Source organism: Macrotis lagotis, chromosome 1, assembly GCF_037893015.1.
Source record: "Macrotis lagotis isolate mMagLag1 chromosome 1, bilby.v1.9.chrom.fasta, whole genome shotgun sequence".
Taxonomy (NCBI): domain Eukaryota; kingdom Metazoa; phylum Chordata; class Mammalia; order Peramelemorphia; family Peramelidae; genus Macrotis; species Macrotis lagotis.
In genome coordinates, this window is record NC_133658.1 from 222,709,350 (window position 1) to 222,853,528 (window position 144,179).

A 144,179-nucleotide genomic window follows, 5' to 3' on the forward strand; every position below is an offset into this window, starting at 1 on the left:
AAGTTCATTTTTCTTTACACTGTCTTCCCAGTAAGAAATAGTCAAATGGGGGCGGCTAGGTGGCACAGTGGCTAGAGCACTGGCCCTGCAGTCAGGAGTACCTGAGTCCAAATCCAGCCTTAGACACTTAATAATTACGTAGCTGTGTGGCCTTGCGCAAGCCACTTAACCCCATTGCCTTGCAAAAACTAAAAAAAAAGTAGTCAGATGTATTTATGTGGAAATTTTCACTCATGGTAACAAGTGATAGAGACCAGTGCCTGGACCACAATTTAATACAATAACTTGGATCATATCCACTGGTCTCAATTGAGGTGCTGCAGGTTCTGTAGACAAATTGCATTTAACATCAAGGCATCTTCAAATTAATCTTTATCTCTATCCCTTATTTCCCAGTATTTTCCAGGTATACTTATTTAATTTAAAACTCTTCCCATTCATTTTACCAAATATGTTTGTAGAATGTACTATGGGGGTCTATTTTCTTTTTATCTATCTCTCTATCTCTCTATCTATCTACCCACCTACCTGCCCATCAACTTATCTATCTATCTATCTGTTGTCTGTCTGTCTGTCTCTCTGTCTCTCTATATGTCTGTTTTGAGATTTTGCTCTGGTAATAAGAAAAAAGAATGCACTGGATCTCTGAGTTTTCAGACTTTTTATTATTCCATGTTCAACAGAAATCCTTTTGTAAATGGGGTAGGCTTTCCACTTTTTTCCTCCACTGCCTGGTTTCAGGGCTGTGTGAATGGGGTTTGGCACCAAACAGATACCTCCCCTGTCCCTCCTACCTCAACCACAACTGCTTCCAGTTAATGATATATTTATGTGGAAGTGGCTTTATAGATTTTGTTGCTGAACTCCCAGTATTTGTGAGTGTTTTTATACATGTATTTTGTACATTTAATTTGTTTAATTATGGTTTGTCAAACTGTTAATATGTCTATGTATAAATATTGTATTTCAGTTCTGGACATCAAGATTTAGGAGAGCTACCACCATATTGGAGTGAGAGCAATGAAGGAAATGAAGAGTCCTTATCATATAAAGATTTATTGATAAAATTGGAGAAAATTATTCTGGAGAACAGAAGGCTCAAGGAAGAAATGATAACTTTCTTCTAATCTTTAAAGGGCTATGATATGGAAAGTAATTAGACTTCATCTATTTGGTCCAACAGACCAGGACTAAGGGTAATAAGTGGAAATTGCAAAGAGGAAAATTTCCTAATAATTATAGCTATACTTCAGTGACATAGATTGCTTTGGGAGGTAATAGATTCTCCCCTCTTGGAGATTTTCAAGTAGAAGCTGGATGACTACTTGTTTGATTGGTAGCAGTGTTTCTCTTTTGGTATATACTTGATGGCCCAGAGGTCCCTTCTACTTCTTAAATTCCATACTCCTGTTTGCTCATATCACTCAGTAAATAGTGATCTGATAAACTCTCAATGTCTGTGTAGAAGTTACCATTTTTTCCTGATTTGTCTGAAAATTCACTATGTTGGTAAGTGACTAACTATAACAATGAGCTGAGGTTCATTCTGAGGTTGATTTAATGATGCTCAATATTACCTGCTAATCTTTTTTTTTCTCCTCATTTTGCCAAAAGATAGGAAAATCAAGATTAGAATCCTAAAGAAGCTTTGAATCCAAGAGATAACTTTTGGAGCAACTGCTGATCTTCTATTTTCCTTGATTCCTCTCTTTTTACAGCATCTGTTTGGGTTTAACTGCACAACTTGGCTTACACCAAGGAAAGGTGGACCAAGAACAATCTATTATATTTCCCAGGAGATTTTCTTGCAAGTGTAGACAAACTTTGTTCTTTACAGGTTTCTAATTTAATTTCAAAATATACACCCTTCATTTCATAACAACTTCTTTATGCAGTGTTTTGTTTATAAGCATATTAAAAGGATATGTTCTGAGAAAGAGGTTTAAGACAAAGAACACTAGAGCAGCTAGATTTGAAGGATGGAAGTTTTCTCCAAGGGCATGTTTCCAAACCAAAGAGGGAAAAAAGGTGAAGCCAGGGGTTCACATTTCCATTAAAATCAAAGATTATGATTTCAAGCCTGGTGCTCAGCATTTTTTATTACCAATTTGAAAAACAACAGTATCTGAAAAATAAAATCTTTAAAGAATTTGCAAACAACTCACTAGTTGGACTGTATAGCTCACCCACATATTCTAACTTCTGCACAATCACATGTTGCTCACAAAAAATTGGGATGCCTCAGCTTGGTTCCAGGGTTGATCACGGCCCTGAATGTCAGGAACTTTTTGCTCCAATTGCTGTAGGTTATGTGATTTAGAGCAAACCACTTAACTTCTCAGTATCTGTTTTCTCACTCGTGAAATGAGCATAAGACTACTTATGCATAGGAATTTAGGCAAACTAATTAATGCTTATAAAGACCATCTTGGGAAAAAGGCAAAATGATACCATAAAAAACATAAAAAAAATTGTGAATTTTCTTAGCATTTTTATTTATCATAAGAAGCTCAAAAGCTTGAACAGCAACAGTCAAGACTTCTGAACTTTTTCCTAGGGAACAAAAATTTAGAGGGTGCTGACAGAATTTATAATTCTTCAATGGATAAAAATGACAAATGTGAATAACTTAGTTTGTAAGAATAACTAGAGGGATTAACCAAGTTAAGCTTTGTTTCAGTTTGTCTCCTTGCTTATCCTTCCCATGCTGTAATTTTTCCCAGAATAGGCTTCATGATTTTAGAAGACCCCTGTTTCTTTGCATCAGTATCCTAGATCTCTACCTGAATGGGAACTTATGTTTTGAGGTCTGACCTCTTTGGGGCTACTTTTCTTAGTGCAGTTTATGGGAATGGTTCCATATAAATATATTTTATTTTTTATTATGAATTTAAAATTATCAACAAACAAAAAGTTCATGTCTGCAGTTATGAACTTCTATTATGTATTTTTAAAGGATTTATTTTTAAATTTAACAAAATAGTTAAGCAAAACATTTTCTTGTTCCCTTCTGGATTTCTGTTTTCTCCTATCTAGCTAAAATATTTCTATTTTTTTTTTGCTTTTGCTTGCATGCATATCATTTTTCATCAACTCTTCTTTATTTAATTTTTTTTTATTATTCATATTGTCATATATTAAATTTTTAAAAATCTCATTGGGATAGGAAAATCCAGTCAGTTACTGGATTTTACATTCAGATAATCTGAGTCTCTAAGTGTATAAGAATCTGTAGAAAACATCTGTTTCATTGTGAAAATAGACGCCTTTCCAACCCCCAAGAACAAATAAATAAAAACCAGTGGAAATCATTTTTCAAATGACTCCTTTTAGCAACTGATTTAAGGAAAAGCTAGCTAGCGTTAGAAGATTTTGATGGTTTGATTTTATTCATTATAACTGGAGGGCACTGAATATTTTTATAACATAAGAAAGGGACACTATGATATTTGGATGTAAAAAACATTGAGAGTGAAAATAAGTAATACAATGTATTTATATTTCATTATACAAAACGCAATGTTTTATTTTGAAGCAGATATGAATATGATTACTTTCCTTCACTTGTTTATTAATATCTGATATCATACATTAAGGGAACTGATGAATTTTGTCCAAGAAAAGGAAAAAACTTATAATCTGAGGGGTCAGGGGTTCTAAAGTACCATCGTTGGAAAAAGAGTCAATTTTTTTCTCCTTTTCCAACATTGACAAAGAAGAAGTAAAAATTACAGGGAGAAAAATCTTCCTTTGAGGAAGAGCTTTGTTACAAAAAGAATTGTCTCAGTTCTAAATATATGGCACCTGGAAAATGGAATGGGTTGCCTTGAAAGGTAATATCTTTTCCATTCCTGAAATTATTCATGGAAAAGGTATATGACCAACCAACCAATCAATTAAAAATAGTTTTTTAGGATCTTCTATGTTTCATACTGTACTGAATGCTGGGGAAACAAAAGACTGTATGCCTTTAAGGAATTTACCATCTAATGGAACATTCATTTGACTGATAAGGTTTGAACTGGATAATCTCTGAATTCCCTTCCAGATCTGGAATTCTGTGTTATCTCTTATATTCCTCTAGAAAGCAACTTTTTAAATTTATAACCTTAATTTCACTTTGCAGATAATTAGACAACATTAAAGAAATGAAATAGATTTCTGTTGCATATACACATATAAGAATCACCATATTCAAGATAGTAGTTGTATCTTCAGATGTTTTATGGAAAATTAATCAGTAAAAGTCACTTAAACTTATCATGAAGGAATATTACTAGAATAGTAAAATATATATATATATATATATATATATATATATATATATATATATATATATATATATATTACTGTGCTAGCTTTTATAATCCTGAATTATCCTTCTTTAATATTTAGGAAGCTATCTTCTGTTTCTATTTGGACTTTATCCTACTGGTTGGAAAAGAATGAATTGCTCACTTTGGATATGTGCTACAATTTTTCTAAGCCATTAGGGTACCATTTAGTGCATTGGAAGAGATAATTTTCCAAATGGTATCCTAGAATTGATGCACTCTTGAAACAGAAGAATTTACTTCTTTCTTACTAGTAGGATCAAGCACATTTTTAGTACAAAATTAAATGACTGCACCTAATGAATGTATCATTTATCTAATATCTAATATTTGAATTTATTGTAACAATACAAAAGTGTACCCCCATGTTGCACTGGGTATTTGCTGAGGGTAATAGAATTAGTGGAACTCCTTTGTATTGAAAAAGATTTCTGTTCTCTGCAGTGGTAAGAACGTGATGTCTGAACTACTCTGGTTGTGGAAGTTGGGACTGGAATAGACTCAGAAAATCTAAGGCTTCTTTTTTTTCTTCACTACTTTCTGAGTGATGAGTGATCTCATCTACTTCTGACTTTCATATTTATATCTTTATCTTCAAATTCTCTTCAGAACTCCAATATCATGTTTCCAACTGCCTTCTTGTCATCTTTTATCACCTCAAAATAAATATGCCTTAAACTGAATTCATCATTGTCCCAATTTAGCTTGCCCTTTCCCCAACTTTTCTGCCTCTGTTAATGGCGGTATCATTTCCTCTGTCACTTAGGCTCGTGATCTTGGAATCATTTTTGATTCTCTACTTTTTTCTTTTTATTATTTTATTGACATATTTTGTTTTTACTTTACAAACATTTATTTCATTGTCTCTTATCCATTTACATCTAATTACAGGATCATAAGTTCAGAGGCTTATAATTAGAAGGAAACTTGGAGGCTGTATATTTAATCACCTTATTTTATGAATATGGAAACAGAACTATGCACTGGAAGTACACATAGCAGAAATTTATTCAAAGCTACTTTTTTGATTGACTGATTCTAATTCCATCATTTTGTACTAATTCATTGAAAATATAGATGAAAATGAGCTTTTAGGCACAGATGGATTTTTTTGTTTTCTGTGCTTTTATTGTTTCCCATGAATCCAGTAGAGCTTGAACATCCAACTTTTTTGTAGTTAGGTGTTAGAGTGGATGACCTGAATGATTTGAAGTCATAAAAATCTGAATTCAAATCCAACCTAAGATGCTTACTAACTGTGTTATGGTGGGTGAGTCACTTAATTTCTAAGTTTCCTCAATTGTAAAATGGGATAGTAAGAATCAAATATGATAATGTTTATAAAGTGTGTAGGATGAATAATGACAAATAATAGGCACTTAGTAAACTAAATTAACATATTGATCATATTTGAAGATATATACCTCATTTCATATCTCTGGTCTGCTACTTCCCTGATGAAAAGTAGGAGGTATACTTTATTTTGTCTTTATGAATCCTTGATTGGTCACTGCATTAATCCAAGTTTTGAAGTCTTTCAATATTTAAACTGATATATCTTCACTACTTTCCAGCCTTTCCCCCCCTATATTTACCTATAACAAAGCATTGTGAAAATGCAACTAATAACCTTTGTTAATTAAATTTTGAAGCATCCAGCTGCACTCTACTTTTAAGCAAATTCTACATAAGATAATAGTCCTGAATTCTTAAAAAAGAATCCCTCACATATCCACATATCTAGTTATAGGAAACTCACAAGTTATTCAGGAGTTCCATAGATAAGCTGACCAGATTTTTTAATACTTCAATGGCTATGATTTTCACTTATATTTCATTTACTTCCATCAATTCAGATTGTTACTCATCCAAACATTCTCATTCTGTGGAATTATTGTTAAAAAAAATTCTCTGTAGAAGAATCTATAGTGAAGGTTTTCTTTAGTTTTCTTTTTTTTAACATTTCCAGATAACAGTGCAGCACTCAGGCTATTCATAAACTATCACCTATGCTCTGTGCACACTTCCTTTTTCTTTCATATAGATCCTTAATTGTGTTTTTTATGTTATTTCTTGCAGGCATTCAAAAAATTGAATTGTTCTATTCTGAAGCCAATTTATATTCACTACATATCTTTCTATTGCCTTTTGGATCAACTGCAATTTTGATACATCAATGATTGTGACATTCCAAGATTTATAACCACAAAGCATTACAGAGAAATACTAGTATTGAATAAATTTGCTTTTATCTCAGGGAGCAGATTGGGATCAATGAAAAGGCTATACAATTTTTCAGCTCTAAACATTTTTAAATTTCTAGTCAACTCCACCCATTAAATGTCATTTACAATCCTCATTCAAAATTCAGTTGCATATTATGATACAAACAATATGCATTCTTTATATAGTTTTTTTCTTATGTTATTTACTAGGTAAATTTCTTCTAAATGACTGTGAACCTCACTGAAGAGGAACAATATAAAACAATCAGGTATTATATTTAATACCTGCAATGAAGATTACTTTAAGACTAATTTCTCTTCCATGTGAACTCTATTCAGAAAATTCTTCTTGATTCTGGTCATCATTACCTTTGGTGAGGATGCATCTTTCTGTTTTATAGGTTATGTTGATAATGAAAAATGATTACCTCTGTGAAATCATCTATCAAGTGTTCTTTTGCTAATTTTATTTAGATAGACATCTAGGTATATAGATATAGATATCGGTATAATATATCGATATGTCTATCCTTCCTCACATGTAAAATTGTTATACATTCCTTACATGCACAAAAGTACATACACATTGTTAGAGAAGTTTTTTGAAGTATATGTTTTTACTTGCCAAATCAAAAACTTTTCTGTAGTCAAAAAGCTGCAAATACCATAACAATATTTTCTACATGTTTCAGTCACTTGTACAGCTATGAATATATGTCAGGTTCCAGAAAGTTCCCTAAAATAGCTTGCCAGTTTCATTCTCATATTTTCCATTAAATTACCCTGAATGTGTACATAGATTATTCTCACAAAAATTTTGTAGAAATGAGAAAGTAATTCTATCAATAATTTTTCTGTTGGGTCACTGGAATCTTTTCTTCTATGAGATATCTTGAAAATTGATCACTGAGTTCCTTTAAAATTATATTGCTTGTGACATGATTTGTGTGTGTGTGTGTGTGTGTGTGTGTGTGTGTGTGTGTGGCAGGGGGTGGATGTGTGTTAGAGAGAGAGTGAGAGAGAGAGAGAGAGATAATTAGATCAGTTTTGGTTTATATTACTGACTTCACCTTATGTGCCATTTCACTGCTGCATATAGTACAATAAACTCTGTTCCAATATGTGGTGCTAATTTCATGAATCATCAAAACAGATTGCAACTGAAATGCCATTTATAAATCTGTTTCATGTCATATATGTTTGTTATACTTCTATAGGTCCTGTCAGAATGATAAGAATTACTTGCATCTCATAATAATCTTTCTATGGGCCCAATTTCGCTCTATTGTTTTTCCCTATTTGTGAATTGATATTCCTGGTAAGGTTCTGCCATCCTTCTCTTTAACGTTTTTTTTTTGTCTTTTTTTTTTGTCACTGAGCTTGACTCTAAACCAGTGTTACCACTGACTTTCATCTCTCTGATCTTGGCATTGAAATTAAATATTTTCTAGCTAAGGCAGATTCTGCTTTTGGCCCCCCACTTGTGACAATTGTTTTTAGATTGGTTTAACTTCTCTAAGAAATAGTGATAATCAAAATCAATATGTATTGTCATCCATTTCACATTTTTGAAGCCAATAACTAATTTTAAAAAGATTAGTTTGAAATGCTGAAATTAAATATAGTGCTTCCCTGTCTTCATGCTTTCTTCTGTTTTGGTGGTAAGTTGGAATTTTGCTCTAACTAGTTAAAATTATAATTGTGCATACAGAGATGATTTTTTTTGTTTTGTACTAGCATATCCAACACTTTCTGATTTTCTTCTTCAAGAAAAAGAATTCATGACATGCAGACATGAAACTTTTGAGTAATATAAATTCTTTATCCTTTTTAATTTTGAGATACCAAATGCCATTTATATCATTCACTTGTGCTTTATAGATTACAAAGTGTTTGACATATATCATTCCATTTATAATTATAATGCACTGGAAATAACACTAGTTTGATTTGGTCTTGTTTTTGTAAGGCAATTGGGTTTAAGTGACTTGTCCAGGGTCATATAGCTAATATCTGTCAAGTTTCTGAGATCAAATTTGAATTCAGGTCTTCTTGACTCCAGGATTAGAGCTCTATCTATTGTGCAACCCCCACCTTTTTAAAAAAATAACACTGGTTTTGGAATCAGAGGACTTGCATTTCAAATCTTGCCTTAGTCACTTATTACCCATGTGATCTATGGCAAGTCAGTTTTCTGGTCCTCAGTTTTCTTATTTGTAAAACAAGAGATTGCTTACATGTTTTCTAAGATTCCTTCCAGCTCTAAATATATAACCAATCCTTGAAAGAACCTTGAGATGTACTTTCCATTATCTCTATCTTATTTGTTTTTAAAATTTTTATTATTATTATTATTATTATTATTATTATTATTATTATTATTATGTTTTTGTGTCCAGATTTGTACTCAGGTCCTTCCTGACTCTAGAATTGGTGCTCTATCCACTGCACCACCTAGCTGCCCCTATTATCCCTATTCCTCTCTCTCTCTCTCTTTCTCTCTGTATATATATATATATATATATATATATATATATATATATATATACACACACATACATATGGAAATGAAAGCAAAGAGAAGTTGTGATTTATCTCATTGTCTCACACTAGTAAGTATCTGAGGCATTTGAATTCAGGCTTTTCTAATTACCTGTCCAACACTTTACCTACTATAGTATTCTGTTGCCTCTCAACAACATGTTTCTTGATCTTTTTCCCTATGCCAATGTTCCTCCCTGATGCTAGTAAATATTGAATTTGAAATATCTATACAAGATCCTTATCAGATTTCTCCATTTCTTTATCCTTTGCAGCAAGTGTTGAAACATAAGCTATAATTTTCTGCATGGTGTTCTTTTGTTTATTTTTATTATGAATATTTTCAGTCACAATGACTAATCTTCTTGTTCCTTCTTTTTGCTTTTGGAGACAAGATGGAGACATCTCTTTCTGTTTCTTTATTCATATCTTTATAATGAGATTATGAACTATCTTTCAGGTTAGCTCCTTAAATTGCACAATCAACTTGTTGGATTTTGGCTGAAAAACTCATTTAAAAGTACAATTGATTGGGGTGGCTCTGTTGGGTTGCGCAGTGGATAGAGCACTGCCCTGGAGTCAGGAGTACCCCAGTTCAAATCAGGCCTCAGACATTTACTGTGTGGCCTTGGGCAAGCCACTTAACTCCATTGCCTTGCAAAAACATAAAAACAAAAACAAACTAAAGTGCAATTAATTATAGACAGTGGCTAAATGATATGATTTTGATATACCTCTACCTCATTTTCTGCTGTTGTCAATGTAGAAATCAAAATGTTTGCATACAGTTGATGACTATCTTATAGCCTTCTTTGTTTCATGGATTGATATGGCTGCATAAATCATTGCTCTACAGATATTTGCTTTAGCTGGACTGGTCCTTCAACAGCATAGATACACAGTAGATCACATGAACACGTATGTAGAACTGTTAAGAACTTTAGAGACCTTCCAGATTTTACAAAGAATGAAAGTGAAGGCCACAGAGGCTCAAATATTTGATCCGGGTGACATAATTAGAAAATACTGAGATGAGATTTAAATCTGTATCCTCTATTGCTGGAGCAAGGGTACTTTTCTTTTTTTGCATCCCAGGGTTACATAGGATGGTCCCTAAGTATTAGTATAATTTTAAGCTTTAATAGTTTAACAAATCCTAATTCTAAGCTTTTAATTTTAATCTTTAATAGCTTAAAGCATAGAACTTTTGTTTTCGCCTTTACTGCTTAGGAAATCCTACCAGACTTTACTTTTTTTTTTCTTTTTTGTTAGTTAGCCTCTAATAGCCCATGGTCATTTTCATGTCACAGTGGAGCATCAGATTAGGAAATGGTTTTTTTGTGAAACTAAGCAGTCTAATTGTTTGACATTACTTTTTATATTCCTGTAGACAGAGGTTCTTGTTCTATCTTCTGAAGCTACATCAAATAAGTCTAGTCCTCCTTCCACAAAACTAGTTATCCTGTCTTGTCTTAATTTTCCCTTCAGACCCAAATGCTTCACATATTCCCAGTATAACATTATTTCTAAATGCCTCACTATCCTTGGTGCCTATTTCTGGGTATAGTTTAGTTTGTCAATGTCTTGTAATATGTAGTAGCAGACTATTAGTTTGGTGCAGAGTGCAGGGGGGGAAGAAGTTAATCTTAACGTTATGATTCTTTTAGTGCAAATTTTGACTGTTAGCTTTCTAAAACATAAGTTCTTTATGCTGTTGACTCTAATGAAGCTTGGTATCAATTAAAATTTCCAGATTATCTTAATAAATCGAAACATGAGGCTGAAACCAAGATGAATTCAACAAGGATAAAGGCAGAATCCTATTTTTTAACCCCTTTCCCATGTTAAAAGAATGAAACCCAGACTTATCAAAGTTAGGAATATAAACTAGTGGTATTATCACCAATAACAATAATAAAAATATTTGCTTTGAGATTTTTATAAAATAATTTTTATATAACCCTCCCCTTTCCCTGCAAAACCCTAAAATATAGATAAAACATTTAAGAGTCAGGAACTTATTAAGCAACCTAAATGTCCAACTAAAGGGAAGTGGTTAATTAAATTATGGTAATTTAATGTAAGAGATTACTAGAAAGCAATTATAACGGGTAAGCATGAGGAATACAAGGAATTTTAAAATAACTTTATGATAAAATACCCAATTAAAAAAGCAGAATCAAAGCAATGAAGTAGATACTAGATATTTCATTTAAATTTAAAAGGTATTAAGCAAACATAACTTTTTATTATGGATAGAGGTTTCTGGTAAAACATTAACTACATAGATTAATGAAATAATAACTAGCATTTATCTAATTTTTTGAGATTTGCAAAATGTTTTACAAATATTTTATAATTTTCCCCCAGCAAAAATGCTGAGATGTCATTGATTATTTTTCTCTTTTGCTGTTGTGTAGGCATTTCAGTCACATCTGTCTGTCACCCTTTTAGTTTTTTTTTTTTTTTTTGGCAAAGATACCATAGTAATGGGGCAGCTAGGTGGCACAGTGGATAGAGCACTGGCCCTGGAGTCAGGAATACCTGAGTTCAAATCTGGCCTCAGACACTTAATAAATTGCCTAGCTGTGTGGCCTTGGGCAAGCCACTTAACCCCATTGCCTTGCAAAAAAAAAAAAAACAACCTAAAAAAAAGATACCATAGTAGCTTCCATTTTTTTTCCTGCTCATTTGGCAGATGAGAAAATTAAGGCAAAGAGTGACTTTCCCAGGATTCTGCATCCAATTCTCACCAATTCTTCTTCTCACATCTCATTTGTATAAAATGATAACATTTTTCTTTTCCTTCAACATTTTGCTTTTAAGAATCCCATCCTACTCAGTTCTACCTTAATCTTTCCTTCAAATTACCCAATTAATAAAACAATCTTGAAAAATGTGGTTTGCATTGCTATTTATCAATAGTAAATAATTTGTCCTTATTGAGTCCCTTGTAATTAATCTTTTATGTTTGCCTGCCTTATACTTATCTTGGTCCTTGTATTTCAATTTTTTTATTAAGTTCAGGTCTTTTTGCAATAAAATTCTAAAAATGTGGCAATTCATCATTTTTTTCAGGATTATGCTTAACTTTACTGGGTATGATATTTTTTGTTACAACCCCATTCTTTTGTACTTGGATGTGTAAGTTCCAAAACCTATGGTCTTTTAAAGTAATCACTTCTAGGTCTTGTATAATTCTAATTGAGTCTCTGCCATATTTGAATTGTATTGTTGCTCTTAATATTTTTTCCTTAACATGGGAGTTTTGGAATTTGGCTATGATATTCCTTTCAGTTTTCCTCCTAGGATCCTTTTCAGTTGGTGTTCAGTGAATTTTTTCTATTTCTATTTTCCCCTCTTGAACTAATACTTTAAGATAATATTCTTTAATTATTTCTTATATTAGTGTATCAAAATTATTTTTTTGATCATAGCTTTCAAATAGTTCCATTATTCTTATGTTTTCTCTTCTGATCAGTTGCTTTTCTTATGAGATATTTTACTCTCTCTTATGTTTTTTGATTCTTTCTATTTTGTTTTATTATTTCTTGGTCTTATAATTTCACTGGCTTCCCCTTGCCCAATACTAACTTTCAAAAGGTAGTTTTCTTCTGGATTCTCCTTTTGTAATTGGTTTACTTTCTTTTCAAAACAAAAAAAGCCGACTTGTCTACTTGAACAGGGACTTGAACCCTGGACCCTTAGACTATAAGTCTGATGTTCTTGCAACTGAGCTAGGGCAGCTAGGTGGTACAGTGTATAGAATACTGGCCCTGTAGTCAGGAAGACCTGAGTTCAAATCCAATCTCAGACACATGATACTTACTAACTGTGTGACCTTGTGCAAGCTACTTAATCCTGATTGCCCCACTCTCCAGTCATCTTGATTTATATCTGGCCACTGGACCCAGATGGCTCCAGAGAAGAAAATAAGGCTGGTGAATTAGCACCAGTACTTCCTCACTCAAATGCCGTTCATGTATAAGTCATGGCATCAGTCTCCCTGATGTTATGGTCTGCTTTGAGAATGAAGAACAAACAATAACAATTTTCTTTTCACAATCTTGTTTTTCTTGAATTGTTTTTCCCTCTTTTACTGTTCCTCAACCTCTCTTATTTTATTTGTAATATTTTTTTCTTGAGTTTTTCTATGAATTCTTTTTGAGCAGGTAGCCATTTGACATGATTCTTTGGGCTAGGAGAGGCTTTTTTTTGGCGCTAGTATCTTCTTCTGTAGATGGGCTTCTCTATTCCCAGTCTGTGGTCTCTTTCTCCTTTGTCTGCTCATTTAAAAAAATTAGCACAGCTTATTGTTATCTATCTATCTATCTATCTATCTATCTATCTATCTATCTATCTATCTATCTAGTGCTGTAGTGTGGAGAAAGGTTCCTCTGACCTTAGGAGCTTTGTCCTAGATCCAGCCTCTGAAGTGCTTTCCCCCTCCAAGCCACACTTTGCTGGAAATTATTTTTCTTCCTGGGAGCCCTCCAGTGGCTATAAGTTTCAGTTCTCCCCTCTGCCCTGGTACCAAGATTAAGAACTTAGTTCTCTCATAAGTGTCCACAGCCAGTAGCATCCCAGTGTCTCCTCTTCTGCACTCAACTAGTGTGTGCTGGTTCCTTTTTATCCAGGACCTGTCTCTGCAGCACTAATAGGCATGGTATCCCTTATCAGCAGGAGTTCCCTCTCTTTGGCCCCCCCCAACACACCTAGACTTCCAGTTTCCCTCAGGTGAGAATTCCTGTGACTGAGGCAGCCTTCCATCCCTATCTACTGCTAGGGCTCACTTCTTATTTTTTCAGGAAGCTAACCTGGAAGTCTTTACACTTCACTCTGTCAGAACCTCAGACTGGGATCTTCTCTGATTGTCTCAGGAGAACCATTATTCTTCCCTAACTCTTGTTTATTTTTGCTTCTCTACATTCACTCAGCTTCTTTTTTGAGTTGTTTGTGTAGGAAATCTGGAAAACTTAGAATTTTCTGACTTACTTTACCATCTTCCCATAATCCTCTTCTTGATGCATTATTTTTAAAGTTGTTTGGAGTGAAATGTTGAGAGAGTTTAACTAAGTTTCCTCTAATTTTCCATCTTGGTACCAACTCATCCCGATAGTTTCAAATAAATAATCCACATAGTACATGCAGTACAGCTACAGACAGCATTTTAAAATAGTAGTTTGTCTTTGTACTCCATTTTTCTCTTATCTTTATGTTAACTTTTTACTGCCCAAAGCTTTGTTTCATGTCAACCCAATCTCATTTGCTACTGATTATTTCTGTGTAGACTTCTGTTTTTTCAAGATGTTAGACTCATACCTTAGTCATACTTTTTATAGTTAGTTCAACAAAATGTCTTATGGATAATAGGTTTAAACCCCCCCCCCCCCGAAAACTTCTCTCCTTTTGATGATGTGGAAATGCTAGGCAGAAAGCAAATAGCTAAATTCTGTGCCTTTCTATAATAGACTACTCTGTAGTCATAAGCTATGCTGGCTTTGTTATCCTGAGAAAAAATGTTTTTGTAATATTCTGTGCTACTCTCTCTAAGAAATAGTTCTCCCTTTTACTACATCTTGAGAAGCTAATAGCCATCTTGGACTCTCAGTCGCTGCAGGGAGGCTCTCACAAGGACAGGCAAATAGAGGCAGGAGCCCAACATGATAACAAATGATCTGTTTCCCAGAATGAACTTGACATAATCCTCTTTACTATGCCTGCATCAACCCTTACACTTTTCCCAGGAAGTAGTCCATCCCTTGAACCTGTATATAAATTCTGGTTTTTCCCCTCTGCCAACTACTTAGGAGAAAACCCACAGGCAATAACCTTACACCTGTAAAATAAAACTTATCTGTCCTGTGTGAGTCATTGTGAAATTCTTTCACTATTTGAACCTTCATCAACAGTGCCCCCAAACATATCACTTTTACATTTAAATATGTTACTGCAGGGTTTGATATCTATGTATACATAAAACCTATAACTTATGGTTAAACTTTGACCTATAAGAATAATTTGAAGGGATAGGAAAGTCTTGAATTGAAGTCCAGTAATCTCTCTTGCCTGGGGATGGCACTCTCTCTCTAGCATGCATCCTCTTTTGGGGCAACTAGGTGGTACAGTGGATAGAACTCCAGCCTTGGAGTTCAAATCCAGCCTCAGAAATTTAACACTAGGTGTAGAGCTTGGGAAAGTGTGATCCTGGGCAAGTCTCTTAATTCTGATTGCCTTGCATCTAGGGGCATCTCCAGGTGTCCTGATTTATATCTGGCCACTGGACCCATGAGAAAGTGAGGCTAGTGACTTAGCATAGGAACCCCTCAATTCAAATCCAATTCATATACTTGTCCAGGCATCATTTCCCTGATGTCATGATCTTCAAGAAAGAAGGACAAACAACAATAGTAGCAATCTCTTTTAAAATGCAAAAAATCATGGAAATTAATAGGTGATTTGTTAAACTAATTCCAACCAACATACTAGTAATCATTCTGATTTACTTTCTTGTGATCAAGAAGTCTAGTTGAAAAACATTAGAAGTCTATAAGAAGGGAATGCATTGAAGGGGAGGAAGAACTGCAGAAAGGGGAAATAAGAGTCACTGATGACAGTTTTCTTGACAGTTTTGCCATGTATAGGTTGGACTTTCTGTGATGCATAATTTTGACAAAGCACTTAAGACAGTGTACAGAAGATAATACAAATAACTGAATTTTAAAAACTGAATATAAAAAATAAACTTTGCTTGCTAGCAAGGGTAGAGAATATAGAGAAATCTGGAAAGACCATTTTGAATTAATAGAACATAAGAAAAATAAAACCCATGTACATTTACCATAATCATATGAGGAAATGTGATTGAGAATGCCTGGATGGAGAATCCTGATAGAGATTTAGAGAGAGTCTGTGATGTGATGAAATAATTTGATCTAAATAGAGCTGTTTAGAGTTGTTTGTAGTGATGTTTTGTACTGTGAACTGTTGTCAATTTTTTGTCAGTAAAGCAAATTTCATCAAACATTGTCAAATCCATTTTTTTGTGTTGTAGGGGGAAGGTTCAGAGATATTGTATCTTGGATGGCTAGGTGGCACAGTAGATAGAGTACTGGCCCTGGAGTCAGGAGTACCTGAGTTCAAATCTGACCTCAGACACTTAATAATTACCTAGCTCTGTGGCCTTGGGCAAGCCACTTAACCCCGTTTGCCTTGCTAAAACCTAAAAAAATAAAAAAAGAAAGAATGTGCCTTGGGTTCTCTTTTTTTTTAAAAAAAATTTATTTATTTTCACCCATTTGTACATGTATATTTCCAAGTTACAAAGTTTCCTTCCACCTTCCCTTCCTAACCCCCCCTCCCCTCAGTTGGGAACAGTCAGGTTAGCATTTTACATACATATTTTGTTAAACATATTTACAAATTAGTAATTTGTGGCATGAGGAATTAGGATTAAGGGAAAGAGATACATAAGAGAAAATTTTTATAAAGTGTTCATCAGATTTGGTAGGAATGTTTTATTTTTTTCTGTCTGTTTTGTTTTGATTTTCTTCCCCTATAGTCCATAATCCATCAAAAAATGGTTGTTCTAGCTCTCTGGACTGCCGAGAGGGGTTGCTTCCATACAGGTTGTTCATCTCATAATGGTGATATGTAAATTGTTCTCTTGGCTCTACTTCTATTGCTCAACTTTGGATCCCTTAAGTCATTCCATGCTTCTCTAGAGTCCAACCATTTATTTTTTCTTATAGAACAATAATATTCAATTTTGCACTAATAAAATCAATGCTGCCAAAATTAGAAGAAAAGTGGAAAACTGGGAAACAATCTTCATAACCAGGAGTTCTGATAAAGATCTCATTTCTAAAATATATAGAGAATTGCATTAAATTTATAAAGTCACAAGTAATTCCCCAATTGATAAATGGTCAAAGTATATGAACAGTTTTTAAATGAAGAAATTAAAACTATATATAATCATATCATCTGCAATAGCTCTGGTGTGTGTCTGGATGTGAATTTCTGAGTCAGGTTGGGTAGACAAACAAATCCAAACATGAAAGGTTGGGAAGTGAAAATCTACCAACTTTATTTTGGAAACTCAGACTTTTTATAGCAAAAACTTATCTCAGGAATGACTGGTTAAAGGAGACACAGTTTTACAAGTTCCTGGGTAAATTTACAATATTTGTTCTTAGAAAAAATGCATGCTTTTCTATCAAAGAAACCTTTTACAACCATCCTGGGGACACAGATTATCCTAGGTCAGGGTTCACTGGTGAGCCAATGGATACATACAATGAACAATAATCCATTCATACCTTTGATGAAGAAGATCACCAAGGACATGTGAATATCACTCTCTGGGGCTGGCCCTCTACAGATTCCCCCTTCTTAGGCATGCTGAAGCTTTAGGCAGTGTGTCAGGACATCTATGTTTTGTCTCAGTGACAAAAGACATTTAATACAAATGGGTATAATACACAATATCAACAATAATGCAAAGATACCAGGAAGCATGCTCACTAATAGGTTCATAAAATGAAAAGGATGAAACCTATTAACAAAGTTAAACAAATTATCAATACCTGAGTCTATTTCCATTCTAGGTGCCAATGCAATATCATTAACAATTTTATGCAATTGATTCATATCCATAGTTATAGAATCATTATACCATATTTCATTCAAATGACCTTTTCTATTATCCCATGGAATAAGTGAGGTATTATAACACAAATAGCAGAAAATCTATAATCACATTGCAATTTTCCCTTACAGAGGTTTGTGATGCATTAATCAAATGATAAAGATCTTCATTAATTCTCTCCTGAGCATTTTCTGATAATTCGTGAATATATTTAGCTTCCAATATTTTTCTTTATTCCCTACCTTTACAGAAATAATCACCTAAGTAGCTGCTATAATGGCTGCTACAATGCACAATGCAGCTAACACATCTCTTCTGCCTAATTCTCTTTAATGTTTTTTTCTAAGAACTTATCAGCAGGAGACATATACCAGCCTTCTACCTTGGTGGGTATTATAACAAATTTTGGTTTTCTTATCATGAAAACAACATAATCATCCTCCACTTCCTTATTTATAAATGCTCAAATAGTGCAATTGTAGCAGTTACCTCTGATAATATTGACATCTTTGAAAGATCCTATCTTGAAGGCAATATCTGGTCCTGTGCATGCAGTCACAGACAGTTTCTTTTTTGCATAAGATATTTTGTCCAACATCTTATTCCACTGTATATATTTTATCTTATCTATAGCTGCCATAGCCTTCCATATCTCTGAATTAGCTATTTCTGGGTATATAATTGGTTTAATATAGCCTGGAATACCCCATGGAACAACGCTATCAGAAGAATTCCCTACCTGTAGCAAAATAGAATGGTCATAAATTCTTCTATTTGGGGTATGACAGGTAACCCAGGGTGAAAAACATTCATTTTTGAAATACCAAGCATGTAAATTTAAACAAGGAGATTCTGTAGGAATTATCTTTCTTCCTTCAATACTTTCTACAAATGGAATTCGTGATATTTCTAAAGCCCTAAATGTTCCCATGTTATAAATATTTGGAGGAGTTGAATGTTTAATTTTACTTAATTTAACACATGGTTCAACAATACATGTTTTACAAAAACATATAGGTATCACAGTATTTAAATCAGAAAAATTATGCCTAAATTTTCTTCTCAGCTTCTTCTATGATATCTCTAGTAGGGACTTTGTTATATCCCAAATAATCTGCAACTTCCCCAATTAATACAATTTCAGCCATACTCTCTCCCCATTGAGAGTAGTGATCCATTGAACAGAAGTCCAATATTCAATTCCTTTTACAGTCCTCAAATTGTTCATGGGTAATGTAAGCATCATAAATTGTCCCATAAGTCCATGACGTGTTCTCCTCTCATCTTTTCCTTTTTGATTTCTCGAGTGTAAATTATTCATTGTCTGTATTACTTGATTCATCTGGTCTTCGTGGTCTGATGTTTCTTTCTGGTACCCAGACAGTTTCTCCATCTGTGGATAAAACAGAAGCGTACCCTCGGCCCCAAGTTAATAATGGATCCAGTCATTTTCATTGTTGATGCCTTAGGATCCTTCCACATGACCATGCCCTTCTCTTCATGTTGCATATCCTAAAAAATCTTTCTGCAGGTGTTAATTGTTTATCATTCAATGTTAAAAAATTCATGGTATATAAGGCAAGATTTACTCTCCCCTTCCTTGCTTCCTCTTTGTCCCTATATATTCCCCTTTCTTTTGCACTTCCAGCAATCTCTTAAGATCTTTATGTTTTCTTTCTACTAAATCTAGACCAGTGGGGTTATAGGTAATACCTGTAATATGTTTTATATTGTAATATAGGCAGAATTGTTTAAATGCCATAGAAGTATATCCAGGGCCATTATCTGTTTTTGTGGATTTTGGTATTCCTTCAATAGCAAAATCATGGAATAAATGATCAATCATACCTTGTGTAGCCTCTGAACCTTGTGTTGTTGCCATTGCACATGAACTAAATGTTACAGTAACATGAATAAATTTCATTTTTCCAAAAGATGCATAAAAGTCACATCTATCTGCCACAATTCATTAGGAACTTGGCTTCTAGGATTCTTAGAATAATTTGGAGGGGTAGGTGAATATGGAATTCATTGTTGACAGAAGATTATTATATTCCTTGCTTGCTCTCTGGTAATTTTTAAATTCTTTCCTTAATAAAGAGGTATTCTAGTGAAAATTTTTTTGTGACACTGCCTAGCTTGCTCTTCTACTAAGCTTATAAGAAGTGAAAGGGTTAATTGATCAGCCCTATGATTGCCTTCATATATCCATACAATGAGCAATAATCCATACATACTTTTGATGAAGAAGATCACCAAGGATATGTGAATATCACTCCCTGGGGCTGACCCTCTACATAATCATATGAAAATGCTCCAAATCATTATTGATTAGAGAAATATACATTAATACAACAATAAGGTATCATCTCATACCTATCAGACTGGCCAAGATGAGAAAAATGGAAAATGATCTATGTTGGAAAGGTTGTGGGAGAATTAGGACATCGATGCATTGTTGGGGAGTTGTGAACAGATCCAACCTTTCTGGAGAGCAATATGGAAATATTCCCAAAGAGCAATGAAACTGTTCATACTCTTTGACTCAGCCATTCCAATTCTAGGTCTATATCCAGAAGAAATTATAAAAAAAGGGAAAAGTCATACATGTTCCAAAATATTCATAGCAGCCCTTTTTTGTAGTGGCAAAGAATTGGAAATTGAGGGGATGCCCATCAATTGGGAAATGGCTAAACAAGTTATGGTACATGAATACTTGTGTTCTCTTTTACTTATTTTCTCAGTAGTCTTGAACAGGTGGCAATATGATGATGCTTTAATTCTTTCGAATGGCAAGGCTATGTATGATAGTTGCTTAGCAACTGCTTCATCTTTTGAGTTCTTTTTCCTGTTTTTTCCCCCAATTGCTAGAGTGCCATGCAGATTTCTGCATTTATATTGTTTGGCTTCTTAAAATGAGAATGTCATGTGAGCTCTAGGGATAAAATAGAGCTCATATGTTTCCAATGAATATCTACTTAAAATAAGCATGATAGCTCATTTTAGATATCAGATCTATAGCCAAGAAACCAAGGTATTAAGATTCAACTACTTTTAAGAAATTTTGGAGTCTGACCTAAGGAACAAAAGCCTCAAAGTATCTACTGTATCCAATGAAACAGACTGGAGGAAAATCTCTGTCACTTTGAAACATATTTTAGCTCTCTCTCCTCTTCCCTGCATACTCCCCCCCCCCCCCAGCCTTCCAGGAATACAATATGCTTTATTGAAAAGAATTCTATTCAACAAACATTCCTTAATTGCTTACCATGTGCTAAACATTTTACTAATATTATGTTTCACAAAGACAATGAAATAATCTGTCTTCAAGGAATTTATGAATATATCAGTTCTCCTCAAGACCCTTGTGTCTCAAAGCCAAGATAAAGAAATACATATGTACAGTATCTAGAGAGGCAATTATTCAACTATTCGCCAAAATTAAGTATACTTGACTTAAAGAAAATTATTAAGAAATCCACAGAAAGTGAGAATAGCTCCCTAGCTTACTTTGATTTGTTTTTATATACATTTTACATATAAATTAATATATGGATGCTATCTTTCTCAATAGAATATAAACTCCTTGAGATTAGGAACTTTAAAATTTTTCTTTTTCTTTTTTGTGTTTTGCACATGATGAACATAGTGTAAGTACTTAATATATATTTTTTGAATTAGTGTGGATTACCTCAGAATTTATACCATTCTGTGATACTACAGTGTCGGAGAGTCTCTGTGCATTTAGTCTGAAGGAATTCTCCTATGTTAAATAGTTTCATTTGTGATTATCAAATAGTAGCATTTCCATCCAATGTGGAACCAAAAACAATGACTTGGTTAGTATGAAACTTAGATCCTGAATATGGGGTCAAAGTTAAATGAAGATAATCTGTGATCTTGCACTTGGTTAGCTAAGGAAAAAAGTCAAATCCTGTTAATTTATAAAACTATATGTAATCAAATCCAAAACTATTTAGTAACATGAAATCCAGTTTTAATTGAAACTGTGGATTTCAGTCCTAGGTTCATCATGTAATCTTTGGCAAATCACTTTATTACTGTGAGCCTTAGTTTCTTCAGTGATACCTTAAACTCCACAGGTCCAAAACTAATCTCTTTATTTTTTTCTCTGAAATCCTTTCCTCTCCTACCTCCCTTTGTGGCAGAGGGCAACAATTTCATCTCATTTGCTTATACTTGGAATATAAGTGTCATTCTTGACTACTCATTGTCTTTCACCTCTCATGTCTAATCTGTTGCTAAGGCTTATTGATTTTGCTTTTACAACATCTATTGAATATGCCACCTTTCTTTTAACATTGCCTCTGGTTCAAAGGCATATCACCTCATAACTAGACTATTAAAATAGCCAGCTGATGGGTTTATCTTCCTCAAGACACTCTCCAGTCTAATCCATTCTCCAATGTGCCACCAAAATGTTTTCCTAAAGTAGAGGTTCTCCTATGTCTCCTCCTTACTCAAGTATCTCCACTGATTCCCTGTTGCTTCTAAGATCAAATACAAAATTCTTTTTGGCATTCAAAACCCTTTATGACTTAGCCTCTACTGCTTTTCCAGTCTTTCTCTACCTGTCTCCTCTACATGTAGTGTTAGATTCAGTGATATTTGCTTTTTTGCTATTTCATAAACAAAACAGTCAGGGGTGTTTAGGTGGTGCAGTGGATCAAGCACTGGCCCTGGAGTCAGGAGTACCTGGGTTCAAATCCTGTTTCAGACAATAATTACCTATCCATGTGACCTTGGGCAAGCCACTTAACCCCATTTGCCTTGCAAAAACCTAAAAAAAACAAAACAAACATAAATAAAACAGTTTTCTCAACTCTGTGTACACACACACACACACACACACACACACACACAAACATAAACTTTCAGGAATTTGATTTATTTATAAATTTGTTAAGGGATTATTTTTTCTAATTGGTTGGAAGAGATGAGAAGATATGTGTGTGTGTGTGTGTGTGTGTGTGTTTGTGTGTATGTGTGTGTGTGTGTGTGTGTGTGTGCATATCTTAGTTTTTGCAAGGAAATAGGATTAAGTGACTTGCTGAAGGTCACACAGCTAGGTAATTATTAAGTGTCTGAGGTCAAATTTGAACTCAGGTCCTCTTGACTCCAGGGCTGCCCCCCCAAATATATTTGTTAATTAAAAAATTAATCTATAGATATAAATTGTAGATTGAACCTTAGATTGAAGATTTTTGTAGAGGAGGAAACCACTACCTTTTAATGTAACTCATTCAATTTTGGGACAGCTTATACTTGTTAGAGTGTTTTACTTTACTGCAATTAAGGTGAAATTGTCTCTGAAACTTCTATCCAATTTGTCTCCTGTTGCAGCTCAATTTCCTCGTCTTTGAAATGGGATTTGTAACAGTTGCAACAAAGTTAGTATAAAGGATAGATCTACAGACAGAAAGACCTGGTTCAAATATTGCTTCTGACACTTGTTTGCTGTGTAGTTATGAGCCAGGCACTTAATCTCTCTGAGATAAGGAAACCAACATAAAGGGGCTTATAAAAATGTGCTAGCGAAAAAGATGCTATGGTCACTGGTCAGTGACAAGGAATAATACAAATGCATCACCATAAGCTCCATCATTATTATTGAGATGTCAAGAGAATATAAGGAAGACTTGCAGAATTCTAGGTTGCAAATTGTACTTGTGGAGGAAATTTCAACCTTCCTGGAATCATGGGTCTTTGCAACATGGTACAACAAAAAGATTACAGGATTTGGAATCACATAGGCTTGGCTGGATTCCAGGCTCTGTTACTTCCTATTCCTGTATCCTGAGGCAAGTCATTTAACCACTCTGAACCTATATTTCCTCAAAGAAGGGGCAAATTAGATAGCTTCTGAGTTACTATCCAACTCTAGCTATTATATAGTGGGGGCAGCTTGTCTCTAAGCAGCAGACTTCCTTCCTAACCCACGTTGATATAGCATTGGAGGATAGGGAAAATAAAGTGAAATTATGTGGACACAGTTTATTATTCTTTTACAATATGTGAATACATTTTGCCTTGATTGAATTGATAGGGACTATGCCATTTAATGGGTAGTAGTTGGCCCTGCCCTAAGTGATCCCTTAAAAGGTTGAAATTGAGAGAAGGAAAGAGGAGAGAGGGAATTGCTTCTTCATGTCCCTTAAGCCCATTAATTGTTATGCCTAATTCTTTCAGTGATTCAGATGATAATTCATTTGTTATTCACCATCCTGGGTCACTTTAGTAAAAGCCCAATGCCCCCCCCCCCCCCATTTATTTATTTATTTTGCAACAGTTGATCTACTCAGTATTCTGCAATTCTTCCTTATGTTCTCTTGACATCTCAATAATACTGATGGAACTCATGGGTGATTCATTTGTATTATTCCTTGTCTCTGTCCAGTGACCATCTCATCTTTTTCACTAGTACATTTTTTATGACTGCCTTAATGTAATTCTTCTTCCTAATTGCTTATTTGTTACTTTCTACAGCCTGGTGACAATCATCATGAACTCTTCCTTTGTCTTCTGAGTGACACTCATTTTTAGTTCTTTGGAGATTATTGTGTTCTAAAGACTGCAAAGTGGGAAATAAATGTAAGTTTTAATTATCATGTAGAATCTCTAACTTTATCTTTGATGTACTCAAAATTGAGAGTTCCATAGAGTGACAGTGAATATAAGAAACTGAATATTGAATATAGGAAAAACTCGTGCTCTTGAATAGGAAATAGAGATGTGACCTTCAAGTTAAGAAACAGAAAAATGAACAGAACCAAGAGGATACTGTGTACAGTAATAGCAATTTTGTCTTAAGAACAATTCTGAGTGAATAAGTAATTTTGACTCAAATTAACTTCAAAGAACATGAAGAAATTTATTCTGTATTTTAGAAAGAATTGATAGATATAAAAATAACTTTACCCACACATATATGCATTCTTATGTATATTATTTATGTACGTATATGTATTTATATATATATTTATGTCTAATTGTAGCAATCTCTGGTGGGGAGGGAAGAAAAAAGAAATTTGTATGATAACTTTATTATATATTTGAAAGAAATAGAAATTTGTACATAATAGATTTGCAGTTTCATGTGTAATAATCTTTTTAAAATTATACTACATTATAGAAATGCTTTTTCTTCCATAAATCAAAAATAAATAAAAATTTTAAGAAGACTTTTATTCAAATCCCAATTCTGATAAATGCTGTCTCAGTGTTTCAGTTCAGACCTTCCAGTTCCTTCAGGCAATATTAGATTTTACATATATCACTTGCTGGTCTGTGTTACAAGAAACTTTTTCAACAAATGTTCTCCATGGTGGGGGGGAATTATAGATATGGGGAAAAATTACATAGAACTTTATCTAGAAATAGTATTGTTCTTGTATGTATTCCATGCAGGAACATTCACTTGTCTATCTTTGCTCCCTTATCACAACCAGACTTTATTGTTTTTGTTCAGTCATTCAGTAATGTCTGTCTTTTTTGTTTTCTTGGCAATGATACTAGAGTGGTTTGTATTTCCTTCTCCAGTGGATTAAGGCAAATAGAGGTTAAGTGAATTTCTCAAGGTCACACAGATAGGAAGTTTCTGAGACTGCATTTGAACTCAGATCTTCCTGACTCTGATCTTAGCACTTTATCTACTGTACCACCTAGCTGACTCTAATCACACAATTATCACACTTTGTAAAGACCCTTGAAGATCCCTTCTCTTACAGGGATTCAAGTGTGATCTTTGGCAAATCCTTTAACATTTCAGTGAACTAGGCATGTCTTTATGACTGCAAATTGAAGAGAAAGAACTGATCTGTATTGGTAGAGGGATTTTTCTCATCGTAGAGTTCTCTGTCAGTGGTTCTAAAATTTTTGATATCAGGAGCCCTTTAATTCCTAAGGATTATTGAGATCTCCAAAGAGCTTTTGTTTATGCCAGTCAGTCTATTTATATCTATTTATCTATGTATCTATCTATATCTATATATCGATATATCTATATATACTGACACCTCAGTTTTTTTTTTTTTGAAGCCCCCATTGGTCCACAGACTGCATTTTGAATACAATGAAATCACAGACTCAGGTCCTAGTCCTAAATCTGACAAAATTTCCCATCTCCTTTCAGAGATAGCTGAAAAATATAATTCAGTAACCTTCAAAATTTTGTAATTTTGATACAAACATCAAATTTGATTTTATTATTACAATAACTTGAGGTTTTAGAAATTCATCCTAGCAATTTTGGATTGAACTAAAAAGGTCTTAATATTTCTAACTTCTGTTTTTATTCATTTTCCATCCCTAATAATCTTCAAAACTCATGCACTTTATTTAGAATCACATAAAAATCCCAACAGAACCACAATGAACAATGATGGAGAGGGCTAGATGAGAACTGGGAGTGTGATCACTAAAATTACATGTCCCTGAGCTTTCATAGATCATCAGAGCAGTTTCTGTGCTCTTAATGAACCCTTACATTGACAAAAACACACATATTCCAATAGCTGTTAACCTAACAAATAATATTTAACATTTAGGATACCATCTTCATTCCAAAGGACATCAACATGGTTGTAAATCTGTGAGGATTATTGAAGCTTAAATTACAATGAGGCTTTTCTGTATATATAAAGTTGTTTTTTTCTGAACAGTTTAAAATTCAACATGAGTATAACATTCATTCTATTATTTTATTGAGTTTCTAAACACAAACCTTTCTGGTTTGGCCTCAACAGAACATTGGAAAAAGACAGGAAAATTACACAATTGGCAGTGGTTTGGAAAATCATCTTTATCTCTTCTTCCTCTTTCTGCCCAATATTTTCACATTTCTAATTTAGAAAGATCATTTTCCAACTTCCTTGGCTTAGTAACTAGAGAGTACTGGACTCAGAGTCAGGAATACTTAGGTTTGAATCCCACTTTAGATACTCACCTACTTTGTGAATTTTGATAAGAGATCCTCAGTTGAGTCATTTGAAAAAATGTTTCTGTGAGGATTGAATAGGAAAATTTAGGAAAACCTCTTTGTAAAATTTGAAGTAGCATATGGAGATGAGATCATAATGACCTTTTGCATTACAGACATGCAAACATTAGTCTAAATGGTAAAGGAGGTGATTTGTCTTCAGTACTATCCTCACCCTTCAACTTTTCCAAAGCTATTTTACCATTTTGGTAAACTTCAATTCATATCTTGCCTAATACTTACTATTTGTGTGACTGCAGAAAAGTCACTTAATTTCTCTGTGCCACAGTTTCTTTGTCTGTAAAATTATAGATTTGAATTCAATGACTGAAAGATCTTTTCCAGTTTCAAATATATAATCTTATCATCCTTTGATCCTTTTCCCTTAAAATCTCAGAGACCCATTATCTTCTTTACTGTATTAAAAAATGTACTACCAGAAAAGAATTTGATAAACTCTTTGGCACTGGGATATAATGAAATGGATAAGCCATAAAGCACTGATTTTAGAGTAAAAGTAACTGAAAATAAATTTTAGATTTTCTACTTACTATTTTGATCTTGGTTTCCTTGGGTATAAAAAGCTCTTCCTTGCACAACTATATGAGATATCTTCCATTCTTCTTCTCCCTTCCTTCTCAATATATCTTTTCCCTCACCCTTCCATTTTTTTTTGTGATCATCCCAATATAACATATTCACCTGTGCCCTATGTCTATAAGATTCTTAACTGCTCTAAAAATGATCAAGTTCTTTTTTTTTTAGGTTTTTTTTTTTTTGCAAGGCAAATAGGGTTGTGGCTTGCCCAAGGCCTCACAGCTGGGCAATTATTAAGTGTCTGAGACCGTATTTGAACCCAGGTACTCCTGACTCTAGGGCCAGTGCTTTATCTACTGCACCATCTAGCTGCCCCAATGATCAAGTTCTTAAGCATTACATATATCATCTTCCCATTTGGGAATATAACCTTATTAAGTTCCTCATGTTTTCTCACTCATGACTACCTTTTTATGCCTCACTTGAGTCTTATGTTTGAGTGTTAAATTATCTATTTAGCTCTGGTCTTTTCATCAGTAATGCCTTGAAGTCCTCTATTTCATTGAATGTCCAACTTTCACCCAGTTATACTAGGCAATTACCTTTTTTTGTTATCCTAGCACTTTTGCCTTCTGGAATACTGCATTCCATGACCTCTCTTTCTTTATTATGGTAGCAGCTAAATCATCTCTGATCCTGTAACTCCTAGATATTTGATTATAATATTCAAGGGAATTTTCATTTTGAGATCTCTTTTAGGAGGTGATTGGTAAATTCTTTCAATTTCTACTTTGCCCCTGGTTTATGATATCTACACAAATTCATTTATAATTTCTTTAAATACAATGTATAGGCACTTTTTAATCACAACTTGCAAAGAGTTGTAAAATGCTCTATTTTCTGCATCATATTTTTCTGATATTTCCTATTTTCTTCTGTTTTCTTCTCTTTGCTTTAATGTTATCTTATGTAGACATTAGCTTTCATTTGTTCAAGTCTATTTTTATGAAATTATTTTCTTTATTGAGATTTTGTACTTTTTCCCAATTGACAAATTCTGCTTTTTAGGAAGTTATTTTATTATTAACCTGTTAATTATCTTTTCATAATTTAATATTTTAATTATCTTTTCATGATATTCATAATTTATTCAAAACTCTCATTTATTATACCTGCTCTTTTTGGTTAAAAATATTCTTCCTTATTTAAAAAATCTCTTTCTTGAGCTCTTCTAGAAATTATTATTGGGCTTGTGTCCAAACCACATTTTGCTTTGTGATTTACCTTAAAGATGTTTTTACATCTTTGCCTTATGCTGAGTTTGTGTCTGGAGCTTCTCTATCATCAGAGTATTTTTTAATGATAATTTTTTCTTGTTTACTCATTTTTTCCAGTCTGTTTTTTAACTTTGAACTTTATATTAGAGTAGGGCTCTGTTCACACTTGGATATGGGGGCTTGCTGAAATTTTCAAGCATTTTTGCTCTGCTTTTTTTTTTCACAGCTAATTCTGAGCCTCTAAAGGTTGATGGTATGATCTGGAGAGAGTTGTGATTAATGCCTCCTGGTCTGTCCTTTGCCTAGGTTGAGACCCTGCTCTCTTGAGACTGAGTTCAAGTACTTCTTTCTGTCCTGGAACTATGATCAAGAACTGAATAATAGGCAATGGAGTAGTTAAATGGGACTTGAACCTGAGCAAAGTACTAGCATAGGATTCCCTGGAATTTCTTTCTGATCAATTCCCTTAATTTTGGGGGGTGGTAACTTCAGGTATTGCTTTTACCTGATGCTTCTGCCGCTGTGGGACCCTCCTGGTCTGCTCTCTCCCCCGAGCCACAGAACTTTCTTGATATCCTAAATTGTGCTGGATTGGAAAAACAGTCTCATCTCCAATTTTTTTTTGTTGTCTTGCTTTAGAATTCATTTTGACATAAAATTTAAAAATTTTTTACAGGAGAATATTGGGAAATTTTATCTGGAATACTCCTTTTGCTTTATCTTTACTCCACCTTTTGACTCCTCTGCTTTTCTCATGATTTGCCTTTATCAGTGTGTTATTTTTCAAAAATTTATTCATTTTTATTTTTTCCAATTGCATACAATGATAGTTTTCAACATTCATCATTTTCAAGCTTTTATTAGTGTGTTCTTTAATATCTTTGCTATAAAAAAGCTTTCTCTATCTAGTCAAGTTAACCTACCTAAGCTCTCTCTAATTGTTCACCTACTCCAATACTTCAACCATCACTAGTCACATTTTGGGAATCTAGTCACTGGTTTCTAATCCAGCAGGAAGTATATATAAGAGGCTTTCTGTTTGCGGTAAGGAGGGTTTTCCTCAGTTTGATGATTCTTTATTGCTGTTACCTGGCTTTGTAGAGATGAATGGTTATATGAGTTTGAGCTTATTTCTCACATTATATTTATTTATTTAATTATTACCTTTATTTTATTTATTTATTTATTTATTTTTAAATTTTTATTATATTATTTGAGTTTTACAGTTTTCCCCCAATCTTGCTTCCCTCCCCCACCCCCACCCCACAGATAGCACTCCGTCAGTCTTTACTTTGTTTCCATGTTGTACCTCGATCCAAATTGGGTGTGATGAGAGAGACATCATATCCTTAAAGAGAACAGAATTCGCAGAGGTAACCAAAACAAACCATAAGACATCTGGGTTTTTTTTCCGAATTAAAGGGAATAGTCCTTGTACTTTGTTCAAACTCCACAGCTCCTTATCTGGATACAGATGGTACTCTCCTTTGCAGACAGCCAAAAATTGTTCCCAATTGTTGCGCTGATGGAATGAGCAAATCCTTCAAAGTTGAACATCACTCCCATGTTGCTGTTAGGGTGTACAGTGTTTTTCTGGTTCTGCTCATCTCACTCAGCATCAGTTCATGTAAATCCCTCCAGGTTTCCCTGAAATCCTGTCCCTCCTGGTTTCTAATAGAACAATAGTGTTCCATGACATACACATACCACAGTTTGCTAAACCATTCCCCAATTGAAGGACATTTACTGAATTTCCAATTCTTTGCCACCACAAACAGGGCTGCTATAAATATTTTTGTACAAGTAATGTTTTTACTCTTTTTCCTCATCTCTTCAGGGTATAGACCCAGTAGTGGTATTGCTGGGTCAGAGGGTATGCACATTTTTGTTGCCCTTTGGGCATAGTTCCAAATAACTCTCCAGAAGGGTTGGATGAATTCACAGCTCCACCAACAGTGTAATAGTGACCCAGATTTCCCACATCCCTTCCAACAATGATCATTATCCTTCCTGGTCATACTGGCCAATCTGAGAGGTGTGAGGTGGTACCTCAGGGAAGCTTTAATTTGCATTTCTCTAATAATTAATGATTTAGAGCATTTTTTCATATGGCTATGGATTGCTTTGATCTCCTCATCTGTAAATTGCCTTTGCATATCCTTTGACCATTTGTCAATTGGGGAATGGCTTTTTGTTTTAAAAATATGACTCAGTTCTCTGTATATTTTAGAAATGAGTGCTTTGTCAGAATCATTAGTTGTAAAGATTGTTTCCCAATTTACTACTTTTCTTTTGATCTTGATTACAATGGTTTTATCTGTGCAAAAACTTTTTAATTTAATATATTTGAAATCATCTAATTGGTTTTTAGTGATGTTCTCCAACTCTTCCTTAGTCATAAACTGTTCCCCTTTCCATAGATCTGACAGGTAGACTAGTCCTTGATCTTCTAATTTGCTTATAGTATTATTTTTTATGTCTATGTCCTGTAACCATTTGGATCTCATCTTGGTAAAGGGTGTGAGGTGTTGGTCTAATCTAAGTTTCTTCCATACTAACTTCCAATTATCCTAGCAGTTTTTATCAAAGAGGGAGTTTTTATCCCAGTGGCCTGACTCTTTGGGTTTATCAAACAGCAGATTACTATAATCCTCTCCTGCTTTTAGACCCAGTCTATTCCACTGGTCCACCTCTCTATTTCTTAGCCAATACCAAACAATTTTGATGACTGATGCTTTATAATATAATTTTAGATCGGGTAGTGCTAAGCCACCTTCGTTTGCATTTTTTTTCTTTAGGTTCCTGGCAATTCTTGACTTTTTATTTCTCCATATGAATTTACTTATAATTTTTTCTAGCTCATTAAAGTAATTTTTTTGGAATTTTGATTGGTAGGGCACTAAACAGATAGTTTAGTTTTGGTAGAATTGTCATTTTTATTATATTAGCTCTACCTATCCATGAGCAGTTGATATTTGCCCAGTTATTTAAATCTGATTTAATTTGTGTCTCACATTATATTTAAAACTTAAGTGCTTCTAACTTCTTCACTGAGCTCTTGTGTTTTCTATCTGACATCCCCATTCAGATCTGGTTTACTTCTTTGTTGGACTTCATCTCTACCATGGTTCTTCTAGTCCTAATATTACCTGATGCCCACAATCTATTTTCCTGTTCTAACAATAATGACTTGCCTTTGTTTTTATCTTGTGCTAGGTCTTGTTCTAAGCACTTGACAATTAGTATTTCTTTTGTTCCTCACAATGACCCTAGGATGTAGGTGCTGTTATAATCTCCATTTTATAGAAGAGGAAATGATATAAACATAGATCAAATCACTGTCCCTAGTCACACAGCTAGTAAATATCTGAGGCTGGAGTTGAATTTAGGTCTTCCTTACTTCAATGAACCACCTAACATCCCCAGTGGTTTGACAGATCAATAAGCAGTAATAACAGTGTATAAAGCACTGGCCTTGGAGTCAAGAGGATGGGAGTTTGAATCCAGCCTCAGACACTTGACCGTTGATACTTACTAGCTGTGTGACCTTGACCAAAGTCACTTAACCATGATTGCCTTGCATCCAAGGCCATCTCTAGTCATTTTGATTTATATCTGGTCATTGGGACTCAGATGACTCTGGAGGAGAAAATGAGGCTGGTGACATCCATTTCATATGCTTATCATGGCATCACCTTCTCTGATAACATGGTCTTCTTCAAGAATGAAGGAGAAAACTTCATTATCATAAGACTCGATTTTCATTTACTGTCTGGTTCTGACAGGGCCAATTCAGTTGCCTTTCAAATAACCTTTGAGATGGCTTTATGATTATGGAGGACGCTGTAAATATGATGAGAATTATTCATGATGGTAGCTGTATGACTTTGTTGGCAGGATCATCTATGTAAAGGGTTACCCATCAGTTTTCCAAAACTTTTGCCATGATATTGATGAAGCTGAGATGATGGGGATTATGTTCTTTGCTTTCTAACAGACTCTAGGAATGACTGGAGATAGATTCTAAGGCAGTTTTCTACTAAACATTAAGGGCTTCTTATAGCCAAGGCACTCTCCTGAGTGGTAGGAATAAAAGAGGATATAGATTTCTAAATTTATCTGCAATGAAGTTTCAAACTCAATAAGTGGGGATATATTCATCATGATGATGATAGTTTGAAGGTTCTGAAGTTGTCAAAAATGATGAGTATTTTATCTTTTAAAAATTTACATTTCAAAAATACGAAAATAGAGTTTTGACCATCATGTTTTTTGTTCTGGTCTAGCTCTATTAAGAAACCAAGTAATTTCAGGAGATGTAGGCATCCTTCATTCCTCTCAGATCATTAAAGGACTGATTGCATTCTCAAGAACTTGTGATTTCATCAGGATGGGATTTCTTGAAGTGGGAACTATCTCCCTCAAGACAAATGTTACTGGTGTCCAATTTGTAGGCCAAGAGATTTGCCCTGGCTTGAGAGATGTTAAAGTCACTTGTTTCTGTATTACTTGCTTAGGTCTTAATGACCTATTTAAGTTTTAATTGCTCCTAGTCCAACAGTATATCTATTATGCCACAGTACCTCTGATTACATGTGTTGGTAAAGGTAAGTTAATGAAAAAAATGATTTTAGGTAAGGATTTCAATTTCAAAGATATATGACATAATATAGGTATTTTGGTCACTTGTAATCTAATTAAATTACTTAGTTTCCTACATGATTGTTTTCTATGTTTTTTCTTCTTCCTTTAGGCAAATTTTTGCTGAGAATAGAGCTGTATTTTATTGTTCCACCATAAAGGGATTCTTTTGTTTTATTTATCCTGCCTGAAGTTTGAATTAAAGGAAATGGGATATTTCTCAATCGGTTTTTGGTTGATTTATTTTAAATCACTAAAATTGTGCTTTTCCTGGCTTTCTATGTTTGAAGGAATTTGTTTTTTTTTTACTAATAAATAATCCACATTTCTATAATGTTTTATAGCCCACCATATGCATTCCTTTGAGCAACTCTCAATCGAACTGTTCTTTATCCATATTTAAGAAAAGGGAACTAAGGTTCAAATGAGTTAAATGACTTGGCTACAATTATATAGTTAATAAAGGTCTGTGAATAATGTATTTGACTATCACTGTAGAAATGTAGGAATAAAAAATAAAAATTTTTAGTAATTTATTGCTTAGATTTAGACTAACAGATTTAGTTGGTCAGATCAGTAAAGTTCTATAAAACTTCATTTATCTACAATATTAACTTAATTCAAGTAAAATATATAAATAATAAATTTATTAAACATATACTGTATATAGAATGCTGTGTTAAACACGGGAAAAGAAGTATTATTTATGGAAGATATTGTCATCAGTGAGATTAAATTGAAATCTAATAGAAGAATAAGATGCACAGAGACTTCCAGTCAATATGGTGGAGAGAAGACAGGAACAGTTCTAAAGTCTCCTGATCTTTCCCCATCTATCATATGAAACAAACCTCTTAAAAGAAATCCGACCCACAAAACCCAGAAATAAAAGCCAGGAGAAAGAATATCTATCTCAGGATTTGTCTCCGGCAGCAGCATTGGCCGAATTTGGGTGGGTGAGTCTGGGCTCAGAGGGAGGATCAGCCTTGGATCAACCAGATTAACTGCTGAATTGGAGCCAGGGGTCTGAGGGATTGACACTTGGAACTGCTAGGTCAGCAGTGGGGCTAGATGGCAGGGGCTTGAGTCAACTAGGGAGCAGAGGCACTAGTGTTGGTGCTGAACCCCTGGAGCTTGTGGACAGGGCTGGGGGGAGAGTTCCGGTGCAGGAGAGCTGTGGACACCATTCCTGGGCTCCTCTGGTCTGAGGAACTCAGAGTCCACGCCTCCATTACAGCTCAGACCTCTTCCCAAACAAACAAATGCAAATTACTTCTGCCTCAGGCACAGGTGTGTGAGCAGAAGAAGCAGCCCAGCTGATGAATGACCTCAGGTCAGGGTAAAGAGCACCATTGATTGAAGGCAAAAGAATTCAATAGCTCCAACTCCTCCATTCAAGCAAAGGGAGAAGGCCTCAATCAAGGTCACAGACACTTCAGAGAAAGCAACCAACACCTCCTACTGGCCATCCAGAGAAAATGCACTGTGAATAAAGCCTTTAGTGATCCCAAGCCCCTGTGAACCAACCCCTCCCCAACTCAAGGTCTTAGCAAAATGGAGAAGGGTCACTGGAAAGGTGGATCCATAGAAAAATTCATGGAAGGGAAAGACCTAGAACCTCTGAGGAGAATATGATATGGTCTTCAGCACAGAAAGATTTCCTTGAAGAAATAAGGAAGGAGCTTAAAAATTTGGAAGAGACAATTAATACCTTGCAACAAGAAAACAAAACCTTAGAAAGTACAATTGGACATATTGGAAAAGGAGAATAAATCTCTCAGATCCTCAATTGGACAAATACAGAATGAGAATAATTCTCTCAGATCCTCAATTGGGCAAATGCAAAAAGAAAATAATTCTCTCAAAACCTCAATTGGTCAAATGGAAAGCTCTTTCAAAAGTAGAATTGACCAATTGGAAAAGGAGTTGCAAAAGGTTAATGAAGAAAACTCCTCCTCCCCAAAAAAGAATGGAGTCTACAGAAACTAATGACTCCATGAGACAGCAAGAGTCAGTTAAACAAAATCAAAAAATAGAAAAAAATAGAAGAAAATGTAAAATACCTCATCAACAAAACCTTTGACCTCGAGAATAGATCGAGGAGGGGCAACCTGAAAATTATAAGACTTCCTGAAAACATTGAAGAGAAAAAAAAGCCTGGATTTAATATTACAGGATCTAGTGATGGAAAACTGCCCTAATATCATGGAATCAGAGGGCAAAGTAGTTATTGAAAGAGTACATTGATCCCCCACCAGAAAAAGATCCTAAAATGAAGACACCAAGGAATGTTGTGGCCAAACTCCAGAACTATTAGATAAAAGAGAAAATCCTGCAAGCAGCCAGAAAGAAACAATTTAAATATCAAGGAGCCACAGTAAGGATCATGCAGGACCTGGCTGCATCAACATTAAGGGATAGCAGGGTCTGGAATGAGATATTTCAAAGAGCAAGGGAGCTTGAAATGCAGCCAAGAATCTACTTTCCCACAAAGCTGAGCCTTTTCTTCCAGAGAAAAAGATGGACATTTAACGAAATGGAAGAATTCCAAAAATTTCTGATGAAAAGACCAGAGCTAAACAGAAAATTTGGACATCAAACAGGAGGTTCAAGAGACACATGAAAAGGTTAAAAAAAGGGGGGGTGGTAAAAGGAAAAAAAAAATCTGCTATCCCATAAGTTGAAACTGGCTATATCCCAGCACGGGGGAAAAAGATTCTCATAAATCTTGAGAACTGTAACTCTAACAGAGAGAATATACCTTGCCAGAAATGATGGACATTCATGACCTATCCATGAGACTGCTATCTAAAGATATGTAACTGGCTTTAACCCCACTTGGGAGCAAGACTCAAATAACTCTCAGGAATTTTGACTCTATTCAATAGAATATACTGAACTAGAAGGAACAGACACTTAGAATTTTCTATGACTTAGAATGATCTAAAAAGCACTACCTCCTTAAAAAGGGTGACAGGAAAGAGACAGGAGGAGGGAGGGGATTGAATGGGGTAAATCTCATTACACTAAGAGGTACAAAAAATCTATGGTAATAGAGGGGAAGAAGGGAGCAGATGAGAAACACCTGAATCTTCTTCTCATCAGACGTGGCTTAAAGTCAACCTACACATACTCAGTTTACTTATAAAACATCTAAAATTTCAAGTATTAAAAGGGGAAAAGGGGAGGGAGGGGACAGAGAAAGGGAAAGGGAGTGGGGGGGAAGGGAAATAACAAAAGGAAGGGAAGGGAAAAGGGGAAAAGGGAAGGGGGGAAAGAAAGTGGAGGGGTGATATAGGAGGGCAAACGCACTGAAGGGGGTGGTATTCAGAAAGGAAATGCTGGGGAATATGGATAAGGGGGGAAAGGGGGAAAATACAAACAGAGGGAAGATAGCACAGAGGGCAATAAAGAATTAGTAATCATAACTTTGAATGTGAATGGGATGAACTCTCCCTTAAAACATAAGCAAATAGCAGAGTGGATTAAAAACCAGAATCTTACAATATGCTGCTTACAAGAAACTCATTTGAAGAAGAGAGATACATAAAGAGTAAAGGTAAGAGGTTCGAGCAAAATATATTTTGCTTCAGCTGAAGTAAAAAAAGCAGGGGTAGCAATCCTTATCTCAGACAAAGCAACAGCAAAAATAGATAGCATAAAAGAGATAAGGAAGGAAACTTTTTCCTACTAAAAGGTGCCACAGACAATAAAGTCATTTCAATACTGAATATATATGCACCCAGTGGGACAGCACCCAAATTCTTGTAGTAGAAGCTGAAAGAACTACAGGAAGACACAGACAGCAGAACTCTACTAGTGGGAGACCTCAACCTCTTGCTCTCAGATCTAGATAACTCGAATCATAAAATAAACAACAAAGAAGTTAAGGAGGTAAATAGTTTGTTAGAAAAATCATATATGGTAGACTTATGGAGGAAACTGAATGGGGATAGAAAGGAATATACCTTTTTCTTTGCAGTACATGGAACTTATACAAAAATTGACCATGTATTAGGACATAAACCCTAATGATAGGAGTGGCTAGGTGGTGTAGTGTATAAAGCACCGGCCCTGGAGTCAGGAGTACCTGGGTTCAAATCTGGTCTCAGACACTTAACAATTACCTAGCTGTGTGGCCTTGGGCAAGCCACTTAACTCCATTTGCCTTGCAAAAAAACCAAACCTAATGATCAACTGCAGAAAGGCAGAAATAGTGAATACATCTTTCTCAGATCACAATTCAATGAAAGTCATATGCAATACTGGGCCAAGTTGATATAGACCCAGAACAAACTGGAATCTGAATAACCTCATTTTAAAAAATGAGTGGACCAAAAAACAAATTATAGAAAGAATTAACCATTTTATCCTAGATAATGATAATAATGAAACAACATACCAAAACCTATGGGATTCATTCAAAGTGACTCTCGGGATATATTATAGCTCTAAATGCTTACATGAATAAATTGGAGAAAGAGGAAATCAATGAACTAAATATACAACTAAAAAAATTAGAGAAAGAACAACTCAAAAATCCCCAATTAAATACCAAATTAGAAATTTTAAAAATTAAAGGAGAAATTAATAAAATGGAAAGCAAAAAAATACTATTGAATTAATAAATGAAACCAGAAGTTGGTATTATGAAAAAAACCAATAAAATTGACAAACCTTTGGTCAATTTGATTAAAAAAAGAAGAAAACCAAATTGCTAGTATCATAAATGAAAAAGGTGAACTCACCACCAATGAGGAGGAAATTAAAGTAATAATTTGAAATTATTTTGCCCAACTCTATGCCAATAAATTTGATAATCTAAGTGAAATGGATGCATATTTAGAAAAATATAAGTTGCCCAGGTTAAATGAAGAAGAGATTAAATACCTAAACAACCCTATCACAGAAAAAGAAATTCAACAAGCCATCACTGAACTCCCTAAAAAAAATCTCCAGGGCCTGATGGATTCTCAAGTGAATTCTACCAAACATTTAAGGAACAATTGGTTCCAATTCTATGTAAACTCTTTGGAAAAATAGGGAAAGATGGAACTCTGCCTAACTCTTTCTATGAATCCAATATGGTGCTTTTACCTAAACCAGGAAGAGTTAAAACAGAGAAAGAAAATTATAGACCTATTTCCCTGATGAATATAGATGCAAAAATCTTAAATAAAATCTCAGCAAAACGATTACAACAAGTTATCACCAGGATAATACATCATGATCAAGTAGGAGTAATTCCAGGAATGCAGGGTTGGTTCAATATTAGGAAAACTGTTAGTATACTCAATTTTATCAACAACAAATCTATCAGAAATCATATGATCATATGAATAGATGCTGAAAAAGCTTTTGACAAAATACAGCATCCATTCCTATTAAAAACACTAGAGAGTGTAGGAATAAATGGACTGTTCCTTAAAATAATTAGTAGTATCTATCTGAAACCATTAACAAGCATTATATTCAATGGGGAGAGGCTAGAGGCATTCCCAATTAGATCAGGGGTGAAATAAGGGTGCCCATTATCACCATTACTATTCAATATTGTATTAGAAATGTTAGCATCAGCAATTAGAGAAGAAAAGGAAATTGAAGGAATTAGAATTGGGAAGGAAGAGACAAAACTCTTACTCTTTGCAGATGACATGATGGTCTACCTAGAGAATCCCAAGAAATCATCCAAAAAACTACTGGAAACAATTAGCAATTTTAGCAAAGTTGCAGGTTATAAAATAAACCCTCATAAATCCTCAACTTTTCTATATATATATGTCTAGTAAGATACAGCAGGAAGTTCTAGAAAGAGAAATCCCATTCAAAGTTACCTCAGACAATATAAAATACTTGGGAGTCTATTTTCCAAGACAGACTCAGAATCTTTTTTTTGAAAACAATTATAAAACACTTCTCACACAAATTAAATCAGATTTAAATAACTGGGCAAATATCAACTGCTCATGGATAGGTAGAGCTAATATAATAAAAAATGACAATTCTACCCAAACTAAACTATCTGTTTAGTGCCCTACCAATCAAAATTCCAAAAAATTACTTTAATGAGTTAGAAAAAATTGTAAGTAAATTCATATGGAGAGATAAAAAGTCAAGAATTGCCAGGAGCTTAATGAAAAAAAGTGCAAAAGAAGGTGTCTTAGCCCTACCTGATCTAAAATTATATTATAATCATCAGTCATCAAAATTGTTTGGTATTGACTAAGAAATAGAGAGGTGGACCAGTGGAATAGACTAGGTGTAAAAGCAGGAGATGATTATAGTAATCTGCTGTTCGATAAACCCAAAGAGTCCAGCCATTGGGATAAAAACTCCCTCTTTGATTATAAACTGCTGGGATAATTGGAAGTTAGTATGGAAGAAACTTAGACCAACATCTAACACCCTTTACCAAGATAAGATACAAATGGTTACAGGACTTAGACGTAAAAAACGATACTATAAGCAAATTAGAAGATCAAGGACTAGTCTACCTGTCAGATCTATGGAAAGGGGAGCAGTTTATGACTAAGGAAGAGTTGGAGAACATCACCAAAAACCAATTAGATGATTTCGATTACATTAAATTAAAAAGCTTTTGCACATATAAAACCACTGTAATCAAGATCAAAAGAAATGTAGTAAATTGGGAAACAATCTTTACAACTAATGATTCTGACAAAGGACTCATTTCTAAAATATACAGAGAACTGAGTCATATTTTTAAAACATAAAGCTATTCCCCAATTGACAAATGGTCAAAGGATATATACAAAGGCAATTTACAGAGGAGGAAATCAAAGCAATTCATAGCCATATGAAAAAATGCTCTAAATCATTCATTATTAGAGAAATGCAAATCAAAGCTTCTCTGAGGTACCACCTCACACTTCTCACATTGGCCAATATGACGAGAAAGGATAATGATCATTGTTGGAAGGGTTGTGGGAAATCTGGGACACTATTACATTGTTGGTGGAGCTGTGAACTCATCCAACCCTTCTGGAGAGCTATGTGGAACTGCACCGAAAGGGCAACAAAAATATGCATACCCTTTGACCCAGCAATACCACTACTGGGTCTATACCCTGAAGAGATGAGGAAAAAGGGTAAAAACATTACTTGTACAAAAATATTTATAGCAGCCCTGTTTGTGGTGGCAAAGAATTGGAAATCAAGTAAATGTCCTTCAATTGGGGAATGACTTAGCAAACTGTGGTATATGTATGTTATGGAACACTATTGTTCTATTAGAAACCAAGAGGAATGGGATCTCAGGGAAGCCTGGAGGGATTTGCATGAACTGATGCTGAGTGAGATGAGCAGAACCAGCAAAACACTGTGTACCCTAAAAGCAACATGGGAGTGATGATCAACCTTGAAGGACTCACTCATTCCATCAGTGCAACAATCTGGAGCAATTTTGGGCTGTCTGCAAAGGAGAGTGCCATCTGTATCCAGATAAGGAGCTGTGGAGTTTGAACAAAGTTCAAGGACTATTCCCTTTAATTTAGGAAAAAAACAGATATCTTCTTGTCTGATCTTGTTACCTCTTAGAATTCCTGTCTCTTCTCTAAGGGTATGATTTCTTTCTCATCACACCCAATTTGGATCAAGGTATAAAGTGGAAACAAAGTAAAGAATGACAGATTGCTTTCTGTGGGGGTGCGGTGGGGGGAGGGAAGTAAGATTGGGGGGGAAATTGTAAAACTCAAATCATATCTTTAATAAAAATTAATTTAAAAAAGAAAAACATGTACATGCAGTTAAATATTATTACAGGATGCTTCTTGTGACAAGTTTCCTATAGCAATCAACAAATACTTATTAAGCACCTACTATATGAGATTCACAATATGCAAGGCAGAGACTATTTCAGCCTCTGAGCAGTTTAGACTTCATTACCAAGTATGCAGAATTAGGATTGACAGCAAAAACATTATGAATACAAAATAGGATTCATTTTTTTCCATCTATTCAGTAGTCATTAAGTACAATCTTCAATATGTTGAGATGAAACCAGCACTGCAATGGATGAATGTGGTTATACATTCTCTAACCAGCTATTCACATTAACCACAAATTTTAATACCCCAAGTAAAAAATAACAAGCAAACCCTCCACCCATTCTTTTCTTTCTGTCTTCCTTTTTCTAATATTTTTAGTTCTTTTTTCTTTTCTTTAAAAAAATTTATTTTTTTCTAATTATATGTAAAAAGAATTTTCAATTTTGACTTTTTTTGTAAGATTTTGAGTTTCACATTTTCCTGCCTCTCTCCTTTCATTGCTCCCTCCCTATGATAGCAAGTAATCTGATATAGTTAGTTATATATAAGTATAATCATGACATGATCAATTATAACCCACACTTCAACTAATGTCTAATAAGAACCAACTATTTGCAGCATCCTATCTTAGACTGTGGTTATTTATCTGTCTATTTATCTATGTTTCTACTGATCCAGTTTTAAGTATAACTCTTTGTGATTTCATTGATACAGGGAACTCTCAGTGAAATTCCCACTACCAGTTTACATCTACAATTATTCTACAACTTATTTTCTTTTTTTATTTAACAGTTTTATTTTTCCAATTATGTGTAAAGACAATTTAAATTTGTTTTTAAAAAATCTAGTCCTAAATTTCCTCCTTCACTTCCCTTTCCAGTTTCCTCTATGAGATGGCAGACAATTTGATATGGATTATACATATTTCCATAGTAGAAATATAGTGAAAAGAAACACAAACAAAACCAAGAAAAATACAGAAAGTAAAAAAAAAAATTCTTCAATCTGTATTCAGACTCTATTAGTTCTTTAACTGGAGACAGATAATAATTTTTATCATATGCCCTTTGGAATTGTCTTGGATAATATATGGCTGAGAAAAACTAAGTCATTCATAGGTGATTATCATATAGTATTGCTGTTGCAGGTTAAAATGTCCTCCTGGTTCTGTTCATTTCACTTTTCATCAGTTTCTGTAAATCTTTCCAGGTTTTTTTTCCTGAGAACATCCTGTTCATCTTTTCTTAAAGCACGATAGTATTGTCATAATCATGTACATGAGTTATTCAATCAGTTTCCCAATTGATGGACATCCCTTTAATTTCCAGTTATTTGCCACTATAAAAAGAACTGCTACATTTATTTTTGCACATAAATCACTTTGGAATACAGACCTAGTAGTGGTATTCTTTAGACTAAGGGTATTCATGGTTTTTATAGTATCTTTGGCACAGTTTTAAATTACTCTCCAGAATGGTTGATCAGTTTACAACACCACCAATGGTGCATTAGTGTTTCAGTTTTTCTAAATCCACTCCAAAATGTGGCATTTTCCTCTTTCTGTCGTATTAGTCAATATGATAGGTATGAGGTGGTAAATCAGAGTTGTTTTAATTTTTATTTCTCTGATCAATGGTGTTTGCATATGACTGTAGATAACTTTTATTTTTTTCTTCTGAAAACTTCCTGTTTATAACTTTTGACCATTTATCAATTGGTGAATAATTTGTAGTTTTATAAATTTGATACAGTTCTCTATGTATTTGAGAAATAAGAGCTTTATCAGAGAAACTTGACTTGTAAAATATTTTCACAATTATGATTACTTGGTATTTCCTTCCATTCTATTCCCCTGCCCTCATTTATCCTAGTCTCTCTCCTTTCAACCTGTGGATCCTCAAAAATATTTTGCTTCTATCACCTCCTCTAATTCACCCTTCCTTTTGTCACACCTCCCCCTTTTCTTTCCCCTTCTTCTCTTCCTATACTATAGGATAAGTAGATTTTTATACCCAACTGAATACTTAAAAAGTACTTTGAGCCAATTCCAATGAGAATAAGGTTCATGTGTTCCACCTTACTTCCTCTATCTTCCCCTCCATTGTTAAAAGCTATTTTGTACCTCTTTTTATGCAAGATATTTTACTTTATTCTACTTCTTCCTTCCTTCTAGTGCATTACTCTTTCTCATACTTTAATTTTACTTTTTAGACATTATCCCATCATATCCACCTTATCATGTGTCCTCTCTCTGTGTACATGCCTTTTAACTGCCCTAATAATGATAAAGCCTTTTAGTTGCAAGTATCATCTTACCATGTAGGAATGTAAAAAATTTAACTTTACTAAATCCTTTATGATTTTTCTTTCCTCTTTACCCTTTTATACTTATCTTGAGTCTTGATTTGAAAGTAAAATTTTCTATTCAGTCTTGATCTTTTTCATCAGGTATGTTTGAAAATGCTCTATTTCATTAAATATCATTATTTTCTTCTGAAGGATTGTATTCAGTTTTGCTGAGTAGGTGATTTTTAGTTATAATTCTAGCTCTTTGCCCTTTGTACAAGTCTTCCAATTCTTAATGTAGAAGCTACTTAGTCTTGAATTTTCCTGACTATGACTCCATGAGATATGAATTATTTCTTCTTTTTTGTGGCATTACCTTTTAATGAAAAAATGAGATGACTAAAATAATCTTCTATCAAATACTTTTGGCCCTGAATTTGTTCATAAGCTCATTTAAGAAGTAACAAAGTCCTGGATAACAAAAAAATATTTACACATTGAATACAAAATAAATACTACATAAAGGAAAACATCTGTTTCCCACATATTCACTCTGTTTTTGTAGTCTTCAAAGTCATCTGCTTCATTTTTCTTTATCTTTTGTGTATCTTTTGTATATCTTTTGTGTATCCTTTCCTTTTTTTGTTTTCAAACTGACTTTGGGCTCATTTTTTTGCTCATTTTCCCAATCTATTTCTTGACTTTCACATACAGTATTTATACAGGCTTCTCTTCATATGGAGTCTTAAAAAGATCATCAGTAGGATCTTCTGGAATGATAGTTCTTTCTTCTTGAGTCTCTCTCTACATCTTTGACTCATTATCACTTTCTGTATTTTGAAGCTGAGGCCATTCTCATTATATGCTGATGCATATTTGGTGATTGGTAGTGTGGATTTTCATGTAAAGTTAGTTCCCTAAAAATGCCTTGAAAAATCTTCATGAGATTTAAGAAAAAATGATGTCCAATTTCTTTTTTTTTAATGGCCCACCAATCTTTATTTTGCTTTCACAAAGACCGCCTTGTAATGGGAACCACCCCATCCCCTGAGATGTTTACCCTGTTTTTCACAGTGGACAGTCTGTGGTTCTATTTCCTCCATCTCTTGAAGGTGTGTGAGTGTAACAGATCTATCAAACCTGAGGGTGCTATTCTCAATTTCTGTGTACAATATATGGGTGTCTAGACCCTCTTTGGTCTTTTGAATTTGTGGTTTCCAGAGAAGGCCAGATTCTGCCCATCTCCAACTCATGGAGTTGAGGTTGGAGGCACTGGGAGGTTTGAGTTCTGAGGGACAGGGCTAGTTGTTTGAGGTTCAGAATTCCATTACCTCCCCACTATGGGTGCTGTGGTTTTGGTATACCTGGGAGTTCCCCAGTCTCAGCAGCCGAAGGGTTTCTGGGATTTGATTGCCTGGATATTGCCAGAGGAGAAGCTCTGAGTGGGGACTCAAGGCTAGCAGAAGGCTGGGGCAGAGGATCCCAAGATCCCCAGTTGAATAAAAAGAGTCTTCCAAAGGTCTGGTCACAGGTGGGGCTGGAGTGCCCATGGAGAAAGTTATTGGTGGGTCATAGTAGGGGTGATGGCTGTCTAGGCTGAGGTGAGAAAAATGGGAGACCAATGTTCTCCTCAGACAGGAAATGCTTCTGATGAGAATCCTGATCCTCCTTCAGCAATTGACTGGTGCTCTGGAACTGAATTCCTTGGGGAAGGGAGCAGACATCCAGGGTCTGGCCTGGGCCCTGGGCTTCCCCAGGCTCTTTCATGGCCCCAGGTGGGCAGCCCAGCTCCACGGCTGGCTGAAGGATCATGGAGCTCCGGGGACCTGAGGGTAAGAGAGACTCAGCCCCCGCGGCCCGGACAGGGGGCCCGCAGCTGCGGACTCGTCGGGGCGGGGACCCGGGGCAGAGGGAGGTGGGCCCCACAGGATGCCGGGGGTTAGGCCATGATGTCCAATTTCTATGAGAGCAGCATCTTCTTTAATGATCTAATAGTTATGAAACCTGATCCTCTTGTCCACAATGGTAAATGTAAACACATGATAAACAAATTGCTGACTTTTGGAATGGTATTGTGGAGTACAAAAAAGCTGAATAAGTAGTTCCTTTTTCAAAGAATATTGGGGGAATTCATCAAAAGTAGGATCAAAAGACAGAAGAGGACATGAACCTCTCAGACAGTTTCCAGCCATCTTTGATTCTGCCAAAATATGAATATTTTGAATTAAGAACTTAGTTGATGGTCCTTGAGGTGAATTGGAAAGCCTCATTAATCACAAACAACTTGCCTTTCTGGTCTATTTTGGAATTTGCTATAGAATGAGGCATCAGTGTTCTTAAATAAAAACCTGTTCCCTATTCTTCATTTTCCCTTGGAGATAAGGCATGGAATGCAGTACTTCTGTTTCTCTTCTTTCTTTGGGGAATGGAAGTTTGGCTGGTACTCCAGCCTTGTTGAGTTCCCAGGGATTAATTCGGCTCAGGAGAGAAAAGAAACGTGAACATTGGGGTGGGGATGCTAGCAGGACAACTAGCAGGGCTGTTTACTGATAGTATCAGGCAGTTCTTTATAACAAAACCCCCCACAAAATTAGCATACAGGAAAACAATGATGTTTCTCAAACTAGTACAGGAAGTAACCTAGCAGGATGTAATCCAGGTCAAGAAGTTAAAGTACAGTGCTACAAGTGAGGCCATGGATGACATAGTTGTGTTATCACAGCAGAATTCCATGGAGATCCTTCAGCTAAAGGGTCACCAAAGTCTGGGGTTTTAGTCATAACTGATTTTCTAACCTGAATTCACTTGAGTAGCTCTCAATATGGCTTTCCCCCCCCCTTTCCTTTCTGCTTCTTCTCCTCAGGACCCCCTCCTCTCCATGCCACTTCCTCTTAATAGTTTTTTTTTTTTTTCTGAATGAATTGCTTCTGACTGTTTGCACTATTTTTTCCCTTATCTGGGAGCAAAAGAATTTGGCATGATATTACTGGGAATTTTGATTTTGGGATCTCTTTCAGGAGGTGATCAGTATATTCTTTCATTTTCTATTTTGTCCTCTGGATCTAAGATAGAATGATTTTCTTTGATAATATCTTGACAAATGATGTTTACACTTTATTTTTTTGATCTTGGCTTTCAGGTAGTCTAATAATTCTTAAATTATCTTTTCTCAATCTGTTTTCCAGGGCATTTGTTTTCAGTTGAGATGTTTCACATTTTCTTCTATTTTTTTATTCTTTTGACTTTGTTTTATTGTTTCTTAATGTGTCATGGAGTCATAAGATTTCACCTGCTTTATTCTAATTTTTAAGGAATTATTTTCTTCAGTGATTTTTGTGTGTTTCCTTTTCTATTTGATTAATTCTGTTTTTGAGAAGAGTTCTTTTATTTAGTGAAATTGTATACATAGTTTTTTATGGTCAATTCTGCTATTTAAGGAGTTCTTTTTAGTGAATTTTTATTCATGCTAGTTGGTCACTTCATTTTTCTAACACTTTAAAGGTGTTATTTTCTTCAATATTTTTAATACTTCTTTGACCAACTTGTTGACTCTTTTTTTGATATATATATAGCATTACTTTTCCAAATTTTTTCCTCTACTTCTCTCATTTGATTTGTACAATGCCTTTTGAGCTCTTTGAAGAATTCTTTTTTGTGCCTGAGACAAATTTACATTTTTCTTTGAGGCTTTGAATGTAGTGTTTTTGACTTTGTTGACCTTCTTCTGAGTTTGTGTTTTGATCTTTCCTATCACCATAGTAAATTTCTATGATCAGATACTTTTTTATTTTGTTGTTTGCTCATTTTACCTATCTATTTCTTGACTTTAACTTTATGTTAAAGTTGCACTCTGTTACTAGAGTGGAGGGAAGATTGTCCCAGATTTCAGGGATTTTGTGAAAATCTTTTCAGAGTTGGTTCTGGGTATCTGTAAGTTTTTAGTTCTTTTCAGGGAATATGATCTAAGGAGGAGTGTGTTTACTAGTCTCCAGTCTTCATTCTCTTTGAACTTTTCAATATGCATCATACTGCTATGGAATTAAGAGAACTGAGAGGAAATTTGTAGATAATTCTAGTTCTACTTTGTCAGTATTTGAAGATTAAGAAATTTAAATAAACTCTGAGAAGTTTAGTCATTTGTCCTGTTCATCCAGTCAATTGATGTCATATCTGGTAGTGCAGTGAAATTATCCTAACTTCCATTCCTGTTTTATTTTTTTCTGCTACAACTACAAAGACAATTTTTGAAAATTCAATTTTATTTAATTTTTAGTTTCATATTCTTTCCTTCTCACATTTCCCTTGAAAAAACAAGAGAAATATTTGCATTTGTGTGTGTGTGTGTGTGTGTGTGTGTGTGCACGCACGTGTGTGTGTGTGTGTGTGTGTGTGTGTGTGTGTCTGGAGGTAGCTAGATAGCTCAGTGGATAAAACTTTGGGCCTAGGTTCAGGAAGACCTGAGTTCAAATTTGACCTTAAGTACCCAATAGATGTGTGATCCTACATAGGTCACTTAACCTTTGTTTGCCTTAAATCACTGGAGACAGAAAAGACAAAACACTCCAATTTCTTTGTCAAGAAAACCCCACAGAGGGTTACAAAGAGTTGGGCATAATGGAACAAATGGATAACAAAACTAATGAATGTATATGTGTATTGTTATTGTTGGGTAACTAGATGGTCCAGTAGAGTTCTGGGCCTTGAAGCCAGGCAAGTTATTTAACCTATTTGCCTCAGTTCCTCATCTGTAAAATGAGCTGGAGAAAGAAATGACAAACCAGTGTATTTTTACCAAAAAAAATATCCCACACTGGGCCACAAATTGTTGGGCATGACTGAACCACCAAACAAAAGTAACAACAATGTGTATGTGTATGTGTGTTTGTTTATGTGTGTGTATGTATTTGTTTCTCTATATATATATGAGTATGTGTGAGTGTGTATATATGTGAGTGTATACATATATATGTGTATACATATAAGTGTATACATACATATGTATACATATATATATATATATATATATATATATATGTATATATTCATGTGTGGACTGCCCTCTGGGCAACTGCTGACTTTAGTTCTTCTTTCCCCTCGCTAAATTGTTTTTATTCAGGTAAAAATTTCCTAGTTGTAGCTCTGTCTATATATTTTCCTTTTCCCTTCCATACCTTTGCCTTACTTAAATTCTGTTTTCTCAACCTGGAATATCAGTCTCTTTCCTTTCACCAACCCAAATCCTTTTAAGGTCTTGCTTGAGACCTGTCTCTTATATAGAGCCTTTCCTGACTAACAATCAAACCAGTACATGTTGATCTGAAATATAACACCTATTAAATGTGGTCAGTCAACTAATTAGATGAGTTTGGATTTCTTCCACTTCTAAATCCTATGATCCTGTGAACTCAAAATTATCCTAATTACTCATATTATTGAAGGGGAGCCTGCAATTTTAGCTCTTCAAAGATTATACAATTCTGTGAATTGCTGCCATATAACATTATTGGGATGACTCTCAAATGGGTCTCTTCTCTCATCAAAGCAGATATTTCCTCCAATAATTCAGATAGCAACCCATCTATCTCTGCCATTATGTATGACTCTTGCCAATGTCTTCCCATAAGTTTGTCAGAGTCTTGGTATGCAAAGTGTTGAGCAACTGGCTTATTTTATCTTAAAATTGGTTGCATATCAATAGAGTATGAAAATCATCTTTTTCTCCCTCTCTTCTTTTCTCTCTTTACCCATTTTTGTCTCTCTTTCTGAATATATTGACATATATCTCAGATTTTTGTTAGTTATACATTTATTTAATTATTTCTTTTATCCTATTTCTTTTATTTGGCCAGACTCAAAATAGTCTTTAATGTTTGATGTATCGTATTTCTACTATGTAATTGATTGTCATAATCTACTCAAACAGAAACTCCATGAACCTTTGAGTGATTCTCAGATTCTTTGTAGACTCTAATATTTCATGGCTCATGGTCATATAATAGCACTAGAAGAACACTGGGATTAAAAAACAAACTTTTGTTTTGGAAGAAGCTTGGAGGTACAAAAACAAATCAGTTTCATTTAGGCAATTCAACCTGCTCTCCTCCTATTTAATAGTGGGCCTAGATTACTGTTCATTCTCTGTACCTACAACTGATAGCATGTATATGTTGCACCTGTATAGGAGTAGTCACTCATTTTTAGTTTCTGGACTGGTTATTCACTCCATCCTGCAAGCCTGGGACTCTCAGAGAGGACTATCACCATGTACCTTTTTTTTTAGGTTTTTGCAAGGCAAATGGGTTTAAGTGGCTTGCCCAAGGCCACACAGCTAGGTAATTATTAAGTGTCTGAGACTGGATTTGAACTCAGGTACTCCTGACTCCAGGGCTGGTTCTTTATCCACTGCGCCACCTAGCCGCCCATATCACCATGTAATTTTAACTCGAATTCTTTCTGGGTACTAAGGGTAACATTGTTATGTGTTTGTGTGTGTATGTGTCTATGTGTGTGTTTTGGAAAAATAGGAAGGGGAGGGAAGGAAATAAGGATTTACACAGCACCTTCTATATATAAACACTATGGTAAGAACTTTTTTTCAGTTCTAGTTTTAGTTATTTTTCCAATTACATGCAAAGATAATTTTCAACATTCATCTATCTGCAAATTTACAAGTTCTACATTTTCTACCAACCTCTCTTCCCTCCTCCCTTCCTGTGGCAGTGAGCAGTCTGGTAGAAGTTGTACATGGCCAATTGTGTTTAACATTTTTCTATATTAGTTATATTATGAAAGAGGAATTAGAACTAAGGGGGGAGGACCATGAGAAAGAAAGAAAAAAAATTACAAAAATTTTTAAAAGTGAGTATAATATGCTTTGCTCTGAATTCAAACTCCATAGTGTTCTTTTATTTCTTTCCTGGTAGTGAATGTCATTTTCCCTAATAGATCCCTCAGGGTTGTCTTTGATCACTAAATTTCTGAGAGGAGTTGTCTCCATCATAGTTCATTGATCTCACAGTGTTGTCATTGAAGTGTACAATATTCTCCTGGTTCTGTTTACTTCTGTTTACTTCACTCAGCATCAGTTCGTGCAAGCCTTTACAGGTTTTTCTAAAGTCCAACAACTTATGATTTCTTACAATACTTTATCACATTCATATACTATAACTTGTTCAGACATTCCCCAATTGATGGGCATTCCCTCAATTACCAATTCTTTGCCTCTACAAAAAAAAGCTGTTATAAATATTTTTGTTCATGTAGGTTTTCCTCCATTTTTAAAGATCTCTTTATAATATATGAGCAGTAGTATTACTGGATCAAAGAATAGGTACAGTTTTATTGTCCTTTGAGTATAGTTCCAATTTGCTCTCTAGAAAGGGTCAATTCACAACTCTACCAACAATGCATTAGTGACCCAATTTTACCCATGCTCTCCAATTAATAATTTTCCTTTTTTGTCATCTTAGCTAAGATGATAGGTATGAGATGACTTCAAAATTGTTTTAATTTGCATTTCTTTAATACATAATGATTTAAATCATTTTTCCTATGGCTATAAAGATAACTTTAATTTCTTCTCATGCAAACCACCTGTTGACCATTTATCAATTGGAGAATGACATGCATTCTTATAAATTTGACTAAGTTCTCTATATATTTTAGAAATGAGGAGTCTTTTATCAGAAATGCTAGTGGTGAAAATTGTTTCCCAGTTTTCTGTATTCCGTTTAATCTTGGCTGCAAGACTTAAGAGCCTTTTGCAAATAATTTGATCCTCATAACAAACCTGCAGGCTAGATACCACTCTTATTACCATCTTATGATTGAGGAAACTGAGGCAAAGAGAAGTTATGTGATTTTCTTAAAGTCACACAGTTGGTAAGTGTCTAAAGCTGGAATAGGTCTGGTTTGTATGAATCCAAGCCCAACTCTCTACACTGCCTGCCACTGGAGCTCATGAGCTTAACATAAAATCAATCATCATGATATTTTTAACTGATACATAAAACATTTACTTAATGATTACAAAGAGTAATAAAAATGTCACTATTATTCAAAATAAGTAAACTCCAATAATTTAAATGTCAAAGTTAGAACAGAAACAGACAATCTATCACTAGTACACTGTTAGTGGGGAATAGTGAACATGCCCTAGAAAGCTAGCAGGGAGGCACCTATGTGCTTAAAGCAACTCATAAATTTGAACTTCAAGCCTACATATCATTAGTTCCTTCAGGAATAATCTGTACCACACAAAGCCACTTCTCTACTAAATTCTCCCATTCTGGTCCTCATCACTTTTCTGAAGGATAAATCCATTCCACCTCTGCTCTCAAAATGATGACAAATTCTTTTGCAAGCATTTTAAATTCGCAATTATTCTTAAAATAACATTAGGAAAGTGTTATTTTTTATAGTATTTACCAGTTCCATTAAGCTAGAAAACTGGGAAGGTCCTTAGTTGATCCTCTGAGAAAGGTAGACAAGAAGTAACTCTTAACTCAATGAGATTCTGTGCCATCCAATTAGCACTCAGAATTTTGTTACAGGAAAATAAAGCTCACAATAAATCTCAGGTTGGCTGTCTGGCCAATGGAAACAAGAGCAGCCAGATCCTCCATCAATAGGATTCTATATTGTCCTGTTAAATTTTTAGGCCCTTCTTACAGTAAAACTAATACAAAAATGTTTGTTTCTCATTTTCAAATGAAAGGGGATAGAAAAGATCAATAGCTCAATCAGTAGCAGAGTTCAACTCTCTTCTAGTCAATAGGCTCCTAGCCCTTTCTACCTAATTGCCAAAGCTCTGCAGACTCAAAAAAAAAAAAAAAAAAAAAGAGCAGTTCCCTCACTTTTCGGCTTGCTTTTTTATCAGCTCATTTGAATATGATTCTTTTTGGAATTTGAACAGATAAAACTTATGTTCTATAAGCAAATTGAATAAATTATTTACAGACTTTGAGAAGACAAAACAAGAACTGTTGCTTTTAAATTAACAGAAAAGTAGATTTTATATGTTTTGCCTCTTAAAAAAAGATGAGTCACTGAATACTAGAAGGTTCTAATATGAAGCATTAGGAGTGTGGAAAAGTCAACTATGATGGAACTTAGTTTAAGAACTTAGTTCTTCTTCCTTCTTTCTTCCCCTCCTCCTCCTTTCTTCTTTCTTCTTGTTTTTGCAAGGCAATGGGGTTATGTGATTTGCCCAAGTTCACACAGATAAGTAAGTATTAAGTGTCTGAGGCCACATTTGAACTCAGGTCCTCCTGACTTCAGGGTTGGTGCTCTATTCACTTTGCCACCTAGCTGTCACTCTAGTACTTCTAACATTCCTTTTCTTTCCTTCCATTTTTTTTTTAGGTTTTTGCAAGGCAAATGAGGTCAAGTGGCTTGCCCAAGGCCACACAGCTAGGTAAGTATTAAGTGTCTGAGGTCGGATTTGAACTCAGGTACTCCTGACTCCAGGGCCAGTGGTCTATACACTGTGCCACCTAGCCACCCCTTTCCTTCCATTTAAATGAAAAGTGTTTTTTTTTCAATATTTCTTGCTTAAAAGTTCTTTTCTGATCTTCAGCAATTGAATCATTCATATATAAAAGGACCAGTACCTTACAATATATAATTATATAAATATATAGCTATAATAGCTAACTACATGAATATAGATATCCAAATCTATAAAATGTGTAAATATGTATTTATCAATACATATATATTTTAGCTATCTATCCCTTATTGGTACTCTAATTCAGTGTATTGCCCATTCAATTGAATGTCATAGTTTATTATGGTTCATTTATTTAGTTCTGTTCAGAATTTTAAGGTAATTTCTTTCGTGTGGCTCTCAGTCTCACTGAAGCAGTCCTATAATCTCCAGGGACTTGATGTAATTAGTAGGATCTCATTCATAACCAGGAACATAGCTGCAGAAGTTAAATCATGGTTAAATCAAAGGTCATTGAGACATGCCCATGTGCATAAAAAGGTTGAAATATTCTACTATGACTATCATGAAAGAAGTGACCTGTAAGATATCTTCCAGGAAAAAAGGATGGCAGGTCTTGCAGCAAAAGTGACAGCCAATTGCTATTCTAGTATATTTGGATTGTGAAATGACATAGAACTAGAAGAAATCCCTTATCAGTTTTTTTGGATTCTCTAAGCAAGATTTAAGGGAGAAAATGTAGGGGACTCACATTTATTCTTCCTCTTTCCCATCTGAAAGTCACCAGGGAAGAGAGTGATAGACAGATTGCTAGAAACCTTGATATGTACATATAGTTTTGGCTCTAGACTTTTTGGCTCTTTAGCCAGAGAGAATTTTCAATACCCTACTGTACTAATCCTGAATCATTATGGCTAAAAATGGCTTTTGAATTTCTTGGTGTTGGATTGGTACCAGTCCTGGAGTCAGAAGTACTTGAGTTCAGATCTAAGTTCAGATATTTATTATTTGGGTGTCCCAGGACAATTTAACCCTATTTACCTCAATTTATTTATCTGTAAAATGAACTGGAGAAGGAAATGTTAAAGCTCAAATATCTTTGCCAAGAAAATTCCAAATGGCATCACAGAAAGTTGGACATGATTGAAAAGACTCAACATCTTCCTCACTCCAGTGATCTATTTACTCATTATTTTACTGGCTTTTCTAAGGAAGACATTTGATAATACTTCAAAGAATGGACCCTCAATGTTTAGTAATATCTTCATAGATTTATAAATCTAGTACAAGAAGTAACTTCAGATGCAGTCTAGATCAATCTCTTTTAAAAAATGTGGAAATTGAGATATAGGAAGTTATTTATCTAAGCTCACATAGGAAGCTCTTATCAGTGATAGGATTTGAAACTCTAACTATATAATTTTATGCATACATATACACATATGTATGTATGTATGTATATGATTATAAAGAATTAAGGAGTTCTTTTTGCATTGTACCTTGAAGTCTTAAAACAATGAAAGATTTAGGAACACTAATAATCCCAATCAGCAACTATGCTTCATTTATTTTTGTTTTCATTGTGGATTTATCTAATCAATTATTGTCTTTTACATAGAGTGATATTGGCATTCTCTAAACTCAATTAAATCCTTGATAGAACCTGGGATAGAGTAGTCAGATCCAGAGTAGCAAAGAAGCAAGAGGAAACTAGCCTAGGATACCAATCTGTTACAGACAAAACTCAAGGGTCTATATGTCATTCAAATTAAAGTACCATCAGAATGCAAAAGGAGAGCTCTTAACATTTTCCCCTAATTTCTGATATTTGCCAATTCTACTGGTGCTACTGGTGCCATCTGGATTTTTCTTTGTCTGAAAAAAAAGAATGTACCAGCTCTATCTGGCTCTAGGGAAACTTGTCTACTCTAAGCACTTCCTCACCATGACCATCCTTGGCATACTGACAGAAAAAGAATTAGAGGTGAAATTTACCTGTCAGGGCTTTTAGAAGAGATTTCTACATTGCGTGGGAATGTGGACAAAGTGATCTTTAAGGTACTTCCTAACTCTTTTAAGTTATGATTCCATTATTTACAAAAGGCGGAACCTTTGTACACAGTCATGTATTTCAATAAAACTAAGGACCATTACCCTCAGTTATTAACCCCTAGAATTTAACATCTAGAAGAGAATAAAAAACATTTGAAGTGAAACTGTAACTTTACTGCCACAATTCTCCCATCGAGGTAGTAATTGTTTCATAGAAGTGGTGCAAGGGTTTGAGAAAAAAATGTGAAAAATACTGGTTTTAGCTGAAACTTCAGAGACAATTCAGGAAGGTTGAATGTAATTACTGTGATAGCTAGGTTAACGAAGACTTTAGGAATGATGCTTTCTTATGTGCAGTCATCATGTTAAAAAACAAACTTATCACATAAATCACAAGAACAGAGTTTCTAATAGTTGTAACTTTGGATTAAAAAAAAAAACAACTGAGGCGGCTAGGTGCCACAATGGATAGAGCACCAGCCCTGGAGTCAGGAGCACCTGAGTTCAAATCCGACCTCAGACACTTAATAATTACCTAGCCCTGTGGCCTTGGGCAAGCCACTTAACTCCATTTGCCTTGCAAAAACCGAACAAAAACAAAACAAACAAAAAACTTCTCAGTGCAAAGTAGCTTGGTCTCTCAACTCTAGATAGATAACCCAACTATAAGCAAAATGATAATTTTTTCCAAGATTCTTTGGTGAGCCAAACCCCCTTATATTGTGTATGTACCCTTCCCTTTATTAATACTCCCTATTATTAATGTTCCTTCTCTTCCTTAATATGCTTCTTCTCTATTAATACCCCCTTTTGCAAATATTGGTAAACTCATTTTATAGACTTTGTAACCTTCCTATTAATTTAACTTCATCTAAATTCAATAATTTTATGCAACAAACATGTTTGAACACTTTTTTTTGAGTCAGAAATACAAAGACAAAATCTATTCCTGCTTTTTTCTCACTGTATTCCTACACATGATATCATGGAAATGAGCACTGTATTCAGAGTCAAGAAGTACTGGTGGGGAGAAAAATCCTAGTTCTGCTACTAGAGCTAGGCAAATCACTTAATCTCTATGGTCTCAGTTTTCTCATCTGTAGATTGAAGTGGATAAATGCTTGGCAAGTATGTTATAGTGGGGAATCTTTTTTTGGTATGGCTTGGACTCAATGCTTTCTGAATTTCCCTCTCATTCTTTTCCAGTTCTCTAAATTCTGTAATGTCAGAACTGTATAGCCTTCTTTACATATTTATTAGTGGTGCAGAAAAATCATTGATGTTATGTTCACCATATTTACTGAGTTGAATGAAAACTCCCAAGAGACAGAGTTTCTGAGTAATTAATAATCAATTCGTTAATTAGGCTTGCCAGCCATCAATAAATTTATGACAAGTGTTTTCTCTCAGTAATCACAAATAACCCTTGGAAATCCTGAAAACTTTAAATAATACTTGAAAGGGAATTCCCTTGACAAACGAAAATCAACCCTGATTGGTGGACATTTTATGAGGAGATGGGCTAAAATACTTCAACTCCTTTCTGCTGAGAGAATGGCTGAATCATCGAGATTCAGCCATCTCTAGCAATTCAAATAGAGGAATCCATCTCAATCCAGACCACTCTGATTGATTTTTCTCCTTCATGAACTGAGTCCTCTTAAATTCTAAAAGAAAGGTTCAAAGACAAGAGTTCCTTTCCCCAGGTAAAAACTCATCCAGACTGGATTCTGTTTATACTCTAAATAGAAGTTGGGTCTTCTAGTTAGGTGAGAGTTTGCCCAAGATTGAAGACCATGTTCCTTGAGAGCTTAGGGGGTACTCTCTTGACTCAGTCATGTCCTTTAGAAACTTTAATAAAAGTTAGGTCTGAATGAGGAAATTGAGGAGAAAAACCTGGATCCCATTTTTAATCATTGGTAATTAATATAATAATAAATTAATAAATTTTTAATTGCAAATGGATATTTTGCATTTTCTAATGTGCAATTTTTCATTGCAGAGCTAAGAAAGGCAACTAAGGTTGGATCACAAGTTAGAATCCAGAAAGATATTCTCATTCTAGACTGAAGGTCAAACTAAAATAGATGAAATTGCTAAGTTGCAAAGTTTTGCCCTTCAGTTACAAAACAAAACAAAAGAAAAAATCTTTCCAAGCATAAGATGTGAAAGGCATGATTTCAGAGTAGTTTGTTTGAGAAAGATTTTCTGGTGTTAGAGCATCACTTATAAGCTCATATTCAGTAATATGATGTGGTTGTCAAAAAAAATGATTGCAACCATGAGCTACATTGAGAGGTACAGCTTCCAGGAATATGAATGTGATACTCTTTCTGTACTCTGCCCTAACCAGATAATATTTAGGTGTGGTTTTGCAGTTTATTTTGGGGTATGGTGTTTAGTTCTGGGCAGGACATTTGAAGAAGGACATCAATAAACTGGAGGAATAAATTAGTTGAAAGAAATGAAGATGTTTAGTATGGGGTAACAAAATATCTGTCTTCTAGTATTTGAAAGGTTGTCTTTGGAGAAGTGATAAGATTTATTCCTTTTGGTCTCTGAATGCATGAGCAAGAGTGATGGGAGGAAGATGGGAAGAGACCAATTTAGATTTATATAAGAAAAAACTTCCTCATATTTAAATCTATAGCTAAGAGAGAGAGAGGTAATGGGTTTCTTTTATGGAGGATTTTAAAGCCAAGAATGGTTGAACTTATGTTAGATTTGTTCTAGGTTGGCTTCCAAGTCTCTCACAACCCCCAATTTTGTGACCTTTTAACTTTTTCTCACCTCTAAATCTAAGATCCTAATATTCTTTTCCAATCCCCTAATATTCTCTACTGAGGAAAGAGTTTATTATCCCCCTTAACATTTTTATTGTTCTTAATTTTATTATATTTTGTTCCACCATAAATCTATAAATGGATGACCTATTTAACACCATAAACTTCTCTGACTGTTGGCTCTCTCACCCCAGGTGGTTTTCATCATTGTAGCAATATTGTTTTCTTAGTTGCCAGGATATAGTGTGTATCTTAATTATGATTTTCATATTTCTCACTGAGATTTGTTTGTCTATATTGTTCACATTTCCAAATCACTTTAATGCTTTTGAATTATGGTATTTTTGCTTATTGAAGCTTGTAAGTCCTCCAAAGTGAGTCACATTTAAAAAAAAAACAACTCCTCAAGTAAATGATCTTTCTCAGAATTTAAGATAGAAAGCTCCATTTAAAAGATATAGTTTCCCCTCCCCACCACCAGTTTTCTATCAACTTTTGTTTTTATTAACCTTCCTACCTATCACCTGGGTCTTTTACTCCATGTGTGCCTTTGAGGTTTTCTATTTCTCTACTGGTGTTGGAAGGTGGAAATAATTTTGTGGGATCATACATTTAGACCTCAAAGGAACCTTAGTCTTGTACAATCCTCTCATTTTACAGATGAGGAAATTGAGGTTTAGCTTACTTGTCCAAGAGTACATAGTAAGTGACAGAATTGAGATCTGATGCCAGGTCCTCTGATTCTCAAAAGGCCCTTTCTATTAATAACACCAACATCTTTCTACATTTTCCCTTGTGTATTTCAAGATTAGATTTTTTAAGACCAGATTATCTTAACCAACTGTTTTGGCTACAGATTCCCACTACTTTGGGGTAACGATCTCTTGCTCCTCTGTTCTCTGAGCTCCTCTTTCTGCTTGGATCAGATTAGACCCTAGTGAGATTGACTCGTATTTACTTGAATAGAAGGGTTAATAATTCAGTGGGGGGATGAAACTAGGAAGTTGGATGTCACAGAATCATCATTTCCTTTATTTTCACTTCTGAAACTTGTAACTAATGCCAATAGATGAAAATCTCCCCTGGTCAGGACTTAAGGACTTTTTCTTTTTTTAGGATCTTTTAAAGCATAGATGAGCATTCAATTTTGTCAAAAATCTTTTGTTTCAACTATAGTGGGAGGAATTGAATATTTAAACTTTTGACAGGTGATTTCCCTCAGCCCAGTTAATGAAATTACAACTGTAAGAAAGCAGATAACTGAGACAATGAAGTAGTATGGTCTTAAATGAAGTGGAAAGAAGTGTATGCACCTTGTTATCTCTTTATGAGATGTGAAAAAAATTCTTCAGGCAAACTTGAAAGATTTAGAAGATGGCTAACTATTGGTTGGACAAAGGATAGGTCTTGTATATGGTGCCATTTGAAGAGTAAGATATTCTCTAGAGAATGTCAGGCAGAAGATAACTCTGAGCAGTGTGAATTCTGAATTTCAAGAAGGGAGCCAGATAGAGATGAACAATCCAGTTCTCAAGAAGGCATTATTCCAGTGGGAAATACTGTATGCTGCAGGCAACACTTTTATTCATTTGAAACACAAGATAGGAAGTTTGTGAACTGAGACAGAGTTAACTGGCTGTGGGGAGTCAAGTTTTGGAGAGGAACAGAAAACCCAAGTGAGTGATCTTTCTAGCAGGGATGCATCCAGGAAAGCAGCATGAGGAATCCAAGAGAAGAAAGAACACTGAAGCCTTGTATCATCAAAAGCTTGAATTGTCAGTTATGTAGGCTCCCTATGGGTATGAATTTCTACTAACATAATCTATGTAAATATTTCCTCTTCCCAGTGCTGTCATGTGCAATAGTGAGAAAGTGTACCAGGCTAAAGTTTATGGGAAAATGCTTTATTATTATTCTTAATATGATGCCATATTAGTAAATGGCTTTGCTTTGAGCAAAAACGCTGCTCAATTAATTGACTTCTAATGTTAAACACACTAGTGAGCACTTGTAAGCTTTAAGAGTGTGGTCCACAGTGTTGGGCTATTCTATTTCTGTTCTACTCTTGGGCTATAATCTTCCCAAGCCCCATCATTATTATCTCTTCATCTGTTATGAAAATTAAGGCATCTGGAAAGAAAGAGTTTGTTAATTTCATACCACATTTTCCTTTTTTATATGTATTTTGTTTAATTTACAAATATCTATTGTTGAAGACAGTAGTGTGGGGTAGAAAACCTCACTTTGTGTATGAAATCATGAGACCCAACCTTACCCCCTGGGCTTACCAACACTGTTTATCCTTTATATGGCCAATATAAGCTAAGCTACTTTTGTATTTTTTCCTTTGCACCTAGACACTTGCCATCCTCTAAAATCTATTTGGCCCCTCTCTTACTGTGTGATGGAGTCATAGGAAGGTGTTTTCCTAAGGTGCCTATTCATAGATCATAAATCAAGAGTTAAAAAAATGGATTTAGACCTGGAAGAAATCTTAAAATTTATGGAATTCAAACCATAATTTTAGAGATGAGGAAACCAAGAACCAGAGCATTTAATTGGCTTGTCCAATGCCACACAGTAAACAAGTGGATTTGAACTCAGTTCTCCATGACCCCAAATCCAATACCCTAATCACAATGTCATACTGCCTACCCTAAACAAAAGACATTTGAGTCTTCAGTTACACCCCCTATTCCTGGTAAGATCATGTTTTTCATGTCAGTCCATAATTTCCTTGTTAGAGTAAGATCTCAAGTCATTTATAATTTTTCCTCTCTACTCTTCTTATTCCATCCTCTCATAGCCTACCCACTTGCCAAATGCCTTAAAAATTACCATCTAAGCTCTATTCACATATTGAGAATAGGGGGAACTGTCTCTTACTCTCTCTGTCTTCTGCCTCTCCTCTCCTCATTTAAGTGACTTCCTTCTCACTCAAAATATTTTTTCATCTATGTAGAGAAACTTTGTGATTAGAATTTTAATTCAGTCTTTCCTCCTATCATTCTGAGGCTTTAAAGGCCTCTTAAAACTTTAAGTTCTTACATCTTTTTTTTTCTCATTAAGGTCCTTTTTAATTTCACTTTAGCCCTTGATAATACTTAAAATCAACTCAACAACCAATTAACTTTATCTTTATTCAGAAACAAAAGAGGATTTATTTCTTATTAACTACATATGTGTTTCTTTTTTTTCTCGTGTGTGCTGTGTTTATGAGTCTGATGCTCTTTTCCTATCTGGTTTCTTTTGGAGAAATGATTTACAGCTTTCTTTGGTTGAAGATCAATATTTGTTGATGATTAGATTCAGCTCTGAAGGCCATGTTATTGTGGAATATAGTCCTGGGAATTTCCTGAGTTACTTCTCTTTTCAAAATAATCCTATTCTGACATCTCATGGTTTCTTTCAGATATGTAATAGCTCTGATCTGTTCATATGGATTTCTACTACTGCTGGGGTTTGAAACATAAACCTTTAGATTGTAAGTGCTAGATGTGCAGGCTAGGTATAGTTGAGGATAGGAAGTAAAAAACTTTGGTTCTATCACTTTCACTCTGTGGAGGAGTTTGTATTTTCTCTTTTGCTTACTTTGATCTCAGCTGTGGCTCCAAAGAGCTTACACGTGTTTTGGTCATATCCCAGTAAAACTGTCTCACCAAGCAGGCTAAACCAGGTGAAGATAGCCAACAGGTTTCAAAACCATTAATGAATTAGGGGGATGTCTATCCCAAACATATTAAGACTTCCCCGGTGGAGTGGGCGAAAGAGAATAATCCAAGGCTATGATGGTTATTGAAGGAGAAGCTATTTGAATGCTTAAAGCTTGGTCAGACATTGAAGTTGCCAAAGTCATCCACTAGATCTTGGGCCACTGCCTGTCATCTTAACTTGGAAGAGAGAATTAGGTTGATGACAGCAATTCTGTCCCACTTAAATATGTCATACACAAGTCAAGATATTGTTCTTAATGCCTCTTTGAAAATGATGAACAACAAAAACAATTTTTGTCTGAATTACTATTAATTTGGCACATTTCTTTCTGGTTTTTGGTTCTTGATGGAAATATACTGGTGTTGGTTACATTGGCATATTAGCATTCACCTTACTCACCTGCTTTACTTTGGAATATTCATTCCATGATACTCTATTGAATTTATAGATGCATTAATTAAGAGTATTCCCTATTGCTCCACCAATAGGAATTTCCCTTCCTTCAAACTTTAATTCAGATGCTAATTGATCACTGCTTTCTAAATTTTTTAAAAAAATTTTGATCTATGCTTTAAATTGCTTATATTTACTTTGTATCATTGCTATTGATATATCCATTTTATTCTCTCATTGGAATGTAAATTCTTTGATCACAGGAACAGTTTCTCATTTTATCTTTTATATAATGTGCCTAGAATAGTGCCTCCCTTATATTGGACACTTAATACAGGCTGAGTTGAATGAGTGTCAGGATATTTCCTAGGGGCATTATTTGTTTTCCATGGAAAGTTTCTATTTGAAAGTGGGTTTAGAAGAGGGAAGAAAAGGCATAGTTGATTGCTCATTCCACCCAGACCCTTGAGCCTAGTCAAGCAGGGCAGAAGAAAATGGAAGCAATAGGTCTTAATGTTACATCATAGCTCTAAAAATGCCCCTAGAAAATCAACTTATCAAATTATAATGTAAAACAGTTATTCTCACAAGTTTTCTATTTATGAAACTTGTTTGCTTTTGTGCAAATGATGCCATTCCAAGCAATAGCTATTCACTGTTAATATTCATGGTCTTATTGGGACATATACATTTATGTATGAAGAGAAGCAGTTCTTTTTCAATTACAGGAACTGATACACACACACACACACACACACACATACATACACATACATACATACTGGTTCCTGTCCCTGGGGAGCTAAAGCTAATGGTCCCCACTATCAGAACAGGAAACTAGAATTCCAGACTTCAGACAATTCAATTAGTTCTTGTGTGTGTGTGTATGTGTATGTGTATATGTTCAGGGAGAGGGAATGGATGGGTGTCTAAGGTGCATTTATTTCTGTGTTCTCATATGTTGTTGAGATAGATTGAGTCAGTGATTATTAATATTGAGGTTGAAAAACTGGGGGTGGGGGCATTTTTAAACATTTTTTTAAACATTTATTTATTTTGAATTTTACAATTTTTCCCCCAATCTTGCTTCTCTCCCCCCCCACTCCCCACAGAAGGCAGTCTATCAGTCTTTACATTGTTTCCATGGTATACATGATCTAAGTGGGATGTGATGACAGAGAAATCATACCCTTAAGGAAGAGAAATAAAGTATAAGAGATAGCAAAATTACATAAGATAACTTTTTTTAAAAAAATTAATGGTAATAGTCTTTGTTCTTTGTTCAAACTCCACAATTCTTTCTCTGGATACAGATGGTATTCTCCATTACAGATACCCCAAAATTGTGCCTGGTTGTTGCACTGATGGAATGAGCAAGTCCATTAAGGTTGATCATCACCCCCATGGGGTGCTGTTAGAGTGTACAGTGTTCTTTTGGTTCTGCTCATGGTCAGTTCATGCAAATCCTTCCAAGCTTCCCTGAATTCCCATCCCTCCTGGTTTCTAATAGAAAAATTGTATTCCATTATATACATATACCAGAGTTTGTTAAGCCATTCCCTAAGTGAAGGGCGTTCACTTAATTTCTAATTCTTTGCCACCTCCAACAGGACTGCTATGTATATTTTTGTACAAGTGAGGTTTTTAGACTTTTTCATAATATCTTCAGGGTATAAACCCAATAGTGGTATTGCTGGATCAAAGGGTATGCTCATTTTTGTGGCGTAATTCCAAATTTCTCTCCAGAAAGGTTGGATGAATTCACAGCTCTACCAACAATGTATTAATGTCCCAGATTTTCCACATCCCTTCCAACATTGATCATCGTCCTTTCTGGTCATATTGGCCATTCTGAGAGGTATGAGGTGGTACCTCAGAGATGCTTTAATTTGTATTTGTCTAATAAGTAGTGATTTAGAGCAATTTTTATATGACTATGGATTGCTTTGATTTTCTCATCTGTAAATTGTCTTTGCATATCCTTTGAACATTTGTCAATTGGGGAATGGCTTGTTTTAAAATTTGACTCAGTTCTCTGTATATTTTAGAAACGAGTCCTTTGTCAGAAATACTAATTGTAAAAATTGTTTCCCAATTTACTACATTTCTTTTGATCTTGGTTACAGTGGTTTTGTCTGTGCAAAAGCCTTTTAATTTAATGTAATCAAAATTATCTAGTTTGTTTTTAATGATGATCTCCATCTCTTCCTTGGTCATAAACTGCTTCTCTTTCCATAGATCTAACAGGTAAATTATTCCTTGATCTCCCAGTTTTCTTATAATATTGTTTTTTATGTCTAGATCCTGTATCCATTTTGATCTTATCTTGGTATAGTGTGTGAGGTGTTGGTCTAATGCAAGTTTCTGCCATACTAACTTCTAATTTTTCCAACAGTCTTTATTGAAGAGAGTTTTTTCTCATTAGTCGGACTATTTGGGTTTGTCAAACAGCAGATTACTGTAATCATTTCTTGCTATTGCACCTAGTGGTGGCAAGATTTTGAAGGAGATGGGGATCAGGGTTTGGAGAGGAGATAAACACTTTGATCTAGTTATGAAGCTTATTTAGGAAAACAGAAAATAATCTGGAAGTTCATAGATAATAGCAACAAGGATCAGTGGAGGATAGAGTGAATGTTAAAGCAGGAGAGGTGGTTTCTGAATGATGTTAACAGAAGCATGGTTAAAATGGTAGAGAGCAAATGCCTCTTATTGGTTCAGTATGTCAAGAGGTATGACAGAAGAAACAGTTAGCCCTGAGAGGTTGTCAAGTGAAGATAGTGTTAGAGAACAATTTAGGTTTCAGTGAGCACCAGAAGATGCAAGAGTAAGGAGAGTAAGGATCCTGGATCATAGATTTATAGTTGGAAAGAGACATTAGAAATCATCTAGTTCAATAACTTCATTTTACAGATGAGAAAACAGAGGTCCATTTAAGAAAAGGTCCAAGGTCATACAACTAGTATAGATCTTCTGGTTATAAAGATAGCATTCTTTTCAGCCTACTCCTAAAAGGGGACAAAATGTGTGTGTGTGTGTGTGTGTGTGTGTGTGTGTGTGTGTGTGTGTGTGCGCCCATGCGTAGTGTGTATGTGTTTGTAATTCAAAGATTACAATGGAATGAGGGCAAAAGAGGATTAAAAAATGTAAAAGAGGATAGGAAGTAGCATACTCTTAGGAAGAGGACAGAGAAGCCTGAGTAGGAGCTGTGACTGTGTGTTTTACTAGCTTCACTATTCCAATGATTCATATATGTTGAAGTCCTTCAGGCCAGATCAATTAATAATCATTTAGTCAATTAATAATTGTTTATTAAATTCTTATTCTGACTTAGGCTCTGTGCTAAGCTTTGGGAACAACAAACAAAAATGAGTTTTCTTACTAAGGGAGAGAGATTGCTTATGTGGGGGGTATTATTTGATATTAAGTCGGGGGGGGGGCTTTAAAGAGCCAGAAGGTGGGGATAGGACCAGGGAATACCGATAGGAACAGAGTGATTGGGCAACTAGAAAAGAACTGGGTGGGGGAATCATTCCCCCAGGGTTGTTATTATCAAGGGACAGATATATCCCTCTCTAGACATTATAATCCTTTTCAGTACAGCCAAAAATTACATTTGAGATTTTTTTAGATATTATACCATCTATAACATAATAGCAATAATAAATATTCATCATTTTGTAGTATCTTAAAATGCTTGCTAAGTTCTTTACTCAGAATAGACCTCTGAAGTACTACAGAATGACTATCTTCATTTGAAATAGGAGCGAACACAATCTCATAGAGTTTAAGTGCTTGTAATAGTTACAAAGCTAGTAAGGATTAGAACAAGGGACCAAACCCTCAGTTTCTTTTCCCTTCCCCTCTCCTTTCATTTCCCCCTTTTTTCCTTTCCTTGCCTTCATTCTCTGATTAATGAAAGAGCATTTATTAATAGCTTATTATATGCAAAACACTATGCTAATCACTGGGGATACAAATAAAAAAGTAAAATAGTCTGTTTTCAAGGAATTCCATTCTAACCCAGGACCCAGAAAAAAAGAGTTAGTTATGGGTATAATTGTCATTCTATGAGGTGGTTTTTTGGTTGTTGTTGGACTCATAAGAATGTGTGTGTGTGTGTGTGTGTGTATGTGTGTAAGAGAGAGAGAGAGAGAGAGAGAGAGAGAGAGAGAGAGAAATTTACAGAAGGCAGAGAGGAAGAATGTTTTAGAAATTTAGATATGTCAACTTATTTCATGAAGAAATGTTATAAAAAGAATTTTATGAAGAACAAGTCTGGAGAGATGTTAAGAGTGAGGGATTGAGAAAAACCAAAGAAATTTTTTTTCTTTTCACAGAGATTAACCAGAGAAGACAGAAATAAAAAAAAAAAGACTGATATATCTTACTTTATGAAGTTTTTTTTTACCATTTTGGGAAGAGGATGAAGATGATTGTGGTGAAAACTCTATTTTAGATGAACTAAATGATATGGAGGTATGTACTCATAAATGCAGAAAAGTCATCTGTTGTTAAAGTGAAAGATTGAGATGACTTGCTGTGATTTTTCTCACATTTAAAATATTATAAATATGTATGACCATATTTTCTTATGAATTTCACAGTTAACAAACTGTATATTTTGTAGCTTTACTATTTATTTAATTCTATAAGATTAAAGGATTTAATATATAAAGAGAAAAGTAACTTAGTTAATTGAAAAAGGGCAGCTAGGTGGTAGAGTAAATAGAGCACTGACCTTGGAGTCAAGAGGACCTGAGTTCAACTCCAGCCTTAGAGATTTACTAGTTGTGTGACCTTGGACCAGACACTTAAACCTGACTGCCTCAAATTCCTAGCCATCTCCAGTCATCATGATTCAGAGCTGGTGACTAGACCCAGATGGCTTGGGAGAAGAAAGTAGAACTGGTAACTTAAAACAACAGTCCCTTACTCAAATTGAATTCACATGCATGTCATGGCATCACCTCCTTGATATCATGGATTTCTTTGAGAATGGAGGACAAATATCATGATTAATTGAAGCTATTTTGAAAGTTTACAAATTAGAGAAGAAATATCACACATAATCCTCACTTATCCTGGAGCTCAGGATAATGAGATTAAATATGAAATAAGTTAAATAACAGACTGAATGCTGTCCAACAAGTGAATGTAGATGACCCTATATAATTATTGTATCTTTCTTTGTTTTCTTTTTTATTCTTCACCACAATATTATCATTACTCTTCTCAATCATCCAAACTACTATTACCATGACAAAACTACTTATATTTATATAAAACTTTTTGTTGTAGATTAGCATACATGTATTATTTTATCCTCACAACCACCAAAAGGGATATGAAAGACAAATAATATTCCTTATTTATAGATGATGCAGGTATTGCTCAGTGAAATTATATGATTTGCTTGAGGTTCCATGGCTATTTCTGCATCTGATGCTCTAATCCATATATACTGACTCCTGTCTAGCTCTTTCCTTGATATTCCAATCCTGTTAATAAAAAAAATGAAGCATAAACAACAGAAACAGAAAAAAAGAGTCATTTCTAGTTTGGTAGTTGAGTGCTGAAATTTTTAACTATGGCAGTCCCTACCGCAGCAATTCATATACTAAGTTAAGGGGATGTACAAAATTATTCATGGAAGGAGGACTCAGTTATGAAATGCTACTCTCCCTCCCTTCCCAACCCCTCCCCTCAAGTAGACTAATTTCAGGTTTTCTTTGTTCATAGGTGACATGTGAGTTCAACCAAATAGAACTTGAGCACCTCAATATTTTGTGTTTATGTGTTATATTTATTGAACTCACCCAACCAAGATATATTTATCTGTATTGCCCCTTGCTTTGGGCTGTTGGGTTTTAATATGTGAGATTAAAACAATACAGCAACAACAGCAGGACAAAATTGAGCTGCAATTTAGAATCTAGTATCAGCACTAATCTAAATGAACTAGAATTGTAAAATCATAGCAAAGAGAAAATCTTTTGTTACCATAAATGTGAAGAAATTTCTGAGTCATATTCCTACAGTAGAATAGGGTTGAAAGCAATTAGAGATGATTATTAATTAGAGAAGAAAATGGGATAATGAGATGGGAGGTTTGGGGGACTAAATATTTAACAGTAATAAGAGCTGATATTTATATAAAGCTTTAAGGTTTACAGAGTATTTAAAATTTATCATCTTAGTTGGTTTTGATAATAGCCCTGTGAGGTAGGCACTTTCTTCAAGGTTCTAGCATTTCATAACTGAGTCCTCCTTCCATGAATAATTTTGTGTATCCCCTTAACTTAGTATGTAAATTGCTGTGGTAGGAACTGCCATAGTAAAAAGTTTAGCACTTAACTACCAAACTAGAAATGAATCTTTTTTCTGTTGCTGTTGTTTATGCTTCATTTTTTATTAATTTATTTTCATCCATATGCACATACATATTTCCAAGTTATAAAATTTCCTTCCACCCTCCCTTCCCACCCCCTCCCCTCAGCAGGGAACAGTCAAGTTAGCATTGTACCTAAATATTTTGATAAACATGTTTACAAATTAGTAATTTTCAGTGTGAGGAATTAGGATTAAGGGAAAGAGATACATAAGAGATAATTTTTATAAAGTGTTCATCAAATTTGGAATGGTTGTTTGTTTCTGTGTGTTTTGTTTTATTTTGTTTTTCTTCCTCTGGATAGGGATAATATAGTCTATAGCCAGGCAAATATAGTTGTCCTAGTTCTTTGGACTGCTGAGAGGAACTGCTTCCATCAAGGTGGTTCACCTTATAATGTTGTTGTTGATGTGTACATTACTTTCTTGGTTCTACTGCCTTCACTCAGCATCAGATCCTGTAATTCATTCCATGCTTCTCTAGGATCAGACCATTTATGGTTTCTTATAGAACAATAGTATTCCAGAATATTTATGTACCATAATTGTTTAGCAGTTCCCTAATTGATAAGCATCCCCTCAATTTCTAATTCTTTGCCACTACAAAAAAGAGCTGCTATGAATATTTAGGAACATGTAGAACCTTTCCCATTTTTTATAATTTCTTTTGAATATAGACCTAGAATTGGAATTGCTGGGTCAAAGGATATGAACAGTTTTATTTCTCTTTGGGCATAGTTTCATATTGCTCTCCAGAAAGGTTGGAGGGACACACACACACACACACACACACACACACACACACACACACACACACACGTGTATATATAGTTGAACTTACACTGCTTTGGCATGACTTTTTAAAGTCAGGGTCACCTCCAGGATCATAATGAAACATTCTCCTTGGGCAAAGCTAACATCCCTACTTGTCCCCTATGTGTCTTCACCTCCCAATCTTTTTTAAGATAATTTTTATGTGAATTTATATTTTCTCTTCTTTCTCCAGTCCTACTGAAGAAAAATGGGAAAAACTGAAATAAACATAACCAAGTGATACAATTTTATGTTGACCAAGCCCCAAATATCATTCTGTATGAATGTGGGCATATATCTTTCAAAGTGACTCATTTTAACAATTTTGTGTTTTATTTATATATATGTATATATATATATGTATATATACATATATATATAATATATATTTGTTCTCCCAGTTCCATTCACATCATATAAATGTTGGTAGCTTTCTTTGTATCATCTTCTGAATTTTTTACAGCATAGGAGTATCCCTCCCATCTTTGTAGATTTCCATTTCTTCTGATAGATTGTTCCCATAATCATCTCCATTCCCTTTCAATCTTAAATGCTTTACTATTTATTTTTCTTTTCCAGCTGCCTACTCAGGTGTCTCTAATTGTTAAAAAATCATCATGTAACTCTACCTTCTCTTCAAGCTATCAATACTTCTCTCCTCTTTCCCTAGTCGAATTTGTAGAAAAAACTCATTGCCTTCATTTTCTCTAATTTCACTCACTTCTCAAATCCTAGTGTTAGAATGACTAGACTTGCAATTTGTCTTTTGACCTCATTATATTAACTGAAATGGCCATCTTCAAAGTCTCTTGATTGTTAAAATTTATGACTTTTTCTCAACCCTCTTCCTTATTGAATTATCCAAAGCATTTAACTCTGTATACAATCCTAAATATTTTCTCCTTTTTTTAGGTTTTTATGATATTAAATTTTTAATTTTATAAAGGTTTTATTTAATTCTGAGTTTTACAATTTTTTCCCCAATCTTGCCTCCCTCCCCGCCTCAGAAGCCAGTTTGTTAGTCTTTACATATGATACTGCTTTCTAATGATTTTTTTTTACTGCACTATTTCTTAATCTTATTTTTGGATTTATATCCATAAAACAACCTCAGAATACTGGTTATTACAAAACTCTGTCCTGGACCCTCTTCTTTTCTCTATATTCAACCTCAGTGACTTCATCAGCACCTACTGTTTAAACAATTTCTATGCAAAGATATCTAGCCCTAAGCTCTCTCTTGAACTGTAGTTCTACATCACCAATGGTATATTCAACATTTTGAATCCAGTGTCTCAAAGGTCTTTTAAATTCAACATGTCTAAAACAAAACTCATCTTCTCCCCTCAAACTTACCTCACTTCAAAACTTCCTTATTTGTATTAAGGACACCACCAATTTCTATTCCCCTCTTTACAACCTGAAAGTTATCTTAGATTCTTCTACTTCCACTGTCCCTCATATATAATCATTTGCTACATCCTCTCAATCCTACTTCTATATATCTCACAGCCACTCCCTTATCTTTCAATTAGTTCAGATCCTTACCTTCTATTTTTCCTTCTCTAAACCACTGTAATAGCATCCTATTAGGTTTTCCTTTCAAAGAGAAATATATTAGAGTCAGAAGACCTGGGTTCATATTCCAATTCTTCTAGTTATTATATATTTAACTTTAGGAAAGCTACTTAGCCTCACTTGACTTTAATTCATTTGTAAAATGAAAGAGCTTGGTCTTGATAATCTCAAGGGTGTTTTTCATCTTTATAGCCTATCCTATACTTCACAAATGTGAAGAAAAGTTATTTCCTAAATACCAATTTAATCATCCCATTGTTTTGTTCTATTGGTTTCTTATTGCTTCTAGGATGAAATGCAAATCCAAGTGTTTGGCATTTAAATCCTTTCAGAATTTGACTCTAGACTATGTTTCTGGGTTACATTACATATTATTGCTCTTTGCACACTTTGTTTTTCAGCCAAATGGACCTATTGGATGACCTTTACACAGCCTTCCTTCTCTTCTCTCTTGACCTCTTTATAGCCTTTCCATATCTAAAATAGAACTTTCTCCCTCCTCTACCTCTTAGAATTTTCAATTATTTTGAATTTTTTACATCTATTTTATTTCTAGTTATATGTAATCATGTCATTTCTCTCAATAACAGGTAAAAAACTTGAGTATAAGGGATATTTTAGCCTTGTCTTTGTACCCTCAGTGCTAAGCAAAATGTTTGGAACATATAAAAAGCAACTCAGTGCTCATTGATTAAAATTGATACTGGTAGAATATGCCATAAATATTATTATCCTTGTTTTACAGTTGAGGAAACTGAAGCTCAGGGCATTTAGATGAACTGTCAATGGTCATAAGCATCAGAAGAAACATTTGAACCCAGATCTCTCTGACTTCAATTTCAGGCCTCTTTATTCAAATAAGGAACCATACTAAGTACAAGAGAGACTGCAGGGAAATATAAGACATGATCACAATCTTTAAATAATTTTTATATTTATTCCTCCCTCCCTCTCCTCTCTTTGGAAGGCTTAGAGAAATAGTAATGGAAAATAACCTTTGAGTGGAAAGAATCTTTAATCTTATCTTTTAATAGAATAGTTATGGGTTTGAGAGCATGATTTAATAATTTTTCTCCTACTTCTACCATCTCCTTTCACCCCAGTGATAAAAATCTGATTGGATTATATTTACTTAGCTACAAAATTTCCTTTCCCTATGTAAGAGAGTTACCTGCAACAGTTAACTTGTTTAAGGACATATATGTGCTTCTGAGAAAAAGTAGTCGATGAGGTTATGTATACTTTAATAGTTTAGTAGTATGGGTTCAAATTTGGGATAGAATTTTTAATCAGTTACTGAATTAAAACTAGTTTTGAGAAAGAGTTACTTATTTTCATATAACACACTGTAGAGTACCTGAGGGAATGGAAAATGATTTTCTTTGGTGACTTATTTTTGCCTTTTTTTGCAAGGCAATAGGCTTAAGTGACTTGCCCAAGGCTACACAGCTAAGTAATTATTAAATGTCTTGAGTTTGGATTTGAACTCAGGTCCTCCTGACTGAAGGGCTGGTGCTCTTACCATTGCACCACCCAGTGATGATTTGTTTTTGAAGAATTGGAGAACTTGGCTGGCAAGTGAGAATAAATGGGTATCTAAAGTATTCTTTTATTATGTAGCAAATGTAATTTCTCTGATTATAATTAGAAGATGAGGATTTATTTATTAGTTATAAAGTAAGGTTTTTTGCACAGAAAACCCAGATGAACCAAGAAAATTATTAGAGGATAGACCATTTGGCTAAATGGATGACTGGTTATTTCAAATTCCATGTACTTTCTGGAAAATCTTAGTACATATTTATAATTCCTAATCCCACATTCATTTTGATTATAAATTTTCAATTTAATTCTATGTAAATAGAGTACTTACTATATGTAAGACTTTGTGCTAGGTACTATGATTGATAAACAATATTGAAATGCTATCATACACTAAAATCTTGTGAATTTGGAATATTTGCAGAGGAAGATAAATTATCAGTTTGAGAATGAGACCAGGAATAGAGAGTATGTAAAGCAGAATATTGTAAAAGGAGTAAACTGAAGAGAGAATATGTATAGTTTATGTGTAAAGGTAAGAAGTTTGTATTTTATTTTAAAAGCAATGAAGAGCCACTGAAAGTTTATAAGTATTCATAATAGAATATAAATCTCTTGAAATATGACTTCATTCTTTGTGATCCTGACCTTAGCACCTGACATATAATGGACACTTAATAAATGCTTCTTAATTGATTAATTGAGCCTACCATTCCAGCCCTGACCTAAACAAGAAATAGTAAAGAATAACATTAGCTTTCTTGCCTGCCATGTCACACTACAGAATCCTTTCGAGCTTTTCCAAGACTTTAAAAAAGCTGTATGTTGGTAGAAAGATCTTAGCTTTCCCATTTTATATATTAGGAAATTTATGAGTGTAAATGGCTAAACTAATGTCTTATAACCATAGTACTTGATTGAGAAAGAAATGAGTGTCTGACGGTAAAGATTCATGATACTTGTTTCTCTATATACCCCTTATTCTTTTAACCCCTGGATGCCACCACCACTATCACTTATATCAGAATACAGTGTTTGGATGTATCATCTTTAAAAATAAAGATTGGAATCAATGAACTTTAAGGTCCTTTCCATCTCTAAATTCTCCCATTGCTACATTTGAAGGTAGCTTTCCCTGTTGTTAATGAAATCTTGATCTACATCATTTCCCAGGAACTGACTTTTCTTGAATCGTTTAAACTGATGAGTCTTTTTTTATCTTTGTAAACACATCTAACACCTTAATTAGAACTTGCCCAATTTTGAGTCAAAGGCCTTCCTTCCAATGCTAATGATTAGTTTGCAAATCTATCAGCTATAACACGGTGTATCATTAAATTCCAATCTGTCATTACAAACCCAATTACAATCATTTGAAATAAATTTTAGAGGATCACAGATGTCACTCTAGAAGGGAACTGAAAGATTATCCAGTCTGTTTCACTTCAATGAAAAGTACAAAAGATGGATCTGTCTTTATTGATTCTTTTTCAATATTCTATCAGAAAGAGGTGTTAGAATCCTGTAGGTTCTAATAAAGAAAGCTAACAATGATAATTGATTGAAGTCATTAAACTAAAAGGGGAGGGGTATATGGGCCAGAGAAGTCAGTATAGATTTTCTCTTTTTAAAGGAGAAGTAAAAGAAACATGCAGTAGAAAACTTTATGCTCCACAGTGATCTGGGAAAAACAAGACTATGATAAAAAACCAACAGAGTTCAACACTTCTTTCATGTAGTACTGATGAATTTTACATCATGTTAGCTTTTGGAAATGTCACACAAAATAGATGAGGACAGAGAAACCAGAGAAAGGGTATAATCAATCTTTAGAAATTGTAGTTTTCTTTTCCTGTTAATCATCTTCTCAAAATTATGGGAGGGAAATGACTAGGGTAGGAAAAGAGATGAGTGAAATGAAAACAAGCAAACAAGTCCACTTCTATCTTTGGAAGCTGGGATCAGTTACATGGGGCTATAGGACTGATAGCTAGAGGAAACCTTGGATATCATCTTGTCCAAACTTATCTCCTTTTATGGAATAGAAAAGACTTCTCCAGGGGTATGCAGGATGTAAAAAGAGAAAGAGATGAAACCCTAAGCCTAATCCTCAGTTTTTTGAGGTTTTTACATTCCATTTTCTCTTACTTACAATTAACTGTCTGTTATCTTGAAGCAAAGCAGTCTTTGGCACAAATACACCACCCCTGCCACCACACAAAGACTTCTTATGTCCCAGAATCCCAGAATCAAAGAATCCATGAGTTCGATGGGACTTCTGAGATTATGAAGGCCAATCATTCCTGTACTGTTCCTTTCAATAAAGGCTAAGAGTGTAGTAACTTTTTAGTCTGCCATACTACTAAGCTAGTGACTCCTGTAGGATTTTCAGTTTTAAATGGAGAAGTAGATAAGAGCACTGGATTGGAAGACCTATAGTCAAATCTGACCTCAGACATTTCCTAGCTGTGTGACATTGATAAGTAATTTATCCTTTTATCCTGCCTTGTTTAATTCCCCTCTAAAATGGGGATAATATTATTATCCCCATGATTGTTATAAAGATCAGATGCAATGATATTTGTAAAACACTTGGCACATAGACACTTAAAATACTTATTTCTTTCCTATTTCATTCCCTAAACACCTTAGAACTTCTTTCAGGTAACCTGTCATATTTTTCTCCATTTTGTTCTTGTGAATTTTATTTTCTTGAATTTGTAAGAATTTTCTCCCCACTAATTTAATTTTATTTTTATGATCCTTGGGGTACTCCACTATCCCTGGAGGTCTCTTTCTTATGACAATGAATCATTAATAAATTTTGACCAAGTCACTTAACCAGTTCTGGACACACAATACAATCTCATTGTCTAGTCTACAGCTTGCTATCTCCAAAATTAGAGAATTCCATTAACTCAGAATTGCTTTGACATCTAAAACTCTTAATAACTAGATCCCTTCCTGGACTACTAGTTATTCCTTATACATAACAACCCATACTCAATCTCCATATTTTATCTCAATTGGACCCCATACCTGGAATTGTCTCCCTCTTCAACTCTGACTCTTAGCTTCCTTAAAGACCTGGTTCAAATCTTGTCATCTATAGGATGCCTTTCCCAGTCCCCTAGCTGATAATGTTGCATTGTCACTTTGATTATTTTCCATTTACTAGTTAAATAACTACATATACATACATAGTTATTTACTTGTTTTCTCCATCATCAGAATGTGACTCTTTTGAGGATAGGGCCTGTTCTTCCCTTTCTTTGTATCTTTAGATTTTTTTTAATTGAAATTTTATTTTATTTTTCCAGTTACTAAGGTAGTTTTTCAACTTTCATTCATTTGCAAATTTTTGAGTTCCATATTTTTCCACCTTTCCTCCACCCTCCCTAATCCCAGAAATTAATATTATTCGGCAAATAGATTACTGTAGTCAGTTACTACTGTTTCTTTTGTACCTATTCTAATCTACAGGTCCATTATTCTATTTCATAGCATTACCAAGCAGTTTTAACAAATGTCACTTTATGATATAGTGTTAGATCTGGCTCAGCTAACCCATCTTCCTTTGCAGTTCCCCCCTACCCCCATCAATTCTCTTTATATTTTTTACCTATTGTTGCTCAGGATGAATTTTGTTACTATTTTTTCTAGTTCTGTAAAATAGTTTTTTGATAATTTGGTATGATGATAATTTTATTTGGGTAAAATTGTCATTTTTATTATATTGGCTTAGTCTAACCATGAGCAATTGATGTTTTTCCAGTTGTTTAGACCTGGCTTTATTTGTGTGAAAATATTTTGTATTTGTGTTCATACAATTTCTGGATTTGACTTGGGAAGTAGATTCCCAAGTATTTTATATTCTCTGCAATTACTTTAGATGAAATTTCTCTTTCTCTCTATTGCCCTTGGATTTTATTGTTCATATATAGAAATACTGACGATTTATGTGGATTTATTTTATATTCTGCTACTTTGTTAAAGTTGTTAATTGTTTCAAGTAGTTGTGTATTGATTTTCTAAAGTTCTCTAAGTGTACCATTATATTTGTCTTCAAAAAGTGTGCATTTGATAAAAATACCTTTCTTAACATTTTATTCATAGATTGATTGATAAGTAATATTGCCTCTAGTCACTGTCCTCCCTTCTTCTCTCCTGTTAGAAATATACTTCTCAAGTCATAAATAAAATCAAATTATAATCAATTTATACCACAACCTCTTTTTTTTAGGTTTTTGCAAGGCAAACAGGTTTAAGTGGCTTGCCCAAGGCCACACAGCTAGGTAATTATTAAGTGTCTGAGACTGGATTTGAACCCAGGTACTCCAGACTCCAGGGCCGGTGTCACAACCTCTTTTCAAGTACCCTCTATGGACAAACAATTTTTATGAGCAAAAGTATCATGTAAAGCTAGGTCATTTCATGAACAATTTATACCCTCCTCCTCTAAGTACACTCCCTCTAATCATACATAAATTATCCATTGGAGCAAAATTGTTTCATGATCGATTTACTGTAATTCCCTCAAAATTAGACCTGGTCTTATATTAATTTTTGCTCTAGGGACATCTAGGTGGTACAGTGAATAGAATGCTGACCCTGGAGTCAGGAGGACCTGAATTCACAGATACTTAATAATTGCCTAGCTGTGTAACCTTAGGCAAGACACTCTTAACCCCATTGCCTTAAATAAATAAAACTAAAATAAAATGTTTTGCTTTAGAAGTTGCATGAGGGCTTATTTTTTAAGGAATGTCTTCAGATAAGCAGGCATTTGTATGGGAATCGTTATTTGATCTTCGCTCTGCAAGGACATTCTTCATGATTTTAGTTGAATCTTTTTGGCCACTTTGCAAAACAAGTGGCAGTATTAAATTGATCCACTTCCTTATCACTGTTTGTATGAACCAGGATTTTTCATTCAAGAACATAAGTGTCTGAAACATGTTCCATCTTATCTTTTTTGCCCTTAGTGATGATTAGAGGTGGGATTTTCTTTCCATCCAGATGTTATCAAGTGTGCATGTTATTAATGCATCGTGTTTGCACTCTGATCGGTCATTTGGCAATAAGTTTTGAGTTCATCCATTTACATATGAGTTTACCTCACATCCAAAGGTGCCCACTTGGGTACTTACAAATACTTAATGTTAATTTATATCATCATTTATTTTAGGTATTAATGTCAAGGATATTATTTATTTATATTTAATTATATTTTAATATTAATATTTTACACTTCCATATGTCCACTATGTGCTGCAATGGATGTATTAAATGCATCCATTTGGCTGGCAATTTTAATTGGGGCTTATTTTTGGGAGCATCCTGAAAAATCATGCTCAGGCTTATTTTCCTTTTAGGTCTTATCTTTTTTTTGGGGGGGTGATAAATATGATATATCCAGTCCCTCTAAGTATACTCTCTCCATCTGACCCTATAGTACTCCAACTATAGCACTACAACACTTGTTAGCTAAAATCTTTGTGATCTATTTATGTCCAGTCTTTCTAAGTACACTCTCTTTCTCTGAACTTATTGTACTAAAGCCCTTGGTAACTAAAGAACCTGGTAAAGTAATATCATTTCATGATTTTTTATGTACAGACCCTCTAAAGTACTCTCCTTCTCTCTTTCCCAATAGAAAATATAACCCTTATAATCAATATCACTTCATGACTCATTTATACCCATAGTCCTTAAATATAATCCCTCCAATTGTATTCAACCCTCACTAAGTAAGGTATTGGCTAAAGGCTCATCACTTTTGTGATCATCCTATATCCATATCCTCTCTTTAAGTATGTTTCTTTTAACTATCCTAATTAAAATACAATTCTTATCAGAGGACAATAAGAACTCTTCAGTTTAAGAGTTAGGAGCCAGGGGGCAGAGCCTAGATGGCAGCAGGGGAACAGCCTTTCTTAGGAGCTCTCTCCAAAATATTTCAAAAACCTTAAAATATGAATCTGACTAAATTTTTGAGAGACAAAAGCCACAGAAAGATCCGGTGAGGCAATTCTCCAGCCCAAGGTAATCTGGAAAATAATGGAAAGGCTCTGTTCCACAGGGTTGGAGTGGGCAGCAGAATGCCAGAGCAAAGGAGTTTCAGCCTTTTGAGAATATCCCCAGGGTACTTGGGTCCCTGGGAGCCCCAGCTCCTGGCAACAAAGCAGTTTCCTGACCTGCCACCCCAGGGAGCACCAAGGACAACTTGGAATATCGGCAAGGAGACTGCTGCCAGAGCAAGCAAGAATCCCAGGTCAATGTGGCCCTCCTCAATGAAGCAGCAGCCCTCAACACAGCCCAGATGCCATAAAATGGAAGCAGGACCACAGAGATGCCTAGCAGGGAACTGCCTGGCAGCTGCTCCTTGGGTGCTTAGCCCATGGAAGGTAAGGGAGTGGAGGGAGACTGTCAAAGGCTGTCCTCTGTCTCTGGGACAGGACTCTGGGACTTTTTCTATATTCAGACCCTGGTCGCAGTCTGGGGCCCCAGAGGGGTGAGCTTGTGGCCATTCAACAGACCAGGAGAACAATTAGAACCTCCCATAAGAGCTTGGAGGAACTGGGTCCTTTTTGGGGTGTCCCAGTAATACTCAAAATCTTGGGAAGCATCCCAAAATGAGGCATAGACTGGGGAAATGAATAAACAGAAAAAAAGGAACATGACTATAGACAATTATTTTGGTTCTGTGGAGACCAAAACACACAATCTGAAGATGGGAAAGTACAAGCTTCTGCATCTAAAGACTTCAAGAAATACAGAAATTGGGCTCAGGCTATGGCAGAGCTCAAAAAATATTTTGAAAATCAAGTATGGGAGGTAGAAGAAAAATTGGAAAAAGAAATGAGAGAGATGCAGGAAAAATATGAAAACCAAATCAACAGCTTAGTCAAGGAGAGCCAAAAAATGCTGAAAAAAATGACATACTAAAACCTAGTTTAGGTCAAATAGATAAAACAGTTCAAAAAGTTATTGAGGAGAAGAATGCTTTAAAAAGCAGCATTGGTCAGATGGAAAAGTAGATAAGAAAGCTTTGTGAGGAAAAAAAATCCTTCAAATGTAGAATGGAGCTAAAGGAAGCTGATGATTTTGTAAGAAATCTAGACACAATAATTCAAAACCAAAAGAATGAAAAAGTAGAAGAAAATGTGAAAAATCTCATTGAGAAAACAGATCCAGAAGAGATAATTTTAAAATTATTGGGCTACCTGAAAGTCATGATCAGGAAAAGAACCTTGACTTCATTTTCACAGAATTTCTATGGGAAAATTGCCCTGATATCCTAGAAGCAGAGGGTAAAACAGAAATTGAGAGAACCCACCAATCTCCTCTGGAAAGAAATCTAAAAAAAACCCAAGCCCCAGGAAAATTATAGCCAAGTTCCAGAATTCCCAAGTCAAAGAGAAAATATTACAAGCAACCAGAAGGAAACAATTCAAATACCATGGAGCTGCAGTCAGGATCACACAGGATTTAACAACATCCACATTAAGTGCTTGTAGGGCTTGGAATATAATATTTTGGAAGGGAAAAGAGCTTGGAATGCAACCAAGAATCAACTACCAAGCAAAACTGAACATCCTCTTCCAAGGGAAGGGGGATGAACTTTCTAGGGGGAAAAGATGGACTTTCACTGAATCAGGGGGATTTCACAAATGTTCCTGTTGAGATGACCAGAGATGTACAGAAAGTTTGATCTTCAAGTACATGACTCAGATGAAGCATAGAGAGGGTGGATGAGAAGGATAAATTATGAGGGACTTATGATAAGGAACTGCATGTATTCCTGTATGGAAAGATGATAGTGATAATACTCATATGAACCTTCTCATTTAATAGAGCAGGTAGAAGTAGCTTATATAGACAAGACACAGGAGGTAGCTGAATTTGAAGGTATAATATATTATAAAAATGGAGTTTGTGAGTGAAAAAATGTATTGGGGAAAAAGGAAAGAAGAGGTAGAATATACTAAGATATTTCATATAAAAGAGTCAAGAAATAGCTTTTGCAATGGCATGGAAGCAGGGAAGGCAAGGAAGAATGAGGGAGCCTTCATTCTCATTGGAAATGGCTCAGAGAGAAAACAGCATACATGCTCAAGAGGGTATAGAAATCTAGAAGGAAAAGGAGAGAAGGGGAGTGGCAATGTGGGTGATAGAGGAGAGGGTAGATCATAGGAGAGGATAGTCAGATATAACACATTTTCTTTTTTACTTTCTGGAAGGTGGTGGGATTGGGTGGCCTGTAAGGGACCATGGTGCCAGGCGGTTGCTTGGTCTCTGGGGTGGGACATAGGCCTGGGGCCTCTTGGCCCCAGGGCTGGTGCTCCTTCTGCTGCACCACTCAGCTGCCCCACAGCACATTTTTGAAGAGGGACAGAGTGAAAAGAAAGAAAATGTATAATAGATGATAGTGGGGTGGAATGGATGGAGGGAATTACAATCAGCAACAGCAACTGTGGAAAAATGTGGCAGTAACTTCTATGATGGACTTATGACAAAGGATGTGATCCATCTGAGACAGAGCTGATGGTATCAGAACACAGACTGAAACACATTTTTTTTCCTCTTTCAGTGTATTTCTCATGAGGTTTTATATTTTTTGTGTGGGGGTGTTATATTTACTCTTACAACAAGAATATTTTAGTAATGTGTAAATTAAAGAAAATTTTAGAAAAAAGAAAAAATACAGTTCTCATGAGTTATAAGTATTATCTTCCCTTGCAGAGATGTATACAGTTTAATATTCTTTAGCATTTTTTCCCTTTTTCATTTACTTTTTATGCATATTTTTAGTCTGCTTTTGAAGATCAAATTTTCTGTTCAGTTCTGGTTTTTTTTTATCAGAAAATATTGGAAACCCTCTATTTCATTGAAAGTTCATTGTTTCCCTTGAAAGAATATGCTGAATTTTGCAATGCAGTTAATTCTTGGTTGTAATCCAAGGTCTTTTGTCCTGTGAAATATCATATTCTAGGTCCTTCAATCCTTTAATGTTGATAAGTACTATCTAAATATGATTATAGTTCCTTATGCCTTATAAGCCCTAGCATATGATATTTAAATTACTTCTTTTTGGATGCTTGCAGCATTTTCTCTTTTAGCTGAGAATTCTGAAATTTGGCTATAATATTCCTTGGAGTTTTTATTCTTTGGTTTCTTTCTGGAGGTGTTCTATGAAATCTTTGAAAAGGACTATTTTGTCGTCTTGTTCTAGGATATTAGGATAGTTTTACATGCTAATTATTTTCCAGGCTCTTTTTAAAAATTGAGGCTTTCAAGCAGACCAATAATTCATAAATTATCTCTTCTGGATCTTTTTTCCCAGGTCATTTGTTTCTCCTCAAAAATAATTCACATTTTCTTCTTTTTTTTCAGCCTTTTGGTTTTGTTTGATGGAGTCTCGGTGTCTCATAGAATCATTAGTTTCTATTTGTCCAATCCTTATTTTAAGGGTTTTATTTCTTTTTCTAGTTAGTTAATTTTAGTTTTAAGTGAGTTAACTTCTTTCACTAGTTGGTCCTGTTTTCACTTTTTAAAGAAAATAATTTCTTTAGTCAAGTTTTCATAATTCTCCTGCATGATTCTTCTTTTTTTCATTTTTCTGCTTCCTCTCTTTTTTGATTTTTGAAATTCTTTTTGTGCTCTTCCATGATGTTTTTGTTTTGAGATCAATTCATAAACTCTTTTGAGGCATCACAAAGAGGCAATTTGTCATTTCTTTCCTCTTCTGAGATGTCTTTTTTTATCATCCCTATCTGAATAGTAACTTTCTATGATTAGCATTCTTTCTATTCTTTTGCTCATTTTTTATTGTTGAGCTCTTTTCCTGGGTTACAGGAGTATGGTCCCAAGGTTTTTGTTTTGGGGCTGGGAACTGGTCCACTGGCTGATAGCTTGCCAAAGCTTTGTCTATGCAGCTCAGGTGTTGCCTATGCAGAGGTTTGTCTCCTCCTTTATGTTTGGGCTTTACCTATACAGTGCTTTGTTACAAACCCAGTCCTCTCTGTTGCCCCAGCTTTTCCAGAGCTCACATTTTGTCTGGGATTGGGATCCTCCCTGCTGACCTGCTATCAAATTGGCTTGCTGAGCTTGGACCTGAGCTATTCTGAGGCTTAGAGCCTCTTGCTGACTTTCCTGCTCTTCTGCCTTCACTGGGTTATACTTCCCTGTTACTTCCTGAAGATCATTACTGAAGATCCTCCATGATATCTTGAGTTGATAACTTGTTTCACTCTTTTTTTTTTTGGTGGGATCTGTAGCTTTTAGGTCTATGTAGAGGCTTCATTTAAAGTTGTGTTGGGAAAGGCTCTGGAAGAATACTAGCTTCCCACTGTTATCTTGGCTCCACCCTGGAAGATCCTTAGATCTCAATATAGTACCTGGTATATAGTATGCAAGTTTTTTAACTAACTCTATCTTTCTAGGAAGAATAGTATGAGCTCAGTCCATGTTCCTGATTGAATGATTTGCCTGTACAAAGGACAAGTAAATCAGCACCAGATAGAAATGTAAATCAAAGGATTAATATTATTTATAAACAAAAGGGAATGCATTTAGTGAGAGTTAAATGGATTCAGTGATTTGGGTTGCTGCATATTTATCAGAGTGGAGTTAAAAAGAAATCACTACTTTCTGAGGAAGTGGATATGATGCTAGGCTTGAAACCAGGAAAATCTGAACTTAAATATTTTCTCAGACACTAGCTGTGTGACTTAGAGAAGTAATTTAATTTCTGGGCCTCAGTTTGTTCATTTATAAAATGATAGTTGGACTCAGTGGCCTCTAATGTCCTTTCTAGTTTCAAATCCATGATCCTAACATTTCCCCAGAAATTCAGAAAGGTTTGTTGAAGAAAGTGAGATTTCAGAACATTTCTTTATGACTGACAACTAAGAGTTTGATAGGTAGATAAAAGAGAAACCTAGGGGATGATCTGATGTTGCAGGAGACAGAACAGGGATGCTTAAGATAAATGCAAGTCTCAGTTTTTAGAAGCAAACTGAGCCAGCATGCAACTGAAATGGGAGGATGCTTATCTTTATTCCATCCACATTTAGCTTGACATTGTGATTCTAGTTCACTCAAGTGACTTAGCTATATGCAGAGATACAATATGCATCATCTTAACAAATAATCCTAAATAATACTGCTTATACTGAATTTCTGTAAAACCATTTATCCCTGGACTCAGCATATCTTCCAAACAAGTTCAGTAAGACTCCCTCAAGATGGCACATTTTAGCTTCTCTGTTTCCTGAGTTTATCTGGAATTCAGAACTCACTTTATCTTAAGCGCGTATGTGACACTGCTTTACATTTAATTTCCCTTCTAGTCTTTAAGGACTAGATTAAGGAAGGAAAAGAGTACAAATGTGACACTCTGAAAGTGATTAAGTTTTATTGTTTTTTTTTTGCTACAGTGAGACAAAGAGATATTCTTTCAAGGCTGTCTCCTCCCTAGTTGGGCTTGCAATATACTATTCCTTAGAAAGTTACACATTTTATAAAATGAGTCTTCCTTCCTTTCTTTTTCCTACCTTTTTTCCCTTTCTTTCTTACTCCTCCTCCTCTTCCCTATCCCTCTTATCTCATCCTTGTTCTAATACTTCTCTCTTTTCCTTTCTTTACAAAAGAACAATGCTTAGTAGGTACTTAATAAATGCTTGTTGATTCCATTTGTTTGTAGGACCAGAGATGTTGCCTTGAAAGGGGTCATCTAGCCAAATTTCCTGAATTTGTGATCAGAAATTTGAGGTTCAGTATAGAATAAAGTAGGTAGAGCAGTTGTCGCAAGTTACGCAATCCTTTTATTTTTGATTATTGATATAGATATACCATCCACCAAGCAAGATCATAATCCAACCATGTCATCTGATCCTGTGTGACTCTACTGCATCTATCCTGAGTTCTTGTGCTAGATTTCTTGATATTATGTAAGCACCAATGGAACATGGGATGTTCATTATTCATCCCTCACTCTCATTTGGTAATCAGATCATATATATTTGATAACATCTCTTATGCCAGTGGTGTAAAGTTCAAATAGAAATGGGGTCCAGTACTATACATGGGATCTGACATATAATAGCACACTAAATTAGAAATCCACATATTAACGTTATTTCTATTCTATTGTATTTTTATTTGTTTTGTTAAATATTTCCCATTTTGGGCTACATTAGTGAATGTTGTTACCCCACTGTGGCCCACTGGTCAAACATTTGACACATCTACCTTAGGTCACTTTTCTTATGCAATTCTCTTTGGTAATGTGCTGCAGGCTACTCATAACTGTTATGTGTACACATGTCAGGTCCTATAGTTTGGGTGATCTTCAACTTTAATTTTTCCAATAGGCATTCCATAACTCACAACTAACTATATAGTATTCTCATAGAACAATCCAAGAAGCTAAGACCATCTGGGATAACGTATGCAAAACTAAATGTGATCTATAAAGTTCACTTCTTATACCTGTTTTCTAAGGAATGAAATTTCAGAGTTTATTGTGCAGTAGATGATACATTGTTTCTAATTATCTTCATGAAAAAGTGATGCTTTTTCAGAGAAAAAATTAGTCATAAGATCTAGGCAATGTTCTTACCATATTCTATGTCAGAAAAGTTGGACAAAAGTTATCTAGTCCAATTAACTCATTTTATAGATAAAGAAGAGGGAAGTGACATTAATGCAAGTAGGAAAGGACCTAGACACAGGTCTCCAGACAACTAGGTTGATAGTATTTCAGCACTATCATGAAGCCTTTGTTAGAAATGTGCTCACCACTCTGTGTGAACATTAACAGAACTCTATTAGCCTTCCTGAGTCCTACTAGGAATTATAGGCATAACATCTCAGAAATTAATAATCAACTTAGGGGTGGTAGTGGTAGTGTATTGTGCCTTACAAAATCAATCTGTTTCAGTGGTGGCCGGCCTATTTACTCCTGAGTAGTTTTGTAAATGGTTTATCTGGAAAAGAGGAATTATTATAAACATTATATTGCATCGCTTGTGAATATGACTGATTTTTTTGTTGAAAAGAAAAGAGAAGTATTTATGAAATTGTCTTTAAAAAAATCCTCCATGGTTGATTTTTATGTCTTCCTGGAGTTAGGGAAGATACTAAATATAAATCAGGATGTGGAAAACACACGATTTATGATGATGATGATGATGATGACTTTTGCATATAGTACATCTTAATAAATGTTTATTGACTGTTAAAACTCTGGTTTATAAACTAAATTGGAAATGACTCATAATTGCCCCATAAAACCTTTTAGCATATAATAAAAGCTACAAATATAGAGATAAAATGTTAATACTTTGGTATCTTTCACATATGACTCCTCTCTATTCACACAGTTACCACCTTGATTCAGACTCTCATTAACTCTCAACTAGATTATTGTAAAGTCCTTTTACTTGGTCTCCCTGCCTCAACTCTTTCATCATACCAATTCAACCTATATACTACATAACAAAGTGATTTTCCTTAAGTGTTGATATATTCATGTCACTATCCTAATCAATTAACTCTAGGGGCTTCCTTTTATCTCTGGATTGAAAAATGTATTCCTCTGTTTACCAGTTCTTTATAATCTGGTTCTACCTATCTTTAACTCCATTGTACATTAATACCATTCCAGTTCTCTGGGTCTCAATTGTTTATAAGTAATATCGTGGAACTGAAACTAGATGACCACTAAGGTCCAATCTGTCCTGTTCTATCCTAACCTATCTCATTCTTTCCTATTCTCCTGCATTCCACTTAACCCCTATTCTATTTTACTATCATTTACAATTCCTTAAGTCTTGGATAGGGTTTTTAATTTTCTTCCCTTTCCTCATAAAACATAACAGAATAGATTTTAAAATTTATACATTCATTTTCTAATACAGATTGCATACAAAATCATCCTTATTTAAAACGTCCCTCAGAAAAGTTATTGTTGAGTCCAGTTGTGTCTGATTCTTTTTGACTCAAATTGAGATTTTCTTGGCAAAGTTATTGTAGTCTTTAGTCATTTTCTTTTTTGCATATGAGGAAAAAGGCAAACAGTGTTAATATGACATGCCAAGAGTCACACAACTAGTTAAGGTCTAAGACTAGATATGAACTCAGGAAGATTTAACTTCAGGTCCTGTGCTCTATTTACTATGTCAACAAATTGTCCCGCCCCCCCCCCCCCCCCCCCCCCCCCCCCGCAAATCTTGTAGCGTCGGCTACTTAAAATAGTTGAAGTCAATGACTGACCAAAGTATTCCATTTGGAATTTTTTGCTTGGACATATAGAGATAGGATAGAAAATAGACCTATAATTTCATTGAAATAGGGAACTTGCAGATGAGAAAACCTCATTTAGTTCAGCATCTTCTCTGCAACTTGGGCAGAGTTGATAATCTGCAGAGGATAATTTGGGCAACTTGAGTTGCTTAGAGTAAAGGTGTCAAATGTTCAGGGTAGCCCAACTTTGGACCCCAATACATTAGGGGGGTAATGGAATCAGATTAATATGTAATTGGTAAATGTTTAGCAAAATAAATACATATACACTATGACATAAATAATGTTAACTTGTAGTTTTCTAGTGAAAATGTGGCCCAGTGGAATCTGCTTCTATCTGAATTTGATACCACTGACCTAGAGTGCTGAAAAAGTTAAATTACTTACCTAGGGTCACATAGCTAGTATTTTCAGAGGTATGGCCTGAATAGAGTTCTCTATTCTCTCTAGAATTAGAGATGCTATTTCTGAAGTCTATTTTATTTATTCTACTTAGCAGCAGATCATATAAACCTAAACTAATTTAAAATATCTGCCTGCATTTGACATGAATTGGTTGAGTTACTAAATCTGAAAACCTATTTAGAGTTGAAAAATTCTTCCAGATGTTACTTTTTGGGGTTTAGTGATTGAACACATAGCTGGCAATTCTGTTGGTGAGTGCTGTCATTTACAATCTATTCAGTTCTGTAAGGATCTTCATCTTCTGTAATGATCTGAGCTTCTATTGCTCTTCACTGATCTGAGAAATAAGCAATTTTAAAAGACCATCATCAATACAAGTAAAAACTTATATACAGCCTAACATTGTGGATTTTAAAAAAATAACTGCTTAAAAAATTAAAAGAAAAAAATCAGTTTTTGTATGGATATAAAATCTTGAGATAGTACAATCCCAATTCTTGAACATATTTTAAATCATCTTTTGGAGAACCTCTATTTGCCTTCTTTGACTTTGGCAATAATAGGATTTTTTTAAAAAGTGTACTATAAACACTACCATCATCATCAAAATAATCATAGCCAGGGTATATTGATTTGCAATTATAGCTTATTTTATTTATTTTTCAATTTAAGAAAATATTTATATCAGAAGTGGATTATCTTTTATATTTGATAAGATATAGCAAGTTGATTTGCTTGTCTGGATCTTGACCTATGATACCAAGACCATAGGCCAATGGGAAGATATGGTATACATTCTATAAAGATGGTGAAAAATACTTTTGTCAGAGAACTGGACGATATGTTCAGGTTGTTGAAACTGAAATCTGACAAGGATTGGTGTGTGTGTGTGTGTGTGTGTGTGTGTGTGTGTGTGTAAATGAGACACAATGTACAACATGGAAAGAGTTAACATAATGGGAGTCATACCTGGTCATTCCTAAATGAAAATAACTTGGAATTATGTTGAGGAAAATACTTGTTTCCTAAAATATTACCTATTTACCAAAGTCAGAAAGTTTAGACTAACAAGTAAAGCAAACTTGAAATTTTAACATAAAATTTCAAGTAAGATCTCATTACAGCTGAGAATAATTGATAGGATGAAACCCATGAAAAAAATATGGCAATATAATAATGGCAGATATTTGAGTCATCTTTACCCTCTTCCCTCTTCCTTATCTTACACATACAAATATTTGCCAAATCCTGTTGCTTCTATCTTCTTCGAGGCTCTTACATACTCTTTCCTTTCTATTCCCATAGCAACCTCCTGAATTAGATCCTCATTTCTTCTCATTTATACTATTGTGAAAGGCTTCTGAATTTTCTCTTCCTAATTTTTTTCCTTCCCCAATATATCCAATATATTTCTGATCTATTACATTGTTATAATCATGCCATTCCTCCACTTAGAAACTTTCCATAGTTTCCTATTATCTACAGGGGGTATATGTGATGCTCAGGGAGTGCTTCTCATGTGAGTGCTTGCCAAGCCCTTTTTAAGACTGCTCATCCATCTTCGGACTCCACCTTCATCCAATTTTCAGCTATAGCTTCAAGAAACTGTAATATGCATAGCAACCTAGTATCTGTTTCAGCAGATGGACTAAACTAAATTGACACCTCAAACCCATCAAAGAGTTAGGGGGATGTCTAGCCTAAGCATTTGAAGATTTCCCCTGGTAGAATGGATTGTTAAGAACAATTTGTTCCAATGACCATGAGGGAAGTAGAGTAGGTACTTGGGAATGTTTAGAACTTGGTCAGACATCGAAGACCCCAAAGTCATTTATTGCATCATAGGTCATTGCCGGTCATCTTGACTATCCTTAGAGCTTAGAATTTCTAAGATGCAGTAGCATAAGCTAGTTGCATGACTTCCTTATTAATATTATAATATATTATAATATTAATATAGTAAGTCACTGGAACAGCGGGACCAATAGGTTTGCCTAAGAAGCAAGCAGTCCCAAGTCTGCAACAGAGCAGGTTGTTTTACAAATCACTGGGACAGGCCTATGAATAGCCCCTGAACTTTCAGCTTGGGTGAGAGAGAAAAGGTAGGATAAGATAGTATATTTTAAAAGATGACAATGGGACAGGGGAGGATCTTCTCTTAGGCGTTCTCTTATAAAACTTATAAACTAAGGACTCTAATTAAATTTTCGAGAGACGCAACCCACAGAGGGACCGAGTGAAGCAGTTCTCCTACTCAAGTTACCTGGAAAAGAGCAGAAAGGCTCTGTTCCCCCAGGTTGGAGGGGCCGCCCACCAGAGCGAAAGAACTTCAGCCTCCTGGAGGCAGCCCCAGGGCACAGCAGCTGGGGAGTTTCCTGACTTACAGGGGAGCAGTACTTCCCAAGAGCAAGCTCAGGAAGCCCAGCCCTCGGGCACACAGCCAGCAGCAGCCCAGATCCAGCAACCAGAAGCAGGTGGAGCTGGTAAGCAGGAGCCCCCAGGGCATGAGCTGAGCCTAGGGAGGGAGCTGAGAGAGACTGCGGAGCTCTGTCCTCTGTCCCTGGAACAGGACACTGGGGTTCTGAACACATTCAGATCCTGATGTGGTCCCCATAGAACAGCAGCGCCCCCCAACCTCACCCCATAGAAGAGGGGGGCGCTTATGGTCATTCACAGACCAGGAGGGAGGACAGAGCCTCACACACTGAGATCCTTGTGGGAGTGTCCCAAAAGCTCAGGAAACACTCCAAAACCAGGTTCAGGCTGGGAAAATGAGCAAGCAGAGAAAAAAAGAGAAACACCATTGAGAAATACTTTGCCTGTGAGATCAAGAAGGATCAAAACACTCAATCTGAAAATGAGGAAGCACAAGCTCCTGCATCTAAAGATTCCAAGAAAAACAAAATTGGGCTCAGATTATGACAGAGCTCAAAAAAGACTTTGAAAATCAAATGAAGGAGATAGAAGAAAAACTTGGAAAAGAAATGAGAGAGATGCAGGAAAAACATCAAAATGAAGTCAGCAGCCTAGTCAAGGAAATCCAAAAAAATGCAAAAGAAAATAGCATGCTAAAAACCAGCTTAGGTCAAATGGATAAAATAGTTCAAAAAGTTATTGAGGAGAAGAATGCTTTAAAAAAGCAGAATTGGCCAGATGGAAAAAGAGATAAGAAAGCTCTCTGAGGAAAACAAATCCTTCTGACAAAGACTAGAACTTAGGGAGATTGATGAATTTACCAGAAATCAGGAATCAATACTTCAAAACCAAAAGAATGAAATATTAGAAGAAAATGTGAAATATCTCATTGCAAAACAACTGATATGGAAAACAGATTTAGGAAAGATAATTTAAAAATTATTGGAATACCTGAAAGTCATGATCAGGAAAAGAGCCTTGATATCATTTTCAAAGAATTAGTACAGCAAAATTGCCCTGATATCCTAGAAGCAGAGGCCAAAATAGAAATGGAGAGAATCCACCAATCTTCCCGAGAAAGAGATCCCCAAAACTCCAACCCCCAGAACTCCCAAGTAAAAGAGAAAATATTACAAGCAGCCAGAAGGACACAATTCAAATACTGTGGAGCTGCAATCAGGATCTCACAGGACTTAGCAGCAACTACATTAAGGTCTCGTAGTGCTTGGAATATAATATACCAGAAGGCAAAAGAGCTTAGAATGCAACTGAGAATCAACTACCCAGCAAAACTGAATGTCCTCTTCCAGGGAAAAAGATGGATTTTCATTTAACCAGGGGAATTTCAAATGTTCCTGTTGAAATAGCCAGAGCTGAACAGAAAGTTTGATCTTCAGATACAGGACTCAGGTGAAGCATACAGAGTGGAGAAGGGTAAAATATGAGGGACTTAAATGATGATGAACTACATGTATTCCTGCATAGAAAAATGATACTAATAATACTCATGAGAAACTTCTCATTTAATAGAGCAGGTAGAAGAAGCTTTTATAGATAAGGCACAGGAGAGAGCTGAATTTGAAGATAAAATATGGTATAAAAATGGAGTCAATAGGAAAAAGGGAAATGTAATGGGCGAAAGAAAAAAAGGAGAGGGGGAATAGGCCAAGATATTTCATATAACATTTTTCTTTATTACAATGAACTATTGCAGTGATATGGAAGGGGGAAGGCAAGGGGAAATGAGGGAATCTTCACTCTCATCAGAGGTGGCTAGGAGAGGAAAGAGCATATATACTCAATGGTTTTAGAAGGGGGGGGCAGGGGGAAGGGGGGAATGTGAATGATGGAGGAGAGGATGGACCATGGGGGGAGAGTGGTCAGATATAGCACATTTTCTTTTTTATTTCTTGCAAGGGGCTGGGATTGGATGACCTGTCTGGGACCATAGGACCAGGTGGATGCTGGGCCTAAGGGGTGTATGGGGGCTTGAGGCCTCTTGGCCCCAGGGCCAGGGATCTGTCTTCTGTGCCACTCAGCTACCCTACAGCAGAGTCAGAGTGAAAGGAGAGAGAAAATATAGTACATGGTAGTAGAGAAATACAAAAGGAGGGTGTTATGATCAGCAATGGCAAAAGTGGAAAAATATGGAAGTAACTTTTGTGATGGACTTATCATAAAGAATGTGATCCATCTGTTACAGAGTTGGTGGTGTTGGAACACAGACTGAAGCACATTTATTATTATTATTATTATTTTGGGGGGTGCAGGGCAAATGGGGCTGAGTTGCCTGCCTGGGGCTGCATGGGGGGGGTGATTGTTGGGTGTCTGAGGCCAGATTTGGACCTGGGTGCTCCTGGCTCAAGGGCCAGTGTTCTGTCCGCCACCTGGCTGTCCCTACTATTTTTACTATTTTATTTTATTTTGGGGCTTTTTTTCTTTTTTTGGTTTTTGCAGGGCAGTGGAGCTGGGGTGGCTTGCATGTCACACAGCTGGGTGATTGTTGGGTGTATGGGGCTATATTTGGGCTCAGTTGCTCTTGGCTCCAGGGCTGGTGCTCTGTCTACTGCACCGCCTGGCCATATCTACAGTTATATTACTATTATTTTTTAATTTTAATTTTTTTCTCTCCCCTTTACTTTATTGCTCAAGCGAGTCTATATTTTTTGGGGGGAGGGGGTATTTTGTTTACTCAAGAATATTTTATTAATGTATAAAAACATTATTTGTACAAAATGAGAATAAATAAATATTAAATTTTTAAAAAATGACAATGACATCAGCGAGGTGATGCCATGAAAAGCACATGTATTGAATTTGAGGGGGGGGGGTGCTGTGTTAAATTACCAGCCTCACTTTCTCCTCCAGAGCCAGATATGAATCAGGATGACTGGAGGTGGCCCTGGATGTGAAGCAGTCAAGGTTAAATGACACACCCAAGGTCACACAGCTAGTGACCCTCAAATGTCTGAAGCTGGATGTTAACTCCCATCTTCCTGGCTCCAAGATCAGTGCTCTATCCATTGAGCCTCCTAGTTGCGCTAGGAGAAATAGCAAGGAGGGAAGGAAGATAGAAGGCAAAGAAAGAAGAACAGAAGGAAGTGATGAGGCAAATATGGAAGGAAGAAAATAGAAAAAAAAGGAAAGAAACAGAAACAAATCTAATTAACATAACACCTGTTTTTGTCCTTCAAATAAGAAAACTCCCAAATACAGGTTAGCATATTCTGTCCTTTTTTATTCAGAAAATCTGTAATTGAGCTTTCGATCCTAGGACTATAAAATTTTGAAAGAAAAGAAAAGTTCTGCATATTTATCCTACTAGACAAATTGTTCAGATTGACCTATGTTTCAAAGATTTTTTTTCATATATTTCAGAGTTCTTTGCTGTTGGACTATGAATTTACATAATAGAGAAGAGACCACACAATTCCTAAGAGCTCCAGTTTCAAAAATCTTTGCCTTTCTTTAACTTATAATTCTACTTCTTTAATTAAATCAAAATGTATTCTGGTTTTACTACTTATTTACTGAATCTTTATTTCAGTGAGTGTTGTATACCAGGTAGAGGAAACTGGACAGTTAAATCTTGATCAGAATGCAAACAATGAGAATTTTTAAAAAATCCATAATTTCCTGGACTTCTGGGCCATGTGGCCAACAAGATGAGGACCATACACTTTCTCAGATCACCCTGTCCTTGATAAACTTTTCCAAAATAAGAATTATAAGCAAAAGATAAAATGATTTGGTTATCTTCAGGGTCTAAGATGCCAAGAAATCCAATGAGGAAAAAAATTGGATGAACTAACATCAGAGAGTGATAATCCGTCATCTCCAATTAATCACTTGGCACTCTTTTCCTTCAGTTGCCGTCATGTCTGTCGGGGTTATAAAAGATGACCCAAGATCTTGTAGTAGAACTTATTTCTGTCCTTTTATCTTACCTGTGTCACAGAAAACTCAAGACAGGAACTGGGACTGCAAGTGTGGTATAGGTCTGTCCTGTAACAGTTCAGCTTCAGAACAGAAAAACAGAGAGAATTGATGTAGAATGTTAGCATGTGTGGCTTTGTGGACCTTCCCTGAACTAGATAGAAAAGGTCTAGTATTTAGCTTAGACCAATTCTATTCTCTAGAGACATCACTTGGGACAGAATTTGAAATGGTGAACTATGATTTGTCTAGCAAAGGAGGAGACTGTGACAGCTATAAATTCAATCCCTAATCTTAGCTACTAAGGAAACAGCATTGAAAAGGAAAAGAGGCAGAAAGTAAGAAACAGAAAAATATAATAAGGTAATAGGGTAATGAAGTGACTAATGATTGCAGGAAGAAGAGAATTAAAAGATCTTCAGCTTAAGCAGATTAACCAACAGGAAAGATACCAATAACAGAAAAGGATACAACCTACTGATTAGATAATGAATTAATCTATGAATAAATATTGTAAGATGAATAAAAATATATCAATATCTGATGAGACAGAGGACTTTAGATTCCCCAAACCACAGGGAGAGGTTACTGAATGGTTTAAAAAAGAAATAAGAATTGTAATAATAGGGGGGCAGCTAGGTGTTGCAGTGGATAGAGCACTGGCCCTAGAGTCAGGAGTACCTGAGTTCAAATGCAGCTTCAGATACTTAATAATTACCTAGCTGTGAGGCCTCGAGCAAGTCACTTAACCCCATTGCCTTGCAAAAATAAAAGAATTTTAATAAGAGAATGTTGGCCTATAAAACAGAGATAAGTGGGAAAATAGAAAAACTTGAATTCATAGTTGTAAACTACAACAAAAGAAAAATGAAAATTGAAACACTAGATGGGAAACACACAATACACAGAAGTAAAATGCAGTCAGGAAGAACAAAAGGCAATTATATTAAAAAAGAAAACCTTAAAAAACAGGAGGCATGGAAAACTTAAGGATTATATGTCTTCCATAAGAGTATGATAAGTCAAAAAATCTAAATAACAAAATGCTAGAAATAATACATGAAAACTTCCCAGATTTTTTGAACACTGAAAACAAATTCAATTTTAAGAATTCATAGATTGTTTCCAGGAAAAAAAAGCAATTTCCTGCAAACTTCAAGATACGTAGTAGTGAAATTTAATAGTTGCAATAATAGCAAATTCTGTGAATAATCAAGAGAAAAACATTAAATATAAAGGAAAATAAATTCAGACTAGCAAAACTTTTCTGTGCTTCTGAAGCATAGAAAGGAATGGAATAATATGTTGCCAAAAGGGAAGTTGCTCTAGATGAAACTGAAGGTGACATACCCAGCAAACCTGAGTCTAACTATTGTTAGGAAAAAGGACATTCAATAAAAAAGAAGCTTTCAATGCATTCCTATTAAGAAAATCTGATCAGAGAAAAGTGCCTGCTTTGCAGATACTCCAGATAACATAATTATAAACAAATGTAGCAACTGAGGAAGACCCAGATAACAAAGTAAGTTATTCCAGAAAAAAAGGCAAAAAAAAATTTACCAAAGAATGAATGATTCTTATGTGGTTAACAGTGTCTCAGAACACAATAACCACAGAGAGATTATTAAGAAATTTCTTTTTCAAAGTACATGAAAAGAGAGAGAGGAACTCTCTTAAATAAAATTGATGAAAGAAAAATAGGTGGGAAATATCAAGGTCTAAATCTCACAACACCTGGCCTATGGCTGAACAATTTTTTTTGGGTGGACTAAACTATATATGGAAAGTATATAAAAGAGGAGAGTAGAGGAAGAGCACAGAGGAGAATATGTGATTATACCCCAATCAAGCCAAAGGTTAACAATGAATGAAAGGAAGATAACTCCTACATCCAAAGGGAGAGAGTGAAACAGGCAAAGAAAAGGGCAAATTTTATTTCAATAGTTTACTGGAGAATACTATTTTGAGAAAGCATTATCGTGTGAATGAAAATGGGAACCTTGAAGTGGGTATAAACTCTACTCATGTGGTGCTTAGAGAGACATACATTCATCCTTAGGGGATGAATCTTATCTTCTGCAAGTAAATGACACTGAGAAGTGTGGCAAGACATGGAATCAGAGGGGGACACTTTATGGTAAATGGTAAAAATGACCAAAATGAAGGCAGAGAACATAATGAATTGTAAAATTAGCGACATGGGAAAATTCCTATTTTTTGGAGAATGCTTGTCTTTGCTATCACCTCTAGGAATTATTATTTCTGAGAGAGAGACACACACAATAGAAAAAAGGGGGCAAGAGGCATAAAATATAAGTCAATAACATCAAACTGCTTAGAAAGAACTTAAAATGGTTACCTTAGAAGCTTTAGTTTCATAAAGAATATAGTGACTAAAGAAGAAATAAATAAGAATCATGAATCAAAGAATTAAGATACAAAAAAGGCAGAAAGGGAAGAGAAATAATGTACAGAATGAGGGGAAAATTATTTTTAGAAAAACATAGAAAATGAATATTTGAAACTAGCAAATAGAATAGTTGAAAGGTGAGTGAAGCATTTCCTTGACTATTTAACAAAGACAAAAAAAGTAAATTTAGATTAAATTTAATAAAACACTTAAAACTAGATAGAAGGAAGGAAAATATAATCAATAAATTAAACAAAATGCTAAAACTAGGGAAAAAGGTAACAAATATAATGAAGTAAGAACTTGAGAGTAAGAGGAAGATGGCTGGTAGAAACAGTTTTGTTTCTCCTCTTTTGTTTTTTCCCCAATTACATGCAAAGGAAGTTTTCAACATTTCTCCATTTTCAAGTTTATGAGTGCTACATTTTTCTATCACCCTCCTTTCTTTCAACCCTCCACATGGCAGTGAACCATATGGTGTTAGTTTTACATGTACAATTGTATTTAACATATGTCCATATCCATCATGTTGTGAAAGAGGAATTAGAACTAAGGGTTAAACCATGTGAAAGAAAGAATAAAAACAAAAGAAATTTTAAAAAGTGACCATAATAAGCTTTGTTTTGTATTCAGATTCCATAAGTTTGCTTTTTTAAATTTCTGGATGTTGTTGTCATTTTCCATACCAGGTCTCTCAGGATTGTCCTTGATCACTGCACTGCTGAGAGGAACTGTGCCCAACATAGTTGTTTCATCTCACCATGTTGCCATTTGTGTACAATATCCTCCTGATTCTGCTCACTTCACTCAGCATAGTCCAGCTATTCATAATTTCTTACAGAAAAGCACTCTATAACATTCATATACCATAGCTTAAAATAATTCAGCCATTCCACAATTGATGGCTACCCCTTCAATTTCCAATTATTTGATACAAGAAAAGCATTGCTATAAATATGTTTGTACTGTGGATCTTTCCTCCCTTTTAAAGATCTCTTTAGGATATGGACTCAATTGAGATATTGTTGGATAAAAGGATATGCAGTTTTACCATCTCTTGTGCATAGTTTCAAATTGCTCTCCAGAATGGTTGGATCAGTTTACAACTACACCACAGTGCATTAGTATTCCAGTTTTCTCATATTGTCTCCTACACTGATCATTTCCCTTTTTTGTCATTTTAGCTAATCTGATAGGTGTGAGGTGGTACCTCAGATACAATATGCTTTCATTTGCATTTTTCTAATCATTAATAATTTGGAACATTTTTTTTCATATGATCTTAAATAACTTTAATTTCTTCATCTGGAAACTTCCTATTGACCATTTATCATTTGCAGAATGACTTGTATTCTTATAAATTTGACTGAATTCTCTACATATTTTAGAAATGAGCCCTTTATTAGAAACACTGGCTATGAAAATTGTTTCCCAATTTTCTGCATCCCTTCTAATCTTAACAGCATTCCTTCTAATCTGATAGCTCAAAATCTTTTTAATTAAATGTAGTTCATTTATAATGTTCTCTAACTTGTTTGGTCACAAACTTCTTCCTTTTCCAATTGATCTGACAGATAAATTATTCCTTGTTCTACTGACTGATCTGTGGAATGACCCTTTAGGGCTAAATCCTGTACCCATTTTGACCTTATCTTGGTATAGGGTGTGAAATGTGGGTCTGTGCCTAGTTTTGCCATTCTATTTTCCAGTTTTCCAGCAGTTTTTATCAAACAATGAGTTCTTATCCCAGAAGTTAGAGTCCTTGGGTTATGAAACCATAGATTACATTTACTATTGTTTCTTTTGTATCTAATCTATTCCACTGATCCTTTTCTTAGCCAGCAGAAAGTTTTGATGACTGTCTTTATAATGCATTTTAAGATTTGGTACTACTGGATAATCTTCCTTTGCATTTTTTTCATTAATTCCCTAGATATTCTTGACCTTTTATTGCTCACGATGAATTTTGTTGATATCTGCAAAATAGGTTTTTGATAGTTTGATTCATATGGTATTGAATAAGTAAATTAATTTAGATAGCAATAGTCATTTTTATTTTCTTAGCTCAGCCTACCCATTTTACAGTTGTTTGGATATGATTTTATTTGTGCGAAAAGTGTTATGTAATTGTGTTTACATGATGTCTGAGTTTGTCTTGGGATATAAATTGGAATATTTCTGTCTATGCAGTTACTTTAAAATCCTAGAGGCTTTGTTTACTTGGCTTAGTAACTCCAAGTGGGCTGGCCAGTAGGGAGTGGTGGTTGCTTTTTCTGGAGTGTTTGAGGCCCTCTCCCTAGGCCTGGAGGGGGTAAAGGGTGGCAGCAGGGTCTGAATTATCCTTGAAATAATGTGTATTGGGCCCTGGGGGAGATAATCTTTCTTTCAGTTGAGGGAGCTCTGTTGCCCATGCCTGAGCCTAAGTGGGTGGGGTGGGGGTTGTTACTGTTTATTCTGGGAAGAGGGCTCCCCTAAAAGTTTGGAGCTCAGGGCCCCTGACCCTGGGTCAATGTCCAGCTGTGCTCTACAACAATCTGTGCTGGGACTTGCCCTCCAGCCCAGCTGGGACTCACCAGACCTCCACTCCCCCAGTAAAAGATTCAGCAGCTGAAGTTGATCCTCACACCCATCACTCACCAAAGCCTCCAAGGCTAAGACTAGTCCTCTGGCTTCACCCCACCACTGCCCCTGCACTGACTCTCTGCTCCTAGTTGCCCCAAAGTTCCTTTTGGAAGGTGTTCTCCTAGCTTCTCTTTCTGGGTTTTGTCAATCTTCTGTTCAGAAGTTTCTTTCATGTTATTTTTTAGGGGAAATCAGGAGAACTTGGCATAGTGCCTGTCTTCTCTCTACCATCTTGGCTGGAAGTCCCTACAGTTACTTTAAATGAAATTTCTCTTTCTATCTCTTGCTGTTGGGTTTTGTTGGTCATATATAGAAATGTTGCTGATTTATGTGAGTTTATTTTATATTCTGCTACTTTGCTAATGTTAATTCTTTCAAGTAATTTTTTAGTTGATTTTAGGGTTCTCTGTGTATACCATGATATCATCTGCAAGGACTGAGAATTTTGTTTCCTTAGTGCCTTTTCTAATTCCTTCAATTTCTTTTTCTTTTATTATTACTAAAGCTAACATTTCTAATACAATATTGAATAATAATGGTGATGATGGGCCTCCTTGTTTTACTCCTGATCTTATTGGGAGTGCTGCTAGTTTATTCCCATTACATATAAGACTTGCAGATGGTTTTAGATAGATATTGCTTATTATTTTAAGGAAAATTCCAATTATTCCTATATTCTCTAATGTTTTGATAGAAATGGATGCTATATTTTGTCAAATATTTTTCAGCATCTATTGAGATAATTCTGTTAAAGATTTCTGTTAATTTTGTTATTGATATCGTTAATTATGATGATTGTTTTCCTAACATTGAACTATCCCTATATATTTGGTACAAATCCTAACTGATGATCTTAGTGTATTATCTTAGTAATACTTGTTTTCTCTTTGCCAAAATTTTATTTAAAATTTTTGAATTCATAGGGAGATTGGGTTATAATTTTCTTTGTCTAATTTTGGCTCTTCTTTGTGTAGGTAATAGCAGTACAATGTTGTTGTCATACAAGGAATTTGGCATAACTCTTTCAACTGTTTTTTCAAAAAGTTTATATAGAATTGAAATTAATTTTTTAAATGTTTGGTAGAATTCACTTGTAAGTTCATCTGGCCCTGGAGATTTTTTCTTAGGATGTTTATTGAGGCTCCTTCAATTTCTTTTTCTGAATAGGGGTTATTTGAATATTTTATTTCCTTTTCTGTTTATCTAGGTAGTTTACATTTTTGTAAATATTCATCCATTTCACTTAAATTATCAGATCTGTTGGCATACAGTTGTATAAATTATTGCTGAATTATTATTTTACTTTCTTACTCATGGGTGATAAGTTAATCTTTTTTCATTTTTGATACTGGTGATTTGTCTTACTTCTTACTTTTTTAAAAATCAAATTAACCATATTTTTTCATGTAACCAACTCTTAGTTTTATAAGTTAGATCAATGATTTTCTAATTTTCAATTTTATTAATTTCTCCTTTGATTTTCAGGATTTCTAATTTGGTATTTAACTGGGAGTTTTTAATTTATATCTTTTCTAGTTTTTTAAGCATGCTTAATTCATTTATCACTCTTTTCTCTATTTTCTTCATGTAAATATTTAATGGCATACAATTTCCCCTAATAACTGCTTTAACTCATCTCACAAATTTTGGTATGATATCTCATCATTGTCATTGTCTTGGATGCATTTGATGCTTATTTCTATAATTTCTTGTTTGATCCACTCATTCTTTAAAATTCTGTATAGTTGAATTTAATTTCCAAATAATTTTTAGTTTATCTTTCCATGGCCCTTTATTACATGTAATTTTTATTGCATCATGATCTGAAAAGGATGCATTTAAAATTTCTGCTGTTCTGTAATTGATTATAAGATTTTGTGGCCTAATACATGGTCAATTTTTATGTAGGTGACATGTACTGCAGAGAAGAATGTATATACCTTTCTATCCCCATTCAATTTTCTCCAGAGGTCTATCATATTTAACTTTTCTAAAATTGTATTCACCTTAATTTCCTTCTTGTTCATTTGGTGGTTAGATCTCTCTCTAAATCTGAGAGTGGGATGTTGAGGTCCCCCTATAATATAGTTTTGCTTTCTATATCTTCCTGCAACTTCTTTATTTTCTCTTCTAAGAATTTGGATAGTATACCACTTGGTGCATATATGTTTAATATTGATATTACTTCATTGCCTGTGGTACCTTTTAGGAAGATGTGTTTTCCTTTCTTAGGTCTTTAAATTAGATCTATTTTTGCTTTTTCTTTGTCTTAGATAAGGATTGCTATCCGTGCTTTTTTTTTTTTTTTTACTTCAGCTGGGTTATAATTTATTTTGCTCCAGCCTTCTACCTTTACCCTATGTGTATCTCACTGCTTCGAAAATATTTCTTGTGAATAACATATAGTAGGATTTTGGTTTTTAATCCACTCTCCTGTCAGTTTTCATTTTATGGGAGAATACATCCCATTCACATTCCCAGTTGTGATTACTAACTCTATATTTGCCTCCATACTATCTTCCTCTACTTGTACTTTTCTCCCCCTTTTCCTCATATCCCTCCTTACCTGTGTTTCATTTCTACCTGCTGCCTTTCTCAATCTACCCTCTCTTCTATCAGTTCTCTTCCCTTTTCTTCTTTTCCCCTTTTACTTTTTTTTACTTTTACTTTAACTTTTATGTTAACTTTACCTTTACTCTTAATTTTATTCTCCTTTTTATCAGTTCCTTTTTTCCCCCCTTTTCCCCCTTCCATGCTACTTCCCTGTAAGGAAGGGTGAATTTCTAACTCTATTGGGAATGTATAATTTTCCTTCTTCAAACTAAATATGATGAGAGTAAGATTTATTCTGTGCCTACACCCTCCCTTCTTTCCCTCTAATATAATGGGTCTTTTGTGCCTCTTCATGTGATGTTATTTATACGCTAATGCTTCCATATTCTCCCAGGATAATAATTTTTTCATGTCTTGTTTTATAACTGTCTTATGCTCACTCCTTCTGTCAAAGTACATGCCTTTTATCTCTCCTGCTATAAATTTGGTCCTGATACTTAAATTATGGAATAATAAAGCACAGGAGACTATAGACTATTGATTTAAAAATTAAATTAAATCTTGTTGAGGAAATTATAGCAATTCATCTATGGCATCATTCATGATGACAAAATTGAATTTATACCTGGGATGTAAGAATAGCTCAATATTAGGAAAACAATCAACATTAATAATCATATTGAAGATAGAACTTGCAACTAGGTGGCTCAGTGAATAAAGCGCTGGCCCTGGAGTCAAGGGTACCTGAATTAAAATCTGGCCTCAGACACTTAATAATTGCCTATGTGACCTTGGGCAAGTCACTTAACCCCATTGCCTTAAGTAAATAAAAAAAATTTAAAAAAAGAGAAAACTTGCAAAACCACATCATAATCACAAAAGATCTTAAAAAAGCCTTAAAGTATAACACTAATTTTTACTTTAAAAACACAACAAAAAACAATTTTTACTTTAAAACACAATCCCATAAAATATAACTTAAAAAATTTATCTTAAATCAAAAATAAACATCACAGTAATTGAAGAAACCCAGGAAGCTTTCTCAATGAATGCAAGAATGTAGTGAGAATGTCTACTTTCTCCCCTATTACCACATATGTTTTTGAAAATTTATTAATAACAATAAGACAAAAATGAAGGTAAGTAAATAGAAGATAAGAAAATCCCTATTTGCTGATGACTTGATGGTTTACTTTTAAATTCTAGAGAATTAATAAAGTTTCCTAATTTAGACATTTAATAGCTTTACCAAATTACAGGCCATAAAATAACCCTTCCAAAATCAAGTCCATTTTATAAAACAATAACAAAATCATAGAAGTGATCATTGAAAAGGAAATCCTATTGTATGTAAATAATTGTAGAATGCACAAGGTTATCAAAGCACAGAAAACACTTCCAGAGATTAAATTACAAACTAGTCCCTAAATAAATAACAATTAAGATGCTAGAGTGTATTCAATGCTCATGACTGGGTCATACCAATATAATAAAAGTGAAAATGCTTCCAATGTAAAATGATGGTTTGAATACCATCCTAATCAAATTATCAAAGGGGTATTATATAGATTTCAATAAAATAAGTAAATATATTAAGAAAAATAAAAAATAGACTATCCAGGGAAATAGAAGTAAAAGATACAGGATCCAAAACTCAGTTATATAGTAGCAAAAATCCAAATTATTTGGTATGGATTAAAAAAACCCCAGACAGAAAATCAATGTTTAGGCAAAGGAGAATCAGAATCAAAGGAAAGGAGTTGTGAATGGATCCAACTTTTCTGGAGAGTAATATGGAACTCTGCCCAAAGAACAATAAAACCGTTCATTCCCTTTGATTCAGCAATTCCAATTCTAGGACTATATCCAGAAGAAATTGTAAAAAAAAATGGGGAAAGTCCTACATGTTCCAAAATTTTCATAGTAGCTCTTTTTGAAGTGGTAAAGAATTTGAAATTGAGGGAATGCCCATCAGTTGGTGAATGACTAAACAAGTTATGGTACATAAATACTGTGTAATATTATTCTATAAGAAACCATAAATGGTTGGACTCTAGAGAAGCTTGGAATGACTTAACAGGATCTGATGCTGAGTGAAGGGAGTAGAATCAAGAGACAATGTACATATCAACAACATTATGAGATGAACAACCTTGATGCAAGCAACTCCTCTCAACAGTGCAGAGAGCTAAGACAACTGCAGTAGAATGGTTATGGACTATATTATTCCCAACCAGAGGAAGAAAAACAAAACAAAACACCTAGAAAAAAAAACACCCCTACTGAATCTGAACCTTATAAAAATTATCTCTTTTGTATCTCTTTACCTTAATCTTAAATCCTCATGCCAAAAATTACTAATTTGTAAAAATTACTAATTTGTAAATATGTTTAACAAAATGATATGTAAAATGCTAACCTGACTATTCCTTACTGAGGAGAAGGGGTGGGAAGGAAGGATGGAGGGAAATTGTAACCTGGAAATACGCATGTACAAATGGATGAAAATTTAAAAAATAAGTAAAAATTAAAAAAGGAAGTCTTCCTGATAAAGGAGGTAGTGATTTATCCACTGTGTAACCTAACTGCCCTGAAGAGAAATTACCTACCATTTAAAAGAATTCCTTGACTTAAGTATTTTTCCCTTTCAATAAATAGTTGCAGCTGTGCTACAAAAAAAAGAGTAAAAGGAAAATAGTAGCTAAATTTTTGATAAAGAGAAAAATATATATTACTTTGGAAAGAAATCATATTTGACAAAAAATTTCTGTGAAATCTATAAATCTATCTAGCAGAAATTAAACTTAGAACAACACAATATACCTTATTTCATAATGCATTTTTAAATGGACATATGATCTTAATATTAAAGATCATGGTATTTAAAATTAGAAATTGATCTTACATGTAGGAATTTATTCTTAACCAAGCAAAAGATAGAGAAAAATGATAACGGGGAATTTTGGCTATATGAAACTAAATTACTCTCTTAAGGATTAGGTATCTAAGATAGTTATTAGTAGATAGCAAAGTATCCTTTCCTCAAGTATAAATATAAAACTAAAATATACAATTAATTTCAGAGCAAAGTGAATATCAGGTTCATTTGCAAAATCTTATAGAGAAGAATGATGGAAAATTAAGAGCATAGAATCACAGGAACATTGAAACCATGTATTCCAGTCTATACTCAGTGAATAATTCCCACTATATGCCTATTACAGGTATCTATTCTCTGCTTGAAGACGCCCAAAGTTGTGCAAAAATCAAATGAATTCATTGCCTTTCAAGATTGTTAATATTTTTATATTGCTCTAATTATCTCAAATTTGCCTATTTGTATTTTTCACCTAGTTCTCCAGGTTCCTTTCTCTGGAGCAAAAGAGAACAAGTGTAATCTCTCAGGTTCTCCTATTTAGGAATATTCTTTATCCTTCTGGCTCCTTTATCCCATTGGTGAGGTTCTCTTATTTTGGAGAGTAAAGCAAGGCATCTATCCTTTTTTCATCTCCCAGATCTGCTTTTGATTTTTCTATTTCATCACCATTTCTACCTACCTCTCTTCTCCTCCCCTCTCCTTGATTTCATTGTTGTAGTAAGTCTCCACTAGGAAAACTCTATCCATTGATGTAAATGAGCATCTAGATGGTAGTTTACAATCTTAAAGAGCTGCCTAGACCATTAAGTTTAAGTGAACTTCTTCAAGGTCTTATAGCTAGTACTTGTCAGAGGAAACAATAAAAACCAGGTTTTCCTGACTTTATAGTACACTGTCTCTCATAGCCTAACATGAAATAGGTTCTTAATAAATGTTTGTTTAAATGGAAATGAACACTCAGTCCAAGGAATTTTTCATTAAGGACATATTCCTGGTGTTAAGGATCTGAAATTCTACCTTCTTTTATTGGCTTATATAGAATAATCAGACCTGGAATTTATTGATTTATTTATTTTGTTGAGCTAAGCCTTTGCCTTGAGAACTCCTTTTGAAGAAACTTCCTCTGCTAGTACAATCGATATTATTCTTCAGTTTAATCTTGGAGTGGTTGTGACCAGCCATTTTGTATTGGGTGGGATTTGAACCTAGATCTTCCCAACTCCAAGACCTTTCTCCATTATGGTGTGGCTTCCTCTTCTCTGATATTTGCACAAAATCTGCAAACCATTTTGCACATTATTAAAAAAAATAATTTGAGCCTCCTGGCAATCCTGTGAAGAAAATATTACAGGTATTATGATCTCCATTTCACAGAGGAAGAAATAGAATCAGATCACACAATTACTAAGTGTCAGATCTTATTGACTCTATGTCTTGTTGAATCTATGCCCATTTCTCTGCCCTCCAAACCAGCCTGTTTCTCTAATTTTGACAGAGGTATCATGAGAAGTCCTGTCAGGGCACACGAGTTGGGGGCATTTTTTAGTGTTTCTTTGGGGTAATTTAATAGTATGAATTTTGGAGGCAAGGTAGAAATTGGAGCAATGTGTCAACAGGAATATATGACCCAGCTGCTCTAGCTTTCCCTGACCCCTTAGAAAAGTGAGCAACACAAACCTAAGTTAGAATGTGAGCTATTTGACACACATTGTGTGCTACTTTCAGCTATGTTTAACTAAAAATGTCATTTTTGATGAATAGTGCCCACTGAATACTTGGAAAAGTAGTCATACTTGAGGAAATAGAAATTGGTGAGCATAAGAAAGGGGGGAAGGATACTGAAAAGTAACTTTAATTATATCTAAACTGTTGGGATGAGAAATACCTGCATTATCAGATCCTATGCCATCTATCATTGCCATTCAGATTTCTTTGTTCCTGGAAAACTTGAAGTCCATGACTAAGGTGCCAGAAACACAAAGTTATACATCCCTATGATGGATTTGGGGAAATGAAAAAACTGAGCTATGCTTCTGTAATTTACAGTTTTTCCCATTAAAATAGATGGAGGATATTGATATAGGATTTTTTTGTTTGACTTTTATAAATCTCTCTTAACTATGTGGCTGGGATTTAGGAAGAGGGAAAAGAGTGTTTTAAGTGATATAAAATTATTGACTTGATGATTAAGCAATGCCTTGTAAGAATGTAATAAAAGCCTTCATAGGACCCAAGGAAGTGATCAGATTAAGAGGCAAAGTGGATAGTGAATGGATAACCATTGCCTCTACATTAAGATTAACTGAGTTTCAAACTCACCTTTGGCTTATATTACTTAAGTGACCATGGGCAAGTCACTTAAACTCTTACAGTCTGTTTCCTTAACTATAAAATGAGGGAATTGGATTAGTTCAGGTAGTTTTTGAAATCTTATCTCTGTCTATCATCTTCTTTTTCAATTGCTTCAGTCATGTCCAGTTCATTAGGATCCCATTTGGGGTTTTATTCACAAAAATACTGAAGTGGATTGCCATTCCTTTTCCAACTCATTTTATAAATGAAGAAGGCTTCTGTGCTAGTTGACAATCAGAGTAAGGCAAGAGTGTGGGCCAGTTTGGTTGGGAAAAAATAAATTTCTATATTTGAGAAGAACTTTCCTCTCTCTTTGGAATTGACTCATGAAGAATCCTGCTCATCTCTGGGTATGACTTAGAAATAAAATTCCCTTCTGGTGACTTAAAGGTGCTTTGAGATCCCTCTGATATAAATCCTTGAATTTAGAGATCCTGCAGACTTCTGTGGAACTCTTCTTAGTCGTGAGTCTTTATCTCTTAATACCCTGGATTAAATTATTTTCCTGATATGGAGTAGTAAGTCTTCTGAGTGTGGACAACAGATTGTTTAAGTTTCAGTAAAAGCTCAGCTGTATCCAAATGTGTATTGGAATATTAGCCCTCCGCAGTGACCTATATACTTGGCTCTAAGGTGACTTATGCTTTGTATTCAGCCCCAGCCATACAATGTTTTTCTAAATTATTCATTTTGGGGGAAGTCAAAATAGTGCAGAGGACTGAATGTTTTTGAATGTGATAGTGTTTTTCAGGAATCAGGCCAAGCCAATTCCAGAGTTCCCCAGGCCAGATTCTAATAGATATTAAGACTCATTTCAACCACCTTGCACGGATGAATATAAGGAACATCTGTAGAGAGTTTCCAGCATTCTAATCATAGCATACTGATTATTGGGTGAATTGTTTGGCCTATCATGCTAATAGGATTAAGGGAAAAGAAATTTCTCACTCAAAATACAGGTTGTCCCAAAATTCTTAGTATAATTTTAAACTATTAAATTTATTTAGGAAGGAAATCTTATAGAAACATCGAATCCCTTTGATATGTTATTGGTACAAAGATCTTGAAAGGTATGGTGAGTAGAGTGTTCAAATGAAAATCAAGAAAATCTGGATTCAAGTCCCATCTCTGATATTTACTTTCTATATGACCCTGAATAAGTTATTTGACCCATTTGAGCCTCAGTTTCTTCTTTTGTAACTTGGTGGTAAGATTTAAAGCCCCTAAACTCAATATCAATTCTATTCCTGTGATTCTAATTGACAATTATCTAAACTAATAATTTAGAATAAAACATTATAATTTCTAAATACCAAACCATTTCTTTAAAGTTTTTTATTGAGCAAATACTAAAACTCTTTATGGTTGCAAGAGATTGTATGCTTCCCCAATATAATTTGTCATATTCTGATTTTGATAGTGGAAAAATAAAAACAACAATACTGACAATAGGTCATTCTTACATCATGCTTAATATTTTATAAATCTTTTTCTCCTCAGCTCTGTGAGGTAAATGCGTGGCTATAGCATAGTTTCTTCATTTTTTTATATCAATCTTCATATTTTGTTTGTCCATGTCCATAGGTCAAATAAAATGACTAATATACCTTCTCTCAAACAATGTCATTTTGAGTCAAGGAAAAATTGTACCCCCCCACCCAAGACTTAGTGGAGGTATTCATTATTTCTGTTTCTCCTCAGGGTTCTGATGGAGTTTTTTCAAAGAATGTAACAAAAACATTTCAGAGAATAACAACCTTATTGTGTATGGGCCACTCCTCAAAGCAAAAAAAAAAAAAAAAAAAAAGAGGTTGGTTTTACCTTAAAGGATTCCAGCATAACAGAGAGATCAGGAATCCTCAGAAAGAGGATTTCAAGTCTATTCATATAGAAAACTCATGCTAAATTACACTATTGAGGGGAGGAATGATATTAACTCACACTCATTTATCCAACAAATAGTTAGCAAGCATCAGTTTCTACTAAAGTGGTCCTCTGATATTTTATCAGCATAGGGATCTTTAAAACTGTGCCAGAGGAGCATAATATCTAGTAAATCCTACAAGCTCAAAAAGCCTTAAGGATAGGCCTGGGGATTATGCTAAACTAAGAAAAAAACATCTCCAGAAAGGCTATAAAGTGATGAACTTTTTGATTGCAACATCTATTAATGATTTTGTACTGTGATTTGTGTTGATGGAAGATTTTACTGCTCTGCTGAAATCACACATACTTTGAGTAGTTTGCACAAGGTACTAAATATTTAGGTTCTAGATCTAGCAATCAATAATTGTTTATTAGGTGCTTATTGCTAAGTGACCTATTGTTCACTAGTTCTTCCTCTTCCAGCTTTACTCCTTCTTATCCTGGAAAGTCAGAAGTACCTCTGGAAAAAAACCAGTAATGTGAGAAAGTTTGAGATAGTGTCCCTCCCTGCTTCATGCTGGGAAAAAAAAACCCGAGCTCAACAATGGCAAAAAGTTTAAAATCAAAAAAGGAGTAGAAAAATGAACAAAAAAGAAGCTGACCATAAAACGCTACTGCAGTTGACAGAGATCTGAAATAAACTCAGAAGAAGAAGACAATTAAGTCAAAACAGTGTCAAATAAAACCTCAAAGGGGAAAAAATGTGAATTGGACACAAACCCAATAAGAATTCCAGGAAGTCATTAAAAATTGTTTCCAAAATCAAATAAGAGTTAAAGAGGAAAAATTATCTAAAGAAATGAAAATAAAGGAAGAAAATTATGAAAAGACTATTAAAATCCTTGGTAAAACAGGTACAAAAGTACTGAAGAAAAGTATTCGTCCAAATCGTAAAAGAGTTAAAAAAAATTCACTGATAAGAATAACTCCTTAAAAAGCAGAATTAGTCAGAAAAAAAGTTATAAAAATTCACTGAAGGACATTAAAACAATCAAAAGAATGAAAATAATAGAAGAAAATGTGAAATATTTCATTTGAAAAACATTTGATCTGGAAAATAGAGGGTAGCTAATTAAAGAATTATTTGGATTACTTGAAATCCATGATCAAATAAAAAGCCTAGACATCATCTTTCAAAGCGTTCTATCCCTAGAACCAGAGGGTAAAATAGAAATTTGAAGAATCTCCTGATTACTTCCTATAAGAGATCCCAAAATGAAAACTCCCAGAAATATTAGAGCCAAATTCCAGAGCTCCCAGGTCAGAGAAAATACTTCAAGCAGCCAGAAAGAAAATATTCAAATATCATGAAACTGAAGTCAGGGTCACACAAGATTTAACAACTTCCATATTGAAAAAATGTAGTGCATGGAACAGGGTATTCTGGAAAGCATAGAGCTAGGATTATAACCAAGAATAATCTATTCAGTAAAACAGTGTAATCCTTTAAGGGGAAAACTGGGTATTCAGTGAAATAGAGGACTTCCAAGAATTCCTGATGAAGAGACCATAAGTGAATAGAAAATGTGCCATTTAAATATGACTAAACATAAGCATCAAAAGGTAAAATGAAAGAGAAATCCTAAGAAACTCAATAAGGCTAAACTACCTTTCCATATGGGAACATGATACATGTATTTTTTTAAGAACTTTATCATTATTAGGGTAGTTAAAATATTTATCATGTTAAATTCTTACCCTAAAAGCTTGGATCATTGAATTTACAAAATACTAGATTACTATAATTATTTATTATTATGTATTGTGTACCTAACATATATTCCACTATCCACCCCTCTCTTTCTTAGTACTATATTTTTGTTGATTACCTGTAATATAATTTAAAGCCTTGAACTTCTCTGTAGCCTTAAAATTTTTTCATTAATTTCCTTGATATTCTTGACCTTTTTTTCTTCCAGATTTTGTTGTTATTTTTTTAGCTCTATGAAATAGGTTTTTGGTGGGTTGATTGGTATGGTACTGAATAAGTAAATTAACTTTAGTAGAACTGACATAACTTCTGGGATTTTGGGAAATAAATAGCAGCTTCTATTGTCAAATATGTCAGGAATGAGATGGGGCTGCTGTTGGTACTTGAATGAATCTGAAAGAGGTAGCTTTCTTGGGTGGTTTCCCTAAATCACACTTAGGGGTTTGGGGAATAGAAAAAACTTTTCAGAGCTATTCTTTAAATAGAAATAGGAATATGGCTGCTGTCTTGATTTATTTTAGAAGTATTAGATGAAAATGAAGACCAAAACAATGAAATTATTTGCTTGAAGTCCAAAAAGTAGTAAATTGAAGTTCTAGAATTTGAGCCCTGGCTCTTTGGTTCTGAATCTTAATGTTCTTACTGCTAACTTTTCTTATTAGTCACTAGGTCAGAGAAATCCTAGAATGACCTCTGACATTTGGGAATGCAATACTGGAGTTTTTTTCTCATTGACAATCATTAGCAATTAATCATAAGCAATCATAGCAGCCAATTAATTAATAATTATTTATTAAATGCCTATTTTACATAAAGCCAAAAGATAGGCTCTGGGAATACAAATGCTGAAAAGAAAGCCTCTGCCCTCTGGCTATGGAGTTGGATGGGATTTGAGGTGGGGAATAATGAAGGGATCAACAGTGTTGAGCCTAGCAATTTCATAAAATGTAAAGTACAACACAGGATGTTAGCTCTTGAAGGGAAAGGGACCTCAGGGATCATTTTCTCCAACCCTTTCATTTAGTGCTGAAGAAACTGAGACCTAAGTACCTTTGAACAAATTCAAACAAGTAGTAAATGTCAGAGGCAAGTTTTAGATTTAGGTTCTCTAGAGCAATGCTCTTTACAGCTTGTCTGTACATAAATATGAGCTGTTTTTCCTGCTTGTTTATTATTAACTTCCCTGTCTGAGTTCAGAGAGAGGTTTGCTGAGTATACACAGGTCCAAATTAAATGCAAAACTAAGATGGAGAAGAATCTAAGATAAGAAGCACCAAGACCACAGTCTATGCTATCACCTTTAGAACTTGGTGCACTACTTCATATGAAATAAGCACTTAATGAATGCTTATCACCACCTGCCTATTTGTGTGCCCTCCACAAGGGATAGAAATACATTTTCCTTTAAGGGAAGGTGTGATTTGAGAAGGAGGAGAGAGCAAGAGAATGAGAGAGGGAGAAGAGGGAAATGTTGTGTGCCTGCTGGCTAACTTAGCTGTTACTCCTAAAGTAATACTTGTCTCAGACTAACATTGAAGAGGTGGGATATAAAGATGACAAGTTCTCTGTTTTTTACAGAATGCAAGAGCTTTAATATCTCCTTAGTCCCTGGTTTACTCCCAATTCACATGGTGTTCTCCAATTAGCAAATCAAACAAATGCATTTGTGCTTGTGGACAGCAGGTGATAAAGTTCACCTCCTCAGGCTAGCACTCCTGCACAGTATCACTAATTATGGGTTTAGTGTTTACACACAATGCTCCAGGAAGTGCCAAAATGTAAGGAACAGATGAGAAGATTTAGAGAGCTGATCCAGGTGAGCAGGCCATTGATGCATCTTTAAGTCATTCCCAGCCAAGCAATGACCTTCCTGTGACCTTCAACAGTGTCTTACAGGGAAAGAAGGAGGAAGAAAATAAGAAAGAAAGAAATAGGGAGAATGAAAAAAAAGGAGGAAGGAAAAAAACAAGGAAAGAAGGAAGGATATAATAAAGAAGGGAAGAAAGAATGAAAGAAAGGGAGGGAGGAAGAAAGAAAAAAGAATGAAAGAAAGGAAGGATAGAATAATGGAAAAAGGAAAGAAAAAATGGAATGGAAGGAAGGAAGATGGAAAGAAGAAAGACCTCACTTTTTTTTAACCTGGAGAGAATTTCAGAATGGATGGACCATTTCATTTTCCATGACTGAACCAAAAGAATTTGTTGAATGGAAGGTCAATGCAGAAAAAAATTATTTCTTTGGTCACTTTCTGATTATTTTCCATTTTCACTTCTAAAATCTTACCTACTATTTGATAATGATATCTAAGTCTTATGGAAGGCATTTTTGTTCCTCTCCCTTTCTGCTGACTGTTTACTATTGTTACAGAGCTTTTCCAGTGGTCAGCTATTAGTCTGTCCTTCCTATTGATTTCCTTCTTTTTGTTGTTGATCCCTTTGAAAATCTGGACCAGCACTCTTTTTTTTTTTTACTAATAAAACTCTTTGTGAATAAAAATAATGTTGCTTTTCTGTCTTTGTGTAAGGTTAATACCAGAATGAATCAAAAGCATCTTTTGTGGCCAGATTGATTTTTCTGTGTAAAAAAATGTGGTCCTGGGTTTTTAACCCACAAAGTAGTATAATGTTGAAAATACAAAAAAAAAAAGAAAAAAAAAGAAAATACAAGCCATTATGCCTTCAGAGAAGCATCCCTGAGTATTTGTGCAATGATAAGCATCTAAGAATCTGAATTTCCTTCTTTATTTTCTCCCAATTTGCTCTCATTTGTTAGGTCTCAAATTTGCAGCAATTTCCAGATTGTTTCACTGGTGAACACTCGAACACTTAGTTACCTGTTACCTAAATTGAATAATGAGGAAAGTTGAAAATTTGACTTAATTACTTCCTTTATATTTTTAAGCTTTGCTTTTATGGATTAGTTTAGAATATGATTGCTTTGTCTCCTGTGAACACTTGACTTTTTGGTAACACTCTTATCATTACCCAGGAGGCTTTATCTACTGTCAATAATCATCAGACTCAACAATATCATTGCCAAGTACAATTATGGCATGGCAGTTGTGGATTGTTGCTAAGAGTGAAGAACAAATAGTTTCTAAACAAAACACTGAAGACCTTGGATAACAAATGATGTCTTCTTTTGAAAAATAATAAAAGGGGAACAAAACTCTATCTCTGTGCAGTGAATTTAGGGGGAAAAAGTGACAGCAAATTAAAATAAAGATAAATATGGCTTAGGGATATTATACCCAGAGGTTATTCTAATTAGAACTTAATCTTTTAGGACATCTTTTCCCCCTGTACCCCCATCTCACAAAAAAAGAGAACTATTCTATTTGGAAATGGTTTAGTTCATTTTTGATTCCCAAACTTCCTTTTCAAGGGACAAATCTTCCAAAATTAGCTTGGGAACTTCTTAGGATTCTTGGTTTCAATGATATTCCTTGGTTTTAGTCTTTGTCATCATATGAGACTATCTGAATGATATATATATATATATATATATATATATATATATATATATGTATATATATGAAAAATAGATAGTTTTTTGACATAAGCCCCTGATACTTGTCACAGTATTGATATAAATTAAAGTGTCTTTTATCTATTTTTCAGCACTAAATTGTTCTTTTTGCTATTACTGTGTGTATGTCTCAGGATCCCTCCTCCCCAACCAAATAGATAATGACCTGGAGATTCAAAACAGAGAAATAAAGTTAGAATAATTTGGCTTGGGGGTACAGTTAAAGCCAAAAAGAATCAGGTAGTAACTTTTTATTATTCCATTAGAGTCCTTTTTTGTGTGTCTTGCTATTTTTTTTTTTTGCAAGGCAATGGGGTTAAGTGGCTTGTCCAAGGCCACACAACTAGGTGTCTGAGACTGGATTTGAACTCAGGTACTCCTGACTCCAGGGCTGGTACTCTATCCACTGCACCACCTAGCTACACCATGTCTTGCTTTTTTAAAGAGAAAGAGTATCTAATATAATATTTTTCACTTTTATAAGGTTTCTAAATATCATTCACACAAATGAATGAATTTCTTTTCAAATATCATGGATTGTCCAATTGCATTCATCCAAATTTTGAAATCTTTTACTTTGTACAAATTACTCCTTTAAACTGAGGATAAAAATAGGAAAGCAAAGACAACCCCTGCTTTTAAGGAGTTCACATGCCTTTGGGGTCAAATGATGCATATATGTGATACATATGTGACTTCAGGTCACATAAAAAACTCACAATCCTTAAGTCAAGAAGATGGAAATGCATCATCTTTAATGTCATTTCCACCATTAAAACCATTGCTATTTCCAATATTGAATCCCCTTCCATTTTTGTTTCAGGGTGCCTTGCTGCTTTTGGGGTAATAATATTTGCCTTAGAGAGTTGTTTTAAGGTAATTGCTTTTGAAACTTATACCAATGCATAAATGTAAATTGTTATTGATGATGTGACAAGAAAAACTTGTTAAAGGGCAAGTGAATAGAGGAATCTCTAAAAACACTTTATTACTATGGTTGACCCTGAATACATATCTAATTTTTCTTCAGTTCATTTACCTTTTTGCTAATCTCCTTAAGCTAATGATAAGAGGTAGGGATATTTGATTTATCAGTACCATCATAATAACAACTAGACATCTATATAGGTTTTCTAAGGTTAATTATAAATTTAGCTATATAGATGATTTGAAGTATAGAATCCAAAGAATAGGAAGAGTCTGAGTAATACCTATACATTTATGAAGAAGACTGACAGGCCTCAGGGCTGTATTCTGAGTGAATAACAGTTAATTCATCTCTTAAAAATCTTTCAATTCATATTTAATCTGCAGTGTGTCCCAATAACAATTAAATCTTCACATCTGCTAAATGGATGCAATTAACCATGGATTAACCACAGGGGACTGGGATAAATGATGGAGATAAATAATTATAGCAGCAGTTTGCATTATTACATTATAACAAGTGTGCATCATTAATAGGATCCTTTCTGTCTTTAGATTATCCATAGTTAATGGCAGATTTATGATTTTTCTAGTCCTGTTAGTTTCAGAAGAGATTTATCCTGCATTTGAAGACAAAAAATTGCTCTGTTGGATAGACTTCTGAACTTGGAGTCAGGAAGACCTGGTTTAGCCTCTTGCCTCAATTCAGTTCTGTTCAACAAGCATTCATTAATATCTACTATGATGAGGTAGTGTTCTAGGTTCTGGGGTTACAAAAAGAAATAGTAAATAGTTCCTGATCTCAGGGAGCTAGAAGATGGAGAGGGGATGGAAGGAATATGGAGTCTATGAAAGCTGTGAGAGGAGATAACAAGAATCATGGAGGAGGTGATGCTTGAACTAAGCCTTGAAACGATCTGAGAGTCGCAAGAGGCAAAGGTAAAGGGGGCTTTCAAAGAAGAGGAACAAGCCATGCAAAGACAAGGAGGTGGGAAATAGAATGTTGTATACTTAAAACAGATAGGAAGATAGTTATGTATCTAGGGGTAAAACATTTAATCTTTCTGAGCTTCTGGAATTGTCTTAAGACTCATCTTTGAAGTTATAGATCACTGTATTCATGTTGGTGGAAGAAACTTTCATACTAAATGGCATCACAGGTCATTTGTGGATTGATACATGAAAACCTAACAGAAATGTTTATGTATTTTTCAAAATTTATCACAAGTTCCTTCTTCACACCATATCATTGGTAAACAATTCTATGACTACATTGCCTATTTTGGTTAAGATACAATGAAATAAAACAGTGTAACTAACAACTATAGTAAGAATTATTGTGATATTTGTATAGTCTAAGAGAGATATTTTACTATGCAAAGATTATCAGTTTTGAAAGGATTTATTTAGTTTTGGACAATGTGAACTTTACATTAATTAACTTCAAAATTTTAGGAGAAGGCAAATATGTAAATTCTTTCTTTTTATCTTGAGACATTTAAGACACACCCACCCCCACAAAAGGAAAGCATGCAATTTAATTCAAAAGAAATTAAGATTTTCTGCTAATTGTAGCTCAGTTATGCAAAAGTCTTCATTAGAGATAGTGTCAGTTAACTTCATTACTAAAATCTGTGAGAATCTTGAGGGGAATTGTAATTCTTTAATATGTCAGTGAACCTAAGATGTTGTCGTGAGTATTTCCTCTAAAATTAGTGCCAGCCAAACATTGTTATTTAGGTATTTTTTGACCATGGCCTCATAAATCTATCTTAACTGTAAGATACTCTTAATTTTGATTCTTTGAGAATTGTGACTTCCCATGACCCAAAATATAGCTCCTCTTCTTTAAGCCTTTTACTATATTTTATATGAGATGAGATGCCTTTTTGTCTAGGTGATAGATTATAAGATCTGAGAGGGTAGGAATAATTTCATTTTTATGTTTACAACACAAACACCCAGGATGGTGCCTGAAACATTATATGTACTTAACAATGCTTATTCTATTTTATTTTTTTTAGGATTTTGCAAGTCAAATGGGGTTAAGTGGCTTGCCCAAGGCCACACAGCTAGGTAATTATTAAGTGTCTGAACTCAGGTACTCCTGACTCCAGAGCTGATGCTCTATCCACTGCGCCACCTAGCTGCCCCTTTAACAATGGTTATTGATTGAGTTATTTCTACTTTTAAACTATAGAAAATCAAAGGGTTCAATTAGGGTAGCCTTAAAAACAATGGAATACATGGAATCTGACTTTGCAGCAAATGTTATCAAGCTATTGGGAAATATGACTCTTATTTGGGACAGATTGAAATTCTGTTTTATTTGTTAAAACTGAAGGACAATGAGGGAAATTCATAGAAACTTGATGGTCCCTTTTGGTAATCCTTTCATCGAGATAAAGGCATGCCAGGATTTATCTACTAGTGAGAATGTTACTTTCCTTAGGGAACTCTAAAGGCATTAATGCCTTATTATGCAAATAAGCTTATAAAATGCAATGCATTTTAGAAAAAATAACACATTCTGAGCTTTTTCTAATAGTCTTCTTAGACATTATGGAAAATTTTCTAAAGTGTCTCCTGTGAATATGAAACAGCAATATTAGCAAAAAGATCCCTAAGATCTGGGGTAGAAAACCTTGCCCTAGGAAAATAGAACATCTCTGGTGATGCCATATAGCCATATATACCCCCCTTCCCCCTTTAAAGAAAATATTACAAGAAAAGAAATATTATAATTATATGCTATATATCATTTGGAATAGAGATTGGAGATACAGTAGGAAACATTTTGGATAATTAACAAAGATCATCCTATTTATCCCCTCTTTAATTCTTTCCAAAAAAACCCCCATGCTTCACACCAAATTCAAACTGTTCTACTACTACCTTGCTTCTCCACATGGAGGGATGCCATCTGACTGGACTTCTAGGCCTTCCAGGAAAAACATCCTTGGAGAAGTTAAAGCAACTCAATCTTGGAACTTTTGCCATTCACCAAATTGAGTAATAGTAATTGCAAAGAAAGCTAGTCTACTATATCCAGGTGGTCACAGGTGACTACCAGATTAGTTTATGCTTCACCTGAGTTCTATACTTGAAGATCAAACTTTCTGTTCAACTCTGGTCATTTCAAAAGGAAAGTCTGAAAGTCCCCTGTTTCATTAAATACCCATTTTCCCCCCCTGAAAGATGTTCAGTTTTGTTGGGCCGTTTGTTCTCAGTTGTAATCCAAGCTTTTTTACCTTTAAGTATACTATATTACAAATCCTATGAGATCTAAATGTAGATGCTGCTAATCCTGTATAAGCCTGACTATTTCCTCATGATATTTGAATTTGGTTTTACTGGCTGCTTGCAATATTGTGATTATAACATTTTTATTTTGGGAATTCCCTCAATTTCTATTTTTACCTTTTGCTTCTAGGATATCAGGGCAATTTTCCTGGAGAATTTCTTGAAAAATGAAGTCTAGGCTCTTTTCCCGGTCATGACTTTCAGGTAGCCCAATAATTTTTAAATTGTTTCTTCTGGATATGATTGTTGGGTCAGTTGTTTTTTCCAATGGGATATTTCACATTTTCTTCTAATTTTTCATTCTTTTTGTTTTGTTTTATTGTTTTCTTGATTTCTCACAAAGTCATCAGCTTCTCTTAGCTCCATTCTACATTTGAAGGAATTATTTTCTTCAGAGAGCTTTTGTATCTGCTTTTCTATCTGACCAATTCTGCTTTTTAAGGCATTCTTCTCCTCATTGAGCTTTTGAACTGCTTTTTCCATTTGACCTAAACTGGTTTTTAACATGTTATTTTCTTCAGTATTTTTTGTATCTCTTTCACCAACCAGCTAACTTGATTTTCATGATTTCCCTGCATCACACTCATTTTTCTTTCCAGTTTTTCATCTACCTCCTTTACTTGATTTTCTAAATCTTTTATGAGCTCTGCCATGGCCTAAGATCAATTCCTATTTTTCTTGGAGGCTTTGGATACAGAAGTTTGGACTTTGTCATCTTCTGAGGGTATGTTTTGTTCCTTCATGGGACCAAGATAATTGTATGTGGTTGGATTTTTTTCTTTTGTGGTTTGCTCATTTCCTCAGACTATGACTTGATTTTAGTTCTTTGTTAAGGTAGGGCTCTGCTTCTAGGGTAGAGGACTCACTATCCAAAGCTTTTAAGGGTTTTTGAAGTTGTTTTTCCTCCCCCTAGACCTAATGAGAGGCTCTGACTCTCTCCTGATCCATGCTTCGATTCATAGATAACCACAAACATTCCCCTTTGCCCTGGAACTGCAAGGAGGTCTCTACTTCACTATGGCAGTAAAACTCCTCTTTCTGATACTGGGGTCTGAGTATGGAAACAGCATCAGAGTCCTGCCTCAGAGATAGATAGCAGAGAGACCTCTGGAGTCAGAGGTCTGGAAGGGCCAGGGCTGAACATGCAGAACTGTTCTCTCAGTTGTGTGGCAGAGTTTTCCTACTGAACTTCCAAGTTGTCCTTGGAAATCCCTGAGCTGAGAGGTGTGGAAACCACCACTGCTGCCATGGATCCAGGCACCCCCAAGAACCCAGGTGTCTCCCAGGGACCTGCAGGCTGGATGATTGGAGCTGGTTTGCTCTGTTTCACTGTGGCCCTTTCCAACTCTGGTGTAACAGACATTTCCCATGGATCTTCCAGGTTGTCTTGGGTTGGAAATTTGTTTCACTCAGTCTTTCTGTGGGTTTAGCTATTCTAGAATTTCATTAGAGTCATTATTTAAAGAGTTTTAAGAATCATTTTGAGTGGTTTAGGGGAGAGCTTCTGGGATTTCCTGCTTTCACTCTGCCATCTTAACCTCTGTCCCTCCCCAACATAGATTCTTTTTTAAAAAAAAAATTTTCCAACATAAATTCTAATACTACTTCTTTCACTTATCCCTTGGGTAATCTTCAGAAAGTCATAAAATAGTCATAAGTGATGATGGTTATGATGATGATGATGATGGTGATTTATATAGTGTTTTTATAGTTTGTAGAGCACTTTTGAAAATATAGTACTGGGGAGCAGAGACAAGATGGTGACAAGAAAGATCTTGTCTTAGGTGCTCTCTCATAAAACTCATAAGCTAAGGACTCTAACTAAATTTTTGAGAGACAGAACCCACAGAGGGACCCAGTGAGGCAGTTCTCCTCCTCAAGGTAACCTGGAAAAGAGCAGAAAGTCTCTGCTCCCCCCGGGTTGGAGGGGCAGCCCGCCAAAGGGGTGGCCTGCCAGAGCGAAAGAACTTCAGCCTCCTGGAGGCAGCCCCAGGGTGCTGGGAGCCGTGGCTCCCAGCAGCAGGGGGAATTTCCTGACCTATGCCCTGGGGAGCACTGGGCACAAATTGGGGGAACAGCAAGTGACCTCTGCCAGAGCAAGCATGTGAAGTCCAGCCCTCAGGGTACACAGATAGCAGCATGGCCAGCAGAGTTCCAGGAAACAGAAGCAGGCTGAGCCAGTAAGCAGGAGCCCCCAGGGCATGAGCCCATTGAACCTAGGGAGGGGAGTGAAGAGAGAGACTGCCTAGCTCTGGCCCTAGAACAGGACTCCGGGATTCTGACCACATGCAGATCCTGATCACAGTCTAGGCCCCCCCCATAGAACAGCAGGCTCCCCCCCACCTCAGCCCTGTGGCAGAGGGGGTCGCATATGGTCATTCACAGACCAGGAGAGAGGACAGAGCCTCTCACACTGAGACCCTTGTGGGAGTGCCCCAAAAGCTCAGGAAGCACCCCCCCAAAACAGGCTTAGGCTGGGAAAATGAGCAAGCAGAGAAAAAAAGAGGAACATCATTGAGAAATATTTTGCATATGAGCCCAAGAAGGATCAAAATACTCAGTCTGAAGATGAGGAAGCACAAGCTCCTGCATCTAAAGACTCCAAGAAAAACAGAAATTGGGCTCAGGCTATGGCAGAGCTCAAAATAGACTTTGAAAATCAAATGAGGGAGTTAGAAGAAAAACTGGGAAAAGAAATGAGAGAGATGCAGGAAAAACATGAAAATGAAGTCAGCAGCCTAGTCAAGGAAATCCAGAAAAATGCTGAAGAAAATAGCATGCTAAAAACCAGCTTGGGTCAAATGGATAAAACAGTTCAAAAAGTTATTGAGGGGAAGAATGCTTTAAAAAGCAAAATTGGCCAGATGGAAAAAGAGATAAGAAACTCTCTGAGGAGAATAAATCCTCCAGACAAAGAATAGAATTCAGGGAGATTGATGAATTTACCAGAAATCAGGAATCAATACTTCAAAACCAAAAAAATGAAAAATTAGAAGAAAATGTGAAATATCTCATTGAAAAACAACTGATATGGAAAACAGACTTAGGACAGATAATTTAAAAATGATTGGAATACCTGAAAGTCATGATCAGGAAAAGAGCCTTCACATCATTTTCAAAGAATTACTACAGGAAAATTGCCCTGATATTCTAGAAGCAGAGGGCAAAATAAAAATGGAGAGAATCCATCAATTTCCCCGAGAAAGAGGTCCCAAAAAATCAACTCCTAGGAGTATTATAGCTAAATTCTAGAACTTCCAAGTCAAAGAGAATATATTACAAGCAGCCAGATCACAGTTCAAATATCAATGGAGCTGCAGTCAGGATCACACAGGACTTAGCAGCAACTAATTGGAAGCTTGTGAGGGCTTGGAATATAATATATTGGAAGGCAAAAGAGCTTAGAATGCAGCCAAGAATCAACTACCCAGCAAGGCTGAATGTCCTCTTCCAGGGAAAAAGATGGACTTTCAATGAACCAGGGGAATTTCAAATGTTCCTTTTGGAATGGCCAGAGCTGAACAGAAGGTTTGATCTTCAGATACAGGACTCAGGTGAAGCATGGAGATGGGAGGAGAAGGGGAAAATATGAGGGACTTAATGATGATGAACTGCATGTATTCCTGTATAGAAAAATGACAATGATAATACTCATATGAACCTTTGCAGTTAATAGAGCAGGTGGAGGGAGCTTTTATAGTTGAAGCAAAGGAGAAAGCTGAATTTGAAGATAAATTATGTTGTAAAAATAGAGTCAATAGAAAAAGAGGGAAATGTAATGGGAGAAAGAAAAAGGAGAAGGGGAATAGGCCAAGATATTTCATATAATAAGATTTTTCTTTATTACAATGAGCTATTGCAATTATATTGAAGGGGGGGAAGGCAAGGGGGAATGAGGGAATCTTCACTCTCATCAGAGGTGGCTAGGAGAGGAAACAGCATATATACTCAATGGAGGTATAGACATCTGGAATAAGAAGTGGGGCAGGGGGAAGGGGGGAATGTGAGTGATGGAGGAGAGGATGGACCATGGGGGGAGAGTGGTCAGATATAACACATTTTCTTTTTTATTTCTTGCAAGAGACTGGGATTGGATGGCTTGTCTGGGACCATAGGGCCAGGTGGATGCTTGGCCTAAGGGGTAGTATGGGGGCTCAGGGCCTCTTGGCCCCAGAGCCGGGGATCTGTCTGCTGCGCCACTCAGCTACCCTACAGCAGAGTCAGAGTGAAAGGAGACAGAAAATATAGTACATGGTAGTGGAGAAATATGAAAGGAGGGAGTTGCAATCAACAATGGCAACAGTGGAAAAATATGGAAGTAACTTTTGTGATGGACTTATAAAGAATGTGATCCACCTGTGACAGTTGTTGGTGCTGGAACAAAGACTCAAGCACATTTATTATTATTATTATTATTATTATTATTATTTTTTGGGGGGGGTGCAGGACAAATGGGGTTGGGTGGCCTGCCTGGGGCCGTATAGCAGGGTGATCCTTGGGTGTCTGAGGCCGGATTTGGACTTGGGTGCTCCTGGCTCAAGGGCCAATGCTCTGTCCACCACCCAGCCACCCCTACTATTATTACTATTTTATTTTATTAGGGTCTTTTTTTTCTTTGTTTTGGTTTTTGCAGGGCAGTGGGGTTTGGGTGGCTTGCATGTCACATGGCTGGGTGATTGTTGGGTATATAGGGCCGGATGTGGGCTCTGGTGTTCATGGCTCCAGGGCTGGTGTTCCGTCCATTGCACCACCTGGCCATACCTACAATTATTACTATTATTTTAATTTTTTTCTCTCCCCTTTACTTTATCACTCAAGCAAGTGTATATTTATGGGGGGAGGGGGTATTTCATTTACTCTTAAACAAGAATATTTTATTAATGTAAAAAAATATTATTTGTACAAAATGAGAACAAATATTAAATAAAGAAAAAACAAACAAAAAAGAAAAAAAAGAAAATATAGTACTATCTCATTTTTACCCTTACAACAACACAAGAAATATTATTAATCAGCATTTTATAGTCGAGAAAACAGAGTTCATGTGAATTTATCGGGTATACACAGCTAGTAAATGTTTGAAGTAGGATTTGAACTCAGGTCTTCTAGATTAGATTCATCCTTCTACTCATATTACCTAGCTGCCTAATTACTATGGACTACAGTTTCCATTTCTATAAAATGATGGGGTTGGAATGGAGGGCCTTGAATCCCTTCCTGCTCTAAATTTATCATCCTAAGATATCTGAATTTAAGTTTTTTCATCTCTTAAGTAGATATAATATTAGAACTTAACTCACAGGATAATTGTCAGGATCATATTAATTAATGTATATAAAGTTCTATAAAAACATCAAAATGCTATAAAATGTTAACTATAATTAATTCAGTTTAACAGAAATTTGCAGAACAATCATTGCTAACATATTTGTACCATTTTATGATTATAACATCTTCACACAAAACATCCTTTCCAACAGCAAAACATCCTTTCCAACAGCAGTATGATGTAAATGGAAAAGAATTGTCATTCTCAGTTTATGGATGGGGAAGTTAAAATTCAGGGAAATTGCATGTCATGTCCAAGGTCATATAGCTTGCAAAAAGCAGAATTGAAGCCAGGTAATCTGACTCTAAGGCAAGTTTTCCTTCTGTGCCAAAAACGCTGCCATATACATTACCACATCACTTATATAAAGCTATCTAATTTTATTGTTGAATGAACTAATTTTTCCATTATTGAATAGGATAAATCTAAAGACTTTGCTCTCATTATTCAACTGAAACTTCTCTCTTCAAAACTACCAATGCTTGAGGCAGCTAGGTAGCACAGTGGAAAGAGTATTGGCCCTGGAGTCAGGAGGACCTAAGTTCAAATCTGGTCTCAAACACTTAATAGCTACCTAGCTGTGTGACCCTGGGCAAGTCCCTTAACCCCATTGCCTTAAATAAAAATAATTAAAAATACAAACTATCAATGATCTCTTAATTACCAAATCAATGACCTTTTTCTCAATCTTTATCCTTTTTGACTTCTTTGCAGCCTTTGATGCCATCAATCAATTTCTTGCTCTTGACATTCTCTTCTCTCTACATTTTCTTTCCTGTTCTCCTCCTGGCTCTTTGATTCCACCTTCTGATGGATCCATATCCAGGTCATCACTGCTAACTTGGTGATGGTGGTAGTAATGTTCTATTCTGGACCATCTTATTCCTCTATACCATTCCATTTGAGGATCTCATCAGCTCCTGGGATTCAATTATTATTTCTATGCCAGATGGCTCTCAGACCTATTTGTGTAGCTTCAAAGTCCTCATTGACCTCTACTCTTTTGTTTCCAGCTATTCGATATCCTGAATTGAATGTCCTATAGACATTTTAACTCAACATGTTCAAAATTGAATTCATTATCTTTCCCTCTCCCCTTTCCACCTCAAACCCTCCTTTCTTCTTTATTTCTTGTTCCTGTGGAGAGTATTGCCAACTTTCCAGTCACCCAGGCTAGCAATTTAGACATCATTCACAACTCCTGGCTCTCTCTTGACTCTCTTACCCTCCATATCCAATATGTTGCTGCATCACATCTATTTTACCCTCATGGTATCTTTCATATATGTCCCTCTCTCTTTTGTTACACTGCCACTATGCAGGTGCAGATCCTCATCATCTCAGACTTGGAATATTGCAATAACCCTATAGTTAGTCTTCCTACCCCACTTCCCACAGTTTGTCTTAAGTCTATTATCTACTAAGTTATCAATCTTAATGTGCAAATTTCATCATGTCACAATCCCCCTATCCTCTAGTCAATAAATTTGTCACACCATGTCACTTGGGGGATCTAATACAAAATCCTCTATTTGCCTTTTAATTCCCTTAATAATAACCTGACCACTTTCTATTTTTCTAGCCTCCTTAAACCTTGTCCCCCCCTCTGTATATATGATTCAGTGAATCATTTCACTGAATCTTTATGATTCAGTGACAATGTCCTCCTTGCATTATCTTGCAGAAGAAGAACATGTTGAATTGATTGTCTATTTTTATTGGCTGTCTGCCATGCTTGAAATATTCTTCTTCCACCTATCAGTTTTCTACCTTCCCCAGTTTCTTTCAAGTTCCACTTTCTGAAAGAAGCCTTTATTAATCCTCTTTAATTTTATTGTATTTCCTCTGAGACTATCTCCAATTTATCCTATCTATATCTTGTTTGCACATAATTATTTGCATGTTATGCCTTTCATTAGACTGTGAATTCCTCAAGATTATGATTCTTTTTGGTCTTTTTTTTTCTTTGAATTACTGGTGTTTAGTACAGAGCTTGGCAGATAGCAGGCATTTAACAAATGCTTAGTGATGATTTCACTATTTAATTTCTTGCTTCTTATCCAGGAATAATAATAGTTAAAGTGCTCTCTCTCTCTCTCTCTCCTCTCTCTCTCTCTCTCTCTCTCTCTCTCTCTCTCTCTATATATATATATATATATATATATATATATATATATTTATATGCACACACACACACCTCAAAGTGATTGCAAACATCTGTATCCATTTGGTTAAAGGGTTAGACAGAAGCTACCAGTTCAATAGAATCCTTAGTGCCTGAGAGCGTGAATTCATCTCCTTAACCTCCTAGCCTAATCTCAAAGAATAGCATTTCTTAAACTTTTTGTGTCATAGACCTCTTCTCAGAAGAATGTTTTAAAATATATAAAATAAAATAGATCACAAAAAATAATTATATTAAAATGTAATTATCAAAATAAAAACATTAATGGACATGAGGTTAAGAAACTTTGCCATAGAGTAATACATGTAAAATGGAGAATCTGTCTTGGTTGTTTATATAAGATTTCAGCAATTCTTTTGGAACTAAGAATATGAGGAGACTAGGGGTGGTGGTAATGAGATTATGTTGGAGGAGTTGGATTTAATCAACACTTCCAATAGAAACATGTTTTATGCTAATTTGAGATTTTATTCAAACTTCTTTTTGATTTCAAAGAGACCAAATAACCAAGTTTCCATGCTTGTTTCAGGATATTCTTTGGAGTGTTTCTTAGTATTTATTTATTTTTTAAATTGATATTTTATTTTATTTTTCCAACTACATGATATGAAAGTTTTTTAACATTCATCCACTTGCATGTTTTTGTTAAACACATTTCTTCCACCCTTCCTTCCTTTGCCTACCGCAAAAGCAGTGAACAGTCAGGTAATTATTGCACATGCACATTTTTCTCTAATCAGTCAGTATGCATTTTTTATATTTAATTAATTTCACATTACTACCATACTACAATAATTTTGTGATAAAAGTAAACATAACCCCCCTCCTCCCACAAAGATAGAGGAATCTCATGAAAGATAAAGAGAAAAAAAAAGTGTACGTAAGTCTGTGTTCAGATACCATCAGCTTTGTCTCAGGATTACCTGTTTTTTTTTTTAAATCATAAGTGAATCAGAGAAGTTGCTTCAATATTTTCTCCCCACAGTGGCTATTTCCCTCCATTCTATTTTTCTACACACCTATTTATTCTATTCACTCTTTCCTTTCACCCTGTCCTTCCTCAAAAGTGTGTTGTATTTGACTATTCTCATATCTGATCTTCCCTTGCTTCTATCCCCTACATTCTTCCCTTCTCTCCCACTGTCCCCTTTCTCCCATTCTTTTCCTCTCCTTTTTCATCTAGGATAAATTATATTTCTATACCCTACTGAGTGTGTATTTTATTTCCTCTCTGAGTCACTTCTGATGAGAATGAAGGCTCATTCATTCCCTTCACTTTCCCCTATTCCACTCTATTGCAAAAGCTTTTTCTTGACTCTTTATGTGAAATATATTTCTTTTGTAAGGCAATGGGGTTAAGTGGCTTGCCCAAGGACACACAGCTAGGTAATTAGTAAGTGTCTGAGGCCGGTTTTGAACCCAGGTCCTCCAAGGCTGGTACTCTAACCTCTGTGCCACCTAGCTGCCCCTATGTGAAATATCTTAGCCCACTCTACTCTTCCTTTCCCTTTCTCCCAGTATATTCCTTTTTTGCCCACGCCATCTTTATAAAATATTATATCTTCATATTCAACTTTCTCCTATGCCTTGTCTATAAATGCTCCTTCTAACTGCCCTAATAAATGAGGTTTATATGAGTTATCAGTATCATTTTTCCCATGCCGGAAAACAAGCAGCTCAACATCATTAAATCCCTCATAACTTGCCCTTCCTGTCTACCCTCTCTGAACCCTGGACTTTGAAGTTCAAGCTTTCTGTTCAGCTCTGGTTGTTTCAACAGGAAAGTTTGAAAGTTCCCAATTTCATAGAAAGTCCATCTTTTCCCCTGGCAAAGAATATTCAGTTTTGCTGGGTAGTTGATTCTCAGTTGTAATCTAAGATCCTTCTGGAACGTCATATTCCAAACCCCATGAGCCCTTAATGTAGATGCTGCTAAATCCGGTGTAATCCTGACTGTAGTGCCATGATATTTAAATTGTTTCTTTCTGGCTGTTTGTAATATTTTCTCCTTGACTTGGGAGTTCTGGAATTTGACTATAATATTCCTGGGAATTTTTATTTTGGGATCTCTTTCAGGAGGTGATCAGTAGATTCCCTCAGACCCTCTACCTCTAGATATCAGGGCACTTTTCCTGGAGAACTCCCTTAAAAATAAAGTCTAGGCTTTTTTCCTGGTAATGACTTTTAAGTAGTCCAAAATTTTTAAAATTACCTCTCTTAGATATGTTTTCCAGGTCAGTTGTTTTTATTCCAATGAGATATTTCACATTTTCTTCTGGTTTTTCATTCTTTTGGTTTTGGTTTAGTTTCTTGATTTCTCACAAAGTCATCAGCTTCCCTTAGCTCCCGTCTGCATTTGAAGGTGTTATTTTCTTTAGAGAGCTTTTTAAATCTTTTCCAGCTGTCAATTCTGCTTTTAAAGTATTCTTCTTATTCTCATTGATCTTTTGGACTGCTTTTTCTATTTGACCTAAACTGACTTTTAGCACATTATTTTCTTTAGTATTTTTTGCATCTCTTACACCAAGCTGCTGACTTGGTTTTCATGACTTTCCTGCATTGCTCTCATTTCTCTTCCCATTTTTTCCTCTACCTCCCCAATTTGCTTTTCAAAGTCTTTTTTTTGAGTTCTTCCATATGCTGAGACCAATTCCTGGTTTTCTTGGAGGCTTTAGATACAGAAGCTTTGATTTTGTCATCTCCTTTGGGACCAAAATAATTTTCTATTATCAGATTCTTTTTCTTCTGTTGTTGTTGTTTGCTCATTTCCCTAGCCTATGACCTGTGTTTTTTGAAAATTGTTTTTTTATTTTAAAAATTTATTTATTTTCATCCATATGCACACACACATTTTTAAGTTCCAAAATTTCCTTCCATCCTCCCTTCCTGCCCTCGTCTTTCCTCAGTGGTGAAAAGTCAGGTTAACATTGTACGAACATATTTTGATAAACATGTTTATAGATCAAGAATTTTTGGAATGAGGAATTTGGATTAATGGAAAGAGATACATAAAAGATAATTTTTCTAAAGTGTTCATCAGATTCTGAAGGGTTTCCTTCTTTTTTTTTTTTGGCATGTGTTTTGTTTTTCTTCATCTAAATGGGGACATTATTGTCCATAGTCAATCTAATACAGTTGCCCTAGCTCTCTGGATTACTGAGAAGGGTTGCTTCCATCAAGGTTCTTCATCTTACAATGTTATTGTTGATATTTATATTGTTCTCTTGGTTTTACTCCCTTTGCTCAGCATCAGATCCTTTAAGTCATTCCACGATTCCTATGATCTGGTTTTAATGTGTTTCCAAGGTTTTAGGGAGGTTTGGAAAACCCCTTCAGCGACCTTAATTCCTTCAAGGTCTTATGAAAGGCTCTGACTACTCTCCTGGTCTGTGGATGACCACAGGCATTACCCTCAGCTCTGAAGCTATGAGGAGGAACTCTGCTCAGCTATGGTAGTATTGGGTCCTAGACTGTGACTAGATCTGAGTATGGTCAAAGCAGCAGAGTCCTGCCTCAGGGACCTCTGAAGTCTCTCCTGACCTGTGGGCTGAGTGCTCTGGAAGCAGCTGCTGGGTGACTCCACAGATTCCTAGGATGGGGCTGTGCTGGGCTGGGCTCCATGCTCACTCTGGTTTGGCAGAGTTTTCCTGGTGATCTTCCGAGTTGTCCTTGGAGATTCCTGGACTGAGAGATCTGGAATATGCTTCTTCTGCCATGGACCCAGGCTCCCCAGGGACATGGGTATACCATAGGCTGTTCCTGGAAGGCTGGTGCTAGTTTGCTCCAGTGAGGCAGGACCCAACAGTGGCTCTTTCCAACTCTGTTGGCACAGACACTTCCTGTTGATCTTCTAAGTTGTCTTGGGACAGAAAATTGTTTCATTCAGTGATATTCCACTAATCTAGAATTTGATTAAAATTATAATTTTACAGCATTTGGAATGTTCTGAGGAAGAACTTCTGGAAATTCTTGCTTCCACTCTGCCAATAGACTTCTGGGTATTTCTTTTTAAGTTAGAACCTGAATTCTGCTTATTTACAAAGGACATTGTTTATGGAAGTAGGAATAGAACATTTCCTGGAATTCTGATGAAGTCAGATAAGTCTTGTTCTGAAGTCAGCATAAGGGCCTTGATCTTCAATTGCACAAATATTAGTTTTGATTATATTGGGGCCTGAATAACTTTCATTAAGTCTACTACTGCTTTGGTGGGATGACCTGGCAAAAAATATTCCTCTTTTAAACTGGCCTCACCTACTTGTCCTTGAGTTTTAGAGTTGAATCTAAAAAATGGCCTTGACTCTGGTTGACTAGCCTTGCTTTAAATATTTATGGAGAAATAAATGTTACAAGCTTTCACAGTACAGCCTTCAGAGATTAGTGTGCCAGACTCTTTTTTCATCACCTTGATAAAGGCCTGTAGTTTCTTGAACTATACCTAAGATTTCCTTTCTTTCTCATTTACTCTAATCTAACCTTGAACTCCCATCTCATTACTCTATGATTTTGAGAAGAAAAAAACAAAGCAAATATAACCATTTGTATCCTTTGACTAGTATAATTTGTAAGTCTTTTTCTCTGATTCTGATTTGAGTTTCAGCCACTTTTTTTGCCCCTTTTCTAGTTTCAGAAATGCTAATTGATTATAAACACAGAAGTCTCACTAGAATATGGTCAACAACCTTTCCCCAAATTCTCAACTCTTCCTGATTTCCCTGTTACTTTTGACTGTACCAACATTCTTCACATCACCCTGTCTTTCAGTGTGGATGTTATTCTTGATGCTCTTTTTCATCTCCTTTCATATCCAGTCACATGTCAAGTCCTGTCAATGATACCTTCACAGTACCTCTCATACTTTTTCCCTTCTCTCCTCTGATACTCACGTATGGTTCTCATTGATTACCTCTTGCCTAGATTATTTTGAGAGTTTTCTGGTTGATTTCCCTGTCTTCTCCATTTCATTCCAGCCTTTCCCCAACTATCAAACTGATCTTAAAGAGAGACTTTTGGAATATCACAGTGCTATAAGAAATGATGAACAGAATGATTTTAGAAAATTATGGAAAGACTTGCATGAAATAAATGAAAAGTGAAATGAGCAGAATCAAGAGAATGTTGTATACATTAACAGCAATATTTGTTCAAAGAATAACTTTCTATAGTTAAGCTATTTTGAATACTAAAAATATTCAAATCAACTACAAAAGACCTATGAAGGCAGTTGTTATCCACCTCCAGAGAACTGATAAAGAGGAAATATGGATTTATAATTATATATATATATATATATATATATATATATATATAAATGTCAAATGGTGACCTTATCTAGTGTAGGTTCAGGAGGGAGTGAGAGTTTAGAACTTAAAATGTAATAAATAAAATTACATTAAAAAAGAGACCATTCCCATTGCTGATTCAATAAATTTTAGTGGTTCCTTATCACTTCTAGATTCATCACTTCTATCTTGGACCTTACTCTCTTCTGTATGAACTATGTTCCAATGACACTGTTTTTATTCTTTCTTTGCACAAAGAGCCTTCATCTTTTGACTGCATTTTCACTGGCTGTCTTTCATACCTCAAATTCTCACAGCCTAATTTTCAATTTCTTATTTTCTTTGGTTCTTTCAGATCTCAGATAAAAATTCTAACATCTGAAAGAAGCCTTTTCTAGTTCTCCTTAATCTTTGTGCCTTCCCTCAGAGATTATCTGAGTCATTTCAGTCATGTCCGATTCTTTTTTAGGGTTCTAATGGAAAAGATATTGAAGTGGTTTTCCATTTCCTTCTCTGACTAATTTTATAGATGAAGAAAGTGAGGGAAACAGGGTTAAGTGACTTACCCAGGGTCACACATCTAATAAATGTCTGAGGCTTAGTCTGAATTCATAAATATGTCTCCCTGATTCTAAATCCAGTTCTCTATCCATTGTGTCACTTAACTGCCACATTATTTTATGTAAATATCTTTATACGTAGTTATTTGCATGTTGTCTTCCCTATTATACTGTTGAGCTCCCTGAGAGCAGGGACTGTTTTAGTTTGGATTTTGCCTTTCTATATATCCTGAGCATATAGTACAGTACTTGGTACATATTAAACATTTAGTAAATATTTGATTTGGTTTCCTCTTGATTGAAAAGTTTAGTTCCTCCCTGTTTTACATTGTCACCAGACCCAATTAGGTCATGTGTTCATCGAAAATACCTTGGTTCCCCATGATAACTATTAAGGACAACCAATGGCAACTAAATGAACATACTTAATACTCAGAGTCAGAAATCTTTAGAGCAGTTTTCTATAATTTAATAATAACAGTAAGAAGTACATTCATTTAGAGCTTTTAGGTTTTCAAAGCCTTTTTTCATTTGCTTTGAGGCTAGTGCTCTTATTACCCCTAAATTATAGGTACCAAATAGCTAATAATAGCAAGCATTTATATAAGGCTTAAGGTATTGTACATATGTTATCACATTTGATCCTTTACAACAACTCTGTGAGTTAGGTACTATTATTGCCATTTTACAGTTGAAGAAACTAAGAGTAATGTCAAGTACATTATTCATGGTCATATAGTTAGTGAGTGTCTTAAACTGGATTTGAATTCAGATCTTCCTGATTCTGTCTTAACTTCTCACCGAGTAACTAAACTGCTTCTCAACTGAGACTGAGAAAGTTTAAATGACTTTCAAGGCTTACATAGCTAACAAAGTCTGAGGGGGGTTCTAAACTCAATTCTTCCTGACTTCAAGTAGTCATTAAAATCAGTCAATATTTAATAATTATCTGTTAAAGGTAAACTTCTATCTGAGACAAGGGCAAAAATCTCAAGAGTTAGACGAGATGGTTCTTATCCAGAACAACTAGCAATCTGATTAAACAAAATTGTATATGGTAAATACACAAACTCAATTCAATGTGAATTCAAGGTGAATACAGAATAAAAGTGTTGCAATCAAACTTCTTCCCTTTATACTTGACCCTACCACTCCTCCAAATAATTCTATATCTTTTAACATTAATATTTCCCTAATAACTCAAGTTTACATCTTTGTATGAATTGCTGTAGGATGCAAATAACAGAACAAGTGGAGCAATATACACAAAGACTACAACAATTCAAGCAAAAATAACATGAATATGTTGGCACATTAAGATGATTTGAAATGGCAAATCTTTGTCTAAAAGATAAGGAAGGGACTTATACTTTTCTCATATTTTTAGAGAGATAAATGATTGACTTTTAGGTACAGAGTATTGCTTGTATTATTAGAAGTTGTCAGCTTGTTTTTTGATGAAATTTTCCTTTGATATGTGGCACAGTTCAAACACATTGAAGGGAGAGTCTGATATTTTACAAGGTGTAATTAGAAGTTGTTAATTGGAAAAATGAGAGATTATATTAAAAATGATAAAATAAGGAGCTGGAACTAGATTCTAAAATTCTCTTTTTAGCTTTAAATCATATCATCCACCTATAACTTCTATAAAATTATCCAGTGTTATCTAGTTCTAGAATGCTAGCCTTTTCTTACTGAAGGGTAGTATTTCTTAAAAGAGAACTTATAGATAGAAATGAATTGTTCCATACATTCATTATATTTCAATAATTTCCTCACTCAACTTTTATCCCCAAAAGATAAATATTTCTGACCAATTTTCCTTATCATCCATTATCCTGCTGCTCAGATTCTCTTAAACCTGGATTATAATTTCAATCATGTATTTATTTTCTAGTGTCACATATTTATTGTCTAGTTATTCCTCACATGTAAAATGGGAATAAAAGAATTTTATAATCATGCAGATGAAAAAATTTGTGTAATTGTGTAGATGAAAATAAAATATTTTATGATAAGCTTTAAAGTTAGGAAGAATGTGATTTGACCTTAGATACTTCCTAGCTATATGAAATTGGACAATTCGCTGAACCACTGTCTGTCTCAGTTTCCTCAACTATAAATTAATTATTGTAATACTATCTACCTCTGAGAGTTGTGAGGATCAGATGAGATAATATTTAGAAAATGCTTAGCAGAGTGCCTGACCCATAGGAGGTATTTATTAAATGTGTGATCCCTTTTCCTTCTCTAAAGTGACCTGTAAAAATGAATTATCATCAAAGCTGATGCCTGTATTGTTTTAGATCTTAATTTGAAATTTAGTGGAAAATAGAAGATGGAGACTCAACCTGACTCTAACATGCACAAACTCTTATTCTTTAGAACAAGTCATTTAACCTCTCTGTGCTCCAACCAGAATCATGAAATTGTTGACCAAGTGTGGACTTGCATTAGTACAGGGAAGTGTTTCTCCTAAAGTTCCTATACTCATGAAATCACAGGTCTCGTAGAAAAAAAATTACCTCTTTCTTAAAATGACAGGAGATTTCACTCCTATTTTATTATAAATTGGTCTTCTTTGAAGCCTTAGGAAGAATGAATGTGGGTTTCAACTATAGAAAGAAAACTCTTTGGGGGTAGAATTATTTAATTTTGCCTTTGTTTTCCATACTTTTCCTTCTTCTCCCCCCAATCATGAGCACTATGCCTGATGGTTAGTGGGTGTTTAGGAAATGTCTATTGAATTGAATTAAACTAAAATTGTTCAGAGAATATTGTCTCCAAACTGCAGATGCTTTGTTTGTTTTTCAGGGGTTTCCTGAGTTTCCAATTGCTTTGGTTTTTAATTAATGTCACTAATGACTTTAAAATTGGAAAGAAAATTAAGTGAACAAATGAGAGGTAACATGAATGTGGTTCATAAAGCACCCTCCAGTAAAGCTATATGCCAGTGGTATTTTGATCAATGTTCACAAGAACTAAAATATGAATGCTTTACAACACATATCAGAAGATAAGTGATTTTTTTTGACATTTTAATAGGGTAGTAATTAATGAGGAAGTAGAAAAACATTCTTATTTGAGTGCTAAATAGGCTTTATGACAAGCTGATTAGTACCCAACAAGTCTATATTCATTACTGATTTGCCTTTAACCACCTCAGCTCTCTCCCCTTAGTGGTGAAACAGCCCTGGGAGAGGGTATAATTGGACTGAGAGAGGTTCAAAGATCAATTTCTTGCTACATTAACATAAAGAGTAGCAGAGGATGTAGCATAATGAGGGCAAGATAAGCGAGCTTTGTCCCATCATGAATATGGGCTCTGTTTTCTGAATAGCATATGATGACACCATATTTTAAGTAGTACACGATGGTACTGTTTTCTGGGCAGTACCTGAATGAGACCACTGTATTCTCCTAAATTGGTTAGCTCTAGCCTACTCTTCTCAAATCAAGAAATATCTGGAAAAGAGAGACCTAAAAGATAGCTATGATTCTCCTGTTTTTATACTAGGCTGCAGTCCCTTTGAAAGGGTAAGTCTGGGCTCACATTAACTGTCATGAGTGTCTGTCTTGTGAAGCACTTTCACTGGAATGAAAGAATGAATGCTGAAGGGGGAATTATATATAGTGGAGTCCAAATAACCTCTTCTTCAAACTGGGTACAAACCAAACATCCTGCAAGTGAAGAGGAGAAAATGTACTAATTTTAGCAATATCATAGAGAGCAACTAGATGGTGCAGTGGAGAGAACACAGGTTTTGGAGTCAGGAGGACTTGAGTTCAAATCCAGCTTCAGATACTTAATAATTACTTACTTGTGTGACCTTGGGTGAGTCACTTAACCCCATTGCCAAGTCAAAAAAAAAAGAAATATCATGATGATTTCTTTATGTTCTGTACAAAGAAAGAAATGTAGCAGAGAGTTTCATTTCTTTCCTACTGCTAATTTCAGCTGGTATGATTTGATGCAATGGAATCATTCTGAGGAGGGGAAATAATTATAGGTGAAACTCTGATGATTCCCTTATTTATTAAAAAAAATTCTGTTTTTTAGTTTGCTAAGAAAATAGGTCTTAAAGTCAGTCATCCACAAGGTTCTCACTTAAACAAGTATTTAATTATACCTGCTATGAGCTAGATATTGTTCTAGGTACTGGGGAGACAAATACACAAAAAATAGGCCCCTCATTCAAGGAACTTATATTTTTGGAGAGGTCAGTACTGACATAAGTGAATTCAATTTTATTCAGTTGTTTTTCAGTCATATCTGACCCAATTTGGTATTTTCTTGGCAAAGATACTGGAATTGTTTATCATTTCTTTTTCCAACTTATTTTACAAATGAGGAAGTAAGACAAATAGACTTAAGTGACTTGTCTAGGGTCACACAGATAGTAAGTGTATAAAGTTATATTTGAACTCATGAAGATGAGTTGTCCTCATTGCAGGCCTAGAGCTCTATCCATTCTGCCACCTAATTGCCACATATGTGGAAATATTGTTCTTCTGTACAAGATAATTGTAGTGAGGAAGGCACTAGAAACTTGGGATATCACAATAGACCCAAAACAGAAAGGGAGGGGATTAGCATTCTATCTGAATTAGGAGTTTTTTAAATTTAGGAATTGTATCCTTTTTAAGATAAATTTTTATTCTTATCTTTTTGTTTTTCTATTCTCTAAATATTCACTTTGTATCTTTCTTACTCCCTCTGAGTCATCTCTTATAATGAATATTTTTATAAGAGCAAAAGAAAAACCAGTAAAAATTGATAAATGCAAAAAATATATCTGATTTTATATGTCATTTTTCATACCCATGGATTCTTTTCCCTCCATCTGTGCAAAGGGATTTTGTGAGGTGTCTTGTCATATCTCTTCTTTAGAGCCAAATTTTGTGAAGTTCACTTTTTATTGTATTATGGTTGTTCTTTTCATATACATTGTTTATATTGTTTCCTCAACTCTTAGGACTTCACTTCTCATCATTTCTTATAGAATAGTAATATTGTATTACATTCAGGTACTATAGTTTGTTTAGCGATTCCTCAGGGCATCTTTTTTTGTATTCATTTCTTTGCTTACACACACACACACACACACACACACACACACACACTGTTGCTATAAATATTTTGATGAATATGGAGTCTTTAATTTTATCAATGACCTTCTTGGGCTGTATTCCCAGCAGTGGAGTTTCTAGGTCAAACAATATGGACATTTTTGCCACTGCAAAATTCCAAAATGACTGATTGGACTAAATAATCCCACATCTAATAATTTATTATGCCTATGTTTCTAGAACCCCTTCAACATTGACTAGAAATTGTATTCTTTTAAATCATTTTAGTAATGTAGTCATTCAGTATTTAATTTAATAATTATTTTTATAAAATTTGAGAACTGATATCATTCATCCTTTCCTGCCTTTTCATTTTTCTTGATATTAACTTTTTATTCCTTCATTTAAAAGTTTTTAAAAAATCTTTTTGCCTACTATCTCTATTCAGTTGACTTCCCAGTCTCTATATCTAGCCCTCATCTTTCTTTACCTTCAGCTCATCATTTCAAATAATCTTGAAATGTAAATCTTCTAAAGATATATCAAACAAAAGTCCAAAATCGAATTCCTTATATCCTGAATCCACTCTTCCTCCTCTCTTCTTTATTTCTATTAAGGGAGGATATCACCATTCTTCTAGTCAACCAGATTTACAATCTTATAGTCATCTCTAACTCTTAATGGTTCTTCATCTTGACTTCTGGCCAAGATGGCAGAAAGAAGCCAGGTACTATTTTAAGATCTCCTGGCTCTCCCTCAGAACAAACATGAACAAACCTCTTAACAGATATTGGATTCAAAGAACCCAGAAAAGAATCAAGGGGAACATCCCACAGTAAGGTCTGTCACAGGGGAGCATGGGCAAACTGGGGGCAGAGAGCAAAGAACTAGTGCAGGGGTGGCAGGGTGAGGTGAGGGACTAATCAGAGAACAGCCAGAAGCAGAAGTGTTTGTTGTGTGCCTAGAAGTCAAAGGACAGCTCCAGCACAGTGACCAGACATCTATTCTGTCAACTTAACTGTGCTGGAAGACGCCTCCCCCCCTTGTTTTCGACCGGGTTCCCTCCCCTTCCTCCCTTCCTGTAGGAGGATCTGAATTTCTCCAGAATAAGCATAGTAACAGTCCCCAGGTACCTCTACTCAAAGCCTGGGTGTTGGTGGCAGATCACCCCCAGAGCTGATTGCTGATTAAGGTGATTAACTTTATAGCCTGAGGGTGCAGACTTGAAAGTGGGAGAACAGCCAGATTCTGCCAACCCCTCCTAACTCCCCAAGGACTAGGGAATAGGTAACTAATCAATATTACAAACAGTCCTTAGAAAACTTCTGAAAAAAAAGAAAAAAGGAGAAAACTTCTGGCATTCCTTACTGGTCTGCCCACTGAGTAACCCCCTGGAGTTCCTAATCTCAGTGAGCAAGGCCTCTAGGAATCTCAACATCTAAGGTCTGTGAACCAGCCCCTCCCCCAACACAAGACTCTATGGAAAGGGCTCAAAAATAAGAAAGGAGAGAGCAAAGCAGGGTCCATTGAATGTTACCTTGGAGCCAAGGATTGTAACTCAAAGAGGACTTTAGCTTCAAAAATTATGAATTGATCTCTAGCCCAGAAAGACTTCTTAGAAGAGATCAGAAAGGAGTTTAAAAATCAAATGGAAAAATTGGGAAAAGAAGCACAAGAGAAAATTAACACTTGGCAAAGGAAAATTAATATCTTACAAGAAGAAAACAAATCCTTTGAAAATACAATTGGACAGGTACAAAAAGAAAAGAATTCTCTTGAAAACACAATTGGTAATAGGAAAAAAGAGAGAGCATCACCTTCAAAAGTAGAATTAACTAATTGGAAAAGGAGAGGCAAAAGGTAAATGAAGAAAATTCTTCTCTAAAAAAGATTGGAATCTGTGGAAATTAATGACTACATGAAACATCAAGAATCTGTTAAGTAAAATCAAAAAACTGAAAAAATAGGAGAAAATATAAAATACCTCATTGTCAAAACAACTGACCTGAAAAATAGATCCAAGAGAGACAATTTAAGAATCATAGGACTTCCTGAAAACTTTGAAGGAATCAAAAAGCTTGGCTTCCATACTTCAGCATATAGTGAAGGAGAACTGCCCTGATAAACTGGAATTGGAGGGCAAAATGGTCATAATAGTCTTTGAAAGGATATATTGAACACTCCCTGAAAGATATCCCAAAATGAAAATACTGAGGAATATTGTGGTCATACTCCAGAACTATCAGATCATGGAGAAAATGCTACAAAGGACCAGAAAGAAATAATTCAGATACCAGGGAGCCACAGTTAGGATTAACAATAAGGGATTGAAGGGCCTGGAGTAGGTTATCCTAGAGAACAAGCGAGCTTGGATTGCAACCAAGAATTCACTATCCAGCAAAACTGGGCCTTCTCTTTCAGGGGAGAAGATAGACATTTAATGAAATAGGAGACTTTCAACTTTTCTGGTGAAAAGACTAGAACTAAACAGGAGATTCAAGAGATGCATAAAGGTAAAGAGGGAAAGAAAAAACTGCTATCCAATAAGATTAAATTGGTTATGCTATCCAATAAGATTAAATTGGTTATATCCCTACCTGGGAGAAAAATTCTCATAAATCTTGAGAATTCTAACTCTATTACTTAGCTAGAAGGAATGAACATCCATAACAAGTCTATGGCTTTGATGGAATGATTTTAAAATATTATCTCATTAAAAAGGGGGGGGGACAGTAAAGAGATAGGAAGAGGAGGAGATTAAATGGGGTAAATTACATTATATGAAGAGGTGCAAAGGACATATTGCAATGGAGGGGAAGAAGGAAGGAGATGAGACCTTCCTGTATCTTATTCTCATCAGATTTGGTTCAAAGAGGGATTAATACCCACATTCACTTGAAAAGGGAAAAGTGGGGAGGAAGGAAAGGAGGGACTGACAGAAGGAGGGGAAAGAAGAGGAGCAAAAGGAAAGGGGGGAAAAGAGAAGAGGTTGGATCAAGGGGGGTAAATACATTGAAGGATGAGGTACTCAGAAGCAAAATACTGGGAAATAGGGATAAGAAAAAAAGGGGGAAAATACAAACGGAGGGAAGATAGAAAGGAGGTCAATAAAGAGTTAGTAATTATAACTTTGAATGTAAATGGAATGACTCTCTCATAAAACAGAATTGAATAGCAGAGTGGATTAAAAAACCAGAATCCTACAATATGCTGCTTAAAAGAACCACATTTGAAGCAGAGAGATAAAATATAGTGAAGGTAAAAGGCTGAAGAGGAATAAATTATACTTTAGCTGAAATGAAAAAAGGCAGGGGTAACAATTCTTATCTCAGACAAAGCAACTGCAAAAATAGATCTCATTAATAAAGATAAGGAAGGTCAAAGACAATGTATGGACCAAGCAGCATAGCATCCAAATTCTTATAGGAGAAGTTGAATGAGTTACAGGAAGATAGAGACAGCAAAACTCTCCTAGTGGGAGACCTTGATCTACCTCTCTCAAAATTAGACAAATCCTACCATAAAACAAACAAGGAGGAAATTAAGGAGATAAATAGAATGTTAGAAAATTTTGACATGACAGACCTTTGGAGAAAATTGAATGGGGATAAAAAAGAATATTTCATTTTTCTTTAGTATATGCCACTTACATAAAAATTGACCATGTACTAGGGAATAAAAACCTCAAAAGCAAATGCAGAAACGCAGAAATATAGAATACATCCTTTTCTGATCATGACACAATAAAAATCGTGTGCTATAAAGGGCCATGACGAGATAGAACTAAAATTAATTGGAAACTAAATGACCTCATTTTAAAAATAAGTGGATCAGACAATAAATCATAGAAAGTATTAATGATTTCATCTAAGACAAAATCAATAACAAGACAACATAAAAAACTTATAGGATATAGCCAAATCAATTATTAAGGAACATATTATATCTCTAAATGCTTATATGAATAAAATAAAGAAAGAAGAAATCAATGAATTGAGCATACAACTAAAAAATTTAGAGAGTAAACAAATTAGGGATCCTCAATTAAATACCAAATTAGAAAATCTGAAAATTAAAGGAGAAATTAATAAAATTGAAAGCAAGAAAACTATTGAACTAATAAATAAAACCAAGAGTTGGTTTCATGGAAAAAATAGATAAACCTTTGGTTAATCTTATTAAAAAAAAGAAAAAACAAATGACTAGAATATAAAATGAAAAAGGAAAATTCACCACCAAGGAGGAAATTATAGTAATAAAGTGAAACTGTTTTGCCCAACTATATGCCAATGAATTTAATAATCTAAGTGAAATGGATGAATGTTTACAAAAATATAAATTGCCCAAGTTTAAAGAAGAGGAAATTAAATACCTAAATAATCTTAACTCAGAAAATGTAATTCAATGGACTCCCTAAGAAAAAATCTCCAGAGCCAGATGGATTAATAAGTGAATTCCATCAAATGTTAAAGGAACAATTGGTTCTAATTCTTTATAAACTTTTTGAAAAAAATATGTGAAGATGGAACTCTGCCTAATTCCTTCTATGACAACAATATGGTGCTGATACCTAAACCAGGAAGATTCAAAACAGAGAAAGAAAATTATAGACCAATTTCCCTAATGAACATGGATGCAAAAAAATTAAATAAAATATTAGCAAAGTGATTTCAGCAAGTTATCACTAGAATAATACACCATGACAAAGTAGGATTTATTCCAGGAAGACAGAGTTGATTCAATATTAGGAAAATTATCAACATAATTGACTATATAAATAACAAACCTAATAGAAATTATGTCATTGTTTCAATAGATATTGAAAAAGCCTTTGACAAAATACAGCATCCATTCCTACTAATAGCAATAGAGAGAGTAGGAATAAATGGATTGTTCATTAAAATGATAAGCAGTTGCTATCTGAAATCATCAACAAGCCTGAAATTCAAGGGGGATAAACTAGAAACATTCCCAATAAAATCAGGAGTGAAACAAGGATGCCCGTTATCACCACTATTTTTCAATATTGTATTAGAATTGTTAGCTTTAGCAATGAGAAGAAAATGAAAATGAAGGAATTAGAAATGAAGAAACAAAACTCTCACTCTTTGCAGTTGATATGATATTGTACTAGAGAACCCTAAAAACATCTAAAAACTATTAGCAACTAGTAACAATTAGCAACTTTAGCAAAGTAGCAAGATATAAAATAAACCCACATAAATCCTCAGCATTCCTATGTATTACTAAAAAGATAGAGAACCAAACATTAGAAAGAGAAATTCCATTTAAAATCACTTCAGACAACATACAATACTTGGGAGTCTACCTGTCAAGGCAGACTCAGAAACTCTATTAAAAACAACTATAAAATACTTTTGATACAAATAAAATCAGATCTAAATAACTGGGCACATAACAACTCCTCATGGATAGGCTGGGATAGTATAATAAAAATAACAATTTACCTAAATCAAACTGCTTATTTAGTGCCATACCAGTCAACCAAAAAATAACTTTAGTGAGTTAGAAAAAATAGAAACTAAATTCATATGGAGGGCAAAAAGTCAAGAATATGAAGGGATTTAATAAAAAATGCAAAAGAAGGCGGCTTAGTCATATCAGATCTATAATTATATTATAAAGTATCAGTTAACAAAACTGTCTGGCACTGACTAAGAAATAGAATAGTAGATCAGTGGAATATATTAGGTACAAAAGATACAGCAGGAAATGATTATAGTCATCTCCTATTTGATAAATACAAAGGCTCCAGCATCTGGTATAAGAATTTACTCTGATAAAAATTGCTGGGAAAATTGAAAGATAGTATGGCAGAAACTAGAATTAGACCAACATCTCATACCCTCTACCAAGATAAAGTACAGGATTTAGACATAAAAGACAATATTAAAAACAAACTTGAAGAACAGGAAATCATTTACCTGTCAGATCTATGGAAAGAGAAGCAGTTTATGACCAAAGAAAGAGAACATTATAGAAAACAAAGTAGATATTTTTGATTACCTTAAATTAATTGTACAAACACAATCATTTTAATCAAGAGCAAAAGAAATGTAGTAAATTGGGAAAGATTTTCACAACTGGTGTTTCTGACAAAGGACTTATTTCTAAAATACATAGAGAACTGAGTCAAATTTATAAAAAACAAATCATTCTCCAATTGGCAAATGGACAATGGGTATGCAAAGGCAATTCTTGGATGAGGAAATCAAAGTTATCTAGAATCATGTGAAAAAATTGCTCTAAATCATTGTTGATCAGAGAAATGCAAATTAAAGCATCTCTCAGGTACACCTCATGTCTCTCAGATTGGCCAATATGACCAGAAAGAATAATGTTTGGTATTGGAAGGGATGTGGGAAATCTGGGACACTAGATTTCTGGGTGGGGCTGTGAATTGATGTAACCTTTCTGGAAAGCAATTTGGATTATGCCCAAAGGTTAAGAAAATTTTGCATGCCCTTTGATCCAGCAATACCACTATTGGGTCTGTTTGTAGTGACAAAAAACTGGAAACTAAGAGGAAACCCATCATTTGGGGAATGGCTGAACAAATTGTGGTAAATGTGTATGATTGCATGAATTGGTGCTGAGTGAGAAGAGCAGAACCAGAACCTTATACACTAAGCCACAATTTGGGAGTGATGATGAACCCTGATGGACTTGCTCATTTCAACAGTACAATAATCAGGGTAAATTATAGGGGATTTGTGATGGAGAACACACCACCTGAATCCAAAGGAAGAACTGTGGAGTTTAAACAAAGACCAAAGATAATAATCTTCAATTTTTAAAAGTTGTCTTATGTATTATATAATTTTGCTGTTTCCATGTTTTTTTTTCTTTCTGTTGGATCCGTTTTTCTCTCTCAACACATTCAGCTTGGATCTATTGTAACATTGGAAGCAAATGTGAAGACTATACAGGAGAGCCTTCTGTTGGGGGTGGGGAAGGTGGAGGGAAGGGAGGGAGAAAGGGAGATAATTTTTAAAATTCAAAAGGTCTTTCCATATTTCATAATATTTCTAATTGAAATCACTTCGTATTTTTTGTACTTGTTTTTACTTATGAATATTTTGGATCTTCAGAGTAGAATATAAAGACCTTGAGGGCACTATCACTTCTATATAGTGATTATTTTAGCTTTAAATCTATTGAAAAATGTGGACAATAGCATTACCTTTCCTGCCTTAGCATCGCCAAGTTTATAAACTTCCTTTTTATTCTTATATTCAGATGTAGTAAACTATAGATTCAAATCTTTCCTTAGACAATGTTGGGCAAGTCCTCCTCTAAACCTTAGTTTTCTCATCTATAAAATAGAGATAATAACAGCATCTATATTGTAGGATTATGGCAAAGATCAAATGTGATAATATGTGCAAAGTGCTTTATAAACTTTGAAGTACTATGCAAATGTGTTCTTATCCTCATCCATTATTGCTGTTTTTTAAAAAATCATTATTTTTATTTATATAAATCCTGTATTATCTTTGTAAATTAACTCCCAGATATTTAATGAAACTCCCCATTTTAAGTTGAATTTTTTTCTTGTGTTAGTTTTTCTTAATTCTTAATGTTTTCTAAATATGACATTGTATTGGCCATAAATAGAAATTTGCCTCAGCTAGGCCAAAGATTGTTTTCTTAATTTCCTTTTCTTTTTTTATTTATGTAAGTAGCTTTTTTAGTGTCATGTGAAGAAACAAGAATGGTAGTTCCTGTTATTGGTCCATCTCTGATCTTACTGGAAAGCCTCAGTGATTCACAATTAAATTTAAAGTTCTTGACTTTAGCTAGATTTAAAAAAATCATTTCTTTCCATACTTTGCTTTTGAGTTTTACCATTGATTAATTATTTTGCTTTTATATCTATTGACACAATAATATTTTTAAAAATTCAGATGATTATATTATTATGTTAACATTGAACTATGAATGCATTTTAATTAAATTTCATTTTAGTCATAAAATATTACATCAATATTACTCAGTGTAATTAGTCTATAATTTTTATCCTCTGCAGAACCGTATTTATCTTATATAAAATGTTTGGTAGAATATATTCCTTCTCTGTTTTTGAAAATATTTTATGTAACAAGGGTGTTATTTGTCATTAAAATTTTTGGCATTTGTAAATATAAAAATCAAATAGTTTTCATTTCTCAATGATTTAATATAGACCAAGCAATATTCCAGACTGTAGAAATGAGAACAAAATAAAATATTTAAGAAACTTAATATTGTGGGGAAAAGTTTACACATATGCATAGATAGAAAATACATGCAAAACAAAATCAAGTTAATTTCAGATATGTGACATTATCAGCTGGAGAGATCAGGTAAGTACCCTAAGTAGGAAGTTACTCTTGAGTTGATTTGAAGGAGATTGGGGATTCTAAAAGACAAGCATGAGGAAATTGTTGTGAGACTTCATTTATAATTTGTTGATTTATCTTTC

General features: G+C 34.8%; 2 pseudogenes; both read right to left on the minus strand.

Moving 5' to 3' along the window:
• Positions 1-43,859: 43,859 nt before the first annotated feature.
• On the minus strand, positions 43,860-118,628 carry LOC141522100 (ribosome biogenesis protein BRX1 homolog; annotated as a pseudogene).
• On the minus strand, positions 44,593-45,088 carry LOC141504422 (host cell factor C1 regulator 1 pseudogene; annotated as a pseudogene).
• Positions 118,629-144,179: the final 25,551 nt, after the last annotated feature.